At 42.4% G+C, this 144,179-nt stretch overlaps 1 protein-coding gene across 2 annotated transcripts; it reads left to right on the top strand.

Moving 5' to 3' along the window:
* Positions 1 to 8,748: 8,748 nt before the first annotated feature.
* On the top strand, positions 8,749 to 91,425 carry EPAS1 (endothelial PAS domain protein 1). Of its 2 annotated transcripts, XM_082480201.1 has the most exons (17): positions 8,749 to 9,018; positions 52,020 to 52,210; positions 65,545 to 65,696; positions 66,308 to 66,392; positions 66,706 to 66,768; positions 66,880 to 66,998; positions 67,105 to 67,307; positions 76,089 to 76,195; positions 81,335 to 81,482; positions 82,248 to 82,456; positions 82,781 to 82,968; positions 83,871 to 83,981; positions 85,714 to 86,198; positions 87,339 to 87,462; positions 87,552 to 87,669; positions 88,205 to 88,381; positions 89,132 to 91,425. In XM_082480201.1, exons 1-17 carry the CDS (start codon positions 8,993 to 8,995, stop codon positions 89,281 to 89,283), a joined length of 2,658 nt encoding a protein of 885 aa, XP_082336327.1. In that variant the 5' UTR covers positions 8,749 to 8,992; the 3' UTR covers positions 89,284 to 91,425. The 2 variants fall into 2 exon arrangements, with proteins under 2 accessions (XP_082336327.1, XP_082336328.1); XM_082480202.1 differs by lacking the exon at positions 66,706 to 66,768.
* The last annotated feature ends 52,754 nt before the right edge of the window (positions 91,426 to 144,179 follow it).

Here is a 144,179-nt window from a genome sequence, read left to right on the forward strand (position 1 = left end):
AAATCATGAGTATCCAGTCAATGAAGGACTTAAGTTCTCTACTGTGTTCAGGGCAAATCATGATTTAAGTAGGAGACTGATTCCTAGCTGTTACCTTGCCTTTGGACATTGCTACAAATTTTGAACGTCCTTTTATTTTTCTGACAATGTGATATGTGCAGATTTTCCAATGCTTTTCTGAGGCTCAGATGCATTATCAAAAGACTTTTAATAAAGAGTACATCTGGATAACCAGATGAAGCTCTGTGCAATCAGTGTTTGGAAATGTGTAGGTTTCGGGAAAAGCATTGAGCTGAATTGTGATAACAATGAATGCTGTGATTTCAAGATCCTCCTGGTTTTATTGGACACTGTTCTCAGTGGGGACTTACAAAAATCCCCATAGTGATCATTTAGCATAATGAAAACAGCTTGTGCCGATGGTGGGAAATGTCTCAAACTGACTGATGTAGATGCCTTTAATGTTAACTGGGAGGGGGCAGGAGGTCCTGCTTTCAGGTCCTAATTTGCATGGATGTTCTGTAGGACTCTTGCAGCAAAACTTCCACCTACATCTCTGAAAACTTGAGTGTGGTGTTCACATGTCGCTCGTTGTTTGCTTCTGACGCAAGGTACGTCTGGGACTCTGCTATACTTGTCTCGGAGTTGGTGACACAATTCAGGGAGAAAACCTGCCGAGCCTGTCGGGCTGGCTGAGATTTTGGGCCATACTGGCCTAACATGCTCCACTATTTGAAAAATGTAATTGGAGGTTTTAGCTGCGTTCCCAAAGCCTTTCTGTCTGAAGAGAAAAACAGTTCTAAAAGTTGTTCTTTCCTTTGGCTGCCGTACTTACCTTGTCTATAGGACATATCATATAAAATCAGTAAGTCAACAACTCCCATAGCTTGTGCAAACACTTTTGTTGCAACTGCTCTGAAGCAGAGGGTGGATGTAGAGCTCTGAAAAACCTGCTGGAGATGGAGATTCAGAGGTTTTAGCACTTTCTGAAATTAATTTAAAGATTTTTGAAAGACAGTGTGAATCTTTGGACCCGTTTCGTTGTCACTGGTGAAGAACAAACATGTATAATAGTGTTTCAGATTCCATGTTACCAAATGGGATTTTCAGATATTTGAAATCTGACTGTAGCTGTCTGTAGCAATGTAAATGACGAGTAGCTTGGAATCAGGGACTACCTAAGGGTGTTTACGTAGTCCTCGTTTTTGGCTTTGTGGAGTAGTACCTACCCTTGTTAGTGGTGCTGCTGCTGCTTAATATTAATTTTGAGTATGCAAAAATGGGATGATGAACACTTATTTGAAGGCATGTGTTGTGACCAAACTCGCTATTAGATTAAATTATCTCGGGTTCATCATTGATGCTAATTTGCAGCAAGCTGTAATGGTCTTTCTTGTTTTAATTCTTATGACTACTGAAACCCAAGGGTTAAGGGTTTGGAGAATGTTAAAGCATTCACTTACCAAAGCAACTTGCAATAACATTAGATCTATTTCTCCACAGCAATAAATGACTTGGGATATAATAGTTGCAGTTTTCTCCTACTCTTACTTTTTCTTTCTCAGTGAAATGTCATCATAAATTATAAACTTGTTTATTATAAATTGTATATTACGGTGTAATGAAGAGAAATGTCTCTTTAGTCTACACAGCCAGGGTTGTTATTGATAACAGGTGCCTCGTGCAAACCGTGCAGCACATAGACGTGGAAGAAAGACACAAAGCACAGAGGTGGCTTTGGGGAAAAAGGGGGACAACTATCCAACTCCTTGCCTGTATGTGAACCACTTCTACTGTTACCAATATCTTGTGTTATCTCTACTTAAGTGCCTATAAATATTTCCAGGAGCAATATCTACTGGAGAAACAAATGTTAGGCCCAGTGCCAAATGAGTCTTGGAGTGTACAGAGTGGTTCCCCAAAACAGAACAAGTTTCAGGGTGGAGGGGAAAAAGGTGAACTTTACCAGCACTGTAAATAATCAGGTTGCGGTAATCTTGTGGTGGTTGAGGAGGCAAATCATGAGCGTCTGGGTTGTCTGGGCAGTGGGGGTGTGCTTGGTAGGTGGAGGCTGTCCCAGATGTCTCCAAGACTTGAGTTAGGCTCTTGCTCCAGGTCACACTCATGTGAAGTGATGTTTTCATCATTGACTTAGAGGGAGCTAAGGGAGACTTAGTTATGGTTATTCCCTGTGAGTGTATCTATGACTGCCTCGGGTTGATTAAGGTTGTAGAGTACCCAGGATATGTTTGGGAGTTGTACAGCCGTACCTTTGGGCTGGGATTTCAGTTACCAAGGTCCTCACCCACTGAAAACTAGCCTTTCTTTAGCACAAAAGCAAAAGATTGAGAAGTCCGAGAGCTCCAGCTCTCAGAAGTCCAAGAGCTCTGTGTGTGCAGTGATAAGGAATTTATCTTTTTTATGATAGTTTCCTGCTCCCAGAAAACATCTTTTTCTTTGGCAGGGCTTTGGCACATAATATTGCAGCGCCTGAAGAATTTAAGATTTTTTTGCAGTTTTACAATAATTTGTCACCTTCTTTAGATGGCAAGCGTTCACAGGGTTAATGGGTTCAGTGGCTTTGCTAAACATCAGTAATTTAAGAAGGACTGTTTTAAAACAAACACTTTTCAAGATCTTCATTAAAGTAAATTAGTCTTTGGTGAATAAAAGCAAAGCCCAAACCTATTTGCCTGGATTAGGGTTAAATCAGCATTTAGTGCTGGGATTAAGAAGAGAGCTCATCGCTTCAGTTTCATTCTAAACCTGAGTTTTCATTGGGATTATGTTAGAGGGAAACTCACTGCTATACAGAATGTCAGTATAGGCTTGCGCATCACCCACGTGCCATGCAAACCCTCGAGAAGTAACTGCCAGAGATTAAAAGATTTAAGAGCTGCATTGCCTTTGGTATTAAGGGTCCTAAAATTAAAAAAATAAATGAAACAAAATTCAAAATCTCTCTGCTCTTTTTAAAACTCAAAGTTCTGCAGTGGGCATGTTACACTGTCTCTAAATAAATATTTGTTGAGTGACTGAATGTTAACTACTAGGCATTGATATCAGCTTCAGTATTGCAAAAATCTTCAGTCACAGCTTCCCATCTCTCTGGACATTCATCTGGCACACAGTGCTTTTGCTCATGTTTGTATCACTCCTCTTCCTCCTCTGTGATGATAGCTGTTTCTTGGGGACAAGAGGTAATGAGTATTAAAAACATTGCTACAAAATTTGGCTTTTAAAATCCACCCAGAGGAGCGGTTTCCCTTCCCATCTCCTAAATGTTACTGTTGTTTTTGCTGGCTTCGAGTAAAACATGCCTCTGGTGATCTTGTGGCCGTGTTTCCTTCTCAGAGCTACTCTCAGGGAGCAGGAAGAGGCTGCAGACCTCTTCTGCCTCACGCTAGTGCTGACAGTGAGTAACATGGAGGGTAAAGTAAATAGGTTAAAATAGAATAGGAGGTAATAATTAATTTTATATCTGTACAGTGCCTACCTTCCAGAAACATTGCAAAAGAACTTCTAAAAATTAAGTGAAGGCCATTTCTGCTTCATACTTCATTTTCATTAAATTGGACTATTATTGCATTGTATACCAAAAAGCATACAGTAACAGACTATATTCCTAAATCAAACTCACTCCTCTTCAGTAGTTTTTTAAATACACTGGGGTCTCACATGTGCCCTAAGTTTTGAAACTGCTGAGTGGTTGCCCTGGCTGCCCTGCAGCTGTTTGCATTCTAGATGATGAATCAGGGTCCTGCGTAGCAAATGTGTTCAGCCTTTACCGTCCACAGGCCAATAAAAAAAAAAAAAAAAAAAAAGACGTCGCTGTGAAACATAGTATTTCTAAAGAATAAGCTATTGACGGTCAAGGGGAAAAGCTGAAAAAAAAACTTCTTCACTTAACAAGCTGGATTGCATCTGCTTTCTCATTGGCTTCTTGGTTGAGCTTTACCAAAATTTCAAAATTATAGTTCCCAGTATCATGACAGGAGTGTTTCTGCGTACTTATTCATCATCAGTTTTCTTTCTAAACTGATTCTATTGCAACACATCGCTATGTTAATTAGACTTTCTTTGTTTTACCATCTTTCCTTGACATCCTCAGTATGTCATTTTGAAAAAGGCTAAAAGATAAGCTGAGTAATTTTAAGCCTTTTAATATTTACAGGTACATTCCCAACATTTTGGCCATCATGTCTTTTTTTCATGGGAGTGTGATGGCTGAAACGTCTGGAATGTGCCTGTAAGTAATCAATGCCTCAAACCGCTGGAGCTTATCTGTGAGCCTTCTTGCTTGAAGGTGTGTACTCGGTATTTGGAAGCTCTCAAAGACATCTTAATGTGTTCCCACAAAATTACATTTTAAACTGGCTGGTCCAGTATTACCTATGGAGAGTGTGTTGCTTTCTGCTGAAGGTAACAGGGGAAGTTCTTAATATCTGGTCTTGTATAAGAGCAGTATATGTGTCTTAGAATTCTTATACAAGAACGTATCTCCTCTCTAACATGAAACTGTAGCAATAGGCAAAGGAATCCTAAAGACTGCACGGGTGTGCTAGCTGAGGTCCTGTTTCCTACCCTGGCAAGTGGTTGGTGCCACTGTGGAGCAAGGGCACGGCTACTGATTTCGCAGAAGGGACAGCTGTACTAAGACACAGGCACACACCTGTAATCGTGAAAGAGGGTGTGAGCGAGTGTAAGTGATCGGTTGCACAAAGAACAGTACTTCATTTTTTTGCACCACAGTTTTTGTTATATCTCCATCTGAGTAGTCCCCACTTCTCCCATGGACCCTTTGTGTTTTATCTAACTTACAAATACCACTTTTTCTCTGCTAACAAATTAACCCAAAGTTTGATATTTTTCAGTCTCATTTGCTATTGCATGTAATAAATGTTCTGTGGCTGTAACTTATTCTGGTATGAGTAAGTGAAGAAACCTGTCTCTTTCCTTCAAAGGATCAGCTGTGTTGCAATAACAGTGCTCTCTTTTCTCCCCTTCCCTTTCCCATAATGTCATTATTTGTTATTACAAGCATCAACTTTTTGCTATCATACTTTCTCGCATTGAAGAGCCAGAAAAAGAAAGAAACCAAACAGGGATCAGTAATGAATCTGAAACACTTCATCCTCCCGAGAATCTGTTTTTAATAGCTGCTTTTAATTTTAATAATCATGCCTCCCTTGCAAGGGTGAAGGAGTATCCATGTTTTCTTCTGACTACTCTGGAGCATTAATTGCTGAACAGTGTCAAACTTCTGTATATTTTACCAATACTCAGTCAGTACAGATGCCAGTAGCATGCATACATAAACCGGGGTACTAGAACTGCTTTCACTTCACTCATAATAGCTATGTGCATTCAGACCGGTGCAAGCGTTGATTTGGATGGCTGATTACATATATATGCACATCGTACGAAAACACAGTGTAGCATAACTGGTCCTAAATCAGTGGTATGTTTCAGAATAAATGGCAATAATCAGGAGCTTGCCTGCTGCTTGTTCGGGTGATGGGGTGTTTCTGCCCAGGAACCCCAAAAGTGTGAGCAGAGCACCAGGGACCCAATCACTACCATATGCAGACTTTCTAATTTCTTAGTGTAGTTTAAACTTGAGGGTGGGTTGTGAAAACCGCTCTCACACCACCGTTCTATTTTTGTAAGTCTTCTGTTTGTTTTTTCCCTAGAGCCCATTCCAAACACAGTTAACATAAACCGGTCCCCTGTAGACTTGAAGGACCCTTCAAGAACCCATCTGCTATCCCAGCAGATGTTAATGACTTTTCAAATACCTCATCTGAAGGTTGCTTTTAGGAAATCAAAACCTTTATGTTCCTATAACATCTCTAGAATAATTCATGTAGGAGCAATATGGGTCATCTCCTGTCATTTCCGGAACAGAGTAGATGACATAACCGCTTGTATTTTTTCTGACCACCAAGAGTAAAGAAGACCCATCTGATATGTTGATTCTGCTGGAAACCTTGGTGGGAGGCAAAAACCCAGAAGTTAACCCCTGCTAAGGTCAGCTCATTAAGTTTCCCCGAGTACCTTTTCTCCTTCCATGAACTTTTCTGTGAGTTGCACCTACTAAGCTAAGTGTAAAATGTAGCAAACGCAAGATAAAATCTAAGGAGTAACATGGGAATATGCAACAGAAAGAGGCCTTACAATGGTGATATTGAGAGGGCAACCCGGGCTTACTGTCAGTTTGAGGTTTTTCTTTGCTTTCCTGGCAGTTGTCGTCTCCTGCAGATTGAATAGTGCACATTTGTAGAGTAAATGTATTCATGGTGTGGCTCCTATTGAAGCTTCTGAGTAGTCTCAGGTTAGAGAAAGTCCACCTTAGGGTGGATACTGCTGTAAATAAATATTGACTGACCATAAAGGAGATCAAAGCAGTAATGAGGTGCATTTGAGAATAAAACTATGTGATTGTCTCTACTGTTCTCCAGCAAGGAGAAAACTTTCTGTGTCCCTGTAGGTGCCGTGGGGTCCCTTACTGTATCAGAATGCGTCGAGTAACAGTGCTATTAGGTATTTGATCTTTCCCTCCCTGAAGAGTCATGGGAAAGAGAGGGAATTAACATCTAAAGTAAGCTCCAGAAGACCATTTGTTTCCTTGAGGTCAAGATGCTCAGTTGGCAGAAATAATAGTACAGACAACTTCAGGAGCGAAGTTGTGAGGGAGCTGTAAGAATCACTCGGTCTCGCTTCACCTTTCTGATGCAGCAGCAGCGAGATTCTGGTTTTGCTGGGCATTGATCAGGGTTGAAGCCCACCAGTCTGCCTCCACAGAGGAGGAGAGGTGGTGGTTCTTGAGCGGTGCTTAGATGTGAATTATCCTGTTGTCCAAGCACCTTCAGACCTCGCTGGTCAAGCAAGGAAGAGATTTAGACTGTTAATCAACTACACTATATCCGTGTAGGCAGAGCCAACAAGAGTTAGGCCAATGGGCTAGACTTGAAATTTTTGAAATTTACTGAGTGGTTTAGATGTACTTGATTTGAATGCTTTTCTTGTCTGATTTTTGGAGGCAAGTTGTTTATCCAAGTGAAGTGCTTTAAGATACAGCAAGGAGCATTGACATCAGCAAAGATCAATGAAGGACGAAGAGGTCTATTTAATCTAGGAAATGAGTGACTTGGCTCTTTGATCCTATTGCATTCTCTTATTCCCAGAAGGTTACATTTAGTCCTGCATACACAAATTCTGTTTGACTAAGTTTACTTAGGTTTTAAATATTTGTGGGTTTCTTTTGTTTAGGTTCTCTTGTATAATAAGAAAAAAAAAAACCCAACTGTTACCACATAATTAGGCTGTTGCTGTGTAAGCATGTGTAGCTCTTTTCAAACTTGAGAGCACAATATGCAAATTCAAACCCAAATGCATTTATTTAAACATTCATATTGTATAAAAGAAAAAAACTCTGACCCATTGTACACAAACCAGCTTATGACATGTCATAGGGAAATTGCTCAAATTTGAATAACCAAGAAATAAAATCTAGTTTGGCTCTTTTTGACTGCAGTACTTCCATTTTCCAGAAGTATGAGAAACCTGATGCAGTTTAATGCAAAGGTGTGCATTTTGGTTTCAGATGTGAAGATGCAAGGTAAGCCTTAGCAAACATGAGGATAAAACTGCAGTATCTACTGTGATGAAAGACATTCTCAGAAAAATTCTTGTAATCCCTTGTCTAGCAAGGTTAGTTGCTTTGGTGTAAAATAAATAAAAATCAAAGCTAGGGCTCTTTTTATTTACATTGACCTTAACTGCAGCAACCCATAGCAGGTGCTAGCGCGGGATGAGCTTTGGTTGTGGCAAGAAGTGCCATACTTGGCCGTGTGTCAACAACCTGGAGTTTTAAAAGTGCGTTAAGTTGAAATACGCAGTACGACATAGAACATAAAATTGGAAAAAACAGGGGGAGGAAGGAAGTCCCAGCAGGGAGGGAGAAGTGCGGTGCCCCTGCTTCTTTGCACATCCCTCTAACCCCGACCGCTGTAAACCGGCGGGATTGGGGCAGGGGTATCCCGCACCTGGGGAATGCCTTCAGCGCGTCGTCGCAAAGGTAGCACGGCCGTCACTGTCAGTGCCAGTCGCGCCCCTAATTTTTAATTTATTTTTTTAAACAACGCTGCGCTGCGTTGGCCGAAAGCAGGGCCACCCCCACCCCACCCCAACCCCCCCTTTCCGAAGTGGGAACGGATGCCGGAGGCGCTGCCCGGAGTCCCGCCGGTGCCCGAGCAGCCACTCCCGGTGCTCGGCTGCCGTCGGGCAGGTGCCGCGGAGCCCCTCGGACCCCACCACCGAGGCGCCGTAGCAGATACAGGGAGGGAAAAAGAAATAAAATAGGTTAAACAACTAAAAAATAATAATAATAATAATAATAAAATAAGGTAAAAGCGCGGCGGGGCGGGAGGAGGGGGAGGCGCCCCGGTGCCCGCGGGTGGGCGCCCCCGCCGCGGCCGGAGCGGTGCCGGTGGGGCGGGGGCGGCCCCGCTGACCCCCCGCGGCGCCGCCGGGCAGGCCGGTGCCGGTGCTGGAGGGGGGGGATGGGGGGGGGCGGGGAGGCCGGGGCGCGGCGGCGGCTGCCCGCCGGCCCCCCATTGGCGGGCGCGGCGGCGGCGGCGGGGCCGGGCCGGGCCGTGCCGGGTCCGGGGCGGAGGGGCCGGCCCTGCCCCCGCGGCCGGCGGCGGCCCAAGGTTTAAAGTGAGAACTTTCTGCGGGCGGCGCCGAGCCGCACAGCCCGCCGCCGCCGCGCCGCTCCTGCCCCGCAGCAGCAGCAGCCGCCGCCGCCGCCTCCCCCGGGCGGGCCGTACAATCCTCGGCAGTGTCCTGAGACTGTACGCCCGCCTCGGGGGTGACCCGGCCGAACCGGACACCGAACTCCCCGCCCGCCCGCCGCCCGCGGAGCCCCCCGCGGGCAGGTGCTGAGCCCGCCCCGGCCCGAGAGGCGGCGCAGGAGCCGGCAGCCGCCGCGATGACAGCTGACAAGGAGAAGAAAAGGTGAGGGGGCCGCGGGCTGCTCGGGCCGCTTCGTCCTCCTCCGGATCCCCCTTTTCCCCCGCCGCCCCGCGTGGGGCCGCGGCGGGACTCCCCGCCGGCGGGGGCAGAGGGCGGCGCTGCCGGCGGGACGGCGCGGCCTCGCCTCCCACCGCCGCGGCTCCTTTGCCGGGGGGCTCCCGACCCGCAACGGCTGCGGCGGGAGTTAGTCCGCCCAGCTCAGCCCAGGCTGGGGCTGGCGGGGAGAAGAGGGGCCGGGGAGCAGCGCCGGGCTCCTCCGGGGCAGCCCGCGCTCCTCCGCCGGGGGAAGACCCGCGTCCCGCCCGTCCCGGCCGCCGCCGAGCTCAGCCGGGCAGCGCCTGCCCGGGGAGCTGCCCCCGCCGGGCGGCACCGCGCCGAGCAGCGCCCTGGGAGCCGCCGCCGCGGCGGGAAGCGGTCCCTGCCCCGGCCGACACGTCCCGAGCGGCCGCCGCCGTCCGGAGCGAAGGCCCGGCCCCGGCCGTGCCCGGCGGAGGTGCGGGCGGGCAGGTGCACCTGGGCGGGGGGGGGGGGTGGTGGTGTCCCTCCGGGGGGATCAGTGTTACACGGGGTTGCGGCGGGGTTTGTCCGCTGGCTGTCAGTCAGGACCTAGTTACCGGGAAATTATTTTTTCGGTTGAGGACGGGGGTTTTAAAGGTGGCAGCCACTAGCAAAACACGTTTCGTCATTAAAGTGGCCTGGATGTAATCGGCCGGCTCTGTACGCGCTAATTGTCTGAAACTAAGGCAGCCCGAGGACGCCGGCCGCCTTCCGCGGGGACGCGCATCTCCCGCCGTTCGCGAAGTTCCTCAAGTGTCAGCGCGTTTTCCTGGAGGGTCGGGAGCTCGGGGGCCCCGCGCTCAAAGGGTGCAAAGCCAGACACTTCCATATCCTCCGTCATGAGCCTTCCAAAGGGAATAAAAGCTATTTAGTAGGGGGTGTTGGGTTTTTTTTGGGTGTTTTTTTTTTTTTTTTTTGTCGTTGCATCAAAGTGCGTTTTCCTGTTGGGTCTTGAGATCGAATGTCAGAATAAAACTCACAGTCCCCAACACAGACGTTACAGGTGGAGACCGAGAGAAGTATTAGTCGTGTCTCCAAGCCTATAAACAATTTCTGTGGATGAGTGAGGGCACTGACGTGGTGACGGCTAAGCAAGCGTATAAAGGTCCACAAAGTCTCATAACAGGGTATTTATTCAGCCTGTTTTATACAGCAGGCAGTCACAAGGCTGAGTCTATTATTGGCTCAGGTTGCTGTTCTGTTGTGGCTATAAATTGTGTTCATAAACGATGTGATTTAGACACTAAGAATTTTATCATGTTACTTGTCATGTGTACTTTCCAGTTGATGATGCACTAAACTTTAAACACTGTTTTTTGGTTTGTATAATAGCTCCTTTTTTATTGAGTCACCCTGTGACGATGTAATAGGGGAAGTACTGTAGTATAAACCATGCATTTGCCAAGTAGCTAGCCTCAGTTTATCAAACGCTGATGTATTGTGGTTAAACAATTACCTCAAATGTATTTTGTTCTAGGTATCGATTTTCTGTGCAGGGTATGCTTTGTGTCCTCTCGTATTGAACGAGAGACTAAAAAATTATAGGACGATCCAGTGTAGTTATAAAACTGTTATAGCAGTTTATAGGAATGAGAAGAATGAAATAGTGTACATATTGATAATACACTGCATTCATTGTATCACCTCTTTTTAATGAGGCACTCACTATCTTTTCAATTTTCACCTCTTATTTCCAAACACAGTGAGGGATTGAGTGCTGTCTTAATCTTGCAGGACAGCACGCTGAAGGGCTTGGTGGAAATACGCTTCAGAAACAACACAGAACCTTCACAGGACTAAAGTTTGAATGCTAATACTGACTGTCACTGTTTTTATGTAAATCTTGTGACATTTTAGTGAAAATTTTCTGTATCGCTCAGAACTAAGCTAATTGTTATCTGGCTCATGGGATTGTTGTGTAAATTAATGTTTGTGGAAGAGCGGGGAGAGTATCGGATGAGGGATTAAAGATAGCATGCTTGTGCCTCCCTGTCTGCGCGGGTATGTACATACATATGTACTGGGGACGTACCCTATGAAGCCTATTCAAGCAAGATTTTATTTTTTTTTTAATTTTCCACTGCTGTTATAGAATAGGTTTATTGCCTTGAGTTCAACAGTTTTTGTATTATTTGCTTGATCTCTGTGCAGACATATAGCTAGGAACTCTAACCTGACTCGCTAATAGCATTTATAAATCAATTTCAGGGAGAAAAGGTGGTGGGGGTAATCAGGTTTACTGGATTTGCAGGCAGCTCTGGAACATATGTTTAGAGGAGCAGTTCTCTTACTGTCAAACAGATGCTCTATGGAAGATAATCTTTGATTCTTTTAATGGTCCATTTAAGGTGAAGAGCATCCTCAGGTTCTTATGTGAAGCTCTGTCTGTCAATAGAAAAGAGCAGTTGCTTTCTTCGGGACAAATGTTATAACACTTTCAACAGGCTGATTTCCCACATTTCAAGTTAGTCCAAGATGTTGAGCTGAGATTAATATAATTATTATTTTAACTTAATTAAAAAATATCATTATCTATCTTAAATACAAAGTCTGGTGTTTCTTAGAATGACAGTAATTAGAAACTGGGAGAAGGAGGAGTAAAAGGGTAAAATACATTTTAGCAAAATAGTGAAAGCTAAGGAAAAAAAAATGTGGTCATTGTGCAATACAATTACAATTAGTACAGAGGTCCCAATTTAATTAGGGCAGTCTTGTGGAGTATCTTGGTGTGGTTTTTATTTAGTCATCGTGTGGGTTTGAATTATTTGAGGGACATAGATATTTTGTTAGGAATGGATGGTGTGTTAAATGGACTGTTCTGGATGGACAACAGCATATGAGAAAAGTTTGAAACGAGGCTGAGGATAAGTCAGGTGCCGCTGAGTAGGATGCATCATTTGGCTTCACCTTTTCAATTGTGTTGTTTGGGGATTTTTGTGTTTGTTTTCCAGTAGTATGAAAAATAAAGCAATTTTGCAGCTCGGGGAGATTCTGTTCTAGTGGTTCCCGTATAATTATACAGTACTGTTTTTTGATCCTAAAGATGCAATGTTATATAAATCTGTTTAACTTCTTCTGGTCCAGATAGTAAACAAACCGGATTCCTCCCAGTTACTGACTAGGTAACTGACTGCTTTCAATTACCCTTTCACTTTGGGCTTTATTAGATGTTGAGCCCCTCTAATGAGACAGTTTGTGCCTCAATTTCCACTGACCTTTACTTCAGAAGAGTGATTCTGCCAAGCTGAGGTCACTCTTGGCCGCTCCTCCTCCGGATGAGGAAACGGTCCTGACGGCACTGCTCTCCAGAGCTCAGGTAGTTGCTCGCTCCTAATGCATGAATTTCGGATGCCAGGAAATGTGAGTGTTTGGATGTGCCAAGGTGTTAAACTGCAGATTTCAGGAAATGTACAGTCTCAGTTTTGGTCTGCCCAGTATGGTTTGTGTTTTAAGGTATGTCACTATTGTCAGGTATATTATCTCTGGCCTGTTATTCTGTGATGGTGCTGAACAAGATGGTTTGCACATCCACTTGCCAACATAGGTTGTTCCTTATATTTACGTAAACCTCATTTTATGTACTTCAGCTGATGGAGCTTTGAACGCTTTCCTTCACAGACTCACAAAAAGATGGTTCAAGTTTTGTTATTGCTCAGCATCTCCCCATGCATAGCCCGCGTATTTCATTTGTTCCCATTTGCTTCTGTCTTAACATCTGCCCTTACAGTTTTTCTTATTCTGAGTTATCAAAAGGAAATGTAATCTCCTGAATTCATGACGAACAATCTGTTAAGGTTGCCTGCTTAGCACGTGTACTGTATATTAACATTCAGAAATTTGGACTTAGGTTTCAGCACTAGAAACGCAAGAGCTTCATAGCTTGCAGGTCTTCTAGAATGACTCTGGCCAGTCATGCTCATCATACTTTGATTTCACCCCTTCTTGGTTTCTGCATTCACCACCCTTGCTGTATTCCCACAGAAGTGGAAAGGGCTCTTCTACCAGAGGGTGGCCCAAGGGCACGTGAATGAGGAACGACAGGCTGCACGCCTGCCACCGTGTCTCCCTTTGCCTGCAAAGGCACGTAGCGGAGGTCGGGCTGAGCTCTGACTTGGCTTCCTGGCCTGCTTGGAAAAAGCTTGACTTGTGCTGCCCAACTGTGTGGCTTCACCTCTATAGAGCCGAAAGGTTTGAACTTAGTGCAGGCTGAATGGCTTCTGCTGGGGGAGCGGTGTGCAACACGAGGGCTTCCCGGTGTCTACCACCCTCCTCTGGGCTTCTGAGGATTTGTGCTTTGCAGGGGTGCCGCAAGGGCTGGCTCTGCTCGCGTTTAGCACTTAGTGCAAGAGCAAGTTAAAAATCTTACTACATACAGCATGTAGCACCTTTCTTTGTCATGTCCTTTTCACTTAATCTTCTGATGCTGGTCGTCTTCTCTCATGTTTATCCTGTGTGGGTCATTTGGGACATCTTGCATATTGGAGGCAGTCTGCTAAGAGGAGTTTGGGGATTATGCTGCTAATTTAGGAGACCCATCATGAGTCCTAAAAATGGATCTCTCTGTCCTTCTATAATGTATTTGATTATGAGGGTTTCATAAACGTTAAGTATTTTTGTTTTCAGGTTCCAAGTAGGAGCTGCTGTTAGGTGTAGTGGGGGCAGAACTCTGCAAGTATTGAACTTTTCGCTATTATTTTCAAATGGATAACCTCTTTAAAACTGAGAATTAGGATCAGCATTAGAGTAAGGAAATGAGCAATACAAAGGCAGGTCATATTTAAAAATAATTTGGATATATGGAATGTTTTTATTCCTCTAAAGCTATTTGTGAAATGCTATTCTGTTAATTACTCCAATATTCATGGTATCATGTATATCTTAGCAGTTGTAAATAATTTAATTCCTAGTAGCTGGCATAAGGTTGACAGAACCCTTCTCTTAAACTAGGCAAAAGTCCAAGTATGGTTATTATGCAGCTGGCAATTTTTTTTTCTTATTTATCAGTCTTGTGCTCCATTTGCTTAAAAGGCAATATAATAAAGTAGTTATCTGCTGAGGCTAAAATCTTGACTGCTTATATAAGAAAAAATAACAGCTTTCTTGAATTTACAATACTACTTTTCATGGATACTCTTTCTGAAGTATGTAAAATGGGAAGCTGTTTTACTGTGCATTTGGAAAGCACGTTAATGAAGTACAGTAGGCCAACTGGCTGATAAATAACTAATGTTCCAAAGTAACTCTCATTTCATTCTGCTTTCTACTTCTTGAGCTCAAATCTAATTATGATTTTGGTTCTTTCCTCTGTGACTTTATTTAGGTCTAGAAAATTTAGCTGAAACAAAATCTACCATAATAAATTCTGGTTAATGTACATATTTAGGTCTTAAAACAGTTAGGCTTGTAATTTAATTTACTTGACTGTTACTACAAAACAGTTTGGAGTAGGCTAACATATCCATTATGCTTCTCTGTCCATTGCATTACATGACACAGCAAATATTCAATATTCCATTCTACAGAAACTCATCAAATGTTTTGCGAGACTGCAAGAAGCAAAGTTGCTTTAGTTGGATTTTTATGTCTGATCTTCAGTTAAAGAAGTGTCCTGGTCTTGACCCTTCCTCTGTGCATGAATATGTGGAATCAGCAGTTTTCTTTGATGACGGGAATGTTTAGGGTGTTGCCTCCAAAAAGATTGTCTGAAAAATTCAGAAACTTTATAAATGCTTTATGTTAGCCTGTGGGTGCGTGATTAGTACTGGCTTATTGCAGCTTTATGAACAAGTTTTGTACATCTGGAAGAAAAAAACCCATTTTTCTTATTTCATTGATGCTCTGAAGTGGGGCAAAACCAGGATAATACAGCCTCTCAGCATTTTTCTTTCCTAATGCAAATATGTTCAACCATCCCCCGAGTTACAAATGCTTCTTCATTCTGCTCTGTATGTATTTATATAGCTATCTGCTTTCAAGCAAAGAGACTTTCAGTAGCGTATGTTTTAATCTCAAATATTTGTGGAGTATCTGTAGAACCAAACTGACTGTTTTCCAAATAGATCTCAACAACTTATTGGTGTTTCTAAGAAGCTACAGGAGCAGTAAACGCATGTCTGAAAATGTGTCTGGCTCGTGCCTTTTCCCTGTTTCTTGAGGCCCCCACTTCTTGAGGCCTGTCCCTAAATCCCAGCTGTGACCTACGTGAATGAAAACCCCAGGCCAGAATGCAGCCAGGCTGTAAAGCGGGATTGCGATGGAAAGAACAACTGGGCTGTGGCCATTGCTGGGATTTCGTTGGTTGGTTTTTTCCCTGTATCATCAGTAAGCTTAAGAGTTATTGCCCCACCACGATCTTAAGATAACTAACAACAACTAATAAGTCTCCTCAGCTATTTTTTTTCCCAACTAGGTGTAGTGGCAATTAGGTCACCATCTGCCCTATAAACACAGTGCTCATTTTACAGTGTACCAAGATAAAGGTGAGGTTAACAGAACGACGATTCCCCCATGAGTGTCTGCTTCAGTCCTTCAGGCCTGTAAAAAGAAGGATAGTTATGAAATAGGTGGTGGGCAAATGGTGCTATTTCTTACTGATCTGGGCTGGTGTCAAACCTACCTTAAGTTTTGTTGAACTGAAAACAAGACTTTCCACTGGACGTGCTCCCTCTGGCATGGCCGTTAGCTTGTTCCTGCTGTGGGGAGGGTTGCACTGATGACCAATATATCCAGTGGGACACTGTTTCTCACCTTCCACCCTGCCATGCCCAGGACCAGTTTAACATCTTGGCTGACTCGTTTCTTTTGGCCTGGAGGCTGTCCCTGGAAGCCAGAGCCATAGCGGTGGGGGATGTGGGGTGATGCATGCCCGGCCTTGGGTCCCATGCTCTAGTGGTTGGGTTTTTTCTACCGAAAAGCCATGAGTGCCGAGTCCTACAGCACACTCCATCACCTGCCTCAATTTTCTAAAAAAAAAAAATCATTCATTCCCTCTTGTTTTCAGCTCCTTCTCTGCAGCCCCGGCAGAACGCAAAGCTGGAGCGCTGCAGCATCCCTTTATATTTGGGTATGAACTACTGCATACATTCACCTACTTTTACAAATAACATTTTGGAGCTAGAAGAGTGTGAGCAATCTTTTTGTTTCAGGAAATCGTGTTATCTGAGGAGAGGCTAAAATTTGTAGGGATATGGGGAGGGTTGTATGTTTTGTTGGTTTGTTTTTTTTTTAAACTGAGCAACTCTCCTAATGGATGAATCATGTGGGTGTAACTCATGGCACTTGATAGCAAGCAGTCTGTCTGAAGGTATATGTGTAATAAGATTACCAGGATCATTTAGAAACTATTTGGAACTACTGAAACGTGAACTTAATCTATTGTAAATATTTGTTACTCATTATCTAATATATCAAAATACATTTGGTTAGAGCTAGGCAAATGAAGGTAAGATATAAGGTGCAAGTTTTTAACAATTGGTTACTGAGCATTGGAAGAGCTGTGGATGCAGTTGGTGGAGAGAATATTTTCTGTAAAAATAAATATTTTCTTGGAAAATAATTTTCTAGTGCACAGGGGAAACAAGAGCTAGTGTTAGGCTAAAACACTGGGATGGGATTGAGAAATTGTGAAAACATTTGGAGAGTGCTGGAACATTTTAAATTTGGCTTCATTTTAATAAGCTTTCTGAATTCCTCTGTTGCACTACATTGTTAATCTAAAACTGGATGTTTTAAATTTCTTTTGAATGAGACTTAAGTAATCTTTAGCCTATTTTTAATTTAAAGATATTTTTTTTTCTTTCTTTTCCTGGTGTGTGACTTAATTGGGCTTTTTTTTTTTTCAGATCATCTTTGTTTTCCTGAAAGTCACAAGACACATACATGAATCTGCTTTGGTGGCTTGACCTGAATCAAGTTCCTGTCTTTCCTTTCAGGAAGACTCTCTCTAAGTTTATCTGCTAAACCAAAATATTAGGTATTCCTTTTACGGTACTCATGAAGCCCTCATCACTTGTGGCCTTGACCTCAAAACAGTCCCTGTCTTTCAAAAACTGCAATTGCTTAAACAAGTTGCCAGGTCTGATGAAAATATTTAGTCGCCTTTGGATTGGGTTAGGCAGGAAGTGTGACTCGGCGATGACAAAGGTCTTCTCTAGTTTTGGTTCTGTGAACAGCTTTTTAAAGACAGTAGTATAATTGAAAACACAGCAATAAAGGCCCTCCCGCCCCCTGGCCCACATTACGGGCTCCTGATATGACAAACAAGAAAGTCAAAATGTGGGAGAGATGAAAACGGCACGTTGCAGAATTTCTAACTCGTTCTTTTTCAAAGCACTGATAATTTCAGACTCACGTTCTTGAAAACCTGCCTACGTATAGTGAGAGATAGAAATGTTTGCCTTTCCCAGGAGAGCTTTTGCTTTAAGTAACAGGCATAATAATATCTTGAAGTGTGGTGATCCCAGATGATATCCACCTGTGGTCTAGTACATGCATTTTCTTTAGGTAGTCAGCTCCCGAGTGCTTTAGTATGTATTATTTAACACACAGAATGTGATTTGCTAAATGACTTCAGTTTAAGAAGCCAATACAATGGCCTGAATAAGTTGCATGAAATCTAAAATTGTGTCGTATCGCTCTTCTTTTCTTAAAAGGGAAAGCTGTTGGTAATTTATAGTGCCAGAGGCCTTATGAATTTTAAAATCTTAGCACTGGAAAAAATCCATTAAGAGCTGAAAATTTTGTTGTAAGTCGTCTAGTAGTGTTCAAAAGTTATAGTATTTTTCCTTTAAAATATACTCATGTGCTTGTAAGATAAATATTTGCTTGAGTAATAAGCTGAAGGAAGTATGAAGTGGGATGATTATTAGGCAGTTTTTATAAAGGTAGTGGAATTAGGCTTTAAAGAAAATTCATTGTATTTTGTTTCAGCCATTAGCATATCTAAGGTCTTTACTGCCATAAAAAGGTACTTAAACTCTTGGTATCACAGTTGTCGTTCGCACTTGCATTTGTATGATAAACTACAAAGCAACCCTATTCAGTCATTGTGTTTGGAACATTCTCGGGGCTGGTGTTGGTCTTCAAGCCCTGTCCATTCATTCACAATTGTATCGCCCTCCCTGCCAGTAAATTCTTGGTGTTACTGGGTACTTGTTGTCACAATACTTCAAAGATCTTTGTGACGTTAACAAACACTAAAAAGAAACCCCACCCCCCTCTGTATTTCTACATTTGTAAATGGGGAACGTTGCTAGGAATGTGCCAAACTTTTAGCTGTCATGCAATTTGTATCTAAAACCTGTTGCAAATACCGGAATATCTTCTGAGATTTTATGCATTGTTTTGCCTGGTTAGATTGTTATTTTGTCATAATGGCATATAAAATACCCATCAGCTGATGGCAATGACAGTATTACTCATAGGTAATTATGGAGAGTATTGACTTAAAGCTGATAGGAAACTTGCTAGAAAAAAAAACGTTTTTTGAATGATCCATGGAACGGCAGCATCATACACACATGCACGAGAAGAAATTCAACGTTAAGTGGCTTTATCATGCCATGACTCTTTAGCCACTATTTCTCTGGAATACAAACCCAGTGACCAATTATAGCTATACTCCGCTCCAGGATTTTAACTAAGGAGTCGGTTGCCTCCAGTGTGTTTCATAACTTGTGAAAGAAGATTGGAAGATTGGTGGAAACACTTCTGGTAGTTTTCCTGTAGAACTTTTGCCTACAAAAAGCCCTTCTGTGAAGGGCTGCGTTTGCCCAATTTTCAGAAGGGAGAGCCCTTGGGAAGGAGTGAGCCTTTGGGAAGGGCCGCCGCGTGTTGCTCGCATCAGGAGGGAAGAGCTTTCTTTGGAGGAGCAGTGAGGCTTTGCTTAACACTGGTTCTAGCTGTCCCTGGGTTTTCATATCCCACCTTAAAGGGAACATCTGTCGTAAAGGAAAGCCATGACGAGTGTAGTTCTTGGTGTACTTCTTCCAGTGTATTCCCATATTGACCTAGGTGACCCATTTCCCGTCATATTGACCCGGGCGACCCATTTCCCATCATCGTTTAAGCTGACTTATGTACATCAGGGAACGAAGAGAGCTGGAATTTGTCAACTTCTGCATGTGAGACGGGTGACCTTCACTTGCAGAGGAGGAAACCAGCCAAGATGATGATGTCTGGTCTTAACAACATAGCATTACTCACGTTTTTAAGAAAAAGTAGACATCTGGGGGAGTTTACCCCCTTTATTGCTTAACACAGCACTTCTACATGCGTGATTTGGAGGAAGATTTCTTGTTTGACTGATGGAATGTAGCTTGGTTCAGCTACGGGTGGGCTGTTTATGCATTGCAGCTGTAAAATTATCTGTTACTGTTAATAACTTCAGTTCTTTGATTTTTCCCTGAAAGTCATTTGAAGGATGTGTTTATTGCCATTACTAATCAGAGGGACATTTTTATAAGAACATCCTTTCTGTGCTCAAGTTGTCTTAACGCTGCTACTGGCTTTTACATAACAGCAAAACCATATTTCTGTTCCCAGTGATTCACAAAAGGGGACTATCACGTTTGCTTAGGCATGTGCTGGCTTGAAAATGAAATAGAAGCAAGTGCAGATATCTTGAGGGAAACTTAATGCTGGTGTTTCGAAACACCCATTATTTCTCGTTTAAGAAAAACAAACCCCCCAACCCTACTTTTGTTTGTTAACCGTGAGGCTGGCCCGAACAAAGCCTCTTTGGCATGGGGACCTGCGCCAAAGTGCAGCCAAGCTGAATAAATCCATTTCTTGGATTCTGCCTCTTGAGCTTGTTCGCCGCTCTCGGTAGAGCTGGCTGTGAAAGCCACGTCTGGTTGCTGATCTGGCCGCTGAACAGCAGCCTCAGCAAGCGGTTCTGGCCTCTGCAGCTGCTTCTCCTGTCTCCTCCACACCCTCCCCGAAGGCCCTGCTCGCCCGGCCCCGGCTCTTTGTCCTGCTGGGGACTTGGGAGCATTGGGTTGGTAACGTAGCCTGGAACGGGGTGACTGATCTCCGTAATTATCCTCGCTCCCCAGTCTGGAAAACTGGGATGGTAGTATATCCTTCCTTCCACCCTTTGTGTGTCTTATTTATTTAGACTGTAAACTTTTTAAAGTAGGAACTTTCTATTTCTATGCCTAACACAATGCTGTAGCGATTTTGGCAAGAGTCTTGTGTGATAAAACTAACTTGAAAATGTTTTAACGGGGGGTTGTCGATGGAAGGAGTTCGGTTATCTCTTGCTCTTCTTGTGTTGCCTGCTTAATTGCTTTCTTTACTGCACCACTCCATATTATCTCTCAATATGTAGGTTACACCCACGTGCTGACAGGTGACCTACGCCTTCATTTGCTTCACCTTTGAATTTGGCCCTCCTGTCGTATAAGATCCATGCGCAATGTAGACGCCCTGAACAGTTGATGGGTTGGGGTGGTGGTGGCAGGGGATTGCAACGCCCTGAAAGTGTCTGGGAGATGCTGAACCCCCTTATTCTTTCAGATTTGATCGTGAAGCAGGCAGGTAAGCAACCCGTGGGGCAGCAAGAACAAAAAGGAGGGTTTGACCATCACAGGAAAACCAGTCTTTTCTGCAGATAAGCAGTTCAGCAGGGTTTCAGCTGGCAATCATTTATTTGCTCCCAATTTCTTTAAACTGAGAGCTGTAAGAAAGGAAAGCAGTGCTGAATTACAGGATTAATCTGACCTGGGTTTAGAGCGTTTAGTGTACACAGGCTCCTTTGCGTAGACTGAAACCTGTGATCTTCATTCTCGTTACGGCTTCTCCTGCATGCGGGTGGGAGGGCAGAACTGAAGAGGCAGATTCTTCAATGTAAAGAAAAGACATTGAGAAAAGCACAACATTTTATATAGGCTTTTATTGACAGCTTTGCATACTGTATATGCAGGCCCTGAAGAAGATAATACAAGAAGCTGTGGTATCTGTATAGCATCGCTCCTTTCCCTTTGCCTGCCAAATCTTAGCACAACACTCCCCACTCCCCAAACCTAAACTCTACCATAAACACGGACTAACACATTCCAGCTTCTCTAAAGGCAAGCACGAGGCAACAAACTGCAGTGACCAGTGTTCTTACTTTCTTTTTTTTTTTTTTTTATTTTAAAGAGGGAGGATGACAGCAAATGATACATATTATAAAAGAAGTGTCTCTTTGGTGATCTTCCAGCCTGGGAAATAAAATGAGCAGGGAGCAAAGTCTGCATTGCAGATTACAGTAAGGATTTCAGGTGTAGCGATGGCTAATCTGGAGCAGAGGTCCACCTAAACACAGAGCTGAAAGGGAGGGGAAGGGTGTCTGCAGCCTGACCTGTTAAAAGCTATAAGAACAAACCATGTCAACATGAAGCCATTGTAGAGCATTCCTTCAGAGGGATGTGATGAATACAGTGCAAGCATGAAACGATTTCATGTTGCATTGCATTTTCAGTAGGTTACAGCCATGGAATGAGCCTACCGAGTCATTTGTACATTGAGCTGTGTGCTCCTGTTGGTCAGGTTTCTTAGTTTCTATTTGTACCTTATTTAACAGACTCGACTGCTCTGGCTTTTGTACCAAAATAACTCCAGCTCCAAAGTCTTTGAAGTCTGATAACACGTCTAGAACTTTAATCAAAATGGGGTTCAGTTCCTGCCTAAGACCTCTGGGTACCGCTTTGCGAAAATAACTTTGAGGAAACTATGATATAAACTGTGTGTATTGTGAACCTTTATTCCACTGAAAAAGGGAATGTTACGATCATTCCACTTGGGTTCTACTTCTGTTAGCTGGTGGATTAAGCAAATGAAATGGTCAAACACTCAGTAAGATATGAGGAAAGCAGAGCAAGCATCTGTTCTTACACTGGTATTTGTGTAGGAAGTCAGTTCTGATTTACAAAGTTGTAAGAAGGAAATATTTGGTGGGCAAATCTATTTCAGTACATTCTGTTTTGAAAGTATTTAGTTTGCTCACGTACCAGGCGTTGTTGTAGGACACACAGTAAAGCTGTTGAATATGAAATTACTATACTGAAGGAAAATAATACAGAAGGCCTCAACCTAGAGAATTACTAGCTATTAAGAGTCAGAATATCTCCCCCCTCTCCCCCTGCCCCAAGAAAGCGAATGCTTTATTGCTTGTGGTGGTAGGTGTATTGGAGTTTATTGTATCTGACTATGAAGTGCCTACGGGAAGTTCAGAGAAGGATTTTGGCTGGGTGAGTGTTGCCTTTAAACTACTGGGAAATGCAGTCATCAAAAGAAATTTTAATAGAAGATGAGGCTGTGATTAGAAGAACTATCCTCTTTTAGCTTGTTTTCTTAAAGAGTCAAGGTTTACACTGTTACAGTGTGTCTTTGTCTCTGTTCCTGACAGAGCTGTAAAGATCTCAAGGATATTAAATTCCTGGGAATAGGTGTTCAGAAACAGCACTGTGATTGCTTCAGGGAAAGGCTGCAGCACAAGAGCATTCCCCTGTAAAGACTGGAGACTTTGTAACCAGGAGATATTTGCCTTGGTATTTGGTTTAAATGGATACAGATAAAATGTTTTTCCTTATTCTGGGCTTTTCCGAGTGTTTCGGTGTGCTGAGACCTTACTGGTGTTTCAGTGAGGAAACTGCTGTGCAACTATGATTAATACCAACACTTGCTAGATGTTTTAGACTGGCCCCATTAAAACCACCGGTGTATGCTTGACTCAGGCCCCACAAAGGGCAGCTGGACTTCTTTCTGCTGGACAGGAATTGCTGTCTTCAACTGGAGAAACAACTGCACTTCTGAACAGCTATAACTCTGGATCCGGCTGTAGAAAGGTCTGTTTTGGTTGGAGCGGTCCAACTGTGTGTGCGTTTGGTGTTGGTTGTCAGGTTCATGATTAATTTTGGGCATTGTTATACCAGCATTAACAATGAAGGCATTGTCACCACTAACGTTTTCACTTTCCTGTGGTGCTGCCATGCTCGTTTAATTATTTTTGCAAAAGCGGTAGGTTGGGGGAACCTTCTCATGTGCAAACCATGGGGAAGACGGGAATCTCTTGTTAAGAGTCATGTATGTTTGTCGTTCCCGTAAGCGATGGTAATGATGAAAACTTTTAAAATTGGTTCGTTGGCCTTGGCAATCAGTATCTACTGGAGATCTATCATACTTCTCAGAATCACATCCCCCAGTCAAGGCGGTCCTACTGTTTGGTTTTTGTTTGTATTATGTATTTGCTGGAAGGAGAGTGCTATTGTGTGTTTTTTGAGGGCGATTACAAACATAAAATAGATTCTCTTGAGAATGCTTTGTCTACACTCATCACAATTGGTAATTGTTTTGTGTTGTGTAAGACTTCGCATGCTGCGCTTCTTGTTTGGCAGCGTGTATGTGTGTGTGAACTTCAAAATGGATTCCCACCTCCAACCTTTTGTCATTGATGTTTTAAAGGTGAATCCTAGAACAAAGGATAAAACTTCTCTGAGCTCATGTATTGCTAGATGATGAACGTTTGCCAGATTAAGACAAATTTTTTCAGCCATTTTGAAATTAAAGTTTGCTGCATTTTAAAGGATGTCTTCTCCAAGTAGGATCTGGATGAGGTAGTTCTTGAAAATGCAAAAAAAACCAACCCTAATTACTTTCTGCATGGAAGCAGATTAAAATAGTATAGTTGTGTGCGAGGCGGGTGTCATCTTTTTGCGCCAAGTCTGCTTGCAGTGGTCATTCCAAAATGCCAAGGCAAAAAGAATCCATAACCCTCACATATCCTATTAGCAGAGTGCCTGGAGGTAGAGATGGGCAAGATGGGTGGAAAAAATGAGGCTTCTGCCAAACGTTTTCTTTGTAGGTCACTTATTGTAGTTGAAATTACAGGGAGCATTAGAACAAGCGTTCTTTTAGCGAAGCCATGAAAACAAACCATTTGCCACTTCTAACAAATGTTGGACAAAAATATGCTCCAAATTTTAAAAATAAGTGAAGACTTGGCGAAAAATAAGACCCGGGTTTATCTGCATTTCATCAGGTACATGGCGTCCTGGAACGTAGCCCACTGGCAAAAACATGGGGAGTGTTATCCTTTGCAGCACTGGGAATGTTCTCTGCTGAATTTGGCGCCAATGACCGAGCTTTGCTTGTTAGCTGAAGTTCACACAGACTCCTTGCCAGGCCTGCCCAGAATGCTGTCTCCTCTGACTTCCTGTGGTCTTGCATAATATTTCCTTGCTTCTTGTATAACTGCGGCTTGATCTGGTCACTGCCCAGTTTATACGGTTGGCTTTTTAAAAGGCCAGTCCTGCAAACGTGCGGCTGAGCCATTGCAGTGGTAGGAGGCGTCCCGGCGGTGACGCCGATGGAAGCGCCCTTCCACGGGGAGACCGCCGGCGGCGGGGGCCGTACGGTGATGCCGACATGTCTGAAGGCAGTAAAGTTGACTGCCGCAGCCTCGTGAGGAGACAAGCGCCAGGCACGACTTCGGATTGACTGCACCTTTGAAATATGTTGCTCTAATTTCTGTAACAAATATAGATGTTAATTAAGGGGAGGGGGGAGGCAACACTGCAGGAGATGTATCAATGAATGAGCACGTTTTCAGAGCTCTGTGAAATTCTCATTATTGCTAGTAGTCATTCAGTTAAAAGTCTTTACATTTGCCTTGAAAATGTGTTCCGGGTATCCGAAGTATTAATTTTAAGACAAGGATAGCAAGTCAAGGTATTTAAGAAAATAGTCTTTTCATTCTGCGGATTTGTAATGCTTCCACACAAGTTGTTTCTGCAGTTGTCTGCTGTTAAAGTATGCATTAATTTTGCATTACTCTTGAAGCAAGTGTATTTATTAATGTTTATTGCTTATTAGCCTGGATTATTTGTATGTATGTTTTGGAAGAGAATTTCATAGCAGTTTGTGCCATGTAGGTCTGCATTAATACTGATCGTTTTTTTAAATATCTGTGTTTGCCTTGTATATACAGATATAACACTACACGTAATTACAAAGCTTTGTCATTTTCAGAAAGGCAGTTGTTTAACACCACACTTTCTAGGACCCCCTTCTTAAATGCAGTTTTCAAACTGTTACTTGTGTTTTTTGGCAACCCCGTTCCTGGCATGATTTTGAAAAGCTGAAGAGCAAAGATTACAAAATAGTCGCATCGGTGTGCTTGTAAACTTGCTCAATAGACTTTACTGATTTGTGTGTTATGGTTCTCAGATCTTGTATGATCTTCCAGTTAAATGCTATCTGCTGTGAAGAAACAGAAGAATTGTTTTAAGGGAAAACGTTAGAATGGGCTTAGTCATCACAGTTGTGTGAGATTTTGTTTAAATCATCTCATTCCGTCATCTCTTCCACAAATCCAGGTTATCCGGTTGTCATAGTAACTTTGACATCGAAAAGTTCATGCTGCCTACACAACTTCTTGCAACGCTCTCTATTCATCTGATTAATTTAACGGAAAGTGCGCTTTTACCGGTTAATGTGTATTATCGGGGAAGCTTTTCTTGTTATTTAAAAGTGGTTTATTGCCTTGTATTCTTGGGATCAACATTTTAATGACTACCGCCTAGCTAATATAATGCTTGGGGAATTGTCGAGGTAATATAGTGGCTATACTACTGACACCTAGCAGACCATTTTATAGTATTGTGAATACCAACACTTCTGGGACGCTTGTTTAAATATACTGCATTTTTGGCAGATGGATGCAAAGCCAGAGTTCCTAGTGCGGCTTGACCATACAGCTCTAGCGGCACGGATGCCAAATAAACCAGGTTCACCTCCGTGTGTTTTTGCCGCTGATGGAGAAGCCACTTTATGTGCCAGTACCAATCTCGTTTCTCACTGATGGTTTTGGAGTCCTGGATAAGCCATACAAATATGAATTGCACAGCAGAAGTAGACTGATGCTGGGTTGGCCCTAAGATTAAGGAAGAAGTGTAAGAATTACAAAAGGTGTTGGGCTGAGCACTGCTTAGCCAGGTAGAGAACGCAGTTCACAGTCAATAAAGAGAGATTTCCCCTCTAAATGGAAGCAGTTGGAAATTTTAGGACCCAATATTCTGCTTCTTTTAAAAAGTATTTGTCCCTCTTGTGTAAACCATCTGAGCAGTTTTAAAAGATTTCAGAAAAAAAATGTTTTGGCTTATAAAGTCACAGAGCAGGAAGTTTTCTCAGCATATAGAATAATGAGGTTTAGAAATTCTTGTTTAAAATAAGATGGGCTGAGCCTTAGTACATGTATCGGCAAGGTTAGAGAGGCGCACGTGCTCTCTCAGTCCAAATGTAGCTGAGTGTTGGAGAGGTCTACAGGCACATGGGCATGTTCTCCCTGCTTTTCTTTTTTGCTTTTCTTATTTCTTTAATTGTTCAGAAATGTGCAAATGGGCACTGCAGAAGATTTAAGGGTTTAATCCTCAACTGCACAGGTAGACACATACCCACTGCGTTCAGTGGGAGTTTTGTCTGAGTAAACAGCTCGGGATTGTGCACTTGTATACATGTCTAAATATGGATCTCGGTCGAGTAAACAAGCGTGTAGCTGTACGCCGTAATCTGCTTTCGAAGCTGGGGAACACCCTGTGTCGCTTGTGTGGCTGAGTACACGGCCACGTCTCGAGCGCCTTGTGAGCTGATGTTAAGGGCGCTGATCGCCCCTCCACATGTGTCTCGCCTGAGGAGGGGAGCGATAGATATCTGCCAGGGGTATTGCAGCCTCCGTCACTCGGCTTTTGGTGCGGTGAGATACTGCTCTCCTTTGAAGGACATGTTGGGGCAGATACGCACTTTCAGAATGCCTGTGCTCACAGATAAAAGCAGAAGGGAGCAGCTTGCCCAGCGCTGGGTGTTTTCAGCCCTACATGCCTGCCCTTTCCTGAAGATCTTCCTCAGTGTTTCTCAGGCTGAACTTGTACGGGAGCAAGAATAAACTTCTTATCAAAGGAAGAGACTGTGTAAAGACTAACTGGAAACACCAGAAATGGGGTTATGCTTACGGTGCCAAAAAGCATTAGAGCGTTTTTTGTGAACTCCGTTCTGCAGCTGGCAAAGTGGGCAACATCTGTAGGTTTTGTGCAGTGGGGAAGGGGATATACTCCTGACTTTATTTAGGTACTCTCATATGGGTATCGCAGTTGAGAAAGAGTTGCTGATTATTTTTATTTTCTTCTTATCATTTAAATTTTTTTAAATGAAACTTGCCCGGAGGCTGTAGTCTGTCAGCAGGGAAAGCCAAACTTGTGACGTCACCACGTCTCATGCAATATTGTGACTTGTATGCTGTAATTAGGGAGCTGTGCACATGAGGGAATGCTGTAGGTGTGTCACAACAATTTTATTGTATACTATAAAATTCAGTCTCGCTAAGTACTGAGGACCTCGGGAGTTTTGGAACAGCTTCTCCCACTGTCTGAAGTAGTAATGTACTTAGCCTCTTAGAGGGTAGGTCTAATAACAACAATTAGTATGTTTGTATGTTTAAGTATGCTTAAAAAGCTTAAATGGATGTGGTTTGAAAAAGTGAAATGAAAGAACTGTAAAACTAACATTAAAACCCAGCATATGCTATGGTGAGGAAGTGTAGTCTCAGCCATACTACAAAAAATAGAGATCTGAAAAGCTCTTTGGTTGTCAGATCTGCCAGATCAAACAGAAGTGAATAGTAAATGTCACCGTCGCTTATGGTGCATTGCTTTTTGTTTGTGTTTTTCAAAGTGTTAGGGAATGATGCGGGGTGAGTGTGGAATAAAAATTATGAAAATGCACCTTTTGAAACGACACCAAAAGTCCCAGAAAGAACAATGACATCTTACACAGTTTTCACACTTCAGTTTCTCTCAACACCACCACCACCACCAAAAAAAAAAAAAAAAAGAATTGTTGTTTCCTTTAATAAGTAAGGACAGGAACATTTTTGAAACAAAGGCAAAGAAAAGCTTAATGCAATGGGAGCTTTAACAGAGGTTAAAGAGGTACGCTTTTCTTTTTCTGGTGCTAATAGTCCTGCAGGCTCAGTGCGATTGTCTTTTGGGGGGAGGTGGTGTATGCAGCACCAGTGCTGCCTGGGGGCTGGGAATGGTCAAGGGGGCTCTGTCCTTCTGCAAAGCCCTGTTCACCAGCATGAATTTCTCCTGAGGAGACTGCTGTAGGTTGCCTGCTACATGGCAGGGCTGGCAGGACAGGACCATGAGCTGCAAAGAAAGCTGATGAGCAGTTTCAGCTCCGAGTGTCGTGCCTGGCCTATCACATGTAGTTTCAAAGGGTTTTGCTGAGGCTTGCGTATATGCTGGACTTCCAGTCATCAAGAGCATCTGTAGCCCCTAGAGGTTTCACCGAACCGACCTTCTTGGGGACAGTGCTCAGATGAAGGTCTATGGACAAACATATGGAGGCTGGGAGAACGTTTTGGGGAAGCATTGCTTTGCTTTCTGTGGTGTCTGCTGATCAAAATGGGGTGATAGGAAGATGCTGGGCTACGTCAACCTCTCACCTGGCCCACCAGGGCTATTCCTGTGTATTCCTCCATAGACAAGGATACCCCAAGAGGGTAGAAAGGGTTGAAGAAGGGGCAAACCAGCTTTACTTTCACTCTGTCCAAATCATCAGCAAAACCTCCTCCTGCTGATTTCAGTGGTCATACAAGCTTTTTGAGTAGACATCCTCATCATTGTATATCTGTCGTTAATATGTGCATGAATCAACTTTCAGTCTGATGGTTAATAAGGGCTCTTATGAAATAAGTGGTTTTGTTGCTTCTGCTTTGCTCGTTTTGCAGGAAAATAAACATTAGCTGCTAGCAACCAGAATTATTCCACAAGTTATTCCGCCTTTTCTCCAAATGGCATGTATTTTTTTTTTCCACAGCAAAGCACATTTTACATACCCTTAGCACAACTCTGGACTTGGCCTAACACTGCGGGATTACAGAGATAAGATACTCGCCGTGGCTAGCATCATCTCCTGATAAACTGGAGCATCACTTGGGTGCAGAGTTATAGCCTTGGAAGGCAGAGAAAACGGCATGTAAGGCTCTCTGAAATTCTTGTTGTAAGGATTGAATAAGACTCATGAACAAACAGATTTTTGCAAGGATTATGGGCACCCTGTTGTTAACTTTTGCTATGATTATTGAACTTGTTTCTTGTTGCTTTAAAAATCGGTGTTCTCATTTTTTTTTTTTTTTTGTTACTGTCCAATCAATGGAGTGAAATAGTCGGTAACAAATTGCAGCATGGGGAAATAGTAACATAGTCTGTTTCAAGCAACATTTGATTACTGGAAACATAGGTAAAATGAAAGGTGAGGGCTAATGATTTAATAATAAAGTCTCCAGGACCGTGCCTTATGCATAGAAGGCAGTTATTTGCATTTGCTTCCTGTAAGGTTACTTTGCTGAAGAACTGAAGGCAATTAGCATATGCTGATGCTGAGACTCTTCTGTGCATCTGTTGTTACTTGGAAGGTGTAAAGTCTGTGCTGGAGACTTGTAAGATGTTGTAAGAGAAGGACTGAGGCACTGACAGACAGGAGAGAGCTGGTGTAGGCAGGGGAGTGATGAGGAGAGGAGATGGTTGTGCATGCTCCAAAAAGCTTGGGGAGGGCGCCAGGGTGGTTAATGTGGGCAAATAGGCTCTGTAAGGAGAGGGATGTTTATGTGCTAGATAGAATTGCATATACAGCAAATAATCTTAAATATATTTTGTGGTTACCACTACTTATATACAAAGCAAAACCATAATTGCAATGCCGCATCATCGTGCGCCAAACAAGTTCTGGAAATGTGTAGGGCACGGTGATGTCAAAGATCGCCTGAGTGTGAAAAGGATAGGTTTACAGGTACCGACTCTATTCACAAAACCAACTGAAGCTAAATTCTCATTCACATTGTGTTGTGAAGACTTTAACCTTCAAGTGATTGGCGATGGCTTCTGCAGCACTCGTGTGCTCACAGCAAATGTTGCGGGGGGTGGATGGCTGGAGACAGACACTTGAGTCCTCAGGTCCTTTGGGTCTTCTCTGATCCTGGTCTGGCTGTGCAGTACGTGCAATGGCATCATTCGTGTCCCTCCGTTTTTCCCCAATGCTGTATGAACAGCCTGGGGCAGAAAAATCTCCTGAAATTGAGTTTGCTGATGAGGACAATGTCTCATGAAACGCAATAGTTCCTCTTTGCATTTTTGATCATGACTGTAGCTCCTGCTGGAACAGTCACCGGTATATTGGCTCTTTTAGTTTTTTGAAGTGTTTCAAAAACTTCAAGGAGAAATTGTTTGTTTGTTTGTTTGTTTGTTTGTTTTTATTGGTTGATTGGAGACAGTTTTAGAAGAACGAGTCCTAACTGCAGTTGGAATGACAATTTCCTAGACAGTTCAGCACACTCATTCAACAGCCCTCCCTCTCCTAGCAGTGTCCCTGCTGTTGTTTTAAGATAAATTATAGACATGGAATAGCACACAGGTCAGATGCCTGGCGTGAGAGCCAAAGGCTTCAGCTTTGGCAGGGTGGCCGAGCTCCCACCGACTGTATGTCCCCAGAATTCCCCCAGGTTAGCCGTAGGGTATTGAACTGGCTCCTCCAGTCCAGCTTGCAGAGCTCACGGTCTCAAATTACTGAAATTATTCATTGGACTTCTGCTCAAAAAAAAAAAAAAAAAAAAAAAGTGAGCACCCCCATGTCCCTCTGTAATGCTTAATAATAGATCACTAATCATTTTAATACATTAGAAAAAAAGACAATATTTATGACAAAATGTCTATGTGTTTGCACTAAAGGACTTTTAAAATCTATCGTCCTTTCGCAGCACGTTCTTAAAGGGTGTAAGAAGCGCTAACTTTTGCAGGGACGAGTAAAGAAATTAATTGAAAATGTAGAGATTTTGTGCTTTTGCCTGCCCTGCTTATGCCCTGTTCAATACTAATGGGACAGTATGGGATGTAAATGGCCACAGCACTTTTGCTGTTATATATAAACTAAATTTGGGGAACTTTTAGTGTTTGTTATGCACAGTGAACCTCTGGGAAAGCTTCAACCTTTGACCTCCGTAGTGGGTTATGACAGGGAAGAATCATAAGAGCTTGATTTAGACCCATCTGTGGAAAGCTGGTTAAAAATATGCAACTACCATGTTCTTCCTCCTCCCCCCTCTCAGTAAAGGTCCTCTTAAAATACATTCTCTGTGACTTCATTTTTATCATTACTTTGGGAGCCCTGTAGCCAAGCCTGCTTGTAAGGAAATGATTAAATTATATTCATGTTTGTGCTTTGAAATTGCCTTGGTGGTAGTCCAAGAAGTATTTTCTTGCTCTTCCAAATTTCCATGTGCTTTAATGTTAATCTATTTGCATCAATGTGACCTGCCCCAGCAGTAAAATTTGTTTGTAATCGGTCATGTAATGATTGCTGAAGGGACGTAAAAACTAAACTAAATTTATCTCAGGCTTTTAAAAAACTTATTCTAAGAAAAATAAAGTTTTTATTAGAAAATGAAATGGCATTTGAGAGTGTCAGTGGGTAATTTGTCACAAAACTGAATAGTCATTAAAGAAATGAGGGTAGCAGAACTCTTTAATTTTGCTTTTACAAAGTAGAATATTCTTTCCTTGAAATACTTTGTCACTAGCTTTTAATTTTGCATTATATGTTAATAAATGTTTATGCTTGGGTTGTGGTGGCAATTTCTGACTGAACAAGCAGTAATGACATTATTTGTTGCCTTTGAGAAAGAACCCTTTTATGTGGTCTGTATATCACAAAAAAACTATCTCATATCCCAAATATCTAGAATATAAAGTATTTTCTTTATTTTTTTTCTTTTTGGTGATAGCACAGGCAGTCTTCGAAGCAAGTCAGAACATCTGTCTGTCAGTTCAGACTTTGAAATTTTGGGTTGTTAATACAGCTTTTTTGTCAAGTAAAGGTGAAAGGATATTTCACGCAAGAACAGAAGTCACTGTATTACTTAGGAGAACTGCTATTACTAATGACTATTAGTTGCATTTTTGGAGCAGTCAATAATATTTTGTTGCTTTTCTTGCAAAATTGTTTGTAATCAAAGCCATTATACTATCACTTAAATGGAAAGGCCACCATTTGCCCAGAACAGCTGTGTAGTTACATTAGCTTCTATAAACAATTTTATTATTCTAGATGAAAGTTATAAAGCAATCTGTTTACCTCTACTGAATTAAGTAGAATAGCTGAAAACATGCCTAAAAAAAGGATGAAGAGGAGCATTGGAACCACATAACATCCTGCAAGGGTTCTTTATGCAGATTTAATATTTTAATCAAACACAACTTCTCTGTGGTTTTGCGGTCTTAAGAAAACTGGAAGGAAGGAAAGTGCTATTTCACTCTTCAGCTGACTGAAATGTGGTGATTTCCTCGTTTAAAATATTGATTCTCTCCGATTGCCCCGAGATGTTTTTGGAGGCAGATAGGACTGAAAAGGGGGGGGGGGGGGAATACAGAATATGAAAATACGAAAACTTCCATTAACTGTGTGGAGAGGATAAAAACATTAGCATGCGCCCTGTTCTCCTTTAGAAACACATATTGGTTAGATACAGAGGTTTCAGTACCACGTATCCTGAAAATGTGGTCTAAGAGCTTTAATTTACCTTCGTCTGTCAATGTTAATGGACAGAGCAAGTGCTGGAGCTGCTGTAAAACAAATCTGTTTTCCTTTTGTCTGCTGTGCCAGATAATTAAATAAAAGCTAAATTATCACTGATAAAAGTAATTTGCAGGAAAGCAATGATAAAAATATAACAGCAGAGCTTGCCATTAGCAGTTTAAATGGATGTTTTCTAGCGCTTGTAACCTACTTCTGTCCTCTGTTTTTTATTGTCTTCTCCCCCTTCCCGTGCTGGCAAGGCCCTTTTCAGTAGAGGCTTAGAGCAATAAAATTACGGGTATGCTAAATCCTGGCAGGGGTAGCCTTCTGAGGGATAACTACTATTTTTTGCCCTTCATTTTCTGTACTAAAATATTCCCAAGTCAAAGCATGTAAACATTCTGAAGTGCTGTTATCAGTATAATTTTATCTGTCCTAACTCGAGGAATGTATCTGCTAATGACGAAAACTGAGAAAATGGTTTACCTCACTGCAGCTCTGGTAACTTTCGTAAACTTATCACGAGTTATACGATATTTACTGTGAAAGCCTTAGTTCTTGGAGTCATGTGTTTAGGTGAGGCTCATACTTTCCTTTCCTTTCTGTCTGCCTTTCTGCATTATGTCTGTGTTTCTCTTTCTTTTTTTAAAATTTTTTTTACTCTTAAAATAGAGAAGTTTGGAGTCATGTCCTACTTGCTCACAAAAACTGAGAAATGGGAAGGCAAATGCACAGGCTTCTGAGCCTCCTGTGTTTGTGTGTGTGCACCATGATTCTAATGTGGGCATATATAAATGTACACACGCATGCACAAACATTTAAATCCTCTAATTTCCCTGTAAGCCAACCTTATCTCTCTTGAAATTGAGTCATCATTTTTTAAATGCTTGGAATTCAGTTTACTTTTATGACGGGAAGCCAGCGTCCACGGTAAAACATTAGCCATAGGGTACTTGAAGGATGATTGGTTTCTCGTAAGAGCTGGACACGCTCATTGGTACGTTTGTAGTTCGTAAAAGTATTTATTTAAAGACATTTGGTTGTGAATTACTAAATAGGGAGCAGCTGCTAAACTCTGGCTGCAGTACCTAGGGGTATTCTATGTTTGCAGCCTGGACGCTGCTGTACAGCGCTTGCCAGTTTGCAAATGTCAAGGACAGTTTCCCTCTCGCATTCCTAAATGGTTTGCCTCTGACCATCCTTCAGAAAACCTGCCCTTTCTCCAGGGCTCCTTCTCCAGCTCTTGCTGCCAACTGCTGTTCTGCCCTGCGGGCCTTGTTGGTCCAGCCGATCCGGGAAGGCACACAAACTCCCTCTCCTTGCCCCAAAAAATAAGACAAGGGCATCTTGAAAGCTGGGGAAACTCTTTCCACGAGTGTGGCCGTGCAGAGTATCAGCTACAGCGCACAGTCTTGCTGCTGCTGCTGCTCACGAGACAATTCCTTATGGGTAGGGGCTTATGAGATGTTAAAGCTACTGTGGTTTTAATATTTTTTGTGCATTAATATCTGGATTTTTCATGCATAATGTAGGAGAAAATAGCGCAAGTATGAAATTTCCATAGGACTTTTATCTGACAAACACCTTTGTGTTAATCTTGGAAGTGATATGGGTCTGCATTGTTCTGAAGTGCTGTACTATTGTGGCTGAGCACTGCTGTTATAAATTTATTTAATTTATAATATTTTGAGCTTTGCTTCTGTATGATGCCTATTCTGTGTCATGCTTTATTCCCTCTGCAGCTTCAAAGTGCTTAGAAGAAGTGTGATATGAAAAATGTGTTTATAGCAGAACAGATAAGTAAGTTCTTATTTTGCAATACTGTCCAAATATGTGAAAGTTGCTTTCAAAGATGCATGTAGTGGCATAACAATTAGCTATCAATATAATGGAATAATAATGATGCTCTGTTGGAAGAAAACCTGAATTTCAATTTACTGATATAAATCCAAATTTACGGCGATAACCTGAAAGCACGGCGGCAGAGGCCTGCTTGCCGGTGGAGAGCAGCAGCCAGTACTCCGGCTTTTACCAGGCAGGCAGGATGTGATGCACGAGCTGATTCTTTTCATGGCGTGTTAAACACAATTTCAATGAAGTAAAACTTTGGTGAGTAACATCAAAGCTGTATCACCATAGCTGGACAGCAAAGAAGCCTGATGCGTTGGCACCGTGTTTATGTACCGGTTAACAAAAACATCAGAGAACAAAATGGAGTAGCAAAACTGATGCTCATTTAGAGACAAAGACCAGAGTGTGGACTCCAATGTCCAAGTAGAAGTAGGGGTAGCTCTGCTTGTACATATTTGTGATCTTGTAGGTATGAATGGATGTTGGACAAAACAGTTTCGCTGCAGAAAATGTTCCCCTGTTCCCTGATGACAGAGTGAAATAGAGGGGTAGACCACAAAACTACTGAAGACAGCAGGATGAAACATTGAGAGCTTCAGCAAAATGGTGTCTCTGCTTGAAAACTCAGTGTGAAATACGCTTGGAAATGCACACTACCGCAGAATGCCATCCTGAGAATGGCTGGGCTTAGACTAAGCTCTTGTTTGAACTTTCCACCCCTCTTCAGGGAGGAGGTTGCAGGTGCTCAACACGTCCTGGCCTGTGATGTGAGTGTCAGAAGCACAGTAGAAAGTTCGTCATTTTAGGTAGTTTAGGCGAGCAGTTAGACCAGAGATAAAGCCTGTAAGACCTGAGATGTTTGGACAGACAGCCATCAAGACAAGTTATCCAGGCCAAAACTGGAAAAGACAGCGCAAAAGACTTTTCAGTAAATTAAATTGTCTCTGCTTCAAGGGAGAGTTGTCCTCATTAGGAGAGCGTGTAGCTTTCTGAGAAGGGCTGGGAGCGCTCTTGAAGGTGCAAGTGCTAGCATGGGGCTCACTGAGCGAATAGGCACGGGAGCTTCCCATGGGTGAGGACAGTGCAAGTCGGTGGGCAGCAGCACGGGGAAAAATATTTGAGCAAACGGAAAACAGATCCTAATTTAAGGTTTATTCTAGATTTTTTTTTTTTTTTTTTTGGAGGACTGAGTTGTATCTGAACAGTTGTAGTCATCTATGTTTATAAGAAGGTACTGCTTAACAGAAGGTGCATTTTTATCCTTTCTATAAGGTTTTTATGCAGGAACTTTTCTTCTTCCTCACAGTATCCTTGTGGGGATGAGAGGTGGCTCCTTCTTTAAGACCATTTCTGATCTACTAAGTCTTGATAGATCAGGCTGATGGGCAGGCTGGACTCTTTTGTTCTTAAAAGTGTTATTCATGCAGTTAAACAGAATTAATCTTTGTCCTTCTGACTGTTCTCAAAGCTTGGTTAATTAAGGTGATCAATGCTTGCATAACTCGGACTTAACAGAGTCCAGATGTTCCTGTATTTCAGCCACACTTGCACCTTTTACCCTGTGTGAAGCAAGACACTTGGGGTGAAAAGTTCTCCACTTCTCTTTATCTAACTCTAGGTCTGCACTTGGAAATATTTTCCATGCTCTTGAAGTCTTTCTACACCCATGTGACTTTTTTTTTTTTGGTTTTCTGCTTTCCCTTTCCTCTCCTTAAATCTGCTGACGGCACTCCCAAATCTTTCTCCCATTTTCTGAATTGTGTTATCTACTTCCTCCAGAGTTCATTTGATAAAAATCTGATTTCCAGTTCTCTCCATGCTTCAGGCCTCTGTGTGGTAGAGAACATCATTTAATGAAGCTCTGTTAGTGACCCTTCTTGCTTTCCTTAAAGTGGTATCCATTTCAAATGCTCCTAAATAATTTTATTATTTTTTCTATAATGAAGTACAATTTTATTGAGACATTGGAAATTCTGAATCATAAACTGGCTAAATATTCATTCTTTCTTGGCCTGTGAAATTTTCATTGCTTTTTGTGCTAGACTCATAGAAAGATTTACTTTTTCCATGCAGACCACCCCTTGTTTTGTTTAAACTTCCCCCCAGAATGTTGTTTCTGCCTACTTTCTTTTTTAAACCTTCATCCATCTCTCTTGGTAGCCAAGTAACAGGGCTGATGCGGAAATTTGAATCTTCCTTCCCATGCCAAACAGTCACTGCCTGCTAGTAGCTGGTCTGGTGTAAGGAGTGTGACATGTCCCAGGAGAATCTGAGAGCAAAGTATTTCCTGTTTATTGGCATTGCTACGAGACAAGAAAACACAAAATAAAACTTGTTTTGAAGAGCTGTGTTCTGATCTCCCATCCATGCAAGATGGGATAATCCATTTAAGTTAATGTGGTGAGGTGAGAATTGGTCCCAGGGACAGGTGTGATGTGATCCCCCAGAGGAGGACTTGGGGAAGGGAGACTTTGCCTTTGTAGTGTTGCAGGCTAGTCCTTCTTCCTGGACTCCATTGTGTCTCCACTGTGTCCTCTTCCTTTGTACTGCAAGTACCATTGTTTGGATGGAGTTTCAGATGGTTTTTGCAGTCCTTCATGTGCTTGGATTCCCTGTTTGTGTGTGGGGATGAGTGTCAGCACTGGATCCCTGCTCCGAGTTGGAGTCTGATTGACGCGTCAGACATGTGACATCCCACGCCCCATGTCAAGGATGTTTTTTTCCCCAGTCATTTTGTTGCTGTTTTGGTTTTAATGCTAAAAAGAGGAAGTGAGGAGTTTAATATTTCAAGATGATAATTTAAATAGCTGCAGCTCCCCAAAACATGGGAAAGACATGTTTTGAGGCTGGCTTTGGAAAGCTGTTTTGAGTCAACCCTATATTGGAGGGTATGCTCCATGGCATTCAGTCCTTCCCACGTAAACACTGGGGAGAGGTCACACAGCAACGGGCTTTGCAGACACTGCTTGGAGCCACCCTTCGTTTTTTACTGTCCAGAGCAACTCGTCTGTAGAAATAATTCATGCCAGGAGAAGTTGTGTGATGGTGAGTACTATTGAACAGTGTAATTCTAAAAAGCACCTCAGTAACTATTTGCTGTGGCTAGTACACACGTAATGCAGAAGGAGAAATGGCATTCACCAGAGCAGACACAAACACTTATTTTCTGGGAACTCTGCTGGGGGGGGGGGGTGAGAGTGGCTGGGGAAGGAGGGGGTGTCTCCCAAAAACCCATAGCTTATCTTGGTTGTTTTTCTATCTTTCCTCTCCCCTCTGGCCAGACTCCAGTTTATAATTCTGCATTCTTTCCTACTCAGCCTGAAGTTTTCTCATGTTAAATGTTTGTTTTGAATTTGCACCTTGTTTCTGCCCAGAACATATCAGCGATGCAAAACCTGCTGGTTAGGAGATTTTTCAGCACATAAAACAGAGGCTGAAAGTCAGGTGGTATTGGGTTGGCACGCCTAGGTGCCCAAAATATCTTCAGACCTATAAAAACAGGCAGTAAGAAATTAATTCATATGGAGGGAAAATAAAATCTGTGCAAATATTTTCGCAATGAAAGTGACTGACCAGTAGAGCAACCTACTAAATGTTACCGTGGGTTGGTGCTCCATCCCTGAAAGTTGCTTCAATTGACCCAATTGTTTTTTTAAAGAAATGCTCAGATTCAGACTGTATTAATTCAAGCGAATCCTGCAACCTCTGATCTACAGGTTAGACAGGTTGTTGGCATTCTTCTTTCTTTTCTGGGCTGATGAGGTTTGACGCTGTCATTCATGCTTCTCCCAGAGCTGTTGGTAAGCCAGAGCTTCGGAGAAACATGTCTTCATTCAGGATTTTAATAAAACATGCTATAATCATGGTGAATAAAATCCCTGCATCTGCAGAGACGTGGGCCTACACCCTACTTCCACTCTGATTTGAAGCTTAATTGAAAATATAGTAGATTAGTGGACTTCCCTATTGTCACACCGTGGATCAGTTTTACTCGCTGTGCTTGCAGAAAGGTTTTTTCTAGCTTTTGTTGATTAAAGCTAAACAACCTCTCCTCATCTGTGGTACACATTTATTTATAGATAATAAAGTTTTATTTAGTATCATTGATGACAGTCACCTATTTGATTCTTATGATCTGAGATATTTGACCCCTCTAAGTGGAGAAACTGTGGTTGAAATGTTCACCCATGTGGGTTTGTTCTGCTAATGACTATTGTTCTTTTAGAGTCCTTGGAGATTTTTTTCCAATGTTTTCAAGTTTTCTTCAAAAGACTAGTGGGAGGGTCAACAGAAATTGGTGGAAGTCCACTACGTGTATGAGGAAATGATAATAATAATGAGGGGGAAAAGTTGGTATTGATTGTTGTTACATAGAGTCATGGATAAGGTTTGTTTTATTTTACATTGGGAATAAAATGAATAGGATGTACATAAAGTGTATTCCTCTAAGGCTTGTTATTTTATAAATTTACCATTGACTAAAATCTACATTAAATCAAGTTTAAATCATGTATGTACCATTTAGATTGACTCTATTAGGTGTGTTATGCCTTGCTCTTTAATTATTACTGTTGTTTTCCATATGCATTGCATTATAAAGGTTTCTTAGTCTTAAATGTATTTCACAGTAGCATATGGCTGTTCCAGTAAAAGAGTTAAATATTTATTCATATTCTGTATAAAAGGACTTTCTTTTTTTTTTTTTTTTTCTGTGTATGAAGGGATAAAAATCTTTTTATAACTACTCTTGGCCATAGCAGCATGTTTTGTACAAATAAGGCTAACTATACTGGCATAAAAACACAATTCAAAACAATACATTAATGCAAGAAGCAATTTTACCTTTTGGATTCAGGTTGTATCAGCCTGGGTGTGTGATGCTCTTTCTGCGCCTGCCTCGTCCCACTAGTGTTTGGGGTAGTGTTGTAGTACCATTGTTTCTCAGTGTACCTCATCTTTGGCCTCTGTACCATCCCAGTTGTATTTTCTAATTGCAAAAGCAGCAGTTTTGGCAGGGAACGCAGCTTCTTTTCTTTTTTCCTCCCCTTTTTCCTTTTTTTTCCTGCTTCTCCTGAGAAAGCAGTCATTTTTGGAAAAATCATGCAGTTCAGTTGATTACGTTACGTAATTTGGGAAAGGACAAGAAGAATAAAAATTGCATTTTCCAAGAACCACTGTAAGGAGGCACAAGGTATGTGTACAAAACAGTTTTGGTAGTTATTGAGACTCTCAGCTCCAAAGGGCTGAGAGCACCCTCGCCCCTACCTTGGGAACTACCATCTGTTTTGTGTAACTATTGTGACCCCTTTTGCGTGTACCGATACCAGCGCGTGCATTTCAGCGTGCGTATCTTGGGCTTTCTTGTCAGAAATTTGGCTGCTAGACAGTTAGAATCAAAAGAGTGAAATATTGAGGTACCACACCCTGACAGATGCAAAGTTCTGATAGATGTCCAAGACCTGCCTGGTTGTAATGTGTTTCTTGTTAAGTAAGCTGGCGATTGTGAATTGTATCAAATTAAACAAAAAGATCTAGCTTCTTTTTTGGAAGAACTGAGTTGTACCGACCTACAGTAATTAAGAGTCCCACCTCCTGCCCTCTTGGGTTGATGGGACCACGATGGAGATGAGAATCAGGCCTGATATATGCGTATGTGCCTTGTTTGCTTAATTTTAAGGAGACTGAAAGCTCCAGCAGGAATAATGGCAAAATACTGATATGTTAATTCATAGTTCTGAAGTAAAAAACAGAAAATATGAAGAAATGTGGCCATACAAACTTACTTTTGTATACACACTGAATGTTTTCTAGCTTTGCTGCTTCCCGTTTGTCATCACCTTTTATTTTTGTCCAGAGTAACCATCCTTTGATTGTGGATACAGAAGTTTAAGAAGTTAGCAGGCAGTAGTAGGAAAAGAAATGATAAAGCAAGAAACACCAAAAGAGAAAGGCTGCATCCAGTTACTTGCTCTGTATTACAACGCAGACTGCCCTTCTATCAGTTCCCTTTGAGAGTCTGTGTTTAGCGAGTAATTACTGAGGGCCATGCGTCAGAAGAGCTAGCGGCCATTTCCTGACAGAACCAAGCCTTGATTTTTAAAATACTTGAAATACTGCAGTTGAGCGTGGAGAGGCCGCAGTTGTTTCCTCCTTGAGTGCTGGAGTTTCGATGTCCCTCTGGCTTGTGCCGCAGCAGTGGGTGCTGAGAGGCAGGTCGGCAGTCAGAGGGCTCCTCGGGGCTTTGCCAGCAGCTGAAGGAGTGGGTGCTGTGAGGTGGACAGAGAAGGCACTGCTGCCTCCAAGTTATATCGCTCCAGCGTCTGAGTTTAGCTGGAAATATAGAGGAATTTCCTAACTTGGCTGAAGTGGCTGCTGGTTTTCTGGCCGGGTAGCTGAAGTAGCCTGACCCCTTTGGTTCAGTCCTTTTCCCGTCATAGTAAGAGGAGAATACAATTTACCCCAGCTCAAGCTACTAATCTGCGATTTATATCAACTAGTGACAGACTTAAATACTAATGAGAGATCACAGTCACAGCATGGGAAGTTACTACTATTTCAGTTTACCCAATGACTTAATTAAGAGGAGACGGACAATTAAAGTGCTGCTGTATGAAATAACAGCCCTCCAAAAAGAAAGCAGAGATTAAGAATGAGCTGTGTCCCAGGATGTTTGCACGGACAAAACTGACACCCCAGAGGGCAAAAAATGTAGCCTGGCTCTCAGGATTTGCACTTGATCGTTGTTGCAGGAAGTGGAGGAAACTGTGTTACATGGAATGATCAAAATTTAGAGCGTCTGTATTGTTATTCTCAAGAATTATTATTCCCTGCTTGCCAAAGAAGCAGCTGTTTAATCCGTCTTTCTGGACATCCATCTTCTTGCTGTGAATGGCTACAAATGGCCGAGAGATGGAGAGGGAGAAAACATTAAATTCCATCACAACTAAGCCCACATTAAAATGATTAAGGTCCAAAAGGTAAAGAAGGTTCAACATTATTTCATAAAGATTTTATTGCAAGAGCTGTTTTTTTAACTTTATTAGCAAAAGTGTTTAGGAGGTTTGGCACTTTGGAAGCACAACAAGGCATGGCTTATTAACAGGCAATGGCGCAAAGTAATTTTGATGATTGCTCTGAGCGTTCTCTAAAGGAGACGAACCATTTTCATCTTGAGCTGCTGTGCGCCACCACTGCTGCCCTTAGACCATCCAACCCAGAGACTCCGAGCTTGAAACAAAGTGACACGGAGTGGACGAATTTCTTTTGTAGATGCTCAGCCCTCTTTGTATACTGAACTTGGGAGTAAGGGTACTGTAGAGGGCATCATCACAGAGCAGCCCAGAGCCTTAGGAGAAGAACCATCTTTGTGTTCCCAAGGCTAGGGGAACCTGACCTGCTCCATCTTTGCTCTGTTGGGTAACCTCACTGACTGCGATGGAGACAAGTCTGTGTGAGAGCATGGCCTCTGTACCTTCAAAGGCTGGAGGTCAGCCTTTGTCTGCTGATTTCAGAGACCCGTTTCATTATGAATTGATTTTATAGCTCCTTCTCTGTCTTGCAGTTGTTTTGTCTTAAATATTTTATTAGTTCTAACCGCTGTTTTAATTGGCAGAATTAGCAAAAAAAAAAAAATCACAGCTGAAATGCATTGTGGACAGCCATTCACTTATATAACAATTTTTTTAATTGTGTCAATACATTTACTTTTATGATCCCTATAAATGCTCACTATTGTTTATTTACCAGCCAACTGTTTTAAATTTTGATTGCTTTACTCTGGAAATAAATCTGTCTGATTGAGTCTGCTTACATAGAGAGCTTGGAAATGCAAGAGAAAAAAAGGCGGTGGGGGAGGTTTCAATGGATGCTCGCAGACCACTTGCATGACTCTTTGGTGAAGATCTCTGCGTCTTTATGGCTAGCTGATCTCTTTTCAGGGGTTGGAGAACCTACAATGTATTGAAGGATGGGCTGTTTGTTTTCCCTGTGTTGTTTTTATATACTGAAATATTGTGAAAATAGCTGGGTGGGGTGTAATGAATGTTTTCAAAGACCTTCGTTTGTAAGAAGCTTTTTTCCCTTGGTGGTCACCACCCATTTTCCTGTGCTGTGTGCGCCTCTCTCATTGTTCCTACCCACAAGGGCCCCTTGCGTGAACCTGTCAACAATGTGCCACCACGACGAGATAAAACGTGGTGGGATATTGGTCTGAGCCTGCTGAAACTCCAGGGTCTTCACCCACAAATGTTGGTGGACATTGCCCAAGGCATAGCACAGCTTGAGGTCATAAAACTAGGGATTTGTCAACAATTTTCAGCATTACTCTCTCAACTGTTTACAGTTGAGTGGGTTTGAGGCTGAAGTGTAAGTACGCATGCCACTGATAGTAAAGTCATGTGATGGCAATGTTTGTCCCTTAGGCTTGAAATTAAGCTGAACTGAAAAATTGTCCTCGTTTACCTGCAGTTGTGCCATCTTGATAAATAATTCTGGTTGTGGTTTGACATGGGCTGGGATGTGGTCAATGCACCATCTGAAAAATGAGGCTGGTTTTGAGTTTAACTTCTGGGGGCCCCCCTGGCCTGTGCATTGCACTTCGTTCACCTTTAGCTTTAACCCGCTGGTGAAGAGATAAAGCACATCCTTTGGTATGTGTTTTTTAGAGTCGGTAAATAGTTGGGTTATCTGAAAACAGATCTTAGCAATACCTGCTGGGCTTCTGAGCAACAATATGTATGGACCTCTAGATTAGCTGTCAAAATTGACTGATTACTACAAGTAATGCCACAAGATAAGGATCTGTAGTCTCTCAAACACAAGTCATTGATAGAGATCTCTGGTTGTGCATTGTCATAACCTTATCCCTGCTGCTGCCGTGTGATTCCAGCTCTAAGCTGTGCTGCAGGGACTCTTGAATGTGTAAGTGGAAACTATGAAGAAAAGCAGAGTGGTACATTTATCACTCCCCCAAAATTTGCTGATTTGAAAGCAAGTTCAGTTTTGGCCAACGTTGAAACAGTCCTTTCTGTAGCATTGTTCAGTGCGGTTGGTGGTGGGCTATTTTTAGTCTGCAAGTTATCTCTGAAGCTTGCCATATCTTGGCTGGTATCAAAAGAGTTGATTGCCACAGGAGAGGAATCCATGATCCCGTATCTTGATGGAGCAGTGCAAAACCAGTCTCGGGAGGGAAGACTGAGTTTGTGCACCTCTGATTGAGATTTGACTGTGTGCCGGGCTGCTTGTTTCTCTCCAAATTTCCTTATTATTTGAGAAGATGGAGGAAGTGTTTCACTGATCTGTTTTAAGTGTGGGCTGCAGCAACTTTACAAGGGCGATCCAGAGCTGTCCTGATCCTTTCTGTGACAGGCATTGGGGCTTACTCTGCTTGAAAACTAAGCCATGAGAAAAGTCTCTCTGCCATCTAGGCCTAATCATAGAATCATAGAATGGTTTAGGTTGGAAGGGACCTTGAAGATCATCTAGTCCCAACCCCCCTGCCATAGGCAGAGACACCTCCCGCTAGACCAGGTTGCTCAATGCAGGGAATGGATTAAAAGTCAAAAAGGCAATGCCTCTGCCTGCTCTAACTGCCGATCTAACAGCAGCCTGGCATCTCCTCTGCACGCTGCGGACCTCGTGCAGTTTCACGGGGCTGTGCCTTGCCCCAGGAGCAACGTGTTCGGCATGTCCTCCGAGGTACCAGGCTCGTGCTGGCGTGCCGACTGCAGGACGGGCTGCACTCACAGCCTCATAAAATAATCCAGGACCAGATTACTGGCTGCTGAAATCCTAATACTTATCTTTCTGGTTCAAGGTACTCGTAAAACTGGAGAAAAAATGGTAGAACATAAATCCTGTAGACATTGTTTTGCTTGCTGTGATTAAATTTATCAGACTCTGGTGACATGTTGTGAACCTAAATGCTTTAAAAAAAATGTAAGTGCTCCTGCAGCCCCAGTAAGGTGTTCAACATCGAAGCGCCAAAGTACGATCTAGTTGCTGTGACAACTTCAGTATTCACAGTGATACTTTACATTGCAGGTGCAAAGTGCTTTTCTTTTAGTAGCAGCGTTAAATGCAGCTAGTGGTATAAAAAAGATGCTAGTGGTATAAGCATTTTAAAACTGTATAGGTGTAATGCTTTTTGTGTCGGCACGACCTTTTTTTTTTTTTTTTTCAGAAATAAAAGCTAGGAATGTTCATGAAAATAAATGAAATGCAAATCCAGTACAGCTTAATTATAAGACTAAAGGCACCATCAGAGCTTCAGACATTGGAGAAGTTACAGTCTTACATGTGGTTTTCAAGTCCATATGGAATTTCTCCTGTCTAAAGGGCTGATGTGTTCCCCATTCAAGAAAACATGTTCCTGGCTCTGTCACTGTCAGCTGTGGTGGTCCTAGGGTGACATGGACTTAGTGAATCATAAATATGCTCGAAGACACCAAAAGTCTGATATTCACTTAGGCCTCATCTCTTGGTACTCTAATCGTACTAGCCAAGTTCCTTATCTTTGCGCCAAGCATCCTTTGAAAAGGCCTAATGAGAATGGAAATGAGTTCCTCACCCTTAACACAAACTCCTCCCTGGTCTGTCCCCGAGATGCTCATTTTCTCATTTTTCTGACTGTCATCTAGCCTTTGGTTTTAAACTTTGAGGAAATTATTGCATCACATACTGATATGGCAGCAGGTGCCAAGCTTTAGAGAACTAGCAGTGATTTGTTATTTAGTGAATATGTACAAAAGCACTAAAAATCCCCCAATCAAACCAAGGAGTCGGTGGTGAGTTACTGTAAGTTAGGGCAGCTTTAAAGGAAGGGTAGGAGGTATTTCATTTCCTCATTTTTGTAATAGCCCTTTCTGTTAGGAGCTTTTCTTGTTACCTTCGAACTCTCATTTCCTCTATTAATGAATTCCCTATTTTGGTGTCATTTGTATTTGTTTTGTCTGTGTAGTGGGTACCATATCCCAACGTGCAGCAACACTGCTTTAGTACTTAACAGCCATGAGCACTCCATGTATTTTCAAGCTTTTTTTTTTCCTCTCAATCCAAGAATAACTCTGCGTCCTTCCCCTTCCTATCGTCCTTGCTGGTGTGCTGAACCTGGGCATCTGGGGTCTTCTCAAACTTTAGAAATAGTTATTTTCACTGGGAAGAGGTATAAGGAGGGATCTGTATGGCACTGTGTACGGGTTTCATTCACAGCTTCCATAGTTTGGCCCAAGTTCCTGGCGAGTGAGTAAATTGCTGTTTGTAGCACTTTTTATTTACTGATGGTCACTTTTATTACTTTAACGGAGGGGGGCTTTCAAAAGCACAGCATGCCATCCAGAATAAACTGCTTGTCAGGTAGAATGGTTACAAATACTTTTTAAAGGAATTTTAAGGCTAAGTAAGCATGACCGCTGGCTGCTTGGTGTCTGTGCAAGCACACCTCTGGGGCCATCGAGCAGTGTGGTTCTGAGATAGCTATGGGGTGCTTCACAGCCAGCGATACTCCTTTTTAGATATGCTGGTTTAAATCGTCTGGGGATTTGCCCAGCAGAAGGTAAAGAAAAATATAAACACACAGCAAAAAGATGGATTTTCTAGATTGAAATAAAGCTTTGTTGTTATCTAAGATAGTGCTGCCTGTTAAAATATCTTTATTGAGTTCTTACTGGTTTGAATTAGAAAATCTTTTTTATGCTAAACATCTCATAATTTTTTTCATTTATTTGTACTGTAAAGTATTTTCTTATCTTTGCATCCCTAGAATGTATTTTTCTTGTTCTACAAGTTAGCATTTGAAGCTTTAATTCTAAACCATTTGAAATTAGCATTTACTACTGAAATTTCTTGTGACAGCTTAATTAACTGTGGATTCTTGACCTTTAAAGTGCTGGAGCTAGAAACATTTAATAACCAGCCATTGGATATAAAGTAATATGCTTGTTGTTTTACTAGCTTGCATACATGGCAGTTTGAAACAAAGTCCAAGGGTCACTGAAATCATGCAGTAAACTGAAGCGAGTCAATCTGAACTATGTATTTCAAAGCGTTGTACGAATGTGTCACTCAGTATGTATGTACGAGTGAAGGCTACCAGGTTATATACAAGGTATTTTTATGCAAGGTGCGGATTACGATTTCTCTAAAAGCTTCTGTGATCTGGAGCCTGCAAGGTGGGAGCGTAATTCGGTGCAATTACTGTGCTGCCTGGTCTTAAACAAGCAAGCGTGTGTGTACGCAACCAAAGTATCGACCCACATGGACTTGTTGAAAGCAGCGAAACCCTGAGCAGAAGATTGCTATCTCGGCAAGTCCCCTCCATCTGCTTAAAGGAGGCCACTGATGTCCTTGACAGAACGGAGGATCGCTGAAGCTAACCACCCGGCACCGTCATCGGCTGAGTGGGTACCAAGGGCTTTGAGAGGGGCTAACTGCATGCGGGAAAAACCAGAGAGATATATGGGTAGAGGTGGTGGGCAGGGATTACTGGTGGAGATAAAGTACTGGTAGGATTGAGACTGCAGATAGCGAGTATGGTCACATCAGGTCAGTCCCCCTCTGCTGAGACAAGGAGGGTTGTGTAGGTATCTAACCCTACTTCAGACCAGTAAGCGATGCCGTATGCCCACATGTAAGCTCCCATGTAGGGGGTGGTCTGTTTGCCACAGTGTTTGGGGGACTGATCCCCGCTGTGTCTGGGTCACAGGTGCCTGGGCAGGGAGGGCAGTGGCAGCAGCACAGCTCCCAGCCCAGGCTGGCTGCCCGCAGCACTTCTCCCGGCTGCCACAGTCCGGAGCCATCACAGCAGTGAGCGCCGGGAAGACAATCCCTAAACTGACATGATAGTTTTGTAGGGTTATTTAAGCCAGATGTGTTACGTGGGGCTTCAGGTTTTGCCAATAACCTGTGCCTGGAGTTTCCAGTCCTGCAGTAAGAGAGGCTTTAGAAAGCCAGATTATGATCTTCACCCCGGATGTGCAAGACCTTCGTCTACAGACGTTCCCGATGATTTCAGTGAAGCTGTGTCGCAAGGGGCTGTCAGAGATGAGGAAGGGGTTAGGAATCTGGCTCCTGGGATCCATGCAGGGCAATCCAATACCCCTTTGGATGCTTCCAAAGCATCCAAATCCGTTTGGGTGGGATTGCGTGCTCTGTTCCCATGCGTGGGTGTACTGTGGGGAGTGGTTTGTTGTTTGGGTTCTTAGAAGAAGCATGGAGAGCTTTTGCTCCTGAAAATTCAGGAGCTTCACCAGAGAGGGCAAATACTTGCGAGTTGTTTGCCATCTTTGCTCACGTGTGTCGGCCCGTAAATTCTATTTTCAGAGCACAAACTAAACACAGCCAGGAGGGAGTGGGAAATCATTTAAGCAGCCGTCCTGGGCGTACAGTGCCATACTTGTGTTCTGTGGTGAGGAACTGCCTGCGCCGCCTGAACTCGTCCATTCTTTATAGCTTGCATGTGTGCAAGGACTGCGGCCCCGGAACATCGTCTGGCAGCCCTGGGAGAGTCCTTGCTGGGAAGCGGCACCTTCTTTTTCCTTCTCCTCCAGCTTCCCAACCACCCTCTGCGTAACCGAGTCCTGAGTGGAGTCCCCAGGCCCTTTCCTCAGCTCAGTCACCCTGTTTCTGGTGGAGATTTGGGCGTCTCCATTCCTTTCTTGTCGTTTTATAGGGAATAGTGATGCTGCGATTGCAGGGTGAGGAGACAAGGGGTGGCCGAGCAGGGCCTTATCCTGCCAGATCCCAGGACTCGTGAAGCAATGAGTGTTGGGGAGCTCCGGGGAGGCTTCCCCTGCAGTACCTCCATTTGTGGTGTTTTTCTCCTCTCTCTCCCCTCTGCATTTTTAAAAATCTGCAGCAGGTTTGGGTGAGCAATGTTTCAGCTCCCGCTTGCGTCACTTTCTCCAAGCAGTGACGCACACTTGTGCTTTTTTTTTTTTTTTTTTTGCTGCATAAGTGGGTGGTTTATGTGCTGGGAGGGAATGATTCATAAATTAGAACCTGGGCCTTTTCTCTATTGCCGTAATGATGTGCGAATAGGATTCGGTGTCAGCCTTTTGCCCTGGCCTTCAAAGGGGCAGGCTCTCCAGAGGTTGCATGTTCACTCCCGGGCTGTGGGTAGTCCAGCCTCGCTGGGGGTAAAATGCTAATCCCGGCCAAAAAATGGGGGCAACTGCAGAGGGGCTTCAAGGCCTGCTGCCTGTGAACGAAGCTGTGACAATACTGCTTCTTGTGCCAGAATTCTGTCACTCAACTGCAGTTTTTGGAGGCTTTTGCAGCCAGGGCGAGCAAGCACAGAAGTGGCCATCTGTGACAGGGGTGTCCCTGGGAGGCACAGCAAGCTGGTGTAGATGTCTGCTGAAGGAGGGGGGGGGAAGCGTTGTGGAGGTGTTTTGGGCCTCCCTTGGTGTTGCTGGTGCTGGGCTGGCTACAATCGCAACGCGACTTGAGGCTGTGTGGAGGGAGGAAAGATGGGGAGGAAAATTGAGGTGCAGGAAGCTGGAGGGGGAAATGCTTAACAAGCAAATTTTTTGTTTATTTAAAATGATAATGGGTGGTGAGCAAGAAAGTCTGTTGAAAGCAGCCAGGCAGGCTGATTCCTCCCCTTGTTTTCTGATGTGAGACAGCTCCAGTGCGGTGTGTGTCATGAAGGACCATGTCTCTCTGCAGAGGAACAAGCACGACGGTCAGAAGCAGCGTTGAGGGAACGCATCTGCAGCACAGAGGGAAAAAATCTTTCCCTGCTCATAGCAATAGTTATTAGAAACCTTGAGCAACCCATGGTTAATGAAACCAGCCTGTCTCATTAGCCACCCTTCAAAACTATATTTACAGAGGTTAGCAAAACTAAATATTTTTCTTTGTGGCCGGAGAGGCATCATGAGAGACCCTGTCTTATACAACCCGTTTTTACTGCACAAATTGCAACACAGCTTTGGCCTTGGTTCCCAAAGTTCTGTATTTAAACCCAGGAGGGATTGGATCTTGTTTTGCCCAAACTGGTTCTAATGTGGAAATTGTGGGCTCTAGATATAGAGCAGAGCTCAAACATTTATGGTGTAAGTTAGATTTTCTAATCTGCAATTGAAAATTCATACAAATACTGCTGCGTGGTTTTTGTGTTTGTTTTTGTTTTGTTTTTATTCTTTTATTTCATTGGTAGGATTAGAAACTGCAGATTTGTTCCCAGTCTGGCATCTTTATAGGCACAGTGTAGAGACATATTTCTTAATATGCAAGACCAAGACGTACCTCTGAAAGAAGCATTGGTGTAAGTAGTTCAAGTGGCTCTCCCATTCCCAGCACCTGCCCTGGGAGAAGGACACGGGGCATTTGCTGTGTACATTCTCAGACAGCTGTACAAAGGGACTTCTTTTATGTGGATGTAGTATGACTCTTGCTTGGCAAGGATAAAAATAAAGAGTTAGTGTCACCTTGTGAATATCAGATCCTTTAGATTCAAATTTAGGCATGTCAGTGTTCGCTCCTAAAGTCATTACCACAGTTGGATCCTGCCATTACATACTGAAACTGTGTAGGTCTCATCCCGTTCATACCTCCTCTAACAGATGCCATGTTAGAAAATATTCACCTCAGGCAAAATAATTGTGAAAGAGGTTTGCTGAGGGCTGATCATGGATCTTGAGAAGATACCATAAGCATTTATGGGGCCCCTTGCCCTGTCAGCACACCCACCGGTGAGCACCTATCTGATCCTTAAGCGTATGCCCAGCTTCACATGTTTTCAGGACGAGGGCTCTGCTGATGTGTTTTGAGCACATTTCTGCTTTGGATGAGCCTTGCCTGGGCCCCAGCAAACACCTTGCTGTAACTTTTTGCGTACTGTAACTTTTTGTAATTTAATACGCACCCTGGCTCTTTTTCCTTCTTTCTAATTTACGAAGCCACCTGCAGTTTCTATGCTAGAAGCTTTTGCAGGCAGTCTAGCTCTTCTAGAAATTGTTGTCGTCTTTAGAATACATTACTGTGTATTAGTACTCTTTTTCTATTTTATGCTGTTTTATATGAAACCAGACATGATTGGAACAGTTTCTAGGATTAAATGATGCGATTAATATTTGTTTTCCTTATCTTTGTCATACAAAGAATGTATTTATTGAAATATCTTGTTTTGATAGTTTTTGGGTTGGTTTGTTTTTTTTTTTTTTCCAGTTGATCCATTTTTTATAGGCTCATTATTTTATACTGACATTGGAAAAAGCAGGTTATAAGCTGCTGCATTTTCAGGTGGCCTTGCAAATGGAGAGCTGCCACTGGTGATTCTAGAAATGAATGTGCAGCCACAACAGCAAAAATGGTGTGGCTGATCTTCTCTGTACACTGTTCTGTGCTCATCCAAGCTGTGCTGTTTGCACTGGTACAGTATTAGAGGAGTGTGCCTGAAAATAAATATATTCTGTGTTGGCGTGACTAAGGTGCAAAAGCTCAACTTGTGCAAGTGAAGGGAACTTGCAGCATCAGGAGAGCTACATGGGGTTGAAATAGCTGATGGTTTTGCATGGATTCAGGTTCTTCGTGTTCTGAAATAAGAATTGTACTTTATAAAAGAGCTTTAGAGTCAGTGAAGTTCCCTATTAAACTGTCCTATTCCAGATCCATTCTACATATAGCCCTTGTGTTTCTTGCATGTTAAATTTAGCTTTATGTCCCTCAGTGGCTTAATTTTGCATACTTGCTTCATAAAATGCCTTCCCCTTACTATTTCCTGCACTTCTGTTCTCTGTGGAGTTTGAAGGAGGCTGGCTGTATCGGTCATGTTATTTTACTCAAGAAGGAATCTATTTTCATAGACAATAGAGAGGTGGTGATTTAATTAGAATAGCTTCTATGAAGGAGAAGCAACAGTATTTTCTTTCCCATCTTGTATCTTTCATGGTCAAGGAAAGGTGGTTTTCCAGAGAATGTTGGATTAAGAGCTGAGATAGTTGTATATACTAACACTGTTTGATACCCTATTACTACTTTTAGTTTAATGTGGGGTACAGCCATGGAAACTCTACAACATTGAAATATCTATGACAGTCATAGGCACTGTAATTGTTCCAGCTTTAAAATGGATTGTCACCTCATCCCAGAGTATTTTTCAAGTAAATTAATTTAGATTGTACAAACAAAATTTATATTTTTAACATTTCGTGAATCCCAGGAATGATAGTTTGCTATTTCATTGCGAATCTCTCGCCCAAGGCAGATCTTGATCCTGTTGCACTCAACGGGGCTTCAGGGTGTCCAAAGGCTGACTTGTGTAAAATCTGAGCCCTTTCCAGTTGTGTCAGACCTCCCCTAATTCCCATTTTAAAAGGAGCAAATAGATACTAAAGTCTGATGGGTTGACTTAAACCAGTTGACAGAATGGATTTGTTGCTGCGAAGATTTACTCTTGTAAATGTCTCTCTCGGGTCATGAATTGCATTTTAAAAGATGTTTTTCCCTTTCTCCCCTTTACCTACCAGGAGCAGTTCTGAACGGAGGAAGGAGAAATCAAGAGATGCAGCAAGATGCAGAAGAAGCAAAGAAACCGAAGTTTTCTATGAACTGGCACATGAGCTGCCCCTGCCCCATAACATCAGTTCCCACCTGGACAAGGCATCCATAATGCGTCTGGCTATCAGTTTCCTACGCACTCACAAGCTTCTGTCTTCAGGTAAGAAACATCTGGCTAAGAGAAGTTTGTAAATGCTAGCTGATGGCAGCGTGGTAAGGTTGTGCATGTTCTTCTCCGAGTACTTGGTCCAAAGGTGAGAACAGGACACAGCTGCTTGTGTTGTGAGGATACAACTAGGTTTAAAGATAGGTTGGTGGGGTTTTTTGGGCTGGAATTGTGTATATTTTAACTGGGATAGAAAAATCTGAGTGATATTAGTCATATAAGGTCTTCATTACCAAAATAACAACCGATGCAGTTTTGCCTCTCTAAAAAAACAGCTCTCAAAACTCTTGCAGGTGGCTTATTAAGCTCAGTTGCAAGATTCAGAATTCAAACGTACAACTTAAGCTTCCATGCTGAAGCAAGTAAATTTTTTATTTGAGATGGCAAGCATGGTTGTGCTAGTGCAGTTGAAAAGCAGCTAGGAAGTTCTGAAGGTCCAAGACTTCATTTGAAAGGACTAATTGTGCTATGCACTGGTAATGAGTAGTAGGTAGATTGTTTATGACGACGTAGACTAAGATAGCTAAAGCAAACAACTTTTAAATACTTGACATGAATGGATTCTATGTAATCAGAATCTTGCTCGTGTTGGCCTAGTAGGAAATGTGAACCAGCATCATTTTCATAGCCTGTGAAAACAGATAAAATCAACAATGTCCTTCTTTTGCACCTATATTTAAATAATCCCTTCGAGGGAAGTCTGTGGTTTCAGTAGCCTGTGAGATCAATGAAAGCAACTGATATTTCTGGGGGAACTTTCACGTGGTGACCTATAAGTGTTCAGAATATGTTAACAAAACAATGCCTGCATTGTTTGTGGAAGGTAAACCCAAAATTTCAACTCTTCCTTCATTAGCGGCAAAACTCCCAATAAGGTCACGATTGCACTTCCTCTCTTTAGAAAAGTTGAGTCATACCATAACAATTACTTTAATAAATGTTATTAGGAAGTATCTCATTTTGTGGAAGAGTATGCCATTGGTTTGTTGTTGGTTAGTCTGAGAAATATAACAAATTCAATTCTGGTTTTGTGTGCTTTATAATTTTTGTAGCTTTTTTGGGTTCCGCTAAGATTATTGTATAAAATGCAGGTATTTTCATCTTAGCTTATAGAATGTGGTTTTAACATTTACTTCTGTGAAAAGTCTATTTGCTGAACAGTGTTTGCAAAGCATCTCTGATTTCGTCATGTAATTAATACTTGAATAAGTTGCGTAAATAGGTAAATGTTCTTAAGCATGCCATACACCGAGCCAATTTGTTAGTAACTTTCACATCAAAACACAGCTTCAGCTTTTCAAATATTTATATGGCACAAACTAGAGACTGGCACAGCACAGGAGAAGCAAACTTCTGAAGGGCTCTAACAGATAATATAAATAATGCGTGTGTCTGTGAAACCTGACATGAAGTAGTTTGATGCTGTCATCATCAGAAAAATACATTTGCTTACCTGGAAACAGTTGAGTTTAAAGTGCAGTTTTCAAATACGTGTACATTTCTTGGTGAGGAAGAAATCTACAGATAAAACATTTATTTAGTGCTTCTGTAGTGTTAAGGCTTAGGCTCATATAATTTGATAGTGATGACAACTCAATATAATATTCATACATACACATATATATATGATTTTTCTGTGACAGTGTTTGCATAACAATGTGATTCATATAGCTGATTTACATTTTCTTGAAGTACCACCAGGACCCAGCAGTCAGAAAGGAATCTGGAAATGAAACGTTACAGTAGTGACAGGCTGTGATTTAATATTTTAGGCTTTCTCTATGTTAGTTATTTGCTTAACCTTAAATCTCGTGTACTTTCCCAGCTTAAATATTGACTTGGAGTAAGTCCTCTCGTTAAAATTTCTGATGTTAGGCAAATGCAGATTTGTCTATCACTGCATCTTTAGACACTAGGGATGTAGATAAAGGTTTTTAAATCTTTAGTGCTTCTATTCTGAGCAATTGTACTTAAAGTACTTTAACGGGACTGGTTTTCTGGAAGAGCTGGGTATTATTTTCTGACAATGAGAATACACTGAAATGAAAGAACTCAAGCCAGAAAACCACGGTGTGTTGGTAAAGGCCTCATCTGCTACTTACAATCTTCTGAGTATAGCTAACATTTAAATAGCCAAGCTAAACAAGAAGACTGAAAATTTAAGCCCTGAGTATTTGAAAGATAAATTTTATCAGGCATTGGAACAAAGTGGCATCAGAGAGAGAACTTCCATTATTGTTATCAGAATAGTGATTTTAGAGGATTATTTCTTCCTTATGCAATTGCCCAACAGTTTACACTTGCTGAGACCCCTGAGATTCGCAGGTGCAGAATACTGCTCCAGGCAAAGTAAATCTCTATCAGGTTGAGAACTGTTTCTTGCTCTTTTTACAAGGCTGTAAAATCGAATATAGGCATTTCTGGCAGGTGAGCTCTGTTGAAAAAATACTGAAGGCTGTCCGATTTAATTCAAAGCAATAGGTTTTTGATACAGCTTTTGGCTCTCAGATGAAGAAATTTGCTGCTCATCGTGTTTTGGCGAGAGTGTGGAGCAAATGGACACGGGGCTTGTGTGATGCCTGTCCACGCTCCCATCTTGCTTTTCCTCTAAACCCTTTCTGAGCCCCAAGCAAAGCTGCCCCCGTTTCACACGCATGTTTAGCAGACTGGAATCAGGCTGTTAATTCTGCGTTGCATTTGAGGAGCCTGATTCAGCTGATGGGGAGCACGAGGGTTACTGTGTCGTCTGTGACACTGAACTGGGAAATGGGGAGGGGGGAACTGCAGTGTGCATGAAAAGCAAACGCCTGCCCCGGCCTGCAGATTCCCCCTTTGCTTTATGTTGTCTTCGTTGAAATAGTTTTGATTATTTGGGCTAGACACTTAGTGTAAACCAGAGTTAAGTGGGAGTATTTTGTTTTGTCATTGATTAAGACATCAAAATGACATTTACTGCATTTATATATATATGTATATATACAATGTCACTGAAATAAGCTTGCAGTGCAGCTTGAAAATTGCTTCAAAAGGTAGTAAAGAAAAAAGGTACCACTTGAGTAGCGTTGTTGTTTATTATTTATTCTATCAAGAACTACCAGTCCGGCAGATTTTATTTTGTATTACCGTTTGCGGGCACGATTCTCAAACGCAAACACATCTCTTTGTTTCATGGCAGTTTCGCTGGGAGTGGAGGGAGCAAAGGCCTTCCCAGGACTGCATCCTCATCTTTCTGCAAGCTGATGCTCCAGATGGGATTTCGGAGATGGCTGTAGGCAACTTGCCAGCCTCAGTCCGCTGGCATTGAGTGTCTCATGCCCCTTCCTATTATTCCCTGACTCGGAATAGGGCTTTTCACTTCTGTAACTCGGGCTGTTTTACTAGCTGTGTCTGCATAATGATTATTTATCTGTCAGGAAGCCAAGACTTAGGGAAATCTATGCCCACATTCTTCCAGCAGGTGAATGGCAGAGCTCACGAATCTGAGCCCTCATTGAGAGCTCTCCCGCTACGTGCCTCCGAAAATCCCGGCTTCTGGATTGCAGGGTGCACGTCTTCTGCAGGCATTGCGGGGCCTGAGCTTGGCCCTTGTATCCTATCACAATAGGAAATAGCTGGTTGTGTATCTCAGAGTTCAAAAGGGTAAAAAATACCAGGTTTTGCTTTATAAAAGTTGCTGCTTTACTTAGTAACACGTTTCCCTTTGATTTTCACAGTAGGCAATTCTGTGTGGGAATGTTGGAGAGGAAGCCTTTAACATTTAGAAATGCAGGCTGTTCGTCTGACGGCCTGATTGAGATTAGTATCACAGGAAGCAAACTGAAACAATAGCTTTATAATACTGTTTCCATGTTGTGCACAGAACAGTACACAGCATAATTGGAATGCTAAGTAGAAATATCATTTAATTACGATCGTCTTAAATATTTTTCAAGATGCCTCCTAATTCTGTTGGCATAATACATTTTTGCCATCATCACATTCAAATGTTTGAGATAAATTTAGAACTGATCTTTGTTTGTTTCAAGTAAAGGTTTTGATCCCATAAAGTTGCTGCTGAAAATAGACTGCTTGATGCTTATCGGTACCGGAGCTTTTGAATTTGGGATCTTATGTCCTTTAGTATAGTCAGAAAAATCTATAGCAGTACTTGTCCCCTATTATTCTCTAGTATAGCTAATAAATTAGCCTAATGCTTTTGGGGGACTTCAAAGACAGCAAAAGAGAAATAACTGTCTTTTGCTAGAGAATGGCTGTCTTGGTTAACAGCTAACACCGTGGTAGTTGCTAAGGCTGCCTCAGATAGTCTCTTTTTATCTGAATATGAGGAAAAGAATCCACTTTAGGAAGCCTGTATAGGCATTAGCAGGAGGTACCGATGATTTTAAGTGTTTATTGGACCACACTGATGCTAAAGGCATTACAGGAACCAGAACTGTGGTACCAGTGAGTTTCTGTGTGTCAGGAATTACAGACTTCTCAGTCTGTAGCTAATCAGCCAAACACAGTTTTATCAGCTTTCTTTAATCCCATCCCAATTGTGTGGTCACCCGGGTGTCTTTTCTGTGCAGACATCCAGCAAAGGAAACTGGATGGGAGTTGCTCCTGTGCGGGCAGACAGCAGCAGAAATGGGGAGGGAACTGGGAAGCAGACGGGAAGTTGTTTGGGAGAAGGGAGGCCACGAGGAAGCCAGTGTGAAGTTGTTTCAAGGGAGGGAGACAACAGAGCCGGAAAGCCAGCAGGGAGCAGAAGGGAAAAAATAGCTTTTCTCTGGGCTTTTAAGGGAGAGGACAAACTGTAGGGAGAAGTGATGTGGGCATTGTTTTTGAATGTCTGGACAAGCTGCATCTAATCTCAGACCATTGTGGCGTAAAACAGTGCTTTAAAAATAGCGTGTCTGCTTGTTTCCTTTTATTAAATTGGAAAAAAAGTTTAGTGCCAACTGCGCTGCTAGGAATGAGAGCGGAGCTGGGTGCTGAGTGCTTCAGTTGCTTGAAGTGACGTCCCTTTCTGGGAAGGTACACCAGAAGATCCCACAGGGCTCAGGAAGCCTGGGCTGATGGGGTGCTGCGTCCCACCGTTCCACACTGATGGCTGCAGGACTCAAAGCAGCTTCCTGGGAGCAGCATCTGAATGATTTGGCTAGATACAAACTCTGCAATCAAAACAACGCTAACATAAGTGTTTTCTTTATCAAAGTTGCTTGTGCGCTTGGAGATAAGAGCCCTTCAGGAAGCTTCCAGTTTAAGAGTAGCTTTTTCTTGATGTATCTAAAATGAAAGCTTTTATTGAACACATTGAAAATATCCCCTTGAACAGGATGTACTGCCCTGTCAAAACAGAAGAAAAAAAGAAAGAGAGAACAAAAAAATCAGTTGCTTTCCTTTGATGCAAAACAAGAAACCAGGAAGAGACAAGTCTGTCTCAAAGCTGCTCTCCTTGATGCAGGATGGAGCTGCTCTTAGATCTTCCCTAACTTTTGCCTACCGGCGTCAGGCAGTTTTTACAACCCTCCTCTGGAGTGGCAGCTGTAGCCTGGTGTATATTATGTGCAATATCCAAGCAACTTTCTGGTAGTTGTAGGATCCAGGATTAGAGACAAAGACATGAAAATTCTGTGGAGGTGATAATGTGACCTCCAGTAAAAACCCTTTTTGTCACTCTCTACCTCTTGAACTGACCAAAAAGGCCCCTTTGAGTCAGATCAAAGGTGTTGAGAAGAGTATAGGCTGTTTACTAGGAGGTTGTTTATACCTGAGCAGTTGTTTCTTGTAAGGAGAGCCTGATTCTTGAGCCTTTAGACCGTTCCAAGAGGTTGGACTGAAGGAAATGAGCAAGCATCTACGGAAAAAGTGTTCTTAAACTTGGGAACAGTGCACATCCTGACAGTGGGAATTAATCAAAGCTTGTTTACAAGAGCTATTTTTAGCATAAAAGGTTGTTATAAACACTGCAAGAAGCATTTACCATTACAGTTCAAAGTTTCTTGTTGATGAATAATTTCTAGTTTGGTGGTTAGAAAATTTTTCAAAATCAAGCCGATTAAAAAATATTTATCAAAATTTGATGAAGACTGGGACATGGACTGAAAAATACTGTATCAAAATTTGATGCAGACCAAGAAATACTGCCTTGGGGCAGTACAAACAGCGGATGACCCATCAAACTGGGACATGGGAGACAGTTGCTCTGTTCTTGGTTCTGCTCTAGCGCTGGCAGCCACCCCAGGGAGGCCACTGCACTTTTCTGTGTCTCTCTGACGTGTTTCAAGGTCTCTCGATCTCAGCTAGACAGGGATTCTCCCTCCTTTGTAGGCTTCCCAGCACTACATGAGCACAATCTTGGCTGGGATCCATAAATGTAACTATAATATGAACAATAATATTACAGTACTTCATTCTGCTGAATGTGCTATTGATTTATAGTTAAACTGGCGTATTTGCAGTCTGGTCTCCCTGCTATACTGTCATGGTGCCTGAACTGAGATACTCCCATTAGTAGAGATGGAAAAAGTTACAGGAAAAAATAAGAAATGCATCCTTATTTCAAAATCTAGTTAGCAGCTATTTTGAAAAACAATGCTGATGACAAAACCTCTACCTAAATATCACGGTAAACTGAGTCCATGGTTACCTTTCTTTAAGACCTGGAAAATTCTGTCAGGTCTACACGGGGTGCTGCTACCTGGATAAAGTGACCTCAGACCTACTGGAAACCAAGTTCTGCTCTCACCTCCTCAGACCTACTGGAAACCAAGTCCTCATGCTAGCCTTCTACTTTCATTTGGTCCCAGCTTTTGCAAATGTTTTCCGTCAGAAGCTGAAATGTCTTATGCTAAAGTGAAAGACAATAGGGGTTTCTGTGAGCAGCTTGCAGTAGCAATGGCTTTATTTGTTTTTCTTCTGCAAAATAGATTCTTTCTAAAGCAAACCAGATTTTTGCTAGTGGCAATAACTGAATTGCTTCTGATGTATCAGTCTCCTGATGTGTGTGTATCCTCTGTGTATTACTAGCTAGTGTTTTTCACAGGAGAAAGGGAGCAAGCTACAATGCTGTAACTGCAGCCATATGAAGGATGGTTATTTATTATTTATATTAGAATCATAGAATCATAGAATGGTTTAGGTTGGAAGGGACCTTAAAGATCATTGAGTTCCAACCCCGCTGCCGTAGGCAGGGACACCCCACTAGACCAGGTTGCCCAAGGCCCCGTCCAGCCTGGCCTTGAACACCTCCAGGGATGGGGCCTCAACAACCTCTCTGGGCAACCTGTGCCAGTGCCTTACAACCCTCAAAGTGAAAAATTTCTTCCTAATGTTTAATCTAAACCTGCCCTCTTCCAGTTTAAAGTCATTCCTCCTCATCCTATCACTACATGCCCTAGTAAAAAGTCCCTCGCCAGCTCTCCTGTAGGCCCCCTTAAGGTACTGGAAGGCCGCAATAAGATCTCCCCGGAGCCTTCTCTTCTCCAGGCTGAACAGCCCCAACTCTCTCAGCCTCTTCTCATAGGAGAGGTGCTCCAGCCCTCAGATCATTCTTGTGGCCCTCCTCTGGACACACTCCAGCAGGTCCATGTCCTTCTTATGTTGGGGACTCCAGAGCTGCTGGATGCAGTAGTCCAGGTGGGGTCTCATGGGAGTGGAGTAGAGGGGCAGAATCACCTCCTTTGACCTGCTGGCCACACTTCTTGATGCAGCCCAGGATACGGTTGGCCTTCTGGGCTGTGATCACACATTACTGGCTCATGTTGAGCTTCTCATCAATCAGCACCCTCAGGTCCTTTTCCACAGGGCTGCTCTCCAGCCATTCCCCGCCAAGCCTGTGTTTGTGCTTGGGATTGCCCTGACCCAGACCTTGCACTTGACCTTGTTGAACTGCATGAGGTTGGCTTGGGCCCACCTCTCCAGCCTTTCCAGGTCCTTCTGGATGGCATCCCTCTCCAGCGTGTCTACCTCACCAGACAGCTTGGTATCATCAGCAAACTTGCTGAGGGTGCACTCGACCCCACTGTCCATGTCGCTGACAAAGATGTTGAACAGTACGGGTCCCAGTACTGACCCCTGAGGAACACCACTTGTCACTGACCTCCACTTGGACATCAAGCCATTGACCGCAACTCTTTGAGTGTGACCATCCAGCCAGTTCTTTATCCACCCAGTGGTCCATTTGTTGAATCCATGTCTCTCCAATTTAGAGACCAGGATATCGTGTGGGACAGTGTCGAAAGCTTTGCACAAGTCCAGGCAGATGACATCAGTTGATCTTCCATTGTCCACTGCCGCTGTAACCCCTTCGTAGAAGGCCACCAAATTTGTCAGGCATTATTTGCCCTTGGTGATGCCATGCTGGCTGCCACCAATCACCTCCTTGTTTTCTATGTTCCAGGAGGATCTGCTCCATGATCTTGCCAGGCACAGAGTTGAGACTGACTGGCCTGTAGTTCCCTGGGTCTTCCTTATTTCCCTTTTTGAAAACAGAGGTTATGTATCCTCTTTTCCAGTCGGCAGGAACCTCACCAGAGTACCACGACTTCTCAAGTATGATCCTAGTAGCTTAGTGACTTCATCTGCCAGTTCCTTCAGGACCTGTGGATGCATCTCATCAGGTCCCATGGACTTGTGCGCCTTCAGGTTCCTCAGGTGGTCTCGCACTTGATCTTCACCTACAGTGGGCGGTTCCCCATTTTCCCAATCCCCGCCTCTGCATGCTGCGTCATGGGTAGTGTGGCTGCAATCCTTGCCAGTGAAGACTGAGGCAAAAAAGTCATTGAGTACCTCAGCTCTGTCTCTGTCCCGGGTAACCAGTTCTTGCGTTTCTTTCCAGAGAGGGCCCACCTCTTCCCTGGTCTTTCTTTTCTCACTGACATACTTAAAGAAGGATTTTTTGTTTGTCTTAATGTCCCTGGCCAGATTTAGTTCCACCTGGGCTTTAGCTTGTCTAACCTGATCCCTGTCTGCCCGAACAATTCCTCTGTATTCCTCCCAGGCTACCCGCCCCTGTTTCCCCTCCCTATAGGCCTCCTTTTTGCTTTTGATCATGCCAAGGAGCTCCTTGTTCATCCATGCAGGTCTCCTGGCTTTTCTGCCTGCCTTCTTCTTTGTAGGGACGCATTGCTCCTGAGCTTGGAGGAGGTGATCCTTGAATATTAACCAACTGTCTTGGGCCCTTCTTCCCTCCAGCGCTTCATCCCATGGCACCATACCAAGCAGATTCTTCAAGAGGCCAAAGTCAGCTCTCCCAAAGTCCAGGGTGCTTAGCTTGCTGCGCACTTTCCTCACTGCCTCGAGGATCTCGAACTCAACCATTTCATGGTCACTACAGCCTAGGCTACCCTTGAGTTTGACGCTGTCTACCAGCCCCTCCTTCTTGGTAAGAACAAGGTCCAGCATAGCTCCTCTCCTTTTTGGTTCCTCAACCACTTGGAGAAGGAAGTTGTCGTCAGTGCAATCCAAGAACCTCCTGGATTGCCTATGCCTGGCTGTGTTACCCTTCCAACAGATGTCTGGGTGGTTGAAGTCGCCCATGAGGACCAGGGTCTGTGAACGTGATGCCGCCCCTGTCTATCTGTAGAGGGCTTCATCCGCTCGGTCTTCTTGGTCGGGTGGCCTGTAGCAGACTCCCCCTGTAGTGTCCCCTGCTCCCGATTTCCCTTTAATCCTGACCTATAGGCTCTCAGTCGGCTCTTTATCCATCCCTAGGCTGAGCTCCATGCGTTCCAGCTAGTTGTTGACATATATGGCAACACCACCTCCTGGTTTCCCTTGCCTGTCCCTCCTGAAGAGCCTGTAGCCTTCCATGCCAACACTCCAGTCATATATTACTATAATTATACTAAGTTACCTGATACAGGGCATACTAGGGCCACTGCAGTGATGCCCAGCATATTTCTTTGCTGCGAACTAAGGTTCTTCAGGTAGTTAATAAGCTTCAGGGGTTTAGCACCAATGACACCTTCTGACACTTTGTGTTTGCAACCACCATAAAGAACCTGGACACAGCAGAAGACATGAGCACCTTTGGTGTAGCCCCCAGTGCCTGTGCTTCCCTGGGCAGGCTGACAGGGATGCCTATGGGGGACAGGCAAGGAATAGATGGCGGCAGCAGCACAGTGGCCCCTGGAGGTACTTGTCACCTGCCTGATGGTGCCCACGGTTTCCTCACTCCGTCTTTGAAACGTAAGCAATGATTACTACAAGAAACCCGTGTCTGCCAGCTCCTCTTGCCAACTGCTGCCGGGGCTCCTAAGGGGGGAGGAGGGTATGCAATGGGGTTTATTGAGTTATCAGGGAAGCTGGAGGGTGTCTGCAAAACATCTTGGTCTTGCTTTGGGGTTATGTGAGAGGGGGTGCACAGCGGCACAAACCCTCTTCTCTCCCTTCTCCCAGTCCATGTCAGAGATGCCTCCAGCTGGATGAAGGTAATTCTAATGACATAGTTGAACTCTGATCCAACAAAAAACCCTGTAACCACGTGCTTTAATGCTGACTATATCTTTTAAGTGCTGTGCTCAGCTAGGACGTTAAGGGTTTGAACCTGCAGCCCTGATGTGAGTGATCCCATGTCCTCTGTGTGTGTTTGTATAAGTAGTATAATTTATATACATGGAAAAGCAAACTTAATCATCTGATAATACAAGTAAAGTGTTTGTCTTTCACTGTTGGAGGCATTTAAGAATACAAATGCTTTGAATAGCCTTCCTGCCTTTGAATGGTCATGTTTTGTTAATGCAAACTTAATGAGCTGGGAAAAAAAATGGAAAGGAGGGTCTGGGGTTAGAGCTGAAAAGTCATTTTTTTTCTCTGAACCCACACTTGGCTGATTGTCTTGGGCTATAGCCATGATCCCTGCTGAATAAACCATTTGTTTGCTTCCGGAAAAGTAAAAAAAGACCCTTGACATTCTTTACACAGCAGAATCAAGCTTGGGAGCAGATGGTCACTTACCTTTTTTTTTTTTTTTTTTTTTTTTTCCTTCCCTAAATGTCATTATGGTCAAAGTGCATACTATTCAAATATATTATTGTGTATTTTCTGTATTTTAAATGCTAGCCCTGATGTAATTTCCTGAAGTCAGTTGCTTTGTACTGAGGAGGAACTGGCCCCTGTGTGTGTAGTTAAAATTGCGGTGCAGGGACACAAAACGCTGGCCATCCCCAGAGAGCATCTTCTCTTCCCTGCTACCAAACGATCGCATGGAGAAGCAAAGGGTGATAAATGAAGTGCTCCCAATGGCTCTGGGGCTGAGTCTGTCTGTTCCCTTGTTCACATGATGGGTAATGGGCTGCTGCCGGGGAGGAATGATGAGGAGCAGGAGGAGGATGCCGAAGCAGCATCACATTTGTCACCAGTCATGTGTTCCAAAGGGCAGTTCGGTGGGCTCTGTGTTGCAAACACTCATCCCTCTGCATTTGCTCACTGTCCATCCTTAGGCACTAGCAGGTGCAGTTGCAGGAGGTGTAGAGAACTCATCCTTTAATCATAACTCTTTAATACTTCAAAGTAAAAGCTGCATTAGTTTACCTCAGCTTCTTCTGAATCCAAAAAAATACCAAAACCCAAGCCACTTCTAATAACATTTTACAAAGCAATACCCCATTCCTGCTTCTAGACTTCTTCCAAAATGAGTATTTCAACAAGAGACATGAAGGGAAATGATGAATGTGCTGTTTCAGGAAGGAAAAGAACAAAAATGAAATACTTTTCTCAAGTGCTAACAGTATGTGTACTAGAGAACAAAAACTGTGTGCTGAAATTGCAACATTAAACCAACAAAGAGCAACTTCTTCAAGAAACTAGTTTGAGTCCCACTGTTCTTGCAAATAAAGCTGATGCAATTATGGCTGGAGCCTCTGGGCAGCAAAATCAGTGGTGGGCCCAGCCTGGAGCACTCTTGGGCCACTGGGGAGGGGCACAGAGCAGCTCACTGCAGCTCCTCTCAGATCATCCTTGCTGCTTCAGGCTTTGGAGCACCTTTGATCTAGATGGGACTTACCCGTGGCCTTGTATCTTCAGCCGTGTATCGCTGAGGTTGGTTATTCTTTATTTTGAGACCATAAGGGTTTTTTTGTTTGTTTGCTTGCTTTTTCCTCCTGAATTCAGAGCCTTACAGCTAACACATATTTGCAATAACTGATAGCAAATATGCAGGCTAACTGACAAAACTGTAAAGATAAGCTCACCACAGCATGTCTGTGGTATACAGACCAGATGTGATATCTGTAAAGAGTTTTGTAAAGAAAAAAATCCCAGAAGTTTCACATAAAGCATGTAAAGAAACTAATGGGCCAGCTCCTACACAGACATTTTTTGATACTAGTCATCTCCAAATCATCTCCTGCAGGCTTCTTATTCATGGAGCTGAAACACGCTTGAAAGTGTGGGAGGGAAGACAAGAGTGCTGAGTGGACGCTCGGGTGACTGGCATTAGGAGGAGCAGTGTCTTCCTCTTCCTCCCTCCCTGCCTGCAGCTTTGCCTATTTTCCCTCCCATCGCAGCAGATGAGCAACGTGGAGCACACACAACGAGGGCATCGCAGTGCCATTAGTTGTCTCTACAGCACAGCCAAAAAGCAACAGGAAAATGCGGAACCAAAAAAATATTTTAATAAATATTCTAGCGTGGCCTTAGATTTCAGCACAACCATGGCACATCTTTCCCACAAATGGATGAGATGCGTTGGGTTCATGAATCTGCATAGGTGAACATGCAGGATGTAAGTGGGGTCTGAGGCTTTCCTCGTTGAGGGACAGGAGAAGCGTAGGTGGGTGACAAAGCTTGTCACAGTTTGGTGAACTGGCGCGTAGGGAGTTCAACAGACGGCTCCATACTGAGTGGAGAGGTCTATTTAGGCACGCTTTGTAGGAACAGTATTTGAACTTCTGAGAAAACCTGACCCGATTAAAAAGTCTTTCGTTAGACATTTGTTAGGAATGCACAAATTTACTTACCTTCTGTAAGATTTGCCCTATACCTTGTGCCTGTTAGGAGGGACAAAGGTTGCATGTGGCCAAAAGAATGTGCACGAAGAAGATGTGTTAGATATATAGGTGTTCTCTACTGAAAATTCATCTTCCAGAAACACACTAAAGATGAATAGAGGGTCTACTGCATTTGCCAAAAAGTTTAGAAAAATATCTCCTGCCTTTCTAGCGATAAGATCACTTTTATACACTGTTGAGAGGGCCCCACCAGAAGTTGTCCGTGGAAAGGAAATCCTAACAGCAGAAAAATATTTTGTTGCCTTGTAACTGGACGTGCTTGCGCTGAAAAAGGCTGGTTAGGGTGCTGAAGACTATACATGCTTTTTTTTTTCTTTTTCCTTTTTTTCTCAGTATGCGCTGACAACGAGAATGAACTAGAGGCAGACCAGCAGATGGACAACTTGTACCTGAAAGCTTTGGAGGGATTTATTGCCGTGGTGACACAGGATGGAGACATGATCTTTTTGTCAGAGAATGTCAACAAATACATGGGTCTTACCCAGGTAACTTGTTCCCTAACACTTCCCTGTCTTTGTAATACAATTCCTAGAAACGAGTCCTATGCCTAAATGCAGAAAAACAGCTGCGTGTCACTGCAAAAAAGATTGGAAATAAAATGTCTTATTTCTCAGGCAGGTACCCTGCACACTAAACAACAGTGGGGGGGGGGGGGGTCTCTCTGCCTTTCTGTCAAAGTTGTAGTCTCTTTGGTGACTGCAAACTTGCCTTCCTACGTATTGCTGTGGAGAGGAGAATGGGCATTTATGCAACTTCTGCCTTGGACTGTGGGACAGAGCGGACAGAGCTGCTTTTTTCGGTCCCTCCTTTTCTGCTTTGTGGACTGGGGGTTTTCTCCTTCTGTGTTGAAAATAACCAGTGGTGTTGACTGTTAACTGCACCGTGCAAATCCAAAGACAGGGAATTGATCTGGGAAGAAAATCAGAAGTTATGCATAGGGTAAACAAAGGCAGGGTCACAGGATTTGTGTCTGTGAGCATCCTGTCGATGCACTTAGTTCTACTGACCAGTTTCACCCGGATAGGCGGTGTTTAAAAACAGATAAATACAATTAGTTGCTTTTATTTGGCTAAATATAGTTCTTACTTCTGCACAGGTGGAATTAACTGGACACAGCATTTTTGACTTCACTCATCCATGTGACCATGAAGAAATTAGAGAAAATCTGAGTCTGAAAAATGGTAATAATGAAGAGTCACTGTTCGCTTTTTAAATAATCAAATTGGCTGACAGTAGAGATCTGTTAGTCATGGTAAAGGGAATTTTCATTCCTAGAGTAATCATAAACTGTTATTCAATACTTTGCAGATTTGTTTTGTTTTGCCAAATATTGCTTATATATGATAGCGCTAAGAACCGTTTGTTTAGTGCTTTCCTTTCATCACATTAAGACAGGCGTAATGCTTTCACTTGTAACACTTTGCAAAGATTTATGTGCTGCAAGCTAAAGCATAGGTTTAAATGCACAAAGTCCCATTTAAGTTCCACTTGAAGTTTTAGGTCTGAGCTCTACAAACTGCTCTTCAATGGTCCATGCTTCTTTGATGGTCTCTGCACGTAAATTATCTGAGAATGAGTCTGTTATTTCTATCAAATTCTTTATGCTTATAAATAGAAGACATCAAGAAGCAAATCTGAGAAAACTCATTTGCCATTTTCCTTATACAGGTCCAGGCTTTGGAAAGAAAAGCAAAGAGATGTCAACTGAGCGTGACTTCTTCATGAGGATGAAATGCACCGTTACCAACAGAGGCAGAACTGTTAACCTCAAGTCTGCCACATGGAAGGTACCGTATTTTAGCCGTAATAAGTAAGTTTTATGTAAAAAGGCATTTTGGCATGTAGAGAAAGTACATTCTAAGTTTGTGTCTCATTCAAAAATCATTATTTCAGGTTTTGCACTGCACTGGACAAGTTAAAGTGTATAACACTTGCCCTCCTCACAGTCTGTGTGGATATAAAGAGCCTCTTCTCACCTGCCTTATAATAATGTGTGAGCCTATTCAGCACCCTTCAAACATCGATATCCCCCTGGACAGCAAGACCTTCCTAAGTCGCCATAGCATGGACATGAAATTTACCTACTGTGATGACAGGTAAACTCTACTGATTTTTCCTATCTTCTTGAACAAAACAAGCAGTCCTCCCAGATGTCCTCCTGTGTGGACCTGGTAAGCAAGGACTAGAAGAAAGTACAGTCTGTTTCCAAGACAGCTATTCAGTGGCTCACTTAATCTATTTCAAATCTCAGTTTAGGCAAAATGGTAGTCCTGCTGTATTTCCTCCTCCTGCTCGGTGAGGAATTCAAGTTCACTGGCAGAAGATGAGGCAACTTAGAGCCATAAGTATTAGCTTCTTGGGTTTTAACAGACTAAAGAGTACACAGGATTTCTGTTCTCGTTTTTTAGAGAACGTCTCAAACGACATGCCTTACAGACCTTAGTCAAGGACTGTCTTATGGTTGGTTTGGCCCAGGATGCTGTTATGGGTTAGCTGGAAAGTACTTTATGCTCTAGATTAACTAAGAATTGCTAAAGCATCCAGAGCATCTGCAGCTCTGAATTGGGGTTGCAGCCTCTTGCTCAATTAAAAGCAAACAACCTTTGCTGGTTATCTATCTGCTCCTTTTAGTGGCGAAATAAAGGGGAGGGGAAGATCTTGGGTCAAATGAGGGGCTGTGTTCTCCACTCCCCGCATTTCCCGCCTGAGTGGAAAAATGGTGATCCCCTTTGTCTCCACCTCCCTGATTCCCCCGAGGTTCTCTGCAGCATTTCATACTGCCTGCCTCTTCTCTCTGTATACATATTGTGGTAACCATCTTCCCTGCGTGTGAGTGAGCCAGAGAGCCTTTCCCATTAAGTGTCCTCCTGTTCCTCGTTTCCCCAGAAAGTCCTGTCTGTACTGCTCTGGGTTTGGTGTTTGTTTGGGTTTTTTTTTTAAGTTTATGAGATCATCCCTGAATTTAATACGAAGTTTTCTGTCTAATGAAACTGGTCTCCTGAAATTCAGAGATGCTAACAACTGCTGAGGTCTGTAGGGTTATCAATGGGGTTATACATACGCTCACATCTTACACAAAAACTCACAGGATTGAGATCTTGGTTATTTTTTTCATCCTTCAAAAGTTTTTTAAAACTTGTGCTAAGTAAGATTATTATTTTAAACAATGCAATAAAGCAACCATATAAACTAGCAGTGTTAGCAGCTGTGGATAAAAGCTAGATTACACGTGTGAAACTTGTGACTGACCTCCTTCTGACCTCTCTGAGAATTCAGCAGCAAGTGTGCTGTAGCTAGAAATGTCCTCTGATGTAACCGCAATAAAACAGACTTTTTTTTTTTCTCTTGTTAGTACTTTCAGGATGCAAATATTGAGATATCAATAGGATTCTGCTGCTGGGGGTGGGGGAAGCAACGATATGGTAGTGACTCATTATTAAAAGAACATACCTCTGAATTGCAGGGGCTGTTCAGCAGCTAGAGGAGAGTAACAGAGGATTTTTCTGTATTGCATCATTCACATGTCTCTGCCAGACTTGATGCAGAAGCAATTATAAATGAGAATTAGAGGGACTGATACTACCGCATTAAAGATACACATACTTATTTTAAAAAGAATGACATATTATGCCTGGTCTTAAACAGTGGGAGTTCATTTACACGGAAAACTTTTCACATGGCAGTGAAATACAACAGCTTCCTCTGGAGGATTAACTTGTAGGGAATTTCAGAGATTTTTCTTTAAAACCAGGCAACAAAACAGCACGTCTTTTGCTGGATAGTTTTGGTGGGATGTTTCATTCATGTTTTATTGAGATGATGATAAAGCTGTAAAAAGCCAGCCAGGCCAGAGGAGGAAGAGACCTCACGAACCTTTCAGGTTCTTCCAAGCAGATCCTCCTGGCTCTTGCTTCCCTCCCAGAGGGATGTTGATTTCTCTCCAACAGGCGACACATCACTAGACACATCAAAATGCAAAACACTCAGCTGTTCTTATCAAATTCGGTGCTGCCAGACAAATTATATTGAAGGTGCAGTTTATGCCAGGAATGTAAATCCAGGCTGAGGAGCGGGGGAGGTGAAGCAGCATGTGCCAGTCAGATGCCTAAACCCTTTTCAATCTACTCTGGCCTTTCGGCAGTGAAGCAGCAGGGCTGACACCGCTTGTTTCTCTGTAAGAGATTGTGTATTTCCAGTTGAGGGCTGATATCATTGAGGCCAGCGTGCCTCCTCTAGCAGGCACGGGCAGCAATCAGAGTATCCCCTTTGCAGTTCATCTGGCGTGGACAGGTGTGCTTCCATGGAGCATTAAGTTTTTATTTTTGAAGCATTCAGTTAAAGAAACTCTAGGATTTCTGAGGAAGTACCTTAATGAATGGCAGCTATGCTGGACCTTACTAATGGAAGCATCCACCTTCAGCGTGAAGCTTACGTGGGTACCAAAGAGAGCTGCCCTTGTACATGAAGCTGAAATTTATCCTTGCGGAAAATGAGGATCACATCTGTCGTCTCTTTAGGAAAGCTCATAGTCTCTGTCTGTCACAAAGCAACACGTAAAATGTAGGCTTGCTACCTTTCAGGACTTCGTAACTAGGTGGCTGACATGAAGTGCCTGTGTTCTTTTGGCTGCCATGTGAAAAATGATTTATATATATGGGCCTATGACTTGCCAGTGGTTAGCTGGGATATGTTTGTATTCTTAAAACAGCTTTTGCAAGGTGATGAGCCTGTAAAGAACCGTTTGAGAGACACAAATAATAAAAATAGGTTGTCCTGTTAAAGGCCTGCTTCAGCCATTCCTGGAGAGCGATTTAAAAATGTTCCCTTGCTCCACTTATCTTGGCTAAGTGGTTGACAGGAAGGATTATTTTAGCTGTAATACGGAAATGCTGATCAGTGGTACAATTCAAAAATCCAAGCGAGGATTTGGTTCAGCTGCACAATGCTTTTGTGCTGGGGAGATTGCCAGTGAAGGTGTTTTAGTCAGGAAAAAAGGCAAGTCTTTGTATGAAGGCAATTTTGTTACCTTGGTGGCATAGCTGATGCTCGGCGTATCTTCCCGTGCAGAGCCACGGGGGTGATGGGTAGGTACAAATAGTGACTCTATGTTTCTGTGGTGGAAAAATCCACAAAACGGAAGTGAAAACTGTATCGAATTTGATAGAAAACCCCAAAACTCCTTCAGGTGTCCCAGCGCGTGCAGTCTCAGTCTTTATGGTTTATGCATAACAAAGGAAAACCATACGCTGTGTTTTGGAGGGGACCAGGGTTTTGAAAGCAGGGAGGGTAACGTGGCATTGTGGGTGGTGGTGGCTTTTCCCTTTCATCCCTGTGACCTCTCTGGGGTGCTGGGAGGGGAGAGGGAAGCGCTCTTTACCCGTAATTGCTGTGGGCAGCATGCGTGCAGGGACAGAAGGATAAGGAAACAAATCTACTCCACACGGGGCGAGATGTGCAGGCGGCGACTCTGGAGGCTGTGTCAAAAACCAGTTCTCTGGCAGTGGCACACTGAAAAACGTATGTTCCCCATTACTTTGAAGGCATGGCTTGCTTTGGGGAATTGTATGTTCCTGGTTACAAGGAATTAGTTATAGTCTTTTTTGCCTTTTCTTGATTGGAACATTTTAACGGAAGAGCTGAAGAAGAAAAAGGAGCAATGAGGGGATGTGTGGTGATTCAGAATAGAATGGTGCAGGAAGATGCAATGCTGATAGTGTTGGTCGCAGTTAGGTTTCTCCCGGTATGAATGTATATGTGGGATCCAGGCTGTACCCGACTGAGATGAAATGGAGTTGTATTGTGCTTCCAGTTATGTCCCTGTAAAACAGAAATGTGTTTGCTATTTGACCTGTGTTAGGGGAATATTTTTAAATTAGGTGAGAATGCAAATAAGCATTTGAAAGGACCTCCTGTCCTTCCATCCCTCTTCAGGGGGAAAACGCAGTATGGAGACAACAGTGATGATATCTGAAGCCAAAGATCCAAATTTTGCAAAACTGGCTTTTGGTATATGCCATATTTAAGAAAAAACATAGCCAACATCTTTTGTTAATAACAAAACTTTCATTTAGATAGACCAAACAAGTAGGAGAGACAGAGTCTGGGTGCAGTTTTTAATGTACCCATCTGGGTTTTTTTTGCCTAGCAGGGCAGATACACCTGAGCAGGCCAGCCATTCCTCTGAGGAGTGGACAGGGGTCCCAGGATTTTGCATTTTATTTTATTCTTTGGCCTGGGTTAGAGTGGAAGAAGCTATGAATGTTTTCGAGAGGAAATGTGGGTACTTGGTGGGACTGCCGCGCTGCCCTGCCGCCCTCTCTATAGCAGGCTGGCAGAGCGCTTTAACCCCAAGCACAGTGGCGGTGTTGGGATTTTTTTTTTCTTTTTTTCTTTTTTCTTTTTTTTAACTCATTCTGCTTTAAGTATAACTTTGTTTGTTTATTCCCGTCAAGACCAATTTAACTTCAATAACTTGGTAACAGTTTGAATACAGGAAGATTTTGTTAAGAGATCCACACCCTCACACACAGAGTCCACACACAGCCCGACAAATATACACACGGCTCTTTTTTTATGAGCAGTAAACATTACAGCAGTCTTTCACAAAGAACCTGACTTCTCAGTCCCAATGGTTCCTACAATACTATTTTAACTCAAGAAATGGTATACAATAAAAAGCTTTGTGCACCTATAAAGAGACAGAAAAGCACAATTTTAAGAAAAACCAAACCACTTGAAATAGATCTTCTCTTAGGAGATTAGGCTTTGAAGCAGTGATCTTTATTTGCTTTGCCATTTCTCAAAGAGATAAAGTAGGGCAAAGTTGTACAAATCTAGAAATACAGGATTCAGATCTCTTGTTTCTCCACTGTGTACCCTAAGCACAAAACTTTCTCTTTACTGCACATCCCAAGAAATGGGTATATTAAGAGAAACTGAAGTAGTGCTCAAAGAGCATTTAAGTAGCGGTAGTTGGGACAGATCCGCTACTGTGGAGGGCTACTGCCCACCTCTTTAATGCGGGTTCTGAGATTTTGACCTCAGTACATCATGGGGACAAGTTTAGCTCAAAAAACTGAAGGGCCAGTCTGGCAAAATTAAGATTCCCCCAAAGGTATTTGTGTTTTCAGAAACAAGTGGTTAACGGGAGAATAAACAGCCTCTCAGGCCACCTGTCATCTTCAACAAAAAATATTATTGTCCTTCTAATTGGCACCAATTTAGCTTTTACAAATGCAAAGGAGACACAAAGCCTACCATGGCAGGAATGCCATCCAAAACCACTATACAGTTTGTTTTCCAATTTTGTCATTCCACAGCTTGCACAAAGAGCAATTTTCTGTCTGGTGTCTAAGCAAAAGTAGAAGTATTATGTTCTGGACTCAGGTTTGTAAATGACCCTTTGGTCCCACGGGGCATATACATTTCTCTGACTCTCTTAGTTACGTCTTCCTCCTCCTCCTAGCTCCGTAGGATGCTTTTTCCTTTGCACTTAGTCCTCTGTGTATTCACTTGACATTTTGTATTGCTAAGAAGCTTCTGGGGAAAGCACGTGGAGTTTAGAGGGTGCATCTCACTGGTGACCCTCAAAGTGATGCTCGATTGAGACCTACGCTGAACCACTCACTTCCTCCTGGCCCAGGTGCTGTTCAGGCTCTTGGCTGTGGCCAGTCTTCTTCCATGAACGTCTCAGGAGGGTCACGGGACGAGTGTGATGGAGATGGGGATAGCTGCCCGCCTCGGCCCTGGTGCATAATGCGGCATGGAATTGGCTAATCTGATTTCCAGCCCTGCACTGCCTGTAGCCCACGAGCTTTTTTTAAGCTTTTCAGGGTCAGCAGCAGCACCAGAGGAGGAATAAAGGAAGGTGTGATCTGCCAATGCATGCACCCAAAAACAATACTGCTAACAATTCTTGGAGAGAGGGCGTTTGTTATGAAACAGTGGTATTTGAAAATTTATCTAGTAAACATTGTCAGCCAGTTCTAGGGGGTTTTGGGGGATGGGAGAAAGAAACATTCTATAATTTTTAAACAAATCATTTCACTCCCAGGAGTGTTTAAAGAGAAACGTAATGAATCTGAATAGTGGTAACAGATTAACAGATCAGTTAACAAGGGCGTAGAGGCTGTTAAGCTATTTTTTTTTAAAGTAACTATTTTAGAACAGTTACTCTTGATTAGTATTTCACTGTTACTAGGCGTGGGTTTAGAATTTGGCCAATGTTGTGAGGTTTGTGGGTAATTCTTTGATACCTTATTTTTATCTTTCTGTATACTTTTTAGTTGGTTGTAGTAAAAACATATCAACCCACCACTTGCTAAATAACTTTCATCCAGGATTACATTAGATCTAATTATAATTGACATTGTCTCAGCAGGATTGCACCACACGTCATTCTGTGCCATGGAATGACAAGAAAAGTAATTTTATAGTGAGGGTGCTCGTTATGAACAGTGAGGAGCAATTTGAGAGGGGAATTACAGGACTGCAATAAACACTTTGACATAAAGATTGCAATTCCTATATGGTGAGAGTTAAGAGTCCCTCAGCCTGCTGTAATGCATGTTTTTTGCTTGCTATCTCAGTTCCACAGTTGACACCCATGAAGGCTGTAATGTGGTTTTGGATTTTCATTGGTGCTGCTGGGTACCTGATGCTGCTTTCCCACTCCCCCCCGCTCCCCTTTATCTTTGTTTCCTTTTCTTCCCCCCCCCCCCCCCCCCCCGCGCTCTCAGCTCCCAATGACTGGATTGAGAGTAAATCCTCAACTTCCTGAATTTTAAAAGCCTTCCCCTTGTGATGAGCTCCAAACTAACCAGGATGGTTTTATGATACTATGCCATTATATAACCAAAGGCCATAGTTTCTGTTTTTAAAGACTGTATATTTACACTGGTCCTGGCAAAAGCCTCTGGCCACTTACACCAATGTGTCCCAGCTGACTGCATAAAGGCAAGCAGCAACTGTATTTTGGGAGCCTTACTTCTATTAGGGCTCCTTCCGTATTTGTTGTTTTCTCCTGATGGTTCAGCTCGGATGACCAACTCATTACGAGAGCTTCTGCTTTCGTTAAAAAAGAAAAAGCAATTGTGGTTTCAGAGAAAAGTTTGACTACTGGGGTGCAGCTGAACATCAGCTTAGAAGCTTGACAGTGAAGAGAGTCAAAAAAGCAACTCTTGGATACCCGATTCAAGAATTTCCCTTTCATCGGTCTAATTGTAAGCGTAAATAAAACTGCAAACATAAACAGAAGAGTAAGTCTTCAGGGGAACCCAATAAAACCAACTGCATTCTTTGCTCAGCTAAACCATTATAAACCCAGGTTCATTCCGTGGAAATCAGGACAGAGAGTAGTTTTCAGAGTGACAAAACCAAGGTGTCCCGGGGGTATTAGCTGTACAGTTCTGTGGAGGCAAAGGAAAAGCTGACTCAACACCTTGGCGTTCAAACCATACACAAAATAGTTCCATCTTATGTGTCTTCCTTGCTGGAGGGGGATGTGGGAGATGAATGCCATGTTCCTGCTTTGTTTGTTTTACAGTATTTACATGTCTGTCTTGTAAAGACACGCTTGTGTCTGGAGGGCTTGGGCCAAGGCTGTCCTTCCAGGGAGTACACAAACCTGAGGATGTGTCTCTTAAAAGTAGCAATGCCACTAATCAAATGTGCTGGTGGCAGATAAAGCCTTTCCAAGGGAGTTAGTTACGAGGCATAGAACTTGGGCACTACCATCGATGGCAGTGATGTGCTGCAAGATGTGACCGTTCCTTTGCATACACACACACACACACCCTCCCCCCCCCCCGGCTTTCCAGGGTTTATGACAGCTTAGCAGTCAGTTTGGAGTCAGTTTTGACGCTGCTGTCTGCAACATTACAGGTTGTTATTGCAGTTTAAAAGCTAGGAAAAGGCATCTAAGAGTATTGTGGCTGACTTGAAAACAGTAACATTTCCTTCTTTTCCCAGGAGATACGGTATCTTTGATTTTGAATGTATATAGAGGATTTTTCTCTTTTTTTTTTACTAACCATGTTTCCTGTAAAGTTGTGTTTGATGGTATTTCAGATTAAATTTAGGAAAAAAGAACCCTTTTCCTCCACCCACTCATTAGAGAAAATCATCTGCACAGTTTGATGACCTATTTTCATTTATTCAGGAACTTGTGAGAAATCCTGCCTTGCCTAAGTACTCAGAAAAGCTCTGGAAAAAAAAAAAAGTCTAGTTTTTGAGATCGTAGCTTTCTTTGTGTAAAATCCTGCTTAGCTTGTGGATTAGTCACCCAAGTAACCTAATCCATATGCTAAAGTTCTCATATAATTGAGAAACACTAAGTAGAAGAGCTGTTTTTTTTTTTTCTTTCAACTGCCCTTAATTTCTCACCTTGCATTTTTATTTTATTAAATGCAATATCCAAAGTAGTGATTTAACCCTTTTATGTATGTTTTTTGAATGCACACATACTTTGAAACCTGATGGTACCAACCGCTACTCCCCTCACATGCATTTGATTTAGAATGATGGTAGTTGGGAGTTTCTGCGTGTAGCGTACAGCTTGAGAACTTTGTCAGCCAAGGTTTTCCAGCTGAGAGCTTCTATAAGAGGTACTCTGCAATAGGCCCAGGAAAATTTACAACACGAGTAATGGCATCCCTAGGAATTTTTATTCCAGTAGTAGTAAAAGGCAGTTCATTCTGAAGATGGAAATATTTCAGAAGGTGATCAGAAGTCCTCTACTGTGTTCGGAAGTTCAGAACCTCTCATATTGTGGTTTTAGTTCTGTTAGTCTAAGCACTAGAGCTGATAGCTGCCCTACACATGTAAGTATAAAGCAAAGGCAACCTCAATTTTAAATATTTGGTATTTTCTTAACCAAGAATAACAGAGTTGATTGGATACCATCCAGAGGAGCTGCTGGGCCGTTCGGCATATGAGTTCTACCATGCCTTGGACTCGGAGAGTATGACCAAGAGTCACCAGAACTGTAAGTCACATTCTTATTTTTCTTCATCGTTTGCACGTAAAGCACAGCTTGCAGGTACCTCAATAAGTACTTGAAAATACAAATGTGCCTTGTCTGTAGATGTTCTCCGAGAACAGTATTTACACTTTGCAAGAAAACTTACAGGTTACTGTGCTTGTCTAGCTGAAACCTGCTGCTGATCTTTCCAGAGGGTCTGATTTTTGCTATAATTAAAACTAAACTTGGATGGTAGAGAGGAGAATCACTGTATCTCTAAGGGACAATACAAGGATCAGCTGAAAATTTGAAAAGCTGAGTTAGACAGTACTAGCCTGGTGAGAAGTGTGTTTACTGCTGGTATTATCCTTCTGGTGTGCCGTTGGGCTCAGCAGGAAGAGCAGCTGTAAAGGGTAATAGGGATATTGCAGTGTGTTTTTTAATGTCTTTCTTCTGCTACCAAATAACAACTATCTTCCCCACCCAAAACAGATGTGCGAAGAGACTTTCTAAAAGGGATATTCATTATACAAATAATATATACTGTCAGGAACAGCTTCTTCTTGTTATTCTTATGCCTATGTGAACTGCCAGTTTTAGCTGTTTTTAATGTAAAGTACCCAAATTCTTCCGGGAGCAGAGATCAGAGCCAAGATCTGCTCCCTGTCTTCAGCAGGCCACACAGTTATGTTTCCTCTCTCACACACATAAGATGTCTTAAATTTATTGGATTTAAATCTTCAGTCTCTGTCCCTAGAGTTGGCACTATGGCTGGGGACAGCATGGAGCACTAGTACACAAATGACATTTCCCACCCTTGGCTGTTACAGCCACTGAGTTAGTGTATGGGAGAGTTCTCAGCAACACATCACTAAAACGTCTGCTGCTGCTCTTTTTATAAAAACAAAGCAAAGCTCCTAGACTGGAGTCCACAAGTCCACCAAAAAAAAAACCCAAACCCCACCTTGTAGTTACTATGATCAAGATCTCTGACTTCAGGAGAAAGGACTGAGACTTAGGTCATGTCTGTGGGGAATTGCCCACCAAATAGACTTACAGAAAGTATTTCTGTACTTCCCAGAGAAAAGTTGCAGCAAAGAATAACTGTCTGACCTTAAGGGGAAAAGGGAATATGCATTAGCTCTAATGGCAAGGATTCAGGACAGCTTTGAGTTTAAATGTTACTTGAAAGAATGTTTGGCAGTGATTAAAGTTGTGTGCTGTGAAACAGTGTTGGTATGAATCATCCTGTTTCCAGAGCTGCTTTAAATAAAAAAAAAAAAAAAAAAGGAAAAAGGAAATAAAAGAAATTAAAAAAAAATCACACTGTACTTGCTGAGAGTTGTCTGGGAATGTATTTCTTAAAATTGTTTCTTAGGTAATGTGTTCATGCTTTTAACAGTGAAAAGGAATTAGTGATATTCATAGATAGGATGTCCATACCCTATGCTGGGCTATTGAGTGTCATCCTTAGAAATCAGTGGGTATGTCGCACTGTTGCTTTTGAATCGTCGTATTACATTTCTAAGAAAGGGACAACACCAGGGAGGGAATGAAATGAGAGCTGGCGGTCTCTTTGGCAACAGGAGTGAGAGACTGAGCCCTTGTTGGTTATCCCTAGTTAATTAAATGAGACCACTGAGTTGGGACTTGTCCATGTCAAGATTTCTGGAGAGTTTCCAGTACTCATCTTGATCACGCATTGATGGAGGTTGTTCCTCACTCTAGCAATTGAATTCATCTTATGTAGTGATGAGTTTATGTCTAGATGCCATTTGTGCCTACTGAAAAGGGCCATGTCTTACAAGCCTTTGCTGTTGGGCATGAGGACTGATGGAGAAGCAGAATGAAGGTAAGGGAAAGCCTAGAGGTGTGAGTTTATACCAGCAGCAATGCTCAAGGCACTGTGCACTGCACAGGCTATAAATATTTAGGATCAAACTGTTCCATAGTGTTTATGATAGCACAGGATCGACATGGATGATCTTTACCGTTGGAAGCACAGGACTGAAGCCTGGGCTGGGATAAACGCTGTTGCCCACAACAGAACCATCGCTTTACATTGCCAGCAAATGTGACCCCTTTAGTTTTTCTAAGATAAATACTTCCTGTGTCTTCTGGGACAGTAAGGCTTCTTGCCATCCCAGAGAACAACCACAAAGGCAAAGTGACAGCAAGCTGTGACTTGAGAAAACACACATAAGCCTTCCAAATAGGAAACACCTAGGTTTGATAGTGTGTGCCATTGACATGTTGTCTAATGCGCAGAGTAACCAAGCAGGTATAGAGCTTATACACAACTTACTAGTTCTCCCTAGCACGTAGCTATACAGAACCTATTAGTTTTTCCTGGCCTTGTTCATTTATACCTGGAAATATCCACCTCAAAATTAATGTTCAGCACACTTGCGTTTGTTAAACAGTAATTTTTATGTAGAGAGTATATAGTCATGCAATAATACAGTCATCGATTCTGACAATGCCAACCATTTAGTGTTGTAAATATGCATGGGAAATAATAGAGGAAGGAGTCTTAAATTTGAAGAGAGAGGGAGAAAAACCTCAAATGACTCTCTTGGATAGAAGGAGAAGTCCTTCCCTTTCCTCCATTTTAGTGATAAATTCTGCTTATTGCAGTTTTACTGTGCTGCTGTCTGTTGTTTGTTTTTCTTTTGTCTTGAGGTGAAATAACAACCTCACATTCAAGCAAGCCCCAATAGTGTTTGTGTTCTTGGCTGGAAGTATATCTGCATATAGAGTACGAAAGTCTTAATTAGTCATCATCAAATGGAAGATTAGAATGTGTTTGGCAGTATTTAGCATACCCAGTTTTTCATATGTTATGCAAGCAAGATGAAAATCTCTGTCTTGTTACATAAATCTACACAAAAGATTGACTGCAGAGCTATATATTCCAATTTGGCGATTAATAATCTATAATCACTTCCATTTAGAGTCTGGTCTTGTTGCCGATAAAGCCTACGGGTATTTTGCTGTTGACTTCAGTGGGGAGCTGAATGTCACCATCTGGGACCTGCCACTTGGTAGTACATAGCAGAAGTTCAACAAGCCTTCCAAGTGAATCATATTTCTCAAGTGTCTCTCAGCAATTAAAAAACAATTTTTGTGTTCAATTAAATTCATCTTTGCCTTCCCCTTTTCTCCACCCAAAGATAAGGAATATAATTGGAGACTGTTTCATTGAGATGTTACCGGTTCTGTAACTGGTAACTGTAGTTACTAGTTCTGTAACTAGATATAGGTGATGTATACTTTAAAAAAAAAAAAAAAAAAGCAAAGCGAGGAGTTCACTCTGAAGGCAGAACCTTAAATGTAGCGTTGATAACAAAGCCAGCAGTTACAAGTGTATTAGTAATTTATGAGATTACCCCACGGAGGGATTCTGCTGTACTTTATTATATCAGAACATGACATGCTTTGAATAATAATAATAAAAAAGATTAAAGCAGTAAAAAGCTTCTTTGTAATGTAACAGGCGCCTACACTGTGACTCTTATTGATGAGCTGATGATTAGGAAGCAGTGTAATTATGTTTCACAAGCAGAGCAGAACAGTCCAGTCACTAAACCACTTTGAAATGAAAGCCTTTTGATTTTGTTCCACCAGAAGTATTTAATCAATAAAAGTAATGTTCTACTTTGTCTAAATAAATTAAATGAAGGATGATTAAATACTCCTAGGAAGAAAACAAACACACTTCAGAGACAGAAGGATAAACACAGCAACAATTATCTGCAAAACAGTTGTTGCGTTTCACAGGCCTGGATTTGTACGTTTGTATGGTGGCGATGCAGGAGACACTGACAATAAATAGCTTCTCTTAGTGGCCACATTCACAAGGAAGTTTTCTGTACAAAGACTGCAGAATCAAGTTTCCAGCCTTACTGAGTCAAATGGCATTTTTAGGGCATTAGTTTGATGGCATACTGTCTTCAGGCATAAAAGCTCTTTAAATGAAGGATTGCCAATGTGGTGAAAGATTTAGCTGAGCCAGTTCCCACTTTTGCTACTCAGTGCAACTACATCTGCTTGCAAATACAAACTCTTACTAGTACGAGTACTGCTTGCGTGCTCCAGCCTGAATTTTATTGCCATTGATATCGACAATATTTTTCCTTAACTGACAACTTTGAATTACACAAGACTATTCATTACTTTTAGGAAAGGATTTTCAACAGACACGGCATGATAAACTACACCTCAGAAGTCCAGAGCTCCATACTGAAAACTCATTCTCTTCAAATATTACAAAATAATATTTTGGGTGGGAGGGGGAAGGATTTCACCCTTCAGACATCTAGATGAAGCTTTAAACCGGAGTTGTAGTATTGTCGGTTTAGTACTTGAAAAACACAGGCCAGTTCAAAAAAACATTTCAATTTAAATAAACATTTTGTCACATGAGTCTTGGTTACTTCTAGGCTGCTAATTTCAACCTATTGCAGAGGAACAAGACAGTTCAAGCAGACAGAGGAATACAGTAGTTGAGCTTTATTTTTTTTCTCCTAGGCAAAACAGTCCCATTTACAGTTCTTAATTTTGATACCTTTTTACGAGTGATATTACTTCTTCAGGCTCTGAAGAATAACGCTGCACTAGTGCCACCTTCACTCTATTTGTGGTGTTGATGTCTCCAGCTTCTAGCTCTAAGGTATAAAAAGAGATAGGTATAGATGTAAACCGTGAGATTTTTTATTTTTTTTTCTGTGAGTATAGCTTTTAAATAATCTGACTCTTGGTCTTATCCATCCCCTAAATAAATCCACTTTTCTACAGATCAGCTTGGGACCCTAAACTGAGGCACTTCTAGAACAGAGATTTTCAAGAAACAGGGAGCAAGGATTATTTGGGGGGCAATTAGGATCTTTAATTAAATGCAAAAAAAAAAAACCAAAACCCCACACTCTGAATACTCAAACCTTCTAAAGAACTCAAATGCCAGGCATCTTGAGACCTCAAATTAACATCCCCATTAACGTATAAAATGGCCACATTTTCCCAAAGTTAAGCATCCTTGCTAACAAATGTCTTAGTGTAGTTTTGCATAATGAAAACGCAGAAGTGGGTTTATTTAAAACAAATGTTACATCTTGCGTGTTTCTGTCCTGCTGCATTATTTATATCTCTGCCCCCTTTTCTCAGTGTGTACAAAAGGTCAAGTAGTGACGGGCCAGTACCGTATGCTTGCCAAGCATGGTGGATACGTATGGCTGGAGACTCAAGGGACGGTGATTTACAATACGCGCAACCTACAGCCTCAGTGTATCGTCTGTGTCAACTATGTGCTGAGGTAAGTTGTCTGAGACAGAAAAACCTATGTATGTATTCATGTGCTGGAAGAAATGCAGTAATCGGAGAAACTTCTGAAGGGTCTATTTATTCAGTGTTGTTTTTCTGAAATCGGTTTAGTCATGTTTGTTCAGTCTTGTTTACTGATGTTAGACATCGATGAAAAATGTGGCATGCCCGTTCCCATGAACGCTGTTGAAATACACCACAGCCTTCCACTTCTGCAGAGTGGCTGCTCTGCTGATACAACAGAGTATAAAGCTTGCAGTAAAGATTTTGTTGTGTAACACAACCGCTAATATGTCTTGTTTTTCTAATGCTGTGACAGAGATATAAAATTAAGTAGCAGTTGTACCTTATGTTGCTAGGAGAAGCTGTTTTCCATCTCAAAAATTAGGACCAACCAGGAGTTTTGCTTCTGTTCGGCAAAACTCAAGTATTTTTGGTCCTAGATGGGGCCGAAATAGGAAATCCTTATTTGAGTGATAGTCTAGGTCATTATAGCCTTGACTACGTCCCTTTAAAAAGCAGAGCAACAAAGCCCCGAGTATTCCCACAGAAGTCCTGACCACAGTCTCTGCGTCATCTGACATGGTGGTGCTCAGCAACGCTGGAACTGTGCCTCGCCTGTCGAGAGCCTGGCATGCAACTGAGAGAGGCCAAAATGCTCGAACAGGCCTCAGCTTTAGAGAGTTTGTACTGCCTACATTACCCGCATCTTTTTCCTTTTAGAGTGCAAAATACCTAAAACCTGTTTTCTTGTTAGTGAAATTGAGAAGAACGATGTTGTGTTCTCCATGGACCAAACGGAATCACTCTTCAAGCCTCACCTGCTGACAATGGGCACCACCTACGAGAGCGGCATCCCTGGCACAGAGAAGAGCGACTTCTTGTTTACTAAGTTAAAGGAGGAACCAGAAGAACTTGCTCAGCTGGCACCAACACCTGGCGATGCCATTATTTCCCTGGATTTTGGTTAGTATTTGTACGAATAACTTTTATGCAACAAAGAACCACATATGAGCCTACTTTTAGAAACTTCACAGACAAGGTCTGTTTGCTGTGCGTACAAATCAGGAGTAATGGCTATAAGAGCCCACTTGCTCACACCAGTGGAAAATTTCTGTGAATGAGAGCAGAATCGGGCTTTCTTGCTGACTAAACAACATGTATTAAGTCTATGCCAACTTATTGTCATGGCAACTCAGAGCAGTGTTTACTTTCAATGAATAGCTGCAATTATATCATAACACAGCACAACCTAAAAGCAGCCATTAATATTGGTAAAACTCCATGCAGGGACGCAGAAGTTTGAGGAAGCCCCTGCCTTCACCGGTGCTGTTTTGACACCAAACAAAGCATGGCCAGTGGAAGTGAAAAGCCACGCTGCTCAAGGTGAAACGCTGACGATACCATCCTTTACAATGCCTCAGATTGCACCTGGCAGCAGTACTCCAAGTGCAAGCAGCTACAGTAGTTGTTCCACGGTAAGACGAGCTTTAAAACAAAACGCATGTTATGTTTTGTATGAGAGTCCCATCAACATATGGCTTCCTGTCAGAAGTCCTGTCTCATTGCTTATTAACAAAGCCCAGTGTATCTGTATCCCTCCAATACTACAGATATCTTAAGAATCAATAGCAAAAACATCTAATAGGAACTGCATCTTGCCTTTACATTGCAATCCTCATTTTCTCCCAGCTGTCCCTCAATAATTACTATAACCTATAAAACAACTAGTAGATGAACATGCTACCACCTTTCATGGAGTTAGCTTTAAATAAAAAGCCAATGTAAAATGGTGTGGTCACTAGCAACATTGCCCCAGACCCGTATGGCCTCTTTTTGTTTGTTAACTGGAAGCTGTGGACTCTTGTCCAGAAACTTTACCCAAGTCGGGCTTTTGAGAGCAGCTCTGTGGAGTTCCTTACTGGAAGAATGAATGTGCTTTCAGGGCATTGTCCCCAAGAGCTGGAGCCACTCTTAGCCAGCCTTTACTAGAGGATGTCCAATTTTAATAAAGACATTGAGGAGGTAGTGCTAAGCATCTCCCTTCTTGACACAGGCATTTAAGAGCGTACATCTCATGTTGCTGGTCTGAATTGCCAAAAAACATTTAAAAAAACATTTAAACTAAGACAACAACTAGGTTCCCGAGTTGGGTGCCATTGTTAATCAGTGTAGCTCTCAAATTTTGTAGTAGCAAGTAATCCTGTGTTGGAGAAAAGCAAATGATAGAAGTGGACAGTTTTGGGTTCTGAGGATGCTATACGTGCAGCCTGGTATCACAGGAAAGTTCTGTTACCGAATAGCATAGTATAAACTGCGTGATGTTAAGACAATACTGTGGTTGTCTTGCTGCTTATAGCAAATTCTTATTTCTGTGCAGCCAAGCAGCCCAGGAGATTACTACAGTTCTGTGGATGAAGATCTTAAGATCGAGGTGATTGAAAAACTCTTTGCCATGGACACAGAATCAAAAAGTCAGTGCAACTCCCAGGTAAGAAACTTGTATCTCTTCCAAAAGCCATAAAAATCAGACCCCTGCTAGCAGGTGGTACAGATGCATGCTGTATGTGCAGATATAGTAAAATACACGCAGACTGCATTTGCACATATACACCAAAACTCTGAGGCACAACACTAACAAAAATGTACGCTTTTAAAAGCTGGGGTGTAAATTTCTATCCCTAACTGTCTGAAGCAAGTGCCTTGGGGTGTCACTGTAGTGGTACTGCTAAGAAGAAAGAAGCAGCAGAGAGTGTTCAGAATTTGGAAGCTTCTGTAGACTGGATAAGGAATATAAGTAGGAGCATTTTTTTTTTAAATCTGCCCTAATAACTACCAAGTAAACATCATTTCTAGAACAAAATATAAATAAACTAATTCTTGCAAAACCTCAACATGAGAAAGAAATGCCGCTCATAGCACATGCCTCCTTTAACTACAAAATGAAAACTGTCATTTTGGAGCTATTCCGCTTGTCTTACCTCTTGGAGGATTTCAGAGAGATGAGACAATTACTTGCACATAAAGTAACAAAGTATCAGTCTCCTGCATTCTAGTGAGGGTGTAAGTGTAGAAATTCCCTCTGTAAATAACCCTCTTAATCCTCCACTATTATAACATTACATCAGGTGAATAAAAAGTGTAGGCCTGATTCAGCCTGCTTAACTTTAGGTACTTAATTGAAACGCCTTTGTTATGTTCTATTTCTTAATAGTTAAGAGAAAGGAACAGGCATAGCTGGCTGGCAGCTCAGACCTTACGCTCATCTCCTTGTATTAATCCTATGGAAAGTTTGGGGTGATTTGGGCCTAAATGAGGTGCCTCAATTTGCCAGTGCAATTTGCAGACTTAGCAAGATACAGGTAGGCTGTAGTCCGTATCCCAGAGAAAATTCATCTAGGTTTGGACACAGAAACAACAATGAAAGCTAAAGAAAGAGGGGACAGATAGGAGGAAAACACGGATCAGGATCAAACTCAGTGCAAGACTTGACATGTGCAAACTTCAGTTTTGTCAGACTCAGCATCTGCTTGCACAGGTGTGTCCCACCACATCAGCAGGTTTGTCTGGTGGGAAAAATGAGTGTTAGAAAAGTGCCCATGTCATGAGCTGACTGGTGGGCCCACGTTCATTTCCCTCTCTGTTCAGCTCTGTTCAAACACCAAGAGAAATGAATTTAAATATGATTTAAATATGACTAGTTCTCCACAGGGGGGGGGAAGCAAACGGACCTAAGTGCAATAATGTCCTTCCAACTACATTTTTTAAAACTTTTGCATTTTTAGACACTTTTTTTTTCATGTAGCTGGGTTATGGGAAAGCTGTTTTTTCTATTTTAGCCCAAAAAAGCCTGAGGTTGAACTACAAGCCACATGTCGTAAAGTCTTGGCAGACAAGTTATTCAAAGCTTAATGAAACACAAGATCTAGTTCAGATCATGGTGATGTTGCAGGCTGCATGCAAGCTGCTTTAGCAAATACTGCTTACCTGGAAGGTTTTTTTCTTCAGTTTGTTGTCTTACTTTGCTGATGATGATATGATGAAACATGTATGCTAGTCATAGAAATAAAATCTTTAAATAGGAGCTGGCCAGTTTTCATGTAGGTAAATTTGGCATACAGCGATTTTTCAGCTTCACATCTACTAGTATTTCATATCACACTAACTGCCACAACTATTATTAACTTTTAGTTTCTTTATCAACTTAATTTATTTTTGTGCAGACTGACTTCAATGAACTGGACCTTGAAACTTTGGCTCCTTACATTCCTATGGATGGCGAAGATTTCCAGCTCAGCCCAATCTGCCAAGAAGAACATCCTCTCTCTGAAAGTGCACAAAACACCCAGCAGAGTCTAAGTAGCATGAGTACCATCTTCCAACCCCTTGCTTCTACTTCACAGAACCAGTTCCTCCCAGAGAAATATTGCCCACAGCTATCAAATAAAAACATTAACCCTGGTCATGGGTCCCTGTCATCGGTGTTCTTCAACAATGTGAATAGGTCATCACTGCCACCGTACCATGACCAAGCCAGCACTCCCCTGTCTTCGATGGGAGGAAGACCAAACACCCAGTGGCCACCTGATCCCCCATTAGAATATGTTCCTGCTAAATGGAGACTCATGGATAAATACTCAGGATCCCTATCAAGCTCCCCTTCAGGGCCACCAGTGCATTCTCCCAGCATGCCCATATATAAAAAAAGGTAAGAGTTTCAGGGGTAGAACTGTATTTTACTCAGAAAATGTTTGGGGGAGAGGAGGGTCATAATACCGAAAAATTCTTTTTTCTCAATTCAGCTGGAGTAGTTGTTTTGATAGGCATCAGACTACACTTTTGGGGAAATGAGCATGGTGCTCTCCCAGCTGCAGTCAGTCTAGGGGAATCAGAAGTGGGCTAATTTTTTGGCTGCCTGTAAGGATGCATGAATGGATTTCCTGCTGGTCAGGTAAAGATTACCCAAGTAATTCTGCAAAGCCTGCATAACTTTATGCAGTTATAAAAAAAACATTCTGAAAAGGCATACTGGTCCAGCAGTAAGCTGGGATCCATGCATACTTTATTTTCCACATATTTTTTGCACAACAGAAAATAGGGGAGAGGGAGGGATGACAGTACTTTTATTGTTGGCATACATAAATATTACAACTAAGATTTGATATTACAGGGTTGTTTTTTTTCCTACAGCCCTTCTTTCCTTTATCACCTCCTTACACATGTGAACAGTATGAGATGAGAGATAGACCAGAGGCTACAGTCCTAGAAGTTTCCTATTGTAGCTAGAAGTTGCTCTGTAGCTCTTGCATAGCATGCAGAGTGTGGATCTTCAGTGTCAGTCATGCTCAAACATTCAAGAAATACACAAAAGTGCAATGGTCATTTTAAAACGTGAAGCTGTGCAGTTTAGCTGCAGTTGGCTTTCTGCGATTTCTTCTTGTTGCCAGAAATACCAATGTCCCAATATGCATCTGGAAAGAGAGGGTTTGTCCCCAAAGAGCAACCTGTATGTTCATGTTTAGTATGCAAAGCAAGGGGACAGGTGCGGCTCTCAATATCCTGTCCTTAAAAATCACATGACTTTATGTCTGTGACAGTGTTTTCATGTCTGTCTGGAGATTGCTAGAGGCTGTTTATGCTGGACTTTCATTAGTCTTTGATGGCAAAAGTCAAAAGTTGCCGAAGCTTGTGGGATGACTAGCAAAAGGAGATAAAAACATTTGACGTTTGAGGTCTGTCCACTGTCATGTGTCAAAGACACTTTAAATGAAAGAAGAAGCTGTATAAATGAACAAGATGGTTTAGATTTGCCTCCCTGCTCACTCACCCAGAGATCTTTTCTCCACAGGCCCTTAGATGCTTTTGGGCAACGAGGCATAGATGTAAACCCAGCAAGAATTGCACTGTCTAACAGTTTGAAACTGAAACGACAACTGGATTATGAAGAACAAGCATTGCAACAGCTGACTGGGGTAACCATAAGAAATGCATTCCCTTCTCAACTTCGCACTTACCATGGTCATCGGTGTAATTATTTGTTTTGCTTTTCTTCACATTCTAGGGAGATCCATCTGTCATTAACCCATCTCAACTAATGTGGAAGAGAATGAAATTTCTCAAAGGGGAAACCTGTTCCTTGGTTACAGAAAAAAAGTCTCTCAGCACAAGTGTTCTTACTGGTAAGACAAAAGAAAGTGGTTTTGCAATGTTACGTAACAAAACACAATTTTAAGACAGGTTCAATAGAAACAAAAACTCTTTCAAAAGGAAATGTAAATAAGCTCTGTAAATGTTACACTAAGCTAAAATTAAAGATCAGGTTGTATCACTAAGGGCTGAACAATTTAACGTACATTTGATAACTACTGGGTAGATGGTTTCATGTATGTTCACACCCTCGCTTTGGAGGTAACAGAGATCAGCTTAATGGGGATGGGTTTACCTCATGCTGATCCAAGGTGCAGACATCTCAGAGCTAGAACTGATAACTTTCTCTCTACAACATTGCGTTTCCTTACACAAGCGTACCTTGGGTGCAATACTACTGCTAGAGCTACTGCTGTTTCTGGGCTTCCTTTGTGACAAGATGTAGGTATGCCTATGGCCTGTGAATGTCACACCAAGGATCACTTTGATTTGAATTAGATTTATCTGCTATAATTATTACACTGGCTTAATTTAACTTTTTTTTTCCCCCCCTACTCCGTAAATCAGATGAATTTGTCTGTAACTCAAGAGGTCTGAGCCAACCAATGAATCAACTGCAACAGCAGCAACAGCAACCCACCTGTGGCAGTCCTGGTGAGAATTTGAAAGCAGGAGTGTTTCCCCCTCCGTTTTACAGTTCCCATTATCAGGACTTTACTGTCCAGCCAGCTCATAAAGCGTCAGGTAAGAGCTGTCAAATGCAGAAATTGGGAAATGTTGGTATTTAGTTCCAATACTAATTCCATTAAAGAAAACACTTAAAAAAAATACGGAGGAGGATGATAAACTAAGAACCAAATATGCATTGCTTCATAGAATGAAAAATTAGTTCTATTGTTTAGTGTGAAACTTTAATGTTTACATTTGTACTATATTAGGAAAAATATTTTAATACTTTTTTACCTTGGCTGTCCAGTCATCCCTCCATCCATACTACTGTCCTGTGATGGAATTGGTTAAATTGTACTAAACAACTTCACTGGAGCATTGGTATGGCACATGTTAAGACTCTAGCCTACAAACCGCCCTTCTAAAAGTTAAAATAAGTAATTAAAGGCGACATATATCTGTCCCTTTTAATATAAGGGGAGCAATCACTTAATATAGAAGGAGAGTGGGTGTCAATTTAGAAATTTGGTGTTTACTACAGCTTTCTTCATCTGCACCAATATCTCTTTTCTCAGAACAATCTAAATTGGGGGTGGAGGTGAAAAACTGCACGCTGTCTGTGTGACACACTTGCAACAGTTGAAGGCAGTGCATAGCAATGCATAGGTTTGCTCTGAAACCTGTAACTGCTGGTGGTTTGAGACATGTTGATATAAACACAAAATTAAAATTTAACTGGTATAAACAGAAGAGGGAGGAGAGGAAAGAAGTCCTCCCTCTGTCTCTGGTCTCAGCACCGCGACTTACTTCATTAATCTCTTCCAGGAATGACCAGTCGTCTACTGGGGCCCTCCTTTGAACCCTACTTGTTGCCCGAGTTGACAAGATATGACTGTGAGGTGAACGTCCCTGTTTTGGGCAGCTCTACGCTTCTGCAGGGCAGTGAACTGCTCAGAGCGCTGGACCAGGCAACCTGAGTGATCCGGCAATATTCTGTGGCCTATACTGTTCAAAACAGCTTCAGTTTTTAAATATATTTTTGCAAGTAGACAATTTCTAATACCAATACACTTTTACAGGATTTTACTTAGATATCGAACCTGTTCACGTTACCAAATAGTGGCCTTTCGAAGTTACTCACTTTATTATTCATATAAAGAAATACATCTACTGTATTTTCTCTATTGCAATTAAAGTGTTGTTTAGAGAGTTTGATTACCCTCCCCTTATCTCATTACCTGTAATTTATACTCTGAAATTTTCTTCAAATTTCATGCTTATAAAAAGCTGTGGTATAAATGCCTCATCACGTGATACTTTGGCTGCAGTACTGCAAAGGTTTATTTTTATTGCCAAAGATGAATGAAACAAATTTGATCTCCGACCACAGTTTTTTGTTGATCTGCCAAATTGAAATCCTTTGAGTCTTTCTGTTTTCCAGCATTTATCGTATTGTAACTTTAATAACTTTTGGAAAAGCATACTAAGGAAAAATCCCAGCCTTCTGCCTCCCCCCATTCCCTTCATTTTTTATACACTTTGTTGAAAGAAATGTGAATGGTGAACGACAATGTTTGTGGGTATCTGTGAAAGTTGCACGTTGTAACCTTTTTTCCCCCCTCAGAAGCAAGCCACATTCTCAGTTGCCTTAACCTGGCTTAGCTCTACAGCCAAGGGAGCCCTACGGATTTACCCCAGTGGAGGATTTAGACCTGTGTTTTCATTTGTGTTGGGGTTTCTTGTTTTGTTCTTTGTTGTTTCCATTTTATTTTTTTTTATTATTATTTCTTTCTGGGTCAGTTGTTAATCACCTTTTGGTACTTTTTCCTGTATGTAGGACACAACAACTTTAAGAGCTGATTCTGCTAAGAACTAGTAGTATTTGGTATGGTGCTGCTGATACTTCAGGAATCTGACCAGCGGCCAGTACTAACACCTCTGATTAATGCCACCCTCTCTCATTTTATATGCTAGCTAGCAATATAACTGCAATATTGAATCATTAAACCTGAAAGTTAAAGTAGTGTTTCCCAGCGTATTAGGCTAACTCAGTTATAAGCAGAGAAAAAGAATTAAGGATTGTGTAGTGAGATGAATAGCTGGCTTGCAGGTCTCTATCATTTTTACTTGCCGCCTTACGTTAATCAGTAGCTGAAATGTCATTAAAAGGCAGCCAGACATTTTCAGAGCTCCCTTCCAACTATCATTAGTTGTCATGCACGTATTTTAAAAAATAATGCTTTGAATGCTTTCAAAGGCAAAGGGATTTGAAAGTTTAAATTACACCACATTTAAACAGCAAAAATATTAAAGTAATAAAAGGCAGGTGAGCAGTTCTGACTTCAAAATACATACAACAGATGTTGGGATACATCATCTTGTTTCCTCCACTGGTATAAATCATTGTAGCTTCATTGAAGAAAATGGAACCGTGACAACGTACAAAAGGTAAAAATCTAGCCCAGAAACTTAGAAGAAAGATACATTCTTTTGAGACTTCTGATTCTGCTGAAGCCTGGTTTATAAAATTGCTTTTTATCATGCACTGACACTTGCAGAGAGGGAGCCTTGGGTTCATTGAGCACTTCGGAGTTCGCTGTGTTAAGCGAGTCTTAACCGCACATACTTAGAAAAGCTGAAGATCTTTTGTTATTGGTACATAATGTAAAAAAAAAAAAAAAAAAAAAAAAGATAGTCCCTATTGTAGGCAATATTTCAAGAGTTTATTACCAAAAATAATCTACACCTAAAATGAAGTTATTACTGTGTGGAAAAAACATATTGTAAGCATCAAAATCTGGTGAAAATTGGTAAGCCAGATTTGACAAATTTGCAGTGGCAAGGACTTAAAGGCTTCAAGGATTAAAGACACTTGAATACTGCTCTTCTGTTTCTTATTTGTGTAGTTTCAGCATTAAAAATGTTATACCCTAACAGTTTACTAAAACACTCTGAGAAAATATTCCATGTCTTAATATTAATCATACTTTTTATCATAATTATTTCGTAATCTATATTGCTGAATTCTTATTGACAATATTATAACTGTATGGGAACTTTAACTTGATAAGGAAATGTATTTTGACACTGATACCTTATTAAAGTATACTGATCCTAAATTCTTTGTGACTCGTTTGCTATGAATTTGTTATTTGTTGTATCATTGTAAAACAAAAGTATTTATTAAATTATTTATAGAAAATAAAGGTTTGCATTGATCTTTGAAGAACGAAAGAACAAAAGTTACCCATATGTAAGAGCTGGGAAGTAGGCTGCCAAAGGTCCGTACCCCCAACTTTTTGTAGAGTTTATCCAGCTTTCCTCAAATGGAGAATTAATGCCCTGGAGACTGACCTCCTGAAATATGGCCTATGCTGCTTCCATTTCAAAAATGTATCTCTGTGTGAGGAGCTGAGGATGCCTCTTGTACCACTACCCTTGTGGGGGGAAGAAGAAAATTAAGTTGACAAAATGACATTTTAGAGGCTGAATTGCCACAGTTCCCCACTTCGGTTTCTGTGGCAGTAACATAAGCCATCATATTCTCACAGTACTGAGGCGGCCATGAGTAATGGGCTTCTCCCCATCCAAGCTTCCGCTTCGCCCACCCAGTCCTTTATCCCAATGCTGTTGTTAAACATTCCAATCCTTTTCCCTATAGAAATTGCCAGTTTTGCCTGTGTAATAACACTGATCACGCTGTCAGAGGAGAGAGACGTTAAGAAACCCATTTTGAAACATACACTTAGATTCAGACTGGACTGTGGGGAAGCAGTTGGTGCTTGACCCCTCTGACAACTGCCTTTGGCACATGCAGTACCCAAACAGGAGCCATTGAGCCTCCCAAGTAACAGCAAATCTTGTAATTTCGCTGCATAAATAGGCTATCACCGCCTCCTTTTCTACACGGGATGCTCAGCAGGCCTAGAAAGTAACACCTTGCTTCTAAATCTGTTGCAATTAACAGTAATTACACAACACCCAGCAGTGAGGAGGGAAGGGTGGTGTGCCTGTTACCCTCCCTTTTAATGCAGCCCATCGATCTTCAGGGCTCGTGGACAAAGACTAAAACAGCACCTCAGATCCTTACCCATCTGAGGGGTTAAAAAAAAAAAAAAAAAAAAAAGAAAAAAGCCAATCTCTCAAGTAGAGATTAAACTGTTCAGAGCAATGTCTGTCTTTTCAAGGTTTTAATCACTGACTGCTACTGTAAAATAGTGCTGCAAGGTGCTATTTTTGGGGGGTATCCCACTCATTCTGAAGAGCTTCAAGCATTCACCACTCCCAGCAGCTTAAGGAACACACTAGTAGTGACACTAGTAGTGCCTTCCGCCCTCCCCCCACCTACAGCTAACCACTTCTCACGTTAGTGAGTTTTAGTGGCTTTTTCCTTTATGCGTATGAGTGTCTTGGCTAGCTAAGCTCTGACATTGCAATTTATGTACCCAAAAGAACCAAATCCTGGCCAGAAACATAATACCTAGATTACACAATAGCTGAGCTTTTGCTGCTGCTGAACAGGAGTTTATCACAGCTTTGTAAAAACATTGATATCCCCCCCCCCCCCGTAGGCCAGCAGAATTGCCACCTAAGAGCACCATTTCTTGGCCTCAGATCTTGCATCCCCAACAGCATAGTCAGAACTGATCACAAGTAGGTTGTTCAACACTCACTATGTTCTCCTGAAAACCAAGCAGTTCTGCCAAATGCCCATGACTGGGGTTGGTCTTAGTCTCCAGCTGATTTTCAAGTCTTACTGTCTGTTTAAAATGGTCAAGCCCCTGTTTTTCCCTTGACCATAGATTTCATGCAGGTAAGAGTCACAGTGGTTGGTTAGTGACCAAATGCTTACAACAAAATATAATAGGAAATTCTCAACATCGGGGGGGGGGGGGGGGGGGGGTATATATATATTTACGACTACTAATAAAACTGCAAAAAAGCCCAGATGACTTGGAGCATAGTCCAACTATCCAGTTGAGACACCAACTCCTAAGCAGTACTGAGCTCTGTAGACAGTAAGTGATTCATCACACTTGCAACAGGAAAACATGCAGTCTAACTCACAACTGCTCTGGTTCCAGGTGGTGAACATTTCATGTGTTACTCCTCTCTGAGAAGTTTTATGAAGCCATTCACAGACATGTCCGTTTTTTTATTTTTTAATTTTATTTTTTTAAGAGCTACAGTGGAAAACTGGAAATATGCACCTAAATTTAAATAAACACCATTATTTTCTTTCTTTCTTCCTCCCCTGCCCCCCAAGTGTCTTATTAGAGGCTTCCCAAGATAGGAAGAAACAAATTTTAAGAAAAAAGAAAGTCCTTAATAAAATCTGTGACTTGTCCTGGTTCTGCTCCCTTAGCACAAGCCAACACACAACACAACAGCTGCCTTTCAGTTATCTGGGGCTGCGTACCAGCCCTGGGACCTCACCCTCACCCGCAGGGAAGGCAGGCGTGGATTCCCGCTCCTCCAGGCTCTGTTCCTTGTTACTCTCCTTAATCAGCTGAAGCTACAAAGCACCACAGGAAGGCTCTAATAATTGGTACGTACCCCATTTTTGGGTGTTCACATGAAATATAGCTTCAAATAAGAAAATTTAAAAAAAAAAGTGAGAAAAACCTTAGCTACTCAAGTTTGGAAGCATCACTGACATTTCCTTTGTCTGAAAGCCAGCCTGCAGTTTCGGCAGCTTGTGATGTGCTTCGGGTCTCAGAACATCTTTCTTGAAGAAGTCCTAAATTCCTGTAATCAAGGAGTGACTTAATTCTCTTCAATCACGCCTCTCGGTTAGTAATGTGGTTAAGATGTCTCATTAGGGAACAGAAGCACATGCACGAAGACTACCTGCAAGCCAGCCGGCACCGGCGACTTCTGCCTTTGACACTGGACAGTAACAGGCAGCTGGAGGCAACAGCAGCTGCGTCACCCCTTTGTGTGCTATCTGCTATGGAAATTGCTGCCCCTTAACTGCAGTGGCTGGAAAGACTGCTTAGACTTGGGTCACATCTCAAAAAACCCAAGTCCCCTTAGCTTCATTAAAAAAAGAAAAATAAGCAACCTCTCTGAACTCCCCACTTAAAAAAATCTGTGTTTAGGTCTTTGAATTATGGACAAAGCTGGCAAGATAGATCCTCAAAGGCACCAGCACCAGAAAACAAGAGAACCATCCCAGGTATACTTTTTAAAGTTACATGATTTGTAATCTAGTGATTTGGAGTTTGACTGTTGGTCTTTGAAGGACTGGCACTGGCTGGGTTTTGCAAGAAGCAGCGTTATGCCAACAGCTCTAGTGAATGAAGCTCTGTCTCCCCACAGCACTGGCAAAGGCAAACCAACAGTGATGCCTCCTCCAGGCATATTAGTGTCACCCTCCAGCATGTGGTTCCAGAAAGACCAAAGGTCCTAGATAAGCCACGGCAACACAGGACCAGCAGCTTGACGGCTTGTTCATCCATCAAACATGGAAAGTCCTCCAGTCTCTCAACAGCTGAACATGCTTCTTGGCTGCAGCAAGCAACTTTTATTGCTTAGTCTTGATTCTTTGCCTTTCTCTAGCCCTGATCCCACTTCTCCCCCCTAGCTCCCAGTCCTTACCTAGGTCTGTAGTTTCATCATTCTGGTTCCTGCCTCATGCTGCCTTCCCCTTCCCCAGCTCACCTTCCCCTCCTGGCAAGCCTGCTCCAACCTGCTCCATCTCTATGTGCCCCTCGCTGCAGGCAGCAGTTTTTCGCACGGATTCAAGGACTTCCAGCATAGGTTCTCTCTGGTCATGTCCTTGCCTTGGCCATCTGTTTGATATGACTATCAGCCAGATGCCCAGCCCTTTTTGCCCAAACCCTCAGCTTCTGTGGTTCGTGATCCGAGCTCACATTGAAAATGGCCAAACCCCATTTTGGCTATAGCCACTGGGCATGACAGACCACAATCCCTGCCCTGCTCAGAGTCACAGGAAGATAGTGCATCCCCCCGCAAGCTGCAACACCACCACTAAGTCATTTCAGGCATTTTTCCAGATGGCTGTTTCCATTTGCTACCGAAGCAAGCGATGGTGGGGTATGGCCAAAAAGTGTTCTGCTGGCTCACAGACACCATCTCCTTCATGATCCCACAGCAAATATCTCCTTCGTGGTCCCCTTGACACTGTGCTTCAAGCAAAACCCTAACAAATTTTAGAAGTGCATATAGTTTCTCCTGCAGTTTTGGAGATGAGAGCAGAGTCGAGCAATTTACCCAGATGGCTGAACTCTGTCTGCAAAACCAGAACAATTTCCCAGCTGCAAGAGGAGCAGTATGGTTTTGCTCTTCTAGTCCTATCTGCACCATAGAGCTAACACTTGTGGGAAGAGAATCCATATTTGTGGTTCCCCAAATGTTCTCCCCATACCAATAATTTTGTGTTCAGAACAAAAATTAAACCTGAGATAGAGAGGCACATACACTTTTTTAAGCACTTCCAGATACTGCTATGTGCTTGGCGGACACCAACAAGCTCATTTAGGGTGTGATTTCCGCGTCCAGCTGTATCCCCTGGTATTGTCAGCCCTGGACAATCCTCATGCGCTCACCCCAGAGCCTGGCTGTTCAGAGCTTGAAGAACCCTGGGGTGCCCCAGACGAGAGTGACCTGCAGGGATCTCTCTATCCAGTTATAACCCTTAAGTCAGGAAAATCAGAGGTTAACACTCCCTCAGGCAAACTAAAACCTACTCGTAAATCCACTGGAGAGAGTGACAAGTAAAGTGATCACAACGCCACTTCAGCAGAGCTTTCCAGAATAAGGCTCTTTAGAAAGACATTCACAGGGATGCTTTTTCCCAGTACAACTGCTTATGCAACTGAATTTTGTTTTAGATTCTCTAGTGAAAAAAAAAAGCCAGCAGCTTGAAAGTCTTGCTCTCTTTTTCTCAAGATGTTGGGAAAGGCCAAATTTGAGATGGAAGTGGAAAGCATAAATCCAAGAAAACCCCACAACTGCCAAAACCCCAGACTGAAGCCCGCAGCTCCCCGACACTATTCTGTAGCAGAAGTTGCATGAACTTCTAAGCAGCAAATCACAGAAGTTGCCTCATACAGTGAGCCTTATGATCAATACAAACATATATCTTTTTAATTCAGCCCCTCCTCCACACAACAGCACCACAACAGTATTACACTGGATCAAACGAAGCATAAAATGGATGCCGTCACCATCCATTTTTAGATACATCGCATGACATCTATTGGCTTTTTTCCTGGAAGAGAAGGGAACACTAATTGTGTCTATCGCCATACTGCTAATGCAGACAGCACTGTCCTTAACTGTAGCCCCTAAAACAGAGTTTGCAGAAAGCAAACTAATGGAATCTTACTGGGAACGCTGGTTACTCTCCATTATTTTAATTGCAACTGCAAACATCAAGATGGGCTTTTCTGTGCTTTGCCCAGCTAGAGAGATGCTTGGGTTTTTTAAGCATATTTATACCTTTTAACACAGCTTGTGATTCACAACTTCAATTTGTTTAAACTTTAGTCAGTTTTTGGAGTGCACGGTATCATCTCTTTTAGGGCCAGTCTGATCACTACAGAAATGTCAAAGATAAAATAGACACCACCACTGAATACTTTAATTCTTGGTCAACCTTCCTCATCCCTCTCAAAACCTCTCTTCTGCAGAAAAGATTCTGTTTAATGATAGGCAACACCTTGAACAACTATGTACTGGTTTTGCTCTTATCTAGCATCACATTCTGCCTTCCCCGGCTCTACAGCAAGCAAAGTCTGTGCGAAGCCACCCAAGCACTCTGAAAAGTGGAAACAAAACCCTGCCTTTTGCAACCATCAATTATATCTTAATATACTGAATAAACACTTTAACTTGTGCTTTCATTTTTAGAGGGACTTCTCCAAACTCCTCCCTTACACGTCCTCCCCATACAAAACCAAGAAAAAAGCATCTTTAGGAAAAAATGCAGGTCACTAAAATACCCATCTGTGTAACCAGGAACCAATGAAATATCTGGAACTCATTTAAGTTCATTCGAAAGACAGGGAACGTTCGAGTCAACAGTGCTCTCATTCTTTCTGCAACGCAGTCCCTGCTGGGTAGGGTTTGTTTGCACTGTGGTTTTGTGTTAGTAACACACACACGCACGCAGATCTAAATAAGATCTTGTTCATCCAGGATTTCTTCTGTCCTGCTCATTGCACACATTCCACAAACCTGTGCTGAAAATTATAAACAGGGTGAAAAGTGCCTGTGCGCAGTGCTCAGGAACTACAACAGGTGCCTCTGAGCAGCACACTGCCACACTGGGCATACTCAACAGACTTGTCCTGAAACCTGCTCAAAGCGGGTCCTCTTCAAAACCTACCAGGAGAATACTTTCCTTGGTGGGTACGTTTAGAGTGGATCCCAAACAAGGCACCCGGGACAGCAGGAAATGCTCTCGCTGTCTCCTGCTGAGCCATTCCCCAGGACATTCCCAAGAAGACAGAAAGACGCAATCCTCCTTCCTCCCCTTCCCTTTTCCCCACATCACACCTCCTTTCCACGGAAATCTCTCAAAGAGCAATTTGATTCTTATAGCCAAAATCATATCCTGACTCATCCCAAGGAGAGAAATCCAACGTGTCTGCAAAGCCTACACTACAAAGCGGTTGCTGAGGGGTGACCTTTTCCAAGCCCCTGAAAATCGGGTCTTCTGCAGCCTATGGCAGGAACTTGTGCTCTCCATAGGGCACTCCTGACCCGTCACGGGAGCGCCCAGCATGTGCAGGACACGCTGCGGCTGCGCCCAGCAGACACCGCTCTTCCTTAAGATGTGGGCCAGAAGGGCAGGGGCTGAAAAGGCTGTTTGTTTCCCGTGCTGTCCCCAACCTAGGTCACCTATAGGAAACCCATTTACTTAGCTTTAACACAGATCATGCACAATCCAAGGGGCAAGAGGGTAAATAAGCCTGGGAATGCATTACTTCCCTGGTTCATAGAAACACTTCGTGGATGTGCACTACAGAGGAACACCACACATGGCAAAAGCTGCTTAACAGGAAATTGCCCCAGGAAGCTTTCCAAAAACCATACTTTCCACTTTCACACTAGATCCCCAAGTGTCACTGCCTGAAGGGCAACGGCATAGCGAACCCACTACGCTAGCGTCCTACCCTGCTCTTCCCAGCAAGCCAAACCATAATGGCAGCAGCTTGCCAGAACCAAAAGCAGCACCACAGGGTCCCCCAAGCGTGCTTGGGCTCTGCAGCCCTCACTTACAACAGCTCATTTCACAGCAATCAGATACTTCCCCAATTTGCTGCACCTCCTACCCATACCCTTCCTTTCCTAACTACCAAGATGCCGAGTTCTTCTCCTGAGTGCGTATCTCCACCTCGCTTTTTCACAACATCCGACAGCATTTAGAAACCCTTTTCCAGATGCTCTTATTGGAAATGCAGACCACACAATTGCAAAAGGAGTTCTGGGATCTTATCTGTATCACTGTGAGTCATCTTTGAACGTAGCATTGCAGCAGCACTGAAACCTACTTTTTTTTTTTTTTTTTTTTTAAAGTGAGCAAAAGGACACAGACGGCCACGCAGTCACATGCAGCACACACTGCAGTTGGACAGGCCTAGTTTGACAGTATGAGATGTATGTTGAAGTAAATCAGTCCATACCCAAAGAGATACAGGCTTGTGGGACTAAGCTCTATGAAGTAAACTAGGCATTCAAAACCAAATTTTAAAGATAATACGTTGTAGCTCTACAGCTAAGGCTAGATGTAAAGGACAGTGTTGCACATGAACCACACAGTGCCAGTAACTGAACTAATACTAAAATAGTAAACTTTCTCTCCCACAGGATCTCCAGTCAAGGTCCAACCAAACAGGTATTTTTACAATAACCAAGGAAACAGGGCAGAGTGCTTCCAAAGGCAGAAGTCAGCAAGACACAAAGAGGCATTTTCAAAAATAATGCTGACTATTCTCTCCATTTTAAAAATGGAAACAAGTAGGCTGTCATCCATTTCTACCCACTTATAATGTGTTCCTGCCCAACGTTTCTTTCTACTAATAATGTAACATCTTCAGATTCTTCTGCTCTAAAAAAAAAAGTCACCTGACTGACTTATTTGGATTTTTTAGCTTCTCAGTGACTCCCCTTATCAGCGACAGCAATGTCATTTACAGGCTCTAAAAAATGAGCTACTTTGAAAACGTAACTTTTTAAACAGCTCAGATGGCTGTCATCCTTTCATTTCCAAGCAGCAGTTTCTGTAGATTTTAGTACAATCAATTCGTGTCTATGTCATGTTTCATTTTCATGCTTCATTTTACAAGCCCGCTAATCAGACTAATGAGGTTGAATGTGAAGAAATCCTTTTGTTTCAAGCTGAACAGCCTCTGAAACCACAGTTATAATGGTCTTTCTTTGCTTATTCAATTCCTGTTTGCAAGTAACAGCAAAAAAAATAGCATTAGAGAATTTTTCTGCTAAACCTTAAAGGCGGAAAGCCATGTTATTACAGCATCCCCCGGAATTTACAGGAGCTCAGGCTGTATGTTGGTGTAAGGGAGTCTCAATGCCTTCCACTTTGTGAGCATGCTTAAATGAAAATAAAAAACTTATTAACTGTTTTGGTAGGGTCACAAATATGTTCCATATGTTCCAAATCAGTGGCTTAAGATGGTCCAGTGAGCAAATGCCTGTCTGCAGGCAGTGGGGAGTTGGTGCAGTGCTGACCACGCTCCCGCATGAAGGCACCCACGTACAACGTTTCTAGGACCCATGAGGGGACTGGGACCTTCCTGCTGTGTTAACCCACCTAAACCATGAGCTACATGTATATAGATAATCCACAGCAGGAGGCAGAAGCCAGAATTGGAGATGGAAATTCCCACTCGGGGATTCATTACAGAGCCGCCCCAGGCTGCAACACAAACCCGCCAGTGCTCCTCGGAGCTTTTTGTCACGAGTCAATAGGAGTACAGAGAGACAAACAAAGAGACTTACAAGGGAATACACGCAATTACGGGACAGTGCCACAAAAGGCAACACTGTCAACCCCCACAAAATTCTGATAAACTTGAAGTTATAATCGCAAAACATTCCTGGCTTGAATTTGCTCATTCTTGAGGCTTTGGTTTGTCGCCTGGGTTTTGTTTGGGGGTTGGGATTTTTTTGTTTTGTTTTTTTTTGTTTGTTTGTTTGGTTGGTTGGTTTTTTTTGTTTGTTTGTTGTTTTTTTTTTAACATCACATAATTTCCCATCCCACCCTTGCTTTGGAAATCAAATAGTAGTCACGCTATATAAGCGTAATCAGAGAAAGGCTTGTTTCTGATCCTCTGAACACCTGAAGCAGCAGCCCATACCATCTGTTGAACAAGCGACAAGTACATTGTAGAGTCAGGAGGCCACAGAGCACTCTGCCTTTACCATCAAGGTTACTATGGGTGTCACTAGACCTGCTCAGTATGAATACACAAGGTTGAACTGTGATTCAGAGCTGTCTAAAAGATGCTGGATATACCCGTAAAAGGGCATGGACACGGGGAGGGGGGGAAGGTTACCTTATTAGACTGTAGCAGGATGATACCACAAGCAGCACAGTGCCGTGATTTAAATCTGGGAGAAGGATGGCTCCCATTCAAAGAAAAATGCATCTATAGATGAAATCCAGGCACCCCGTTTCCCCCTAAACCCGTAAACCAAACATGAGAAATAAACTTCTGCTACAATACATCCCAGGCTACAACAGAAGCTTTAAGTCCTTCACACATCACCTATAACATCCTGCGTTGAGAGTCAGTGGGGAGGATTAGAGGATTAGAAGTACCACGTCACTAAACCTCCTGTCCCCAACCAGTCCATGGAGACAGGGTGAAGATTTATCGTGCCACAGCAGGGGCCAACACTACCTCTGTATAGGCTCTGCCTGGTTAACCTTCAGCACTTTCCTAGGGGAAAGGAGGAGCGTCACCAGTGAGAAGACAGAAAAAGGCTGTTCACTTCCTCTCTTTTCCCACTCCTGGAGCAAAGACACCCACAGCGTAGTGGCACCCTCCATATCAGGTGGAGCCTGGCCTGGCCGCGGAGACAGTTGTGGGAGCACCAGAGTAGAGCACACGGAGGGTCACAGGATGAGCCTGATGGCTACCACCACAGCACGTGTGCATGAGTACTAGCCAGTGCCTACATCCACCCACAGAAACCAGACATTTGAAAGCACTTTTGTTTTTCTCCTTCACAGGAGACAAACCTGAGCCACTCCTCAGCAACCATGGCAGGTAAATAACTGAGACGGATCTGAAGAGTTCTGTGCAGAAAAGGCATTTTAGCTTCCAACTATCTCGAGTGATCCTCTGATGTTTAATTAGGAATAATTAAAGAACAAACTAAAAGCCTGAATCCTTTTGTGAATACTTCATAGGTATGTGCTTGTTATTTCAAATGGGAGCTTGGTTCCAGGGTGGCAGACTCCCTTTGCACAGGAGCCGAGGAAAAGCAAACTAATCTGTTAAAGAAATAGAGCAAAAAGGTGTCAGATTTCTTCCAAGACAGAGATATTTTTGACAACAAACTGGTTAGTAAGCTTAAATAAGATGACTAATGACAGACAGTGATCCTCCACAATCAGCCTCAAGACACAGGTGTTATTAAAAATCGACATGTAGCTTTACTGAAGTCTTTAAAGACTGTACTGCCTCCCAGACATGGGAAAAGACTAAAACAGCCTGAGCAGCTTGGTTTTGGCATAGAAAGAGAGAGTTAATTAAGGAATTGGGTTATTCCCAAACCGTACTGTTTAAGAAGCCCCATTATACCTGCTGCACAATAGGCGGGATCCATTTTCTTTCAGCAACGCTTATATCAGATGTTAATTCAAGACTGTATCACGTTTAACAAATACTCCCCTAAGACAAACTACTTTCTGCCGAAAGAGAGGTAAGTCATGTTGCTGGGAGTACCGCAAGGGGAAGCTCACAAACTAGAGTGTGTGGGTGAAAAGCAGGTGAGATGGCAACGCACGTTCAAGCAAGTTTAAAGGTAGAAGACGGAAGATCGTTTAGAGTCATCAGAGATACAGGGGGAGGGAGCAACGGTAAAGGATGAGGCGCTCCTCAAAGTGAGGGAGCACAGCCTTTGCCGTCCTACTACACCTCCTGACTTCTCGCTTGGTTTTGGCGCAATCTGCGTTTTGCCCCTCCAGAGGCGCGTGCCCCGACCTGAAGAATGCCCCCTCTGTGCTGTCGGCTGCGGCTCCCACGCTCAGTGGAGCGGGTGGTAGTCACCACCTCTTCGGCATCCCCTGGGCACGCTCATCCTCCCGTGGGGGGCACAGGGGGAGGACGGGACAGAGTCCCAAGGCTTTCACACAGCTGTAAGGGCAACAAGCCACACGCGACTGGTAAATTGGCAGACACGTCGCCTCTCCGGCAGATGTGGAAACAGCCTTTGGAGGCCTTCCTGTGTGAGGGTGCAGCTGGTACGGGGGCTGCCCTCGCCTCCTGCCCCCGCCACGCCAGCTGCACAGCCCAGCTGGGCACTCCTCCGGCCAGGGGCGACTGGCACGCACTGGCACGAGAGGGAGGGCACGGCAGACAGGGCCAAAACGCAGCATGGAGGAAGCAGAGAAGTGAACAACAGCACCCCTGCCACAATGCTGCACCTCTTCTTAGAAAGCCTGTGCCCCAGGAAGCCACAGGGAGTCACCTTCACCCTCGGCAGCCGCAAGAGCCTGCTGGGTGCACTGAAGGGCACCAGGGCAAGAGGCAGAAGCATCAGTTTCAGCAGGAGGACTGAGAAATGGAGACTGTGCCAGCCAACCCCCAACGGGAGCTTTCATCTCATTTTAGCATCAGAGGTCTGCAGGCCTTCTGAAGCTGCTCAGGAAGGTCCTGAAGGTTAGACTTGATGGCACATTTGGCAATTTAGAGGGTGTATTGCACAGGGGACAGCAAGTTCCCAACTGCTAACCATGAGAAGGAAGGAGGATCTGCAGCCACATGGAGAGGAACCGAAGCTGTGGAAGGAGGCTGGGGGTAGCACCCCTGTCTTTCTTGCCTCACTGGTCCATTTAGATTTGAAGCTCTCTTGTGCAGGGATTTTCTCTCCCTGCTGGAGGTTTTCAAATGACCTACAAGGATGGAACCTTGAAGCCATTTGTGGCTCTACAGAAATTTCCATAGGCATAAATAATATGAAACAAGAAAGAGGAATTTTAGTCATGGGATGACAATGTAGAGGAGGTATTTAAATCAGCCTCTACCTCTAAGCACTTACCACTCACCAGTAGTGCTTTCGCGCTACTGCTGTGCACTTCTTTTTGGCTTAGTAACGCGTTACATCAGCATTACACACAAATCCTCTAGGCAATTTTTGGTCACCTCTTCATGCCCAGCCCATCTTTCCTTGCATCAACAAAACCGGCATTTCACACAAGATAATCAATAGGCCTGCTGATTGGAACACTTCCTAACTAGACACAGGAGCATCACAGCTTCACAACAACCCTTTTCCCCCACATTCCCAAGGGCAGGGTGCTAGTGCTCTCCCTATTTGATGGAGAAACACTTTTTGCTGTTGGTATTTGTGTCACTATAGCTAAGCTCCCAAATTCTAATCCTAAATAGTGGCAGAATTGAGTCCACGAGCATCAGTTAATACATACTAATTTAAACCACACGAACCACAGCGTGATGCGCTGACCACCCTGGACACAATGAGATCCAGGGCAGTTAGCTTACTATGAGAGAGGTCTGCTAACAGACCTATCCCTCTGAAGTTAAAATGCTGGATTTCAGCTAGAGCTCTAGCTCTTGCAGATGTTCCTTCACCATCTCCCAGCCCAGCTGCTGTTCTTGTAGTTTTTAAATACTCTGGAGGAACTACCATATCATTCTGAAGGATATTCAGCTGCACAAAGTGAGCAAAGACAAACAAAACTAAGTAATGTACCTCAATTCCATTTCAAAACTAACAACCGCACATCGCTTGGGCAAGGAAAACCATTTGCAGAACAAATGACAGTCTACAGCCCACCAGCAGGAAAGGTCACATTATTGTTACAATTACTTTTCATGCTTAAGCCTTCCTATTTCATTTGCTCTTCTCTCCCATGTCCTCGGATAGTGCCGTCTGATCTCAGCTTGGAGATTTTCTGGATTCAGTAGAAACACGTGAAAAAAATCGGAGCCTATTTCACTGATCTAAACACAGGACAAGGACTTTAAAACTGTCCTGAACTGTAAGGGCCCCAGTTGTTAACAGCCTTAGGAAAGCAAGCTATAAGGGATGCTGCATTACTCTAGATTCTGAGCTACAGCTGTTTAATAAGAGCTTTAAAGTTCATTCCACAAATTTTTCAAAGTTTTTTGCATAGAAATTGTCAAGAAATGCTATGGCGTATCTCATGAAGGGCACGCATGTAGGAACTGAAGAAAATTGAACACTGGAACTCCCAAACTACCACCTTTCCTCTCAATTGCTTCAGTTCTAAAAGGACGGGTTTAAAGGCAGAATATTTATGAAGCAGGAAATATATAGGGCTATACAGTTTAATAGATATAACTGAGGGGAAAAAAAACCCAACCAACAAAACAAAACAAACACATGTTCCCACACACAGACATTTCAGGCAAGATTTCAGACCTGAAGAAGGGTTTACACATCCCAAAGTTAGGTAGTTTTGGAGGAGTAGAGCTTACCACAAAAATGTTATGAAACAGAGCAGTATAGTTTAACAACAACAATAAGAGAGGAACATCACAATATTATCTCATTTATTCTTGGAGCTTTTTGTTACATGTTCTCACCTATCCATCCTTCATACTTGTCCCAGGGAAACACACAGCAATAATTTGTGTATATTTTGCTCTACTCTACAACCCTTCCTCAATATAAAAACATTTTTTTTCCTTGAGGTGTTCTTATTAGTTCCTAAAGGAAACATTAACATCAGCAGATTTGATCACAAAGTATCCCCAATGGTTAGACAATGTTTACGCTTATAACAACAACAACAAAAAAATATAACAGGCTAAGCCCTCCGGGATAAGTAAGCAGAAAAGAACATGTAGACCAGCACAAGTAGTGTGCCAAATGTTTCGTCATTAAAACAACTGTGCACCACTCAGTGGAAAAGCTGAACTTTCTTTATACTTCTCCAGTAAGCAATAGGTAAAACGTCCTGATTTTTTCTACGCATCTGCCTTTTAACAATAGTCTTTTGAAGGGCAGCAAACCACGGGCAAACTAAGGCTATCATCCCCCTCGCATCTCCGAAACAGTTTAGTCCTGATAAGAAGCTTTTAATGGGCTCTTCCTAGAAGCACACATATTTTCTCATACGCATTTACCTAAGAAAAGTGAAGCAATGAAGCGCACAAACGCCTGTTTACGTAAGCTCTTTCATGTGCAAACATGTGTATGAATACCAAAGGCTGAGACTTGGAATCTCATTCGAAGGTACTTTGAGTGAAAAATGTCACGACTACAGGTACTGGGTGCTGGAATTTAAATCTTCCCATGGTGAGAAATGGGCCTTGGTCATGATGACAGTCTGGTCAACATCGGGCTTCTGAAGGCAGATGCCTGGTATCGAGTGAGTGTTTTGCATATATAAATGCTGACAATTCAGTAACGTAATTACATCTCAGATGTACCTAAAGCTAGATGATACTGAATATAGTTACAGATACAATACACAGCATGTAAAGCTTGTCCACTTTCAGTTTTATATTTGTAAACAAACCATAAATACATATTTTCTTCTTCTCTGTGCTACTCAGTTTTCCTACAGACTCCACAGAAAAGATGCATTTCATGGACGGAGTGAATTGTTTACCCTTCTCAGGGATGACAACACATAAACCAACTCTCGTCTGGAGACCGAATTGTCTGTGCAAATGTACAATTAAGACAATATGGCCTGCTCGAGCATCCTTACTGATGCAAAACCATCCCGTTTGGAACATTTCCAAGCACCATACAAAATGCAGAGAAAACAAAGAGTCATCACATTTTCCTATCCATAAAGACAAGTTTTTAAAACTGGCTTCTGAATCCATTGGCTAGAACAGAGGACTAAAGCTCCTTCAAAACATTTCCCTGCATGATTCGCTTATCTACTGGAAACTCATAAAACCCTCATTGTGATAGCAAATGGTCATCACTGCAACTGTTCCTGCAATTGCTGAGATGCCTTCTGGGCTGTTTATGAAGGAGAGTCAGAGGAATTATACAAGTGCATGAGGGTTCAAGAAATGTTAGACCCAAGATCATCATGCATTTCCCCTCCACTGTGCCAGTGGTAACATACCTGTAGCCTTCCCTTGTAACCTTGTACTCCCTTTCCTCACAAAACTTGCTAGCAAAGAAATCCCAAGTGCCTGAATTTTGAGTACCTGTGATGGAAGAAAAGCCTCTAGGTCATATTCCCACAATCCAGATCCAGACTATTTGAAACAGATCCAGATGCCACTCCTAATGGCCCTTTTTGATGAGCAGAAATCACTGACTAATAATGCCCAGGAGGTATTTTTCTACCCTCTGCAGAGCTGCCATCATTTTCAAGAGTCCCCATTCTCCACTACTGATGTACATTTCTATCATCATGGCATATTGTTGCACCTTATATTCAATGTCATTTCCCCTCAATTTTTATGCCCTCTTTCCCTAGAAAGATGCCAAGAATCACTCCGTCATACCATGAAAACAACTAACTCTGCCAACAGGTCGACAGCAGCTGCTCCTGAACATCTGGCTTAACCTGTTGCCAGGAGAAAATTATCACTTAAAATGCTCAACTGCCTGAGATGCTGGCAAGAATCACAATTCCTGGTATGCTCCTTTTTAATCCGTATAATGGACAGCAATTATCAGAGATAAACTAGAGACTAGAAAAGTCCCTCCCTTCAAGACCTAAGTGGCAAGAGCTGCCTTCTCAAGATATGACTTTATATGCATTTTGGGCACAGTAGTCATAAAAAAAAAGCCACCCAAACTTTAGTCTTTGAATGTCAGTCTTTCTCTGGTTCACTCTATTGGCAATGACAAGAGGTAGATTATTGCACCGCGCTATTCAGAACCACCATTGAACTGACCTGAGGATGGCCTGCCTTTGATCTTGGTGGTACGTACAAAGGCCTGACAAAACACACACAGTCATAATGAAAGAAGATGAAGGATCTTTAGACTAGCTAATTTATTGCTAATTTTGCCTATTTGGTTTCATGCTCTCATCCCTTGCATACCAGATAAAACCCAGACTAGAAGTCCCCGATATCTTTAATTTTGCATGCTCCACACAGGTTGACATTGATAGCCCCATGGGTTTTACAAACACACTAGGACTGATACTCCTCCTGAAGTCAGAATCAGGGTTTCTTCTGACTGGAGCATGAGAGTGTGAACTGTTCCCAGTGTAGCATTTGATACGGTTTAGATTGTCTCCTCAGCTGAAAGTAAGTTTATAACAGAGAAAGAAGGCAAGAAGGGAAAGGGGTAAGTGAACCTCTAATATTGCTAAGAAACTGCTGGAGAGGCAATAACCTTGTGTTATAGAGTTTAACATTTACTGGCAAATAAGCAAGCTGGAAATTATTCCCCTCTTTCACATGGCTCCCTGCCCAGTAAGCAGGTTTCCATCCAAGTTCTTCACATCTTTTCTGAACATGAGCTCTTCTTTGTCAAAAGTGATCCTATCACCCAGGCTCAAACGTCAGTCACAGTTCATGGCCAAAGGCATGCCCGTCTTTTATCGACTTCACAGGTACCTTGTCTCTGTAAAACTGTCTTTGTTTTTATTCATTAGGTCATCTACATAACCTTGTTATTAGGGGACAAAAGGATGTAAAAGCATTGCCAGAGCTATTCCTTTACCTCCTTTCCACCCCCCTACATCAACTCTAATGCAGAGTTGAGACCTACTAGCCCAATTTTAAGACTGTATTCTTTCTTATCAAGTATGAACATTAATTTCCTTTTTTAAATTTAGGGGATTTTACAAGGTTGAAGTATTCACCTCATGCATGTTTGGTTCTGCTCAAGATTTTTCAGGCTTGAATTCACGGACTGTAACCACGGTTTTCTAGGAATGGGGAGAGATCATGCCTGAGAGTGATCTTGTTCACTCCTATGCCCACTGGGGATTCTCATATCTTACAGTGTATTTGAACATTATAAACCACTTGAATTAGCCTAGCTATTCTTTTGTTTATGGATCCTAGAATGTCTTCATATGCAGTGCCTTTTTGTAAGTATATAATCCACCAAACCATTGTGAGACTTCCTTAGTAATCATATCTGCTTTGCCATAGGCATAGAAAAAAAAAAAAAAAAATCAAGCAAAGAATTATTCAGTTCTGGTCAGAGAACCATTCAAGCCATTTAATTTAGAGCTAAAATATAAGCTTAAATATAAAATGTGGTAATACAGACTTCTGCTTGCAAGACTGACGTTTATCCCCTATGCTAGCGTGAAGCGCCAAGGCAGCTCAGAGACCAAATTACACAGGCTATTTTTGCCATAGTTCTCTGAGAGTAACGTGAAAATAAGCAGTGATCATTATTGACTATGACAAGGTATTTAAAGACTAAAATGGTCTATATAATATTCCTCATTACAAAACGTATGAATGTTCTTCCTTCTGCTATATTCACAGTAAGTGTTTAAAGGCCATGAATTTGAAGAGCACACTGCTAAACTCTGTTCCCAAATGCAGCTGTCAGGGTGGAATAAGAAAAATATTTCTCAAGCTGTTTTTATTGTGCATATCTACAGGGCACAGGTGAAAATCTATGCGATCTGCTATAGCTTTAAACACAAAATCAGTGTGGATGCGAGAACCACACCCAGATTTCAGTTTATAAGCAACTCCTGTAACCTGTTTCCAAGTTGGGTATTTCAGAGTACTCTGTCTCTTTACTCTTTAGTGTTTTTCTAATAATTTCCAAACATATAGGCTTGGTATTTTAGACAAGAAATGAAAACTTCTTTTTTTCCAGAAGATAAATATTTTACTGGGCAACACCAACAAAATAGCAACTCAACAGGACCAAGGACATCAGATACTGATCTTGTATATCTATGGCTTTCAATTCTGCCTCCAGTTGCAGAATAGCATGGATTCAGTAGAGCACAAAGGTATTTTCTTGTGTCAACAGAACCATAGCAATGTTCAAATACTTTTTGTACTTTGGCTTTAGTATCTTATGATACATCTGTTGCTTTTAGTAGTCCTGTCTCCATCCTGATTCACATTCAGTGAACCAGGTGAACTTAATTCATGCCTATGCAGATGGCCACATTCAGGCTCGCTGGGTCTCTCATGCACCTAACAAGATCACCTGTCCCGGGCCTCTCGGCTCACATACGTTGCTTAACCAAGCTGTATTATGCACCTTGTAACAAAATATCTTCCCTCTTCCAGGAGGCCAAATACATTATGAGCCCTTCACTGTTTATATTCACTTTTCTCTATTAGCACAGTGCCTCTGTCAGCAAGAGTACCAGGCACCTCAGTTCAGGGTGATTCAGACTTCCCGCACTGCATTCAGGCAGGCAAGAGCACGACAGAAGGTTGTGCTGGTTTTTAGCCTCCGATCTACCTCCAAGGTGCTGCAGTCATTGCAGACAGAGAGCTGCGTACAAATCTCCAAACACCTTTTGCTTGCATTGCAAAGGACAAAACCACAGCTGCATCTGCCCCTTCTCCACCCTCCAAGGGCTTCCTCTTCTCAAGAACAAAGACTAATACTACTAGTGGAATGACCCAAGCTGGGAGGAACATACAGAAGCTGTATTGTCAGAAAATGCTGTTCAGTGCTCAGTTACATGGTGAGAAGGGCAGGAGTGAGTGATACGAGGGGAGGAGAGAGTGGAAAGGAGAACGTGGCAAGTGAAGAGGAGTGATGGGGTCTGCTACATCACTGGGGCATGCTCCAACCCCACATGAAAAATACAATCTCTCTCCTTTCAGTCAGTTGAGTCCTGGATTTCTATTGCCCTTGCTGGCGACTTGCATGCAAACTCCAGAAGTTTGTACTAGGTACTGCATTTGACAGAGATCTGTACTGGAGAGATGGGAATAGATGTTCAAAGGCATTGACAGACTATACAAGTGCTTCCAGGAAGACATAGCAATAATATCTGTACACAGGCTTCCTGTGAATCCTCGCAATATGGACATGTATTTAGAAACTAAAGGCTCTGGTTCAGTCCTCTGAGGCTGACATACCCACGGTCTTCAATTCCTGTATTTTACATCAACAGGTCTTTTGGTAAAGCTGCCCTGAGATAGGTGCAGTGCAATTGCCACAGATTAGTGTTTTCATACCAGGCCAACCTCAAAGCCTCCCTCAAGCTTTGACAAGAATTTTGTATCTCTAGGATGTAAGTAAGGGCTCTGCTACCCCTATATCCAAAAGAGTTCCAGAAGAGGTGCCCAACATTCAAAATCCAACCCGTACTTATTTCTGTAGTGAACAAAGCGGTATGCCTCTTCAGGCAAAGTTTAATACTACACCCTCCTCATGCTAGTACTGACCTGGAAGGGTCACCCACCTTGCTCCACATTTGAGTCAGTGTATGAGCAGTAGGGACAACCATGACGTTTAGAATGAAGCATGAGGCTCACGTAGCAAAATACTATTGATATAAGTTTTGAGAAGGGTATCCGTTTCCTCACTTACACGAGGAATAGCATAAGGCTATGCAAGATGAGCAACAGTAATGTCTACCTCCTCTCCAAATTCTCTCCTGAAAGAAGCTGTTTTAAAGCTGATAAGAGACAATGTTGAAATGCAGACAAATGAAGTCTTTTAGCTCCCTTCAAGACTTGTCACAAACTACAGAAAGTGGCTTCCTCCTCTCTGATGAATAGATTTGGTGTCACTGCATCTGTTGTGGCTTTATTCAATACTGTGCTAAGCAACAGAGAATGGTGCAGCCTTTTGCAATGCAAATACTTTTTTTTCCACCTGTCATTTGTCTGGATTGGCCCTGTTTCCAGCTCATGATATGATATTGTGATAACTGTTTCCACCCTTACTTTCCACTAACAAAAATGGCATCTGCCATCATTGATGTAAGTATGGCACAAAATATCATTTCTTTTTGCCTTTACTAAAATGTAGAGCCCATACCTTCCACAATACTTTCTCCACTCAAATATGGTAATGGATTTGTGACATGAGAGACTACAGCAGAACAAGCTGTCATAGTATTAAGTCACTGTTGTACCCCCTTCTCTACAGTTTCTCCTACAGCTATATTGTGGCCAGCAGAAGTACTGAGGTGCCCCTGTACTCAGCACTGGTGAGGCCACACCTCGAGTATTGTGTCCAGTTTTGGGCACCTCAATACAAGAGAGATATCGAGGTGCTGGAGTGAGTGCAGAGGAGGGCAACGAAGCTGGTGAAGGGCCTAGCAAACAAATCATATGAAGAGCGGTTGAAGGAGCTGGGACTGTTTAGTTGGAGGAGGAGGAGGCTGAGAGGAGACCTCATCGCTCTCTACAACTATTTGAAAGGACACTGTAGAGAGGTTGGTGCTGGTCTCTTCTCACAGGTAATTAATGACAGAACAAGAGGGAATGGCTTCAAGCTCCAACAGGGTAGATTTAGACTGAACATTAGGAAAGAATTTTTCATAGAAAGAGTGGTCGGGCATTGGAATAGACTGCCCAGGGAGGTGGTTGAGTCACCATCCCTGGATGTGTTTAAGAGACATTTAGATGTGGTGTTGGAGGATATGGTGTAGGGGAGAACTTTGTAGAGTAGGGTAGATGGTTGGACTCTATGATCCCAAGGGTCTCTTCCAACCTAGACAATTCTATGATTCTATATAATTAAAAATAAATGTAATCAGGAGTGGGCAGATCTGGCTGGGAGTTTTGCAACTTCAAGCAAAGAGTGCAAGTAGGGTATGGAGACCCCAGAGAAACAAACGTATTACTCTAGTCTCTAGGGAATATTCAGAAGATAGACACGTTTTCCACCTTGAGTAAATAGTACAAGTATCAGATTGGAAAAGTGCTTAAATATACTGAAATGTTACAAATAATCAGGTAAACAGACCAAGTTTATATAAATTAGACTGTTTAAACAACATAAGGAAGGAATAGTTAAGAGAACAAAAATGATTGCTTACTGAAACAGTAATAGAAAACTTTATACTTGGGACAGCAGTTGTATAATAAAGGTTTATCCTACACACAGACGAGTTCCTGAGATGTCAGTGGGTGACAAGTCAGGTACAAAGAACCAGACTACTTGACTACGAGGCAGGAGTTTCTCATATCATCCTTATCTTTTAAGACAACTTGCCAGCCAAGGATGAGGTGCTCTAAAGCCAGGGAGTCTAAGCAACATGCCAAAGGCTAAGAAGAAATTTGTGGCAGAGCAAACTGAACTCAATCCCTTAATTGCTGCATCATCACTCCTTACCAACATTAAGGTTAAGCACTTGCAATTTCAAAATCCTTAAGTGACAGTTTAAAGAAGAAAACCAGTTAGTGTATAAACAGAGGTTAAGCATCTACTGCAGCATTACTTCGCTCGGGTTTTTATACCAAGGGAAATGGCTCGTAAGGTAAGTTTCCATGAGCTTTGTTGCATGTCTCTGAAACATTACTGAGCTGCTGTTCATACGCTCCCACCTTGCATGTAAGAAGCATCAGGGAAAAGCATGAAAATCTACAGATTTTTTTGCACTGAAGTCTAGCTTTCTTATTTTCTAACTAATTTTACCTCCCAGCGACTTCTATCTGCTATACGGTTTCAAAGCTGTGGACAGCAGCATAAGCTGATTAATTAATCAAGACCTTTGAACTGCAGATGGAGGTTTAAGCACCAAGATCTGAGGGCACACTGCAGGCCACTTTAGTCGTTAGCAGACAGAGGCCAGAGAGGGATGAAGTCACCTCACCATGTCAGAAGGCATCTTGGAAACTAAAAATCTTGTTCTTCATGTCGCCTTGCCCTGCTGGGGACAAGGGAAGATGAGCACAGTAAGAAGCGCTCTAACCAGATGATTGACTTATCTTTTTACATTTGCAGGACAGAATCACTTCTGTCTTGTTTGCTGCTGAAAGACTGGCCCTGATGTCCAGACTGGACACTATCCACAGACACAGTGGACCCAACCTCTGAGAGGTGCTGCCTTTGCTTTAGGCAGGCAGATGTGCTTCCTGCCTGGAAAGGATAGATGCTGGAGAACAGCATAGTGACAGAAATGTCACTATGCTCACTCCCAGATGAGGTTACATGCTCCATAAACATGTTTCGGTGGTCCCAAATTACATACAGTGACAAGAAGGCACCAACCACTTTCAGATAATTTATATCATGTAGAAGTCATGACTGGGGGAGAAGGGGGGTAGGGAAGTAAGAGTAAAATGGTAGCTTGCACATCGAAGCTCCAACCAGTGAGCACATCAATATCAAGGGTGTGAAATGCTTTGGATCGCAGCTAAGGATGAATCACCAGGGTTCCCCTGCCTACAGAAATCTGTGATGCACAAAGCCAACAGACTTTTACTCAGCTGCTAGACAGCCTTGAGATGGGCTACAAACACACATGCTCAGACTATAGATAGAACAGGTAGTATAGAAGAGGGGCCCTCCTTATTAAAGTTGAAATCTATTCCAAAGATTTGGGGGGGGCTCTCCTTACAATGAGGAAGAAGAGTCCTACCCCTAGAAAACCAAACCCAAATGGTGCCTTACATAAGTCCTGTAGAGCTAGAGGCAATCTAAGCAGTGGGACAATAACTTCAGATTTTTCACAATGTGTTTTCAGGAGCTTTATTTTAGCAGTAGGTAGAAAGTACTTGGAAGCTGTGACCTGAAACCTGAAAGAGCTCAGAAGTTCATAATGAATGCTGACATCTGCTTAACCTCACACCTCTATTTCTGTTCCTACTACAGCTATGACTGTCACTGATTTTAATCAGTGTCATAACCTTTCATACTAACTCTAGAACACAGAAAACTTAACTTTCCAGCTGTAAGCACAGGGAGTAGCAGGAAAAACTGAGGTGAAAAAAAAAAAAAAAAAAAAAAAAGAGATATGTAGCAAAAAATTTGACTTTCTGTATTTAATTATCAGCATGACCTCTCTTTAACCCAAACAGTATGGTTAATAGGTTTCCTGTAGCCATCATGTGATCAGACAGCTCTTGCACCTGTTAGCATATTTAGGCATATATTTTTGTGTTAACGGCCAGTGTCCCTTTCTAAATAAGCCACGACGACATTTTAAATTGCTTAAGTCAACTTCCTCAAGCAACCACAAAGTGAGAGGTTCTCGTGGGAAATAAAGAGAAGAAAAAAGTGCTAGGCATCAGTTTTCAGTTCAGAAAACCTCAATTAAACCTACAAATTATTGTATCAGAAGAGATGAAAAGAAATTAGGAACTATCTGATCAGAATAATATAGAGAGTGGAATAATAGGGTCACAGGTGGGAAAATATCTTTGTCTGTGTTTTATCTTCACTTTGAAGATTATCATAGATAAGTTCTCCAAGGGTAAACATTGTAGTATTAGTCTACAACTGCTCAGAACAATATAACTAATTCCCATTCAGGGAGAGGACAGAAGGCTTCCGGCAAAGGGCACCTTACCGAGTAGCTCTAACTGCTCTCTTATATGTTCACACCTGGAAAATAATCTCAGTAAAAAAATTAAGGGGATTTTTTTTTTTTTTTAAAGAAACAGCAGAGCTGTTTATCCTATTCCTCCTTTCTCTTGTGCCTCAAAGCATTATCATTAATATAGTTTTCTCCTTCCAGATTATGTTTTGGGGCCAAATTTTGTGATCCTAATTTACTCTACTTCCCAAGTAACCCATTTTGACCCGATCATCATCTCCACTCATCCCTTTTTCAGAGCTCCTCGAAGAGGCAGACTCTCTGCCCGCACAGCGCACCCGGTTCCTTTCCTACTGAAGACGTAGGGGGATGATGGTGTCTGGGGTGGGTTTCACTTAAAGACTCTTTCTGTTACCAGTCATGTAAACGTCTATTGACTGCAGTTAGGCTTTGTACATACTGATGCACACACGTGCAAACTGCCATCACACAAGGTCATCGCCGGTTGCCAGACAGTCACTGTGACAGTGGGAAAGCGCATTTGTTTGAGACCATTGGTACAGTGATATGGAAACAGCTTTAAGTATCTTCTACCAGCATCATTTATTATTTCATATATGGGAATGAATAGCAAAGATACTCTAATATAAAATACCACAACACCGGCAGTACCAGTTCAACTGTATTTGTGGGTTGCATAAAACACAGTTCTCTGGAATAGTTAAGGCTGTGCAATTTTTTAGCATGGACAAGACCCTATCAGATACTATCTGATTCTGGCTTGCAGTCAACTAATCCCTTTGTATTTCCACACCGAACTCTCACACGAGCTGTGACCAGCCACAGCCCTGTGCTCAGCTTGCTCAAACTGGAGGAAGCGCTTCTTCATAAAAGGCTGCTCTGTACTAAACACGCAACCACCACCCAGCATCACACGGAAGAGAAAGACTCACGACTTGTGCCTTTCCTCCAGTGTTCCTCTTTATGTGCAAAAGAAGCCATTTCTGCAGAAGTTGATGGTGGAGAGCAGACTTTTTTTTTTTCAGGTCTGACATTTGCCCAGGCTGACAAGAAGGCTGGTAGCTTGTAGAAGAATTTGTTAACTAGATGATACAGCAGCAGAAGAGGGAACCTGCCAGCTTTCACCTAGCTACAGACAACAGCTCGACAAATAACTAGCAGAATAAGCAACCTAACCTGCCACAAGGACAAAACCAGGAGTTTCTTACGCACATCATCATCAGATAAAGCCCTTCAACTTTTGTGCAGAAATTGTGTTAACCTTTATAAATGGCTTCTGTCTCATCCCACGAAGCCATTCGCTTCCATATATCATTATTGCCTCTATAACAACCTAGTGACAACCAAGATGTGGTTATGTTGCCTTGGGGTTTATTGCTTGATTTCTGTTTTTGAAGTTGCCGTATCTGCTCTGCGTACTAATTAGGGTTTTGTACTTACAGTTCGAAGAATGATGTTTAAAAAAAAAAAATAGCAAGCAAGAGATGAATCGCTAATATGGAAAAGTAGCTGTGTTGTTTTGCCTTAGGTTTCGCTATATGGTTTTGACAAGCATGATGCATGCGTTTCTCAGGCAGTAAACATATTGGGTGGACACGCATTAGCCAGCTACAGATTTGGGTTTTCCTGCTTACTCACATTTTCCTAGCCATTTATGAAGTTAAAAAGAAAACCTCAGGAGCGTTAGGTTATCTGATAGAAGATTCATCTGTACACGCCCAGATGAGCGCAAAGAGATAGTGACAGGAGGGGAAGCCAAAATAATACCCTGCCCTAGCTATTCCCAAGCCCATCACAGGACCCATCAGCCCACCACAACCTGATCTCCACAAGCCCAAAGAAGCATCAGAGGCACAAGGGCAGGCAGAAATCCAAATTAAGGACTCAGAAGAAGAAGGGACACCCTGCTTGGGCTCCTCCCAGTGCTGTCCAAGCAGGGCCTCAGCCCCAGTGTCCAGGCATGAAACCCATCAAGACAGGTCATTGTGAGAACACCTTTTGGATAGAGAGGGGTTGCTGGCCAGAGGTATGGGAGACATGATGGAATGCGGGGGAAAAGCATTTTGGGATTGCAGAAGACTTACTACAGGTTGTTTAGGGAAGGCACCAGAGGTGGGAAGAGGGATGGATTTAGGTGATTTGGGGAGGAACAAGCATGGGGAAAACAGAAGTAAGGGGATATAAAACGTTGGTCACATGTAAGCAGTTGGTTGGTTGGTTTACTTGTCTGGCTGCGCCCTGCCCTATCTTCTTATTAAATTCATTACTAACTCTTTGGGTGTGGGACTCTATCACGTGTGTGTGTGTGTGTATGGGGGTCTGAGTACAGCTACTGGAGTCAGAACACAGGTGTGAAGGCCGGTGTGTCCATGGAGTGAGTACAGGTGCGCGAGTGAGTGTGCAAGTGCTCGCAAAGAGCGAGCTGAACTACCCCATAAGGAGGTGAACTGGCCTGGAAACCAGGGGTGTCTTTAGGGGCAAGAACATGGAGGAGTTGGCTACCAGAGACCAGGGCCAAAAAAAAAATAATACATATTTTCCCCCACCCCTCACTAGAGAACCTCTGTCCTGCTCGGTCAGAGAGCAGAGTGGGATGCTTTTGCTACTGTCTGGGAATACATCGTCAGCCTCACTGCTGGTTGGACCTGGGGATGCAGCAGCCTCGCCTATCTCAGGCCACTGGCCATGTATTTTCCCCCTAACAAAGTACTCTTTTCTGAATTATTCTTATTTGCACATAAAATGTTGTCACTACTCCATACCACAAGTATGTTTCATGATGTTGCATATAGGTATCTCTTGATTATTAGAGTACAAATCATTGTTTCAGCACCCTATCCTCTCAAGTCCATTATGGCCTTTAAAAAAAAAAAAAAGTAGTGGCTACTATATTAATAAGTCTCTGTAACTTAGATCAAGGCAATTTAACTGGGGAAACAGTAACTTAAGAGTCATGACAGAAAGAACCATTTATTTTTCACAGGAAAGAGCAGATGTGTTTGATGCTCACAGGCAAATCCCTCACTGGGATCATGGTGGACCTCCCCATCTCTTCATTTATCCACCAGCAGGTGTTAAGGGCCGTAGCCCTTCAGAGTTGAGGAGAAGTAGATGTCCAACACCAAACACAGTCAGAGAAAACTCTGCCTGAAGAGCGTGCAGGCTATATAAACAGGAAAGGAAACACAGGCCGGGAGAGGCAGAGTGCCTTTCCCCAGGTCATACGCCAGGTCCTTGACAAAGCCAGAAATAGAGCTGTGGCTTCCTGAGCCCCCTCCATCCCACAGCACACCTGGTCTCCCATGTGGTTAGGTTGCAGACATCGGGCTCGTGTAGAGACACCCCTTCAGACATCAGTGTGCCTGGAGAACAGTGCAGCAGCAGCCACCTCATAGGAGCGGCACCTTTACTCTTTTCAGGAACTGAAGTTTCAGCAGAAAGAATTGGGCCAGGAGATATTACACAGCAGTGACAATATTTTAATATTCTTCACTCCAAAACAGCTGTCTGTCCTTTTCTGGATCGCATTTAAGGGATTTGTTTTGCACTATAAATTCATAGTTTCTCTTCCCATGCAAGAGGCTATTTTTATCACCAGACAACATCACCACAGAGTCTAGTTATACAACTGCTAAGAAAAACTCCTATTTTAAACACTAATAAAACAAAAAACATAGCACAAGAAGAAATCACTCTACTAGACAAACATCAAACCCAATATACAGCACTATTACATCCCCTTGCCTCCAAACAGTGGAGGCGTTTCACTCCAGAAGTGATTCTTAGTTAAGCAACTCATTTGAAGTACAGAAATATTAATTCTTTACATATTCAATGTGATGACAACTGCAGTGTCTGAAGTTAATGCTGAGGTCCCCAGCCTGCTGACCCACAAGCAAAATTCGTCAGCTGAGAATCAGATCTGAATTTGCTCTTCTCGGCCTTTTTCTACCAGCTGCAGGGCAGCGCTTGGGTTTGTTCAGTAACTCACAAAATCAGAGTTGCAGGTGGTGGTGTCTCATTCAAGAACAGTATCTGCATCATACCCACCCAGCAGCGTACGTACTCAGTGCTCTACTTCATACCCCCAGGCCTGTTTGGTTGTGTTAATACAATAATAAGTAGGTGGTTTGGTTTCAGTTTTCTTATTTTTACCGTAACAGAAGGATTTAGAGGAGGGTTTGAATTGTAACCTAAGGAAATTACATATACAGCTTGTTCTTAAGCCTCTGGGATTCTTCCTCTTCCAGAAGGAGCACACCTCAGTTAAACAAAATGCCCCCTCTCTCCCAGGTTTGAGCTAATTACACATTATTCAGCAGTCTCATGTTGTTACCTCTCTTTGCAGTAACAACAATCATTCAAGTACCAACAAGCGTAACATTTGTGAGTGCACACTGCCTCCATACACACAGACATACACCACCACATCAGTGTCACTAGAAGTGTGTCCCATCTCATGCAATTCTGTGCCACTCTGCTTCTACCCCTGCCTCCACCCTTGCTCATTCCCACCCACAGCTGAAGGGAATCCACCTCTAAAGCCCTCACACGGGGAAGAAAGGAAGCCTGGGAGCAGACTGGGCTCCTGCCTGCTTCCCACAGCATTTCAGCCCCTTTGTCCTTCAGGTTTAATTGTCAAAGTTGAAGCTTTCACAAGGCACATAGCAGAAGTGGCACAGCCCAGTCTACCATCCATCTTCTGAGGAGAGCGGGGCCGGGGGAGATGACAGCAAAGCACATCTCTGTGCCCAGCTGCAGCCTTGCATCGGGTGAGAGCGCATGGCACCAGGTGTGCAGCTGCCCGGGGAGGAAGAAGGCTCCTCTCACCCCATCTCTGCTCCTGCCCCTCCTGCAGGAGGCAGCTCCCCACACACCACGAGGTAACACATTAGAAAAGAGCCCCTATTTTGAGAGGCATTACTTTTATTTGGCAAAATCTTGCCATTCTCCTCAAACACCAGGCTATGCCGGGGCTGAAGAACGAAGGGGCGAATGTTTCAATGATGCACATACAGCCTGGAGTAAACCAAAGTGAATTAATAACGCTACACCTGGGCAGTTAGCGCACACGCTGCCTATTACCAGGAGGCTGCGAGCCAAGTGCCATTAACCTCCGAGGCAGATCGTTATTAGACCATAACACCCAACCTGTCATGTCTCATTGTTTCATTAACACAGTTCTGGAAAACCTCTAATAAAGTCAGGGAAACTGTTGCCTCAAAATTAGCAGAGATTACAAGATTTTCCACGTGGATACTGAAGAGAAGAAAAGGAAGCTTATTACAATAATTTTAAGGGCATTAGAGATAACTGTGATAATTTTGCTTCTGATCTAAAGCCCACTGAAGGCAATAAACAGGCTCCTAACTCTCTTCTGAAACAGTGATTTTATTATTATAAATACGATTCTCCCCCACTCATTTATTAAATTAAATTAGAAGTTGCCCAGCCCAAAAGAAACCTGTAATGCATGTACCAAAATATTTGCATGGCTGACAAGCTCTGTCTTTGAATCTTCATGAAAGGCATATAATTGTGTTTAATGCAATTTATTTCTCATTAAAGAAATAACCTTTGATCCAAACATCTTTGCAACAGAGATCCAAAGAAACTAAAACTCCAGGTCTATTTCAGAGCAATGTGCATTTAACATTCATTCCTTTCCTTATCTGATTAGAAAATTTATTCCCTAGTAGATTATAGAAATATAACAAAGAAAAAAAATGATTTTTCTTTTTTTAAAAAAGGGACATTCTCATCTAACTTAAACTAAAAATCTTTGGGACAAAGATTATTGACCACTCCATCACCCTGGAAAGCTTAGATAGCACCTAAACAAGTAGGTTTCCAGTGTTTCAATGGGTCTTGAATGCCAGCTTACAAAAATAAACAGAAATTTAACTGAGAAAGAAACAGTTTTGAAAACCTTTCATGGAAACACTTTCATGAATGATTTTAATGCCAGTGGCAGCTTGTCTGCATTTAAGTAACTCTGCAACGTGTGCATGGCCAACAGAGACATCGATCGTACTTCTATCCACAAGGGAGGAACCAGCTAGCTGGGGTTTTTTGTTTGTTTGTTTTTCTTTTTTCCTTTAATCAAGACATGAGCAAAACAAATGCTCCAGAATGTGATGGGTTTGGGGGGGGTGGGGGGGGAAGAGAAAACATAAACAAAGAAAAAACCCTCTCCAATAGAAAAAGAAAAAAAAGTGTTTTTTTTCCTCTGCCAAATGCCTCCAGGAAACTTTCTGTGGGAGCTGGGACATTCATCTCCCAGAATCTGGCCCCTAGTGAGGAATTGCATTGTGCAAAGCCAAGAAGAGGGGGGAGGATAAAAAAAGGGAAGCAAATTCTACACCGATTGGGAAATAATCTGGATCACCTAATTTCCTATTACGCATGTGAAATATTTCTGTAAAAGAAGGAAAGTTACTTAGAAGTTGTGATTATTTAAAACGAAAGAGAAAGAAAACCTTTAAAGACCATACTAATTTGACTTTCAAACTGGGTCTTATCCACATGAAAGTATTTATTATGGCATTTAAAAAAAAAAAAAAAAAAACCAAAAAATCAAAACACCAGTAGTGGATGAGACCATCTTTTGGCCACATCAGTCTCTGCAGCTTTGGTTAGCTTGTTTCTTACACTGGCAAATACCAGATGCTTGGGAAAAAAAACATAAGACTAGCACAAGCATGTGGTAACACCTCACCAGATTACTCTGCCGGGCTCAACAATTCACAGGTCTCCTGTGAGACTCCTTAAATCCAGAACTCTTGAACAGATGTGAAGTTCTAGCACCTCTAGTCTCTGCTCAACGGCTTAGATGACATTACAAACCACCACCCCTTGCTTTAAACACCAAATCCACTTTAATTTTTCACATCCCCTGGATCCCAAATTATAAGCAGCAGCAAACAACTAATTCCTTTTCATCTTCTCCTTCCCTGTGGCATCAAAAGACTTCTGTCCATCCTTTCTCAGTGGCTTCTTTCCAAGAAAGGAAGTTCCAAACCTATCTGCTGGTGTACACAAGCTATTCAGTGCCTTTGACAATTACTGCTACTCTGATCTGAATCATCTCTAGCTCCAATCTGCCTTCTCTGATGTGGAGCCCTGAGCCCTTTTCTGTGCTGTTGGCTTTTGACTACTTTGCGTGAAGCCTCAATGCAGGCAACAATGGAACCAAAGGCTATTCCAAGAATTAGTAGTGAGGCAAGCATCTGGACTTTGCACTCATCAATTCCCCACAGGCTGGCAGACAAATGCATCCTTAAAACAAACACCACCACCAAAATCCAGGTTTTCATTCCAAGTCATATAATTTTTGAGTGAAGGTAAGTCAGATTTGTCAACCAATGCATGTTTTTTTTTAAAAAGAGATACAGTCCTAGAACTGACTCACCAATATAAACAGCTTAGTTAAATGAAATTTCTAATGGTACCATGCTAGTTTGAATTATTATTCATATGAAGAACCTTTCGTTCCAACCAGACTGACATGGAAATTGTCATGCTGTAAAGACAAAGCTACTTTAGAGTGCCTGCACAGTAGAAACAACTCAGTGCCAGTGAATTTGCCCCTTGTTAATGTAGCCCTACTTCAAAAAGGGCTTGAAATAGAATTGTCAGGCTCCTAAGTGCAAAAGAGCCATTCCAGAAAGTCTGTTTTTCCATTTGTTTTTAAGCAACAACCAGCACATGCCTTTGAGAGTGTCCCAAGAGGTAAACTTGGTTTCTGTCCCCAAATGGAAGGACAGAATTAGCTGCATCTTCAGACATTTTCCACTCCTTTCCTTAGATTCATTGAGCTCTCCCGGGAGAAGACTACAGAAGTAGATGAGGAAATCATGTGTATAAGGATGTAATGGGGGTGGGGGGTGGAAACATCAGGGTATGGACTGCATTCCTTCTCATCCTGTGATGACCACTGGCCGGATCTTGCAGGAGGATCCACAGGCTAGCTGCTGCCGTCAGAGCCAGCAGTAGCTCAGGAATAACTGTGCCTGTGGAGCTGTAGCGTCCAGGCAGGAAAGTAAAATAGAGCTCCACCAGAACAACATTGGTAAGCAGAGAGTGCCGGCTCCACAGGGTCTGAATTATGACACAGGGACAGCTTTGGGTCCTTCAGATCTGACCCCAAACCGAGCAAACACTGGAGAAGTCAGGAAGCTTTGCTTGTAACTGGAGAGTACAGGTCCAGGCCTTTGGTAGTCTTTAGGGATCAAGATTTTAGAAAGCTGTGGAAGCCCAGCCACAGATGCAGAGATGAAGCATTCATAGCATGCATTCTAATAATTTCTGTTTATACAGCTTAGGGAAAAAAACCCTAACTAAAACTAATTCCTTTTTGTGTGGGAATCTGCTCTGGTTTAACTCAAAGGTCATTTTTAAGTCTGTGTGCATTTACAGTGCTAGACAAATATTTGTCAAATATACAGGCTGCTGGTCTCTTTTGAAAGATAAAGGTTATGGGGGAGGAGGGGAGGGAAAAACACCCCAGCCAACGCAGAACACAAAACTGAATGAACCTTAAGGAAAAGCATCCATCTGCCAGAGAGCGACACATTCCCGCTAGCAAAGACTGCCACCTTTTGGGGAACAGCTTCAGAGGCCGAGCAGAAAAGAGGATGCTCCACCTTTCCCATAAATTTCCAGTCTTGGTTCTGTATTTGCCTATATGTCAAGGGAGTCAAACGGGTTTAATTTCTCAGCTAACTTCCAGTATAGGAAAAAGAATATTTACAATAGTATAGCTGCACTCTGCTAGTTTTTTTTCCTCCACTTCTTAAAACGCAAGGTGTATTTTTACAGTCTGTTCATCTCATCTGCTGCTACTATTTTTGAATCTGTTCGCCAATTTCAATAAAATCTTACACAGGGGAAGTCCCTCCAATAATAACATTTCAACTCACTACCTGAGAATTAGCAGCTGAGAAGATGAGCTACATTCAAATTCATGCCTCATTTGGGGAGAGTGAAGGAGGAACTTAGCTATAACATTTCTTGGCTGGTAGCAGCCAGCCAACCAGCATGGATGTGGTTCTCCACTAGTCACTGCAAATAGTCTTTCTTACCCCAGACCTCTGGGCGGACCCCAGACACAGGAGGACAGGACAAAGGAGGCTCATTGTGGTGGGTAAGCTAGGAGAGAAGTGGATCACAAGTCAATTGGGTTCAAACATCATTGGCTCTACTCCTCTTTTGCTGGCTTGTCTTGCCAATACACAGAGACAGAGCCTACAATGAGGGAGAAAGCTAAATGCTTTCCACTCTTTGGAAGTGTTTTGCTTATATCACGTGTGAAACACAATTGTAAAAGATATTGGTTTAAGATCTTCCAATGTGTTTTACCTGAAGTCTGACATCAAAATAAGTCATCAGATTTTAAAAAAAGCTCCATAATGCAAAAAAACCCAACCCTGGGCTGTTGCAAAAATAAAATAATAAATCTTACCACATCTGTTGAGGTAGAAGCAGCAAATTCAGTCATTTCTGCTGTCCTTCTTGCCCCTCTTACCAGACAGGGTTTTGGTTTTATTCTCCCTTTTTAAACCTAGCTGCCCAATTTCAATCCCATTTTGACGTAGACAGGGATATTAGGTTCTTGTAAGAGCCCCGACAATAGGTAGGGAAAGTCAGCTTCAATATCTCACAGAAGGGCAGCCTACAACCAGAGCCCACCACCCCATTTTAGACAACAGGTGCTGTGCAGGAAGCCAGCCATTGGTCAGTAGCTACAAGAACCTGTGGTCACACGCTGCTGCCCACTCTGACTGGTGAGCATCTTATCTCACAGCACAATCTGTAGCTGCGCCCCACTATGAAATCCCTCTCCTGACCTGCCTTTTTCTGTTTTTATAAAAACTGGTTTTTGCACTGACACTGGAACTCCTTCACTTGCTCTCTCGGACAGGGAACCCTGCAGTTTCAAATCATAGTAGAAACCTTCTGTACAGCCCCTGGGGACAGCAATACCAAGGGGTTTCACAGGAGCCTGCCTGTCACTGGCCAACTGAAGTACCTTCTAACCCTGTAAGCTGCTCTCTTCTGTCACCCTAAAGGAGACTGCGAGGACATTGCCCTTCAGAAAGTCAAAAGCACCTACATGTTGCCCTTGTACTGCAAAAGGGAATAAGGCAGAAGACTGCTCTGGGAGACACATCAAATGACAATCTCACCCAGCGAGTCTTCCACTCCACCCAGCTGCTGTCCCTACTGTGCTGCTACCTCCTTGTCCTCTCCCTCTTGCTCCTTGTCCCCATCTGCATTTATGTGAAATTGGATCTTGATGCGGAGGAATGGTGTAGACTGAGATGTTAATAACCCTGAAGAGAGCTACCGGGGCTGTAAATGAAAAATGACACTGAGTGGGAGGAGCAATGAATGTCACACAAGATGTTCAGTGCTAGAAGGGCAAGAGTAAAAAAGTTATTTGGACAGTATGGGAAATTTTGCTTGCAGGGGTCATGCCTCCTTCTTCCTTCCTTCACAGCTTATTTGAAAAGGACGAGCAGCAGCATGTCAAGATGCAGAAGGCATTGGAGAAAGAAAGACTTTGAAACAGTCACGTCAGACCCAATACCTCAGTGGGGAGATGCTAAAAGACACCCTGGTCTTCCTGTGCTGCTGATTTTCCTCTCCAGCAAGAAGAGAGAGACAAGAGAGTAAGTTTCACCTTGTGCCTCACCTGAAACATGCTGAGACCTCACTGGTTAGAAGCCTCAACTTAAGGATCTGAGAACATCAGAACACCAGATATATGTATCTGGTAAATATATGTATCTATGTAAATCACTACAGGCTGTCCTAATCTTTAAAATGCAGTGAGACATGTTAAGCACTACAGGTAACTGACTAGCTAGTTATTTCAATTTTCTATGTTGAAATACCTTGGTAGCTACAAGCAACTGAAGCCCATAAAATAAACCCAAAGCCAAATCTTGCAGCAGCAGTTCTAGACTGGATCCAATCAGAACAACACTTGTTACAGTTCTGATCGTAGCCAGGTGTTAGAGCAACTGATCTTAAAAGATTTATTCCACCTTAGCTTAAAGTCTAAAGCATCTTGGGGAAGGATGCTCTTAAAATTCCTGCTATTACAGTAGCTACAAATCCAGCACCTCTGAATTAAGGATTGAAGCCATAATAATTTTCCACCCCCTACAGGCTCTGGAAAGAACATGTTCCAACCACATGAGAATGTTTTCAAACATCAGCTTGTGCAAAGAGAACAAAAGCTGGGCATTTTCTAGTTTTGATAGACAGAAGGATTGTTCACTGCACAGGAGGAACACAGAAGATAACTTATTTCATCCTTGAAAAGCTAGTCCAGTCAGAGACAGAAATTCAAAATACCCTTTTTTTAGTTGGACATCTTTGAAGGACACTACAACTTTGGTGAGCCAACAAGAGTTCATCAATTAGTTTCCTTGTTCTCCTGGGAAAAGAAAAAGCATTTTCTCCATTGGAATTGCTGTAGCAGAACCGACAACAGATAGCAATTCAGTGAGCTGAAGAATGCTGTTGGGAATACGTGACGGTCAAAGGCTTGTCTGAATCCTTGTCCAGCCCAGACACTGACACAAGACCGTGCTGGGGTGATCTCAAGTTTCCAGTATTCCATTAAGAAGTGACAAATAACATGACCCCAGACAAGCCAAAAAGTAACTTGGCCCTTTTCAGTTCTCAACACGAAGGTAGGTAGGCTCACTCTGAGAGGATATCCTTGAAAACAAGTTAAGCAGAAACAATTTAAGCTGTCATGGTCTTACTGAGCTGCCTACAGCACAGCTCTGGATTGTCTCCCTTCTGCAAGCCTTACTATCTTCCCTCTGTTGGTTTACTCTCAATGTAAAGGGCATATTTAGCTTGGCCAGGAACATGGATCAGGGCAAGAATCTCTCCTCTGGCCTCAAGATATCACATGAAGGGGAAGGGGATTAAAAAAATAAAAGTAAAAAAAAAATAAAAATAATCAGGCTTCATGGGACCATTCCAGTAAAATAAAATGCATAAACTCTTAGACTAGTAGATATGTTCAAATATACTTTATGTCTCCATAAAACAAACAATAAACTACTCACCAAAATCTATGAACACAGGCTTTAACACCAAGATAGGAGAGTTGTCTGTGAACCAGCCACATCAAGTTTGGGTCACCTTAAATCACCTGGGAGATTTTTTTTTTTTAAACCTTGACAGATGTATAAAATACACATCTTCTGTTCTAGGAATCAGAATGAGGCTGGATAAACAGGTCTACCAGCCTAACTTGCCAGTCTAGTTAAGTCTAAACAAATATTTCAGCATTATTTTAGCCAAAGACAACTTTTAGTCCATATACCTTTCTTGTTGCCCTGGTCAGATTACTAAGAAGATGTTACTTGAAACATTTAAGTAGAATAAAATTCAAAATCATATATGATCAGCTAGAAGATTTAGGACACTGCAAACTAGCAGAGGACAAGGGTACTTCAATGTTGAAATCCCTCAAAAAATTCAGTGAGGTTTGGTCATTTACGTCCCTTTGGCGCCTTGGAACTTCACCCTTGCTACATTTAAGTAAATATTTTGAAAAGTTGTTTTATCTCTAATTTTCCACCAACCTCCCGTGGGGGGATAAAAAATTCACCTAGACAACAGTTGCCTGCCCCGAGCAGCAAGTGTCTTGAATTATTTTGAAACTTTCTAGCGGTTCCTCCAAAATAACAACCAACATTTTTTAAAAAAGATGTAAAAGCAAGGGTCAGTTGCAAAGCAAAGATGGAAGGATGACTCTTTAGTTGGAAATCCCTCTGCGACCAGTGCAGCACCTGATAATCTCCAAGAGAGGGCAGTCTTAGACTAGGGTTGAGTCACAGAGGGCTTCATTGTTAACACCTGTTTTCTACCTCGTTTGACCGTACGTATCCAAGAAGCTTACTGTTTAAATAGCACCGTTCACCAAAAAAAAGCCACCTGGATACACGTCAAAACTTACAAGTTAGCGTCCTGCAATCTTCAAAGGGGAAGGAAATATTATTTGCCTTTTAAAAACGACATAACAAAGGACAGCATTTTGCACCTGGATCTAGTCCAACAACAACAAAAAAAAGGTATACAGTTAAGCATGTGCTTATCTTTAAATATACCATCAATTTTACAGCAGTCAGAGCCTTCTCTACCTTTCTTCAAATACCTAATTAAGGCAGTTTGGAAAACTCAGCCCCAAAATACAGTCCAGAACCTTTTTTCTTGCCAGTGAGTGGACTAGCTTCTAGAAAGACATAAAACTTTCCACTAATTCCCAGTGCTTCCAACTTCTCCATGCTTTAGACCCATCATTTTGATACTGGTACTTCCAGCCTAAGCACCGGCTGATTGATGGTGGTTCCCAGGCTCTGGAGGGACACCACATTTCAAGTGATTACACTCAGCACTCAGAAGACAACCTGGTTGGAAATAACTCAGGTCCTACAAGCCAAATCTCTACTTATACCAAAGCTGAAGGCAGCCAGAGCTCTGGGGACCTGGGGAACTGGTGCTTGTATCCGAGTCAGACAGAGCAGCAGTGCACTGGGGACAGAGGCAGACTGCCCTTCAGGAGCACTGGAGAAACATTTACCAAAATAGGGATGAAAGAAGAGCTGTGATCATGGTGCTACATCAAGTCATCTAAGTAACAAGATCCTCATTCGTGTACATGAATGTCCTGCTAGGGCCCTTATTCCAGCTGCACACCATCACACTCAGTACCTATGAGATTCACCTGCTTTTGACTTACAGGTGGCAAAGTCCATGGACATCAGCAGCTCAGTCAGAGAAACTGGAATCCGGTGAATTCTGTTCCTTTAACCAGAATCACCTCATCCTTTTTCTCCATCTCTCTCTCCCAAGCATTCACATGAAGCCATGTTCATGCTACTGACCAATTTCATTAAAGTCCAATTTCATTAATTTCACTAAGCTAGTGAAAGACGTCACACACTCAGGGTTTTTTTTTTTCCTCCAGCAAGCTTAACCCACATGGATACAAGGAATTTCACAACAGCAATAAGACTTTTGGGGGCAGAACACGCACACAACACACACACACAAAAAAAAAACACACAAAAAAAAAATAGGGGGAGAGATTTCTTAATGGAAATTAAAGTTCTCTACTGTGGTTTTAAGGCTACAGAAGAAAGCAAAGGACCTATTTTCTTGTTTCCCTCACTAATGTACTGAAAAAAAAATCCCCCAGACAAATACTCCACTAGCTTCTGCTGCCAACAGAACACCACCATGGGAAACACCAAACAACTCAGATGATAGTTGCTGCCCAGTGCACATACCTGGAAAGGTTTGTGGTTGCAATGAGACTTTTACAGCTGTACTATTCCATTGGTCTCTACAGTGGAAATACTCTTGAGTACTTCTGCAAGCCAGAACAGCTAACCTAGCTGCCACTGAGGTTAACAGAATGATTTTCATTGGTTTCAGTGAAAGTTGGACCAGGCTGTAGCAGAGAGGCTATCTGCATGGTAAGGTCCTCGGAAGAAAGCACCAAGGCAGGCTTTTAAAGTTTTCTTCACAACAATAAAGCAACAACAAACCTCAAGAGACCATCACTTTTAAGAAGCCAAATGACCATTTCAGCAACTCCCATCCATGGCTGGATATTTGAAGTAGTTTGAAAGAAGGCGAGTCCATGAAGGGCTAAGCAACTACAGTTCCTAAGCTCCAAACAAGAAGAAAGAAATCCCTAAAGTGCAGAACACAGCTGTTTATGCAGACACAGTGCATCTCTGCAGAGTAGTGTCTTGCTTTTATACATACAACACATGCGGAAGGTAGCACCTTTACAACCAAAGCACAAAAAAAAAAAGGGGGTAATTCAACATTACTATATTTAGGCCAAACAGTTTGGGTCTTTGGAAATAAAATGGAAGATGATAAAGAGCACTGGGATTTACAGTGTGATGCTCCTCTAAGGAGGCTGAGCCCACACCTGGCTGTGATCAGTAGCATCCCAGGTGCAGGCACTTATCCAGTCAGGCCCCACCTCCCACCACTGTGGGGGAAAGACGAGCCACATGCATACACAACACGCACTTTTTTCACCCTAGTTTTGTACACTGGGGAGTCGTTCTCATAATATTAATGCAACTGGGAGTCCATCTCATTCCACAAAACAGTTTATAAAGCTCACTGCAGCAGGCATGACCTAAACCATTTTTCTCCAGAAGAGTTTACGTTAGTGTAAAAAGGGGTATCAGAAGACCTGAAAGTCTCTTCTCCCCACTTCCCCCAAACCCCAAGTACATACAGTATACTTAGAAGTTGGCTGCTCACGACTGCCAACAAGTGTAGTACTGGCTTTCAAACCAGTCCTAAACAGACTTGGAGCAAAAGCATCCAACCTAGAGCAACAGCAACCCTTTACACAACTAGTAGAATTGCACCTAACTTTTTGCCACAGACAAATTGCTCCATAAAACTAGGCGGGCAGGAGTCCTACCGTCCGCCTTTACTGACACCCTCTTCGCCCCGCCGCGCCTGCCAGGCTCAGGGTGGCAGGGAGCGCACCTGAGCGCACAGGTACTGCTCAGCAGCAGCAGCTCAGCAAAGGCACTTCCTTTTTCTCCTCCTATCCCACCTCATCCCTCATAACTGCAATTTGTAAACCATTCTTCACAAGAGTTTACAGGTTATCTTATCTGAGTAACTCTTCTTCTGGGATTACACAGCTGCAAATAAAGTAAAATTAACTTCACACTGCTCAGAGCGTGAACACCCGCTCGCAGCACCCCCTCCCCTCATACCGGAGGGCTGATATCACTCACCCCTACCTTGCAGGGAAGCTCTCCATGGTTTCTCCGTCCCATGCTCGCAGGGTGGCCGGTGATTTCCCTTGGTCTGTCACTCCCCGTCCTCTCAACCTGCCCCTAAGAGCAGCCTGCCCTGCCCTGCCCTGCCCTGCCCTGCCCTGCCCTGGGGCGGCCGGGGCGGGCCGGGGCGGGGCTGCCGTCGCCGCTGTCGTGCTGCTGTGCCGCAGCTCCCCGGGCCATCGCTGCTGTCCCGGGGCAATCCCGGGGCTCGCTGGCAAGCCAAGGCAGCTGCCGAACCGGAGCCGTGTTGATAACCGGCGTGCTGTGCCGCGTTCCAGCAGCGGCAAGAGGTGCAGGGCTCCGTCTCTGTCGGGCTTTGCTCGGCCGGCGCGGTGGAGGCGGAGGGTCTCGCTGATGCTCTCGGCCGCTTTCAGCTGGGGCTCCTTTGACCTGCTGAGCTTTGCAGCGCTGGGGCTGCGAACCGAGGACGATCTTATGGCAAGGTCTTCCCTTCTGCTGCGCTGCTTTTCTCCTCGTCCCCTCTTCTTAGCCTTTCACTGCAGAAAATAAAAATAAATAAATAAAAGAAACGGAAGGTTTTGATCAGGTTTTTTAAGCCTGTATGTAGGTAGGAGCTCATCTTGGTCTCAAAACTGTACATCTGAGGTCTGAAGCCACCAATTAACTGAAAGACCCTGTGAACTTTTTGCAACAAAGCTGACCTTGCAGCCTTCTAAAAAACCCCAGCTTCGAGCTTAGAAATATTTTTGAGTAAGGGGTCCCAGAATGAAGTTCCTAAGCACGAAACAAGTTTCGGTTATCCAGTGGGTTGGTGCCTTCCTTTCTCTTCCAAGTTTGCCCTTTGATTTGGTGCAGCCAGCCTCCTTGTGGGAGAACGATAAATAAATGCTGTGAAACGTAGCCTTGCCTAGCAGGTGAATTAGCAAATTTGTCAAGATCAGTAATGCCCAACTCGGGTACTGATAAATCACAAGTTAGCTGCCAAAAACTATGGGAATTATGACATTATTATTTTTATTCATTAATTTGGGGCTCTTTGTAGTGGCTTCTGAAACTTTAGAGTAGCTTTATGCTACAACCCTGAGCTCTTTTCACTTGCTCTGGTTCTCTTGAAATCAAACCATCTGTAAAATACTGCCTACTTTTAGGCTTAAAATAGCTGAAACCACCAAGTTTCCTGTGGTTTCACGTGAAACCATACAATTTGTGATGAGTGTGCCTACGGTTGTCAAATAAGGGTGGAGGGCACAGTCAGGCAACTCATAGGGTGTATTTGTCACCCCAGTGAAGGGCAAGAGCTGATCAAAACACAGAAGGACCTGAAGCAGTTAGGGAGGAGCTTGGGTTTTTCTGTTCTTTTCTGTATTGCTACTTCTCATGACTTTATCAATGGAGTCATGGTATTTCAACTTTTTTTTTTTTTTTTTTTGAGCTGCAGCTCCCAGAAGGTAGGCAGCTACACAGAAATTGCCACGTAAAAAACCTAGCTCTCGTCTATGTGGGAATAAGTTTAGAAGTATAACATAGCTACACACAATGGCTTAGAGAGCACTTATCAGGAAAGGCTAGCCTATTTTTCTCCTTGATTTTATGATTTAGAGATATGTGTGTTTGGAATGCGTGTGTATGATGAGGCAGCTGTCTTAAGACTATTTAGGGTTATCTCCTGTGTGCAATAAATAAAATGCAAAAGACTACCAACTCCTTCTGCCCCTCCCCAAAAGTCAGCATTAAACGAGTATTAAAAATAGCACTTCTGTGCAAACACCATATTCTGGAACTTCAAGTGGTCACGCATCTCTGACTAATTCTAGTTGTTATTTGAATTAATAATATGAAATGCAGATTGATACAATCTCTTCTGTTGATTAAAACCAAAGAGTTACCAACAATGAAGAGAAGTTGCTTGTCCTATTGCAAACTGTACTTATATATAGGTTATCTACAGGAAGGGTTTTCAGATTTAGCAGAAAACAAAGGAAAGGCTTCTCCCAGCTGTCTGTGTGACATTCTTATGATTTCAGTGAGAGAAAAAAACAGATTTGAAAGCGGCTTATTACAGATCTTACTCTCAGGTCATTTACAAATATAAAGTGGAATCGCTGCCTTCCATAGAAATCCTAAAGTGGGTGAGAGGGTCCAGGATTTCAATGAGCGCTAATGGTCACTTTTGCTGAAAAAAGACGAACTGCAGCTGGGATAAAGCTTTTATTCACTTATTTTTGATAGGTCTAGTTCTCTAAATCAGTGTATGTAGGTCATACCTATAGCAAGCAACTGCACTTTGGCTGGTTAAATTTCCTTTCAGGTAGATTGTGTCATTGTTCATTTCAATCTCCTGCAGACTTTTCTGGATATGTACAGTGGACCCTCCCTGTAACTCTCCACAGCTTCAGAAACGCAGAGGCTGTGGAAATGCGAGAAGACCCTGCACTCTGCACCTATTCTGCACTGCCAGGAAACTACCCAGTCATTATACCTGGATCTGAGATATGCTTTTCTCTACTGCCTCGGTTCAGACAGCCTTGTACGTAGCATTGGTTTTGTAAACACATTGCCCCTAGCATTCTCAAAGAATACCATCTTGACTGACGTCAAACTTACAACGGATACAGGATAACCTGAGTAGGGTTAGACTACACACACTTCACCCTGACCTGAATGTTTTTTTGCATATCCAGCCTGATTATCAAATACTATTTAGGTTGTTTTCCTGTTAAGAACACAATGCAAAGAGAACGCAGGCTGAGACAAGAGTTATTTAAATGAAACAGAGTAAGGCATGTGCATGGGGATATATGGGTGAATTACGCTCTAACAACAGTAGAAAGTTGATAAGATTGTACTTACTCTAATCTGACATACCACATGGTAGATAACTCTTCACCTTTTCTCTGCTGGAAATATCCTCTATTGCATGACCGAAACAGTGTTAAAAGGGTCTAGTCACATTCTCACTAGACAAAATGCCTTTTTATTGGGGCTATATTTGATATCTGTCCTTACCAGTGTCGATATTTCATAAATCAGGATACCTTAATTATAACTAATGTATGTGCTCACCAGCTGGTCTATTGCTGACAGAAACTGTGTGTAACTGCGGAAGATGGCACAGCACAGAGGAGAATGCTTCTGTCCCGGAGGCAGAGACAGCCCTAATCCAAAGTGGGGTGTCTGCCCAGCGTATGGTAGTGAACACATAACAGAATATGAAGTTCTCCTGAGCACTCCTTCCATGTTAATCAATCCATCTCTGAAACCTCTCTGTGGTAATATATTATAAGTAAGTCCAAGTCACCAAGGAGGTGAGAGAAAACAGAAAGAACACATTCCAAAATTAGTTCTTGTTGCATATAACTTTATTTGTAAAGATGAATGCCCCTGAATGATGCCAAACATGTTGGTGATAGAGCATGAAGTCAAATGATGTCATTCAGTCACAATTTTTTGAAGAAATCAGTTAGTTTTCCATAATTAGGCTACTGTGCATATAACAATAGGTGAAATCCTGCACGTATGATTGGTGTAGTGAGGAAAAGATAATAAAAAGCAGTGAGAACAGGGGCAACAAGTATACAGTATGCTGCCTTTTTTAAGAACATTTTTTCTTATTTTTGTAATCCTGGAAAAACTTTTTGAGAATGAAAATGAGCACAATAGCAAAACAGAACAGGTAATGGGTTTGGAAAAAGTAGAAGGCCAGCTCCTTTAGCATATAAATAAGATGAATAATGATGAAGCAGTATAGGAACAAGGCATACTGGTTTGGGGGCCGAAGTAGGTCTTGGAGTCCTTGGCTAAACTGTGGAAAAAGGAAAAGATGCACATTATGTCACACGACTATGTTCCACTTGCGCCCAGTCCATGCGCTTCTCTGAGCACACCTGGCCTTCTGGCACACTTAGTTCATAAAAAGTTGCTGTGAGATAAGCTAGCACGTGAAATGAGAGCAAATCAGCTACACCATGTTAAGTGATAGGTGTCACATCCCCACCCATATCCATAGCACGAGCTAGGTTTTCTCTCTCTGAAATGAAGGTAAGAGACCTCATATTTACTGCAAGAATGAGAGTGCGGGTACACAAAGCAGTTTGTGTGAAGTAAGCGAACATCCATGGGTTTTGTGCATCTATCTCTACATATGTGACACAAACTGTTGCCTGTGTTTTTTCACTGCATGGTCATTTTCATATGTTTAAACATGCTCAAGGGCAAACTTTCAGGTCTTAATTTAAAAATTCAGTAGTTAATTTCCTTAGTCCAGGTGCCTGTCAGTCATTTAGCCAAATACATATTGGACCTGATTCTGATCTGTTTTTCTCTGATATAACTTCATTGATTTCATTGGAACGGCATTTACTTCACATAATTGTGAGATCCTATCCAGGCCTATAAATTAGCTATATGGAAAAAAAAAAAAAAAAGCAAATGTAAAACTTCAGGGCTTCTGTGGTGCTTAGCTGAGTGCCATTATTGTGCATGATCTGAGCTCTTATGTACAACCACAACACAAATGTTACAAACACTGTGTAAAACACATTCTTCTATCCTGTCCTGATTTAGAGCACAGAGCATGCAAGAGAAGAAAAAAACGCAAGTACCTCTAAAACACTGATGATTTAGATTCAGATACTCTGCTTACTCTCTAACTCAGTCCAATGATGAATTGTGTAAAAACTGGAGTAGAATCAGGCCCCCACAGACAGCCAACATGATCAGGAAGAGCCCAGACAACCAAGATTTGCAGCTGTCCCATTTGCTAAACTCTGCCAACTAGAATGGTCTCTTCTGGGCTGGACTACTCTTAACAACAGACTCATACGCCTGAACATACTATAACTTCAGTTACTCCCATAAAAAACAGGCTTGCAAAATCTGCCTAACTGTCTAGAAAATTTGCATTACGTTGGTAGATTCTGTCATCCACTCATTTATTCATGCATTTATTATCTGAGTCATCTAACTGATCAATTTCCAAGCCAGGAAATTGATCCCACTGTAGAAGCAGGAAACTGATCAAAGTGGTGTTCAGAGCAATTCCTCTGATGTTCGGGTGGGGGAAATAAGGAGAAAAAAAGAAAAAAAAAAAGTTATTGGATCCTTACATCATAAACTTCACTTGTGAGTTAACTTTTCTTTTAACATATTTTATAGCAATGAACGTTACCATAGTTCACACTGTAGGGAGTAGAACAACTCCATTGTCCTAAAGTATGCGTACAAGCTGTAAAGATCACCTAGTCGAGTCTAACTTTAAAAGAAGTCACAGTACTACTCAACAGGCAAAAGAATAAAACCTTACAAATTGCTTAACGTAGAACGTGAATGTTTCAGTCTCTATTGCATTCAACCCTTTTTCCTTTCTCTACTTACCGATCTTTTCACTGCCTGTTGATGAATCCGCTCCATTCTCTCTTCATGAAGCCTCTGCTTTTCATTATCCTCATGTTCATATTTCAGTTTAGCCAGCACAAAATCCCACCTCATCCTCTCAAGCTCAATATCAGCTGCTGTGACCCGCTTGCCACAGAGCTGTTCCAGCTCCTCTGCGTTGGTGGATACTTCTGACTGCAAAGCACTGATTCCTCCATTCATGTCCAAATATGCCATATGACACTTAGCATCTATGCTCTCTGTTTTACTGTCTGAGATGAAAGATGATGTTGTCATGTCTCTGATGGATCCCTGCTATAAATTGGAGAGAGGATAAATTTGTATTTAAGCTGACAGACAAAAATAGAATATTTTCATCTAAAGCTTGAATATTTGTTCAAGTGATTATTCACACATTTGTATAATGACTCACTAGTTTTCTAATATCCATTATTTCCCTCCAAAAAGTTTGTTCCTAGAGTTGGAAAAGAAATCTTCCATTGAACGTTGTCTTACAAAATATGAAAAATCCACCATATAAAAATTTTCTGATTTGAAAATGTAAAGAAAATTCTAAAAATATTTAATTAGGGCCTGGTTGATCTAAACCAAACACTATGGCTCTTTTGACCAAATAAGAGCTTTCACAATAAGGACTTCACATCTTGTGAATTTGATGTTAACCCATGAAAATGGGAGCCACTGAGGTTCTTTACCTCTGAGAAGTATCTCAAATGTCTCATGATCCTCACTTTCCTTTGCACGCTCAGTTTCCTGGCTGGTCTACATGTTCCATGATGCATTGTAGTTTTACCTCTGGAAGAATTGTATCTTCCACTTACCATCTTTTCATGCAGCTGCTTCTTGTTATCATTATTCTGGGGTTCCTGTAAAGTAAGTTGATTGTCTTTCTGATTTTCCTCAAGTTCTTCCATAGTTGTTTGGAATGAATATTCTGATCCCTCTAGATTGCTGAGTTCTTCCAAATCTTCTTGTATTTCCTGCTGTTTAGCAAACAGAGTTCCTGTCTCAACACGGGAGACCACTGATGTTGAAGCATCCCCAATGATGTTCTGGAACAGAATGGGGATTATCTATGTGCTGACAATGAAGCAGGTGAGCCATATGTCAAAAAAAGGAGTGACTCGGAGAATAACATAAGCACATACACATAGGGCATACTGGAGCCTATATGAAAGTGGCTAGGGGCTTAACTCTCATTTATGTTCCACCACGTTCCTTGCCTACACGTGAATAAAAAAGAAAAATCACTGGATACAGGTCTGTGGGTAGATCTTCTGAAAATATCACTTGTAGGCTTTTTAAGATGAGAATTTGTTAGCAATTCCTATTACAGTAACCCATGGAGCTAGGTAGGGGTCCCCAGGAAGTAAGAATAGTATATCATACTTCTTTAAAATGTAGCATAATCAATATCCTTCTGCAGCTCAAAGAAGGATGGCTTTTCTTTCATGGAAATAAAACTTGACTGAAAATCTACCTTCGACTGCGGAGTTTCTTACTGCCTCCAGCATAGTCAGGTCACAACTTGTAGGGTTCATCTAGTCATTAGCTAGTAGTCAATACTATCCTTTTAACTGACTGGAGCTAGGTAGGCATTTCAGCATGTGAACTAAGAGTTCAGCCTCCTGTTTCCAGGAACATAGTACTTGCTGCATTTTATAAAAGTGATACGAGGCATAAATTTCACATCTGAGAAAAGACATAGGCAAGTGAGACAATTTCTTTCTTATTCAGTTTGAGAAACAGGAGCAGAAGAGGAAGAAAGTAAAGCATGCTGATTACCATGGGTAACTGATGTCCAAAGACAGGGCAGGTATCAGGCTAAACATAAGGCAACAGTCTCCACAGGATTTCCATACAGAAAACGTGAAAGCAGCTGTCCCAGTTCAAAGGCCAGGACACAATGACCACAGCGATTCTGCCCTTGGCTGACTTTGTAACTGCCCTGTTGCCACAACAAACTGATGCTTTTTGTTGGCAAGGTGACATTCTGCTACATTCCTTGTTCGACCACTGGGGCAGTATCCAGGTTTTTCAAGGGGGACTGAGCTTACCTCCTCCTCTGTCACAGACCATCCTCTATGGTCACTGTTTTCTCCCCTGTAAATACATCTACACGTTGCTGTGAAGCTTTCTGCTAGAATTTGTGGACTCCCAGAATGTCCAAGTGCCCAAGTCAATTAGCTCTTTCTGGGAGGCAGGTTTATCGGACCAGATAAAGCACCATGATAATAGCTATCCCATTTCAGTGTTTCTGGGTAGTTTCTCTTCAAAGTGTTGCACTGAATCTCATGGATGTAATTAGCCCAGGAATCTCTGCACTGTCCTCTATTTCCTACTGTAGATATGCCAGCATTTCAGTTTTCCATCTATGAACTGGAATCCCTTGCAGGGACTGGTAACAAGCTCACAGTGGCTTCGTGATACAGTAACAGATATCCCTGTAGTAAGGTAACGTGAGCCCTTTAAGAATTTTACAGAAAGCTTTCTTCTTCTCTGTCATTCGGGAGTAGGGAAACAAAGTTCTTCTACTGTTACTAGTCTGTATAAAGCACCTTTCAGAAAAGGATCTATCAATTACAGTTTATATCATGTAAATAAACCCAGGGACCTCAATTGCTTTTTGCCCTGTTCCATATATCATAGACACTAGCGCTAAGTCAGTATATTTGCTCGGTAGGTGATGTGTGCACACCTGGATGACAGATCCAGTGAAAATAAGAAAGACTAATGAAGTTACTGAGATCACTTCCTGTCACATCACTTATCAACTGTTTTGTCAGTTTACAGCTGGATTTTCAAATCCCAAGGCACGCTGAAGACAGAATGATACACAGGGCTCTGGAATTCTATCATTAGTTTTGATCAAAAATATTAGAGAGTTTTTAATTGCTTTTGGTGCCAATGATCCAATTACCTAGTTAAATATAGGTCCTAGTTATTGAATAATCAGAGCAAGAAGGTGTGTAGGATATTTATGTGTACATGTGTATTTGCATATTTATTTTATGCTTTCCAAAGGTAATGTGTATTTTCTAAGAAGACACTGAAATGGAGCTGTGGCAATCTTTGTGCTTTTATTGCAGTTAAGTTTCCTGAATTCCTGGTGGACAATGCAGATATCATAATGCCTTAAATGCTTACTAATGATGTATTCATTCAGACAGTCTCAAGACAACCTCATGAATGTATATCCTGATAAAGCACTTGCAAAATCATTCACTCTCCAAGTACCAAACACCTCTCAATCGTTTGAGCCGGACATACCACAAAGTACTTCAAAGAGCTGTGAAGTTCTCAGCATCTCACATGCTCTTCTCCTTGATTTATTAATTATTTATTAAAATATTGGCCTTCACATTCAAACCAGAGAGGAAGGTAATGTAATTTCTCTTTGCACTCGAAGAAGTGGAGGCTGCTACTTCCATTTTCAAATGATGGTATCTTTTGCTCTGTTTTGCTTTCCTCTTATCTCTCCAAACATGCTGTCGCATTGCCAGCAGAGCTGAAGTTAACGCATAGCAGGAAGGTATACTGTTGCTGTCATTTGTGCTGCCGTTATTGCCATATATTGCAAAATTTTACTTTCATCTCCTTCTTGATATGATTTTCTCATAGTTGCAAGGGCACAGTAGGGTACATAAAAGCTGGTATAACTGTATATATTTATAGAGTGAGGAACATTCATGCCTGAGTAGAAAGTCTCTCTTTGCAATGTATTTCAATATCTGGAGATAATTTCTCTATAAAGACTAGTGCATCTCATATGGGCATCTATGTTGAAGGCCAAATTTAGAGCAGGATGTTAGTAATAAGGGATTGTGAGAGGCTACAGACTAGTCAGTCTCAACTCTGTGCCTGGCAAGATCATGGAGCAGATCCTCCTGGAAACTCTGCTGAGGCACATAGAAAACAAGGAGGTGATTGGTGGCAGCCAGCATGGCTTCACCAAGGGCAAGTAACACATGACAAATTTGGTGGCCTTCTATGAAGGGGTTACAGCAGCAGTGGACAAGGGAAGATCAACTGATGTCATCTACCTGGACTTGTGCAAAGCGTTTGACACTGTCCTACAGGGTATCCTGGTCTCTAAATTGAAGAGACATGGATTCAACAGACCACTCGGTGGATAAAGAACTGGCTGGACGGTCACACTCAAAGAGTTGTGGTCAATGGCTCGATGTCCAAGTGGAGGCCAGTGACAAGTGGGATTCCTCAGGGGTCGGTACTGGGACCTGTACTGTTCAACATCTTTGTCGGCTACATGGACAGTGGGATCGAGTGCACCCTCAGCAAGTTTGCTGATGACACCAAGCTGTTTGGCAAGGTAGACACGCTGGAGGGGAGGGATGCCATCCAGAGGGACCTGGCCAGGCTGGAGAGGTGGGCCCAAGCCAACCTCATGCAGTTCAACAAGGCCAAGTGCAAGGTCCTACATCTGGGTCAGGGCAATCCCAAGCACAAACACAGGCTCGGCGGGGAATGGCTGGAGAGCAGCCCTGAGGAGAAGGACCTGAGGGTGCTGATTGACGAGAAGTCAACATGAGCCAGCAATGTGCGATCACAGCCCAGAAGGCTAACCGTATCCTGGGCTGCATCAAAAGAAGCGTGGCCAGCAGGTCAAAGGAGGTGATTCTGCCCCTCTACTCCACTCCCGTGAGACCCCACCTGGACTACTGCATCCAGCAGCTCTGGAGTCCCCAACATAAGAAGGACATGGACCTGCTGGAGCGTGTCCAGAGGAGAGCCACAAGGATGATCCGAGGGCTGGAGCACCTCTCCTGTGAGGAGAGGCTGAAAGAGTTGTGGCTGTTCAGCCTGGAGAAGAGAAGGCTCCGGGGAGATCTTATTGCGGCCTTCCAGTACCTAAAAGGGGCCTACAGGAGAGCTGGGGAAGGACTTTTTACTAGGGCATGTAGCGATAGGACGAGGGGGAATGGTTTTAAACTGGATGAGGGCAGGTTCAGATTAAACATTAGGAAGAAATTTTTCACTTTGAGGGTTGTAAGGCACTGGCACAGGCTGCCCAGAGAGGTTGTTGAGGCCCTATCCCTGGAGGTGTTCAAGGCCAGGCTGGATGTGGCCTTGGGCAACCTGGTCTAGTGGGAGGTGTCCCTTTCTATGGCAGGGGGGTTGGAACTCGATGATCTTCAAGGTCCTTTCCAACTCTAAACCATTCTATGATTCTATGTGAGCTGGTGCAAAGAATTCCAAAGGAATTCCAAAGGTCCGGGTTTTTTGGTACTCAGGCACTGCAAGTTCCTACATAATATTTAAGAAATGCGAAGGTCAGAAAATTGAGTTGTATGTAGACACTTAACAGCTGTTTTAGTCTCCTCCAGTTAGATGACCTTCCCATACAATGGATCACAGCACTGTTGTTTGGAAAAATGGGAGAGGACTGGCAAAATTATTACTTACACTACAGCTTTTACATTGTCAAAGTAGTCAGGTAGTCTTCCTTAGATACCTGTTAGGAAATAAGTGAGTACCTGTTTTGTGGCACACACACTATTGCTATAGATTTTTATGCACTTGGGTTAATTTGTGAGTTAATGTTATAGTAAGAGGAGTTATCTCCTCTTTACACATGAGGAATCGAGTCACTGGCTAAAACAAATGACATACCCATGCCTGATCTTTAGCCTTATGCCTTATCTGTGCAACCATCCTTCTTTACTTATATTTTCTCTTTCCTAATAGTGCAGCAGTAGACACGCTAGAATTCTTAGAAAAGAAACAAGTATCACATTTCTCCTACATATATTGCCTTTTGAAAACAGATGTGGTTATAAAGTTACTGATGTATAGAGGCGTTTATACCAGAAAGAACAGCATGCATAGGAAAATCCTGAGTAGATAAAACAACTAACACATGCACAATCATTCTCACATTGTGATCACACTGGAGGTCTTGTGCATGCACTGGACAGTCAATCTGTGTATAGTGGCAACATCCCTAGAACTTCCAGGATGTCAAACATTTAGAAATTCGGGACAAATGGCCAAATTCCTCTTTTTCTGGTCAGACAAAACTTACATGCAAGAAAAGAGTACATGTTTCAGTGAAATTAAAATACATATAACCCTCATCACATATAATGGCCAAAAAAATGATGATTACCAACATTGCCAAGCTCTTGAAAGGCTAAGCTGCCTCCTCTATGTAATTTTTTTGATCAATTCCAATGAACCATTTTAAATTATCCTAGCTAATTGTGCTTCACTGTTCCTTTTAGTGAATTTTAATGACCACTCAGAATATACATTTGAATTTTCTGAAGATAAGCATAAAACACATGGGCTGCACATACTGGATAACAAAGACAATATTATTTAAGCTGTTTTGAGAGAAAGTGGTCTAATTTTACCGTAAAACTCATTCTTTCGCTTTTCTCTACAGCTCATGTAATAAACTCAGGATTTATTCCTGTGTCAGCACCGGGATATGTAATTTTCATGTTTTCTTTTCTTTGTGCACCAAGAAAAGATCTCTTCATTTTGTTAAAACAGTGCAAAACTATTCACCTGTGAGATTTAATTCCTAAATACAAACATACATGCATACACACATATCTACATACATGGTTATTTTAAGATATGTTTGTCATGAAGGACAGAACAGGAAATACGAATATTTATGCGACCCATTAGAGCAAATTAATTTTGAGTGATGGTTTGTTTAAAAATATGGGTGTTATAGTAATTTATGATGATATGAAAACCCTCCAGGGATCAGATTATCATCTAGAATAGGTTAGCAAACCTCATTTTCTTCCATGACATTCTGCTATTTTTTATTATCTGAGAATTTGGCCTAGAATATTTCCCAACAATTCTGAGGCACTACAGATAAAGTTTGCTTCTTTTACCTGACAAATAATACTGAGACCCCCAAATCCAGGTAACTTCTTACATAAGTATTTCACGGAACACCAACAGATCTGTTTCATTAGGTCTACATTTTGGAGCTTCCTTAAATTCAGAATGTACTCAGCACTCCTTAAAATTCTAAGTATACACTAGCAAAGATAATTTCTTGAAGCCTGCGTCCAACCCCACTTGCTGTGGTGAAAAGGTGCAGCCTGGCTTCTCCCAGGACAGGTATTAGAACAATGCTGTCAAGCTGTCTAAGCTCGAAAAATAGTTGAAATATGAGAGTAGAAGGCTGTGCCTGTTGTGTCTGACTTCTCTGAGTAAGCAGAGAAAGCCAACAAGTACCAACAACCACTGAAAAAGCACCACCAGTTTGATTTTCCTGAAATTTTATACTAATTTTGCACAGCTATAATTGACATCACAAGATTTGAGACAGCACAGTATTGCTTGCTGTCATGGTGTTTAAAGGCACCTTTTACTCAGAAATAATTATATGGGACTTCAACAATATCCAGATTTTTAGTAAGGAGTTGGTGGTTGGGTTTTAAGTATCATGAATGCATTTAAAATGGGAAAAGGCTTTTTTGAACACCTGACAGGAACTTCTGGGGTTATTCCAGGTATTAGAAATAAGTTCTGAATAAACATCAAATTATCTGCAAAACCTGAGCTACTTTTGCTGCTGGTTTCACTGCAGTCAGCATATCAATCACTGAAGAATTAATGAAATTTCTGCTTCCAAGTGAATGCTCCAGTTACCCCCTTGGTTAGCTTCTGAATCATTGATGGAGTCTGAGCCAAGCAAAGGCCAGTCCTGAAAGATGAATGCAGTCTTTCTTCTGTTAGCTTTGGGCCATCACTATAGAAGATGGTTTCTCCCATTGCTTCACGGAATCACGGAATCACGGAATTTTCAGAGTTGGAAGGGACCTCTAGAGATCATCTAGTCCAACTCCCCTGCTAAAGCAGGACTGCCCAGAGCACATTACTCAGGACTGCATCCAGGCGGGTCTTGAAAATCTCCAGAGAAGGGGACTCCACAACCTCCCTGGGCAGCCTGTTCCAGTGCTCCGTCACCGTCACTGTAAAGAAGTGTTTCTGTGTATTTGAATGGAACTTCCTGTGTTCTAACTTACGCCTACATGAGTTTCACAACTGCCAGCAGATCTGTTGGGATATAGGATCC

The sequence above is a fragment of the Vanellus vanellus genome, assembly GCF_965231255.1.
Source record: "Vanellus vanellus genome assembly, chromosome: 3".
Taxonomy (NCBI): domain Eukaryota; kingdom Metazoa; phylum Chordata; class Aves; order Charadriiformes; family Charadriidae; genus Vanellus; species Vanellus vanellus.

Excerpts from the sequence above, each read along its gene's own strand:
- EPAS1 (XM_082480201.1), top strand. The coding sequence starts at position 8,993 with ATGACAGCTGACAAGGAGAAGAAAAG. Across the intron at positions 82,969-83,870 it reads GCTACAGTAGTTGTTCCACG|CCAAGCAGCCCAGGAGATTA; the intron begins GTAAGACGAGCT and ends ATTTCTGTGCAG. Across the intron at positions 83,982-85,713 it reads AAAGTCAGTGCAACTCCCAG|ACTGACTTCAATGAACTGGA; the intron begins GTAAGAAACTTG and ends ATTTTTGTGCAG.